Source organism: Eleutherodactylus coqui, chromosome 12, assembly GCF_035609145.1.
Source record: "Eleutherodactylus coqui strain aEleCoq1 chromosome 12, aEleCoq1.hap1, whole genome shotgun sequence".
NCBI lineage: Eukaryota > Metazoa > Chordata > Amphibia > Anura > Eleutherodactylidae > Eleutherodactylus > Eleutherodactylus coqui.
This window is the reverse complement of record NC_089848.1, coordinates 82964347-83097576: the sequence shown is the minus strand read 5'-3', so window position 1 is coordinate 83097576 and position 133230 is coordinate 82964347. Positions and strand designations below refer to the sequence as shown.

Sequence of the window (133230 nt, the reverse complement as noted above, 5' to 3'; positions counted from 1 at the left end):
ATGGATCCAACAAATTCTTATCCGCTCTTGCTAAAACTTTATCTTCCAAAAAGGTAGAAGAGAAAACAAGAGGATCTTGGACCTAATTCTTATCAACAGGGAGAAAGCGAGCATTGCTCTTCTCGAGTAACTGCATTCTCGTCCGAGCAGGCTCAGGCTAGAGATCTCTCTCTACCCCCCCCCCCCCCTCCTGCTCCCCTGCTGCTCCCCCGAGCCTGCTCGGACAAGAATGCAGTTGCTCGAGAAGAGAAGAGTGATGCTCGCTCGAGTAACTGCCTTATCCAAGCGTGCTCCCTCATCTCTAGCTGGGACCGTTTTAACATGTGTGCAAGTTCTGTGTTCATCCATCCTGGTCTCTTTAAATGCTTCTCATTATTACTTATTTTAGGAATTGTTAACGATTGTGCTTTGAGAATCTCATTTCACAATACTTCCCAACCTTCTTGGACATTTCTGTTCTTACGAAAATCCAGCCATTGGATTCTTCCTACCCTCTTTCTGAGTCCATTGAAATCTGCCTTTCTGAAATCCAACCTTGAGGTCTGAGTTTTCTCAGGGCTTCCCCCCCTTTTTATCCAAAATTCAAAGACAGCGTGATCACTGCCTCCTAATGTCCCAGCCACCCTTACTTCCTCAACCATTTCCTCCCTGTTGGTAAGAATCAGATCCAAGATAGCAGATCCCCTTGTTTTCTCTTCTGCCTTTTGGAAGATAAAGTTGTCAGCAGAAGTGGATAAAAATTTGTTGGATCCATTACTTTTACCTGAGGGAGATTCCCAACAAATGTCTGGATAGGTACAATCTCCCATGATCACTATGTCATACTTTTTGGAGAGCTTGGCCATCTGATGTAGAAAGAGTTCATCCATATCTTCTGCTTGTCCAGGTGGCCCATAGTAAATGCCCACAATGGTGTCCTTTCTGTTGTTCTCTCCTTGTATTCTTACCCAAACAGTTTCTACAGAACTTCCATGCTCTGAAGCTTGAATCTCTGTCGAGATTAAGGTTTTCCTAACATAGCGCAATACCTCCTCCCCTTTTTTTAGGTCTGTTTCTTATAAATAAGTTGTATCCTTCAAGCCTTGTGTTCCAATCATGTGTATCATCCCACCAAGTTTCCGTGATGCCTATGACATCATATTTCTCTTCCTGTATTAGGAGCTCCAATTCTCCTTGTTTTTTTCCCATGCTCTGTGCATTTGTGTAAAAACATTTTAGTTTGTGATCGGTGTCTCTTGCTCCTCTACTTGCCTTCTGAATTTTTTGTCTTTGTTCTTTCCACTTCTAATAGCAAGGTTCTCATATGTATTAATTAGCTGTATATTTTTACCTGGCCTTTGACTTCCCTGAAAAAAGGGGAACGTGACAAATCACGTCACATGTGTGTTCATGTGACATAAATAGTCACAGATCAAACAACGTGTATCAGACTGGCATGATTCTGTCATGGGTCTAGGAAATGCATCATAGAATTTTTTTTATGGGGGGTGAATATTCTGATGTTCAGCAGGGCTGAAAACTAAGGTAACTAAAAGTTCATAAAAACATGCATTTATATTTAATCATTAGTATGTATATTAAATATGGCATAAGGGAAATAATTTGAACATTAGAAGAGTTTAAAAAATAACATCAATTAACATTAAGTTTATGTGAAATTAATTGTTAATTGATGTCATTTTTTAAACTCTTCTAATGTTCAAATTATTTCCCTTATCCCCTATTTAATATACATACTAATGATTAGATATAAATGCATGTTCTTATGAACTTTTACTTACCTTAGTTTTCAGAAGTTTGAAGAAGGTGTCTTAGGACACAGAAACACGTTGCAATTTCCCTGTATTGGTATGTATATGTTATAATAGTCTTTCTTTATTTTTGTCTAAAATGTTTCTGGCTTTGCAACCTTAAGGCTGGGTTCACACAGGGCGAATTTGCCGTGGAAATTTCACGGTTTTGCCGCAGCGAAAAACCATGAGATTTCCATGGGATAAGCGCAGTTTTGGAGTGGCTTCGCCACATTTTTTTTTCAGTTGCGGCCGGCTCTCCGATAGAGAGGAGCAAGGCCGCAATGGAAAAAAAAACTGCTGCGTCCCGGGAATCTGCTCTGGAGCGCCAGCTTTGCCGCGATAGATTGTTGGCTAATCCCGGGATTATCAGCTGCAGGCAGATTTGCTGCAGTGAAATACCGTGATAAAATCCACCCAGTGTGAACCCAGCCTTACTATTATATTAAAATCACCTGTGGAAATCCATACCACTGCTGGAGACATCATTGCTGTTCATCGCCTACTTGGACAAAGGGAAATCTTGTTTAAGTCCCCCATGTGAAGTAAGTTATTACTCTCCTATTTTTGTGGTTTGTTACCTGGTGCGCTGGGGTTTTTTAGAAATTGCATTTGGGTCTGTTCAAACTCACACTTCTCTAACTTGATGTAGAGGTTATTCTTTTGGATTCGTTACAAGACCACCCAAACGTGCCTGCGATGTTTCTTCAAATTGTCAGAGAAGATGAGGAGGTTGTCGAGATATGCCACTACGAATTGATTGAACAGGTCTCGAAATACATCATTGATAAGGTGCTGGAAGGTAGCGGGAGCATTGCAGAGACTGAACGGCATCACTAGAGATTCAAAGTATCCATATCGTGTTCTTAAAGCAAGAGGATAGAACTAAAAAACTGGCAGTGGAGAAGGCGCAACACTCCAGGTTAAAGCATGTAGGAAGTCACCAAAGGTTTGGGTCAGCCAGGGCAGGAGCAGGAGAAGTTCTCTGCCCTGGCTGACCTGCACCCCACAGGCAAACAGATCTAATCATTAACCCTTTTGGGAGCCACTAATTGCTTGTATGTTTTAAACACCAGCTGAACTGACGAAGGGGTTATCCCCGAAACGCGTTTTCAGAAGCTGATCACGTACTTTATTAAATAAAAAGAGAGGTTTCCCAAACCTTTGGTCACTTCCTATTTGCTTTAACGTGGAGTGTTGCGCCTTCTCCACTGCCAGTTTTTTAGTTCTATCCTCTTACTCTATCACACCCACCCAGGTGGTGCGTCATCTGGTCAGGCAGCACCTCTACTATTGAAGGTACCACTTCACTCTCTTCACCACTTTTACAGTATCATTTTTCACAACAAACACAACTGTACAGGTTTTGCTCCACCCCTCTTTTTCCTCCTCGTCCACATTGTTCTTAAAGCAGTCTTCCATTTATCTCTGGGTCAGATTCATACCAGATTATATGTCCCTTCTGTGGTCCAGTTTAGTAAAGACCATGGCTGCTCGAAGCCTCTCCAGAAGTTCTGGGATCAACAGGAGAGGATAGCGTTTCTTAATAGCAATCTTGTTTAGTTCCCCGGTAATCAATGCCTGGTCGAAGAGTAGAATCTTTCTTTTCAACAAAGAAAATGGGTGCTCCTGCCGGGGAGGAAGAAGGCCAGATAAAGCCCTTCTTTAGAGTTTCATCCAAATGTTCCCGAAGGGACCCTAACTCTGGTTCTGCGAGATTGTAGATATGCCCAAATGGAATAGTAGATCCAGGGAACAGCTCAATAGGACAGTCATATGGCCGGTGAGGAGGCAGCTGGTTGGCTTTCTTTTTACTGCAAACATCCCTGAACATCTGGTAGTGAACTGGTAATTTCTTAAAGTCCTGTTGGCCATCCTCAAAGTCTTGCATCTGGCAATTCTCCTTACAGTATTCTGAGGGGAAAGCAATGGTCCTTGTTTCCCAGTTAATAGAGGCATTACAAGTAGAGAATAAGAGGATCCCGAAAATCACTGGAAATTTAGGGGACGAAATGAGCTGGAAGCCAATCATTTCTTAATGGTCAGGGTTCATTCAGAGCTCCAGTTCAATTGTCTCCTGTGTGACGTGACCCAAAGACAAGGGTGACCCATCCACGGTTTCCATATTGATCATTAGAGGCTTAAGTCTGGTTACAATGTTTTTGTCACAAGCAAATCTTAAGTCCATAAAGTTTCCTCCCACTCTAGAATCCAACATTGCTGAGCACTATGTCTTCTGATTACCATTACAATCTCTATTGGGAGGATAAAATGGTGGAGTGGGGGAAGGGTTTTCTCACTGTCTTGAACTATCGGTGAAAACGTGTGTTTAGTGGCATCCCCTTGTTTCATTATGGCTGAATTGGTCGTGGTGTTGACTTTGGCTAGAGCGAGAGTCCTTTGGAATTTGCTTGGACAGTTAAGGGCATAATGTCCCGAGCTTCCACAATAAAGGCACAGATTTTCAGCCCGGCGCCTTTGTTTTTCAGTGGTGGAGAGGGGTTTGTGGATGACGTCAACCTGCATCAGTTTAGGTGCAGCTTCAGTCCTTGGCTGGGGACTCAACATGGATTGACTGAAGGAGAAAGGGGTGTTGGTGCCCAAACCACGCAGTCTCTCTTTTTTCCACTTGGAAAGTCTCTGGTAAATCCAGATGCATATCATGCATGAAGTCTTCTGTTATATTTGTTTCAGCTAGTGAGCACCAGGCCCACATGAACATTACCCAAATAGGGAATACCGGGCGAAACAATCACCGATTAACACCTCTCCCTATCTTCTACAAAGGAAGATGACCAAAGACTTACCTGAGCGGGGATATCACCCCAATGTGGGGTGGCCCAGTGGTCCTCGGATCTGGTACCTTGCTGCCCATAAGAACCCACGCATGCAGGCTAGGATGCATTCACATGCCACCACCGAGAGGGACAATTGAACAGAATAAAAAAACATACAGAGCCGAAAATCACACCATACAACAGCCAATATGCAAACACTAGCAGCAGATGTTAATGATATAAATGCCAGGTATTGACATTTTGGCCAAAATATGGAATCTAGTGGACCATGTCATGGCTCCCGGCAATACCGCTAGTCCCTCCACTAACCAGGAGTCCAGCGACATAACCAAAGAAAACCAGCAAATACAAACCCTTCTTGCAGCCACCACACATAGAACCTGCATCACACAACACGGAGAGAGAATTGAGAACAGAGAAAGCTGAACACAACCACACCTGGGAAGACAGTTTTTATAGAATAGAAAATAAAGTCCCACCTTCAATGTCAAACTTCTGCTCTCCCATCCATTTGCACGAACCTTGTTCACCTCCTTGGAGGTGAACAAGGCTTGTGCAGAACTGAAACGCGTTCTCTGATGTTATCCTTTGTTTGAGCATGATTTGTAATAAAAGCAGAAGTTTCTCACATTAGTCTTTTGGTTCACTTATTGGACTTTTTCGTAAGACAGCTTTTATGTCTACAGACCTGGAGTGATTGGCTGACTGGAGACACACAGACGCTCAGCCAGCACAATCAGCTCCAGAGAACCTGTAGTACAACAGATCCCAGGAAACAGACATGACAGATTCCAGGTTATCAGGGATCTCCACTCTGGCAAGTTCATCTTTTACCCACTCCGATAGCCCCTGGCATAATTGGCTCAGTTGTGCAGCTGGACTCCATGTGGTATCATTTGCTGATCCCCACTGAATTTTGCGTGCAGTGATATGCTGATATAAAAGCCTGAGTGATGTGAATCCAGAAGTTGCCTCTGTAAACTGATTGCTGATGTAGCATCAGTGCCTGTAATCCAGCAAACTTCTCTTGGTTGAAGGCACAAAAATCCTAGAGCTCTGTAACTCGCTTCCGCAGGGCGTTCACTACGGGCTCCATGTTTGTAGTGTCTTACTGGCGTTGGATAGGAGCCGTGGGTGTAGTAGCCGTGCAGGACCGGAGAGTAGTCAGGAGGAAGCTGGAGGTCATCAGCAGGTAGTCACGTTGGAGTACAATGGTTGAGGTGGAAAGTGTAGTCAGATGGAAGCCAAGAGTCATTATCGGGAAGTCACGTTTGCAGTACAAATGGATGAGGTGGGAAGCGTAGTCAAATGGAAGCCAGGAGTCATCAGCAGGTAGTCACAGTTTGCAGTAGAGGAGCAGGTTGGGAGATGCAGCTTGATAAAGGCAATGGAGCAGAATAATCTTGCATCGAGGGAGTGGCAAGGCCAGGCTTTTATAGTGGGTACTAATCAGGAACAGGCAGAGCTAGAACAAGGGCTGGATTTTAGGATCTGTAGTAGATAGAAACAAGGCTAGGTTCAGCAGGGGAATCCCTCTAAAGGTCTGGATAGCTCAACAAGGAGAGCTGCCGATAGCAAACAATGCAACAGCTGGTATAAGTTATACATCTTCTTGTATATAGTGATATAAACCACAATGGAATAACCTGGGCATCTTCTGTATATAATTGTATACACAGCTGGTATAGGTTATACATCTCCCTGTATATAGTGATGTAGAACATAGTGTTTTAACCTGGGTTACGCATAATTCATAGCTGCAGCTGAAATCCCATGTTAAGTACATTTACTATGGTGCCTAAAACAATGACACAGCTGATATATAGTATGATGCTGATAAAGATGTTTATAAAGTAAGCTTAATACAGATAAATGAGGTGTTCGACATACAATGACAGTCTGTATGGATTTACAAGGTCACCCTATGTTTACAATCATGTTTTCTGCTCAATGTTAAACACCAGTTATTTCTTCAGAAGTGTTCCGACATCCCCCTATGAATTATTTAGTATCTCAGTACCACCCTGTATATAGTAATATAGGCCATTATATTATAAATGATCATACATACCCTGTAAATTATTAATGATTTCAGTAAAACGTTACCCCTCCCCCCGACTAACCCCACTTCATCTGGAGTGAATTAGTTCCATCAAGAAAAAAAAAATAGGCCTCGGGAAACACAGGTTATTTAATATTCATTGGCTACATATTTCCTCCCTTAGTCAACACTTGCGGTCGATTATTAACCAGTATATTTAAAGTGACAGAGCAATAAAAAGATAAGTGAAAAGTTATATTAGTCTACAACAACATTCTGGGTGACCGCCTCTAACGCAGTCATTACAGGGCCCATAGAGTTTGTCACTCGGCTTTCTACAGACCAGAATAAGCCGCAATGCTATGTATCATAGGTCTCAGTCAGGCGAGCGGATATTCGTGTGTTTTTCCGTGCGGAAAAAAAAAACGCACTGCGAGTGCGGGAAAAAGTCTGCACCTACAAAGGAAGAATATTTGGGTGGCAATCGACGTGGTCATGCAGATTTTTTTCCGCTCTCAGGCCTCATGTCCACGGGCAAAAGAAGAATTAAAATCTGCAGCGGATTTTAAGTCTTCTCCTGCCCGCGGATCCGCATCCCATAGGGATGCATTGACCACCCGCGGGTAGATAAATACCCGCGGATCGTCAATAAAAGTGATTTTTTAAAAAATGGAGCATGAAAAAATCTGGACCATGCTCCATTTTCGTGCGGGTCTCCCGCGGGGACGGCTCCCGCTGGCTTCTATTAAAGCCTATGGAAGCCGTCTGGATCCGTGAGAGACCAAAATCGGAATTTACTCACCTGCTCCGGATCTTCCCTTCACCGCGGCTTCATCTTCTCTCTGTCGCGGCCAGATCTTTTTTCTTCGGGCCGGCGCATGCGCGGGGCATGCAACCGACGTGCCCTGCGCATCCGCCGGGCCGAAGAAAGAAGATCCGGCCACGACGGAGAGAAGATAAAGCCGCGGCGAAGGGAAGATCCGAAGCTGGTGAGAGGTGAGTTAATCCTTATTTTTATGCCTCATTTCCGCGGGGCAGGAGGGACCCGCTACGGATTCTCCATAAAGAATCCGTAGCGGGCCTGATTTTCCCCGTGGACATGAGGCCTCAGTGCGTTTTTTTTTCTGCGCGAATATCCTCTCGTCTGACTAAGCCCTTACTCAATTAGTTTCTCTCCTATCTGTGAGTGTGCCAGTCTTTAGCTTCCAACACACTTAAGGTGCAACTCCTATTGGACACCACATGGACCCTTGTCCGTGATATGTATTTGCATGACGTAATTCTCGTCTGTGATACAGACAAGAATGGAATATACAATTTGTGCGCGTTAAAAATGGCAGTGTGCAAAACCCCATTGGCTATAAAGGGTTTGTGTGCTGTCTGTGAATTAACATTGCAGTTTAGGGTTAGATGGACCAATGCCTTCTACACACTGATGGGGGGCTGACACAGCTGTCTGTACATGGTTATCTTTTCCTTTTGGAGAAGATTTTGGCTTTGGTTCCTAATTCCCAGTCATTGTTACAAGGCTTGTTTAAAGGTCTGACATTGACTTGCAGGAATGCTGTCTTCAGATAGGCAGCGCTGCAGAGGCATTGGTTCATCTTAATTTTGCATATTTCCCAGAGGAGCATGAATGGCCTTATAAATGTCCTCACACCCTCTAGGTGCTCTCCATAAGGAGAAACAATACCCTTGCCGACCCAATTTATGATTAGTTTACACTTCTCTGCACTTGGTTTTGCTTAGATCAGTGATTCCCTACTGAAGTGTCGCGGCACCCTGGTGTTCAGCGTTCGTCTGCCACGGCTCCCAGGCTGGGAATCCATCAGCCGACGTTAATTGGGTTTTCCATGCAGAGTCCACTGGGTTACACCAGTATGGGAGAGGAAGCGCTGCTCTGACCCCTGCGTAGTGGCCGATGCTGGTAATTGTAGGCCAGCTCTCAATGAAATCAGTGGGAGTTGCACCTGCAATTACTAGCACCAGACACTACACAGGGGTCGCAGAAGTGACTTTCGTTCCAACCCCAGTGTAGCCCGGCAAGCGCTGCTTGGAAAATACCTTTATGCTGGGTCCACATGGGGCAGACCCTCTGCACGGAAATTCTGCAGCATTTACAGTAGCAGCAAAGTGGATACGATTTTGAAAATCTCGTTCACACGCTGCGGAAAAAATCTGCACAAAACCCACATGGAAATTGATATGTGGTGTGGAAATCAAATTCTGTAGCATGTTAATTTTATCACCGTTTCTGCTGCAAAATTGAACTCTTCTCAATGAGGGGCTGAATTCTGCATAAAAATACACGAGAAACCGGCGTAAAAACCAGCATCAAATGGTCTGGGCTTTGAGAGAGACTTTACCCTGCTGATCTGCTGCAGAATGTCCGCTGTGGACCCAGCCTTAGGGTATGTGTTAGGTTGTGCTGTATTCCTCCGTTTTGTCTGCTGTGTTGGTGTCTGGTCAGCTTGCAGCTTGCTGTGTGAGTAGTGTCTGGTCAGCTTGCAGCTTGCTGTGTGTGTAGTGTCCTGTGCTGCCTGTTTAGTGTCTTGCTAGAGTTGGGACTGCAAGACACGAGGAGCCTTGTCGGGGGCTTGCAGCTTAGGTTCATTGGCCAATGTGCAAACAAATCCCTCGCTTTTATACTTAGCTTTACCATCTACTTTAGCGTGAGAGGTTATGTGGTAAGTGAGTTTGTGCATTTAATGTGTCAGTCCCACTTGGTTGCAAGTGTTACCCTTTCAGGGAGAGCAGGGCCGAGGTTCCAGGGGGGGGGGCACCTTTATTGAGGTGATCGCCCTGCTTGGTAGGTAGGGTTAAGTCATATTCCCTACAGCACAGGGGCAGTTGTCCCCAACCCAGTGTCTCCGGGTCACGTTTGTGTGGGTGTTTGTTGCCCACATGAATGTAACAGTATGTTTACACCTAGCGGAAAATCTGCAGAATTTCCGCTAACAAAAGACATAGCGTCAAAATACGCACCATTAGTCTGGATTTTGACTCAAAATCAACTACACTTCCGCAGCTGATTTCAAAAGATATAGCGCTCCCTCTCACCTCCTAAGTCTTCGCACTCCTTAGCACCTCTTTCACCGCCACTGGTCAAGTGATGCAGAAGTGGAATATCAGAGGTAAAATCATAAGTTGTGATAAGCCACACCCCTGGCCATGCCCTATGGCCACACCCCGTTTTTAAGTAGGGGTGCTCTGCAGTGAACTTTTTTCCAAGGCTGGAAAGGTTGGAAAACATTGGCCTAGATGTTCAAATGTAATAAGACTTCTGTAAGAGTAAACAGACAGTACAGCCAAGTGTGAGATTACACTGTTTTATATATGGCTACCGTCCTAACCACCAAATATACATATAACACTACTGCCTTTGTTTACATGCTGCGGTTAGTACAGCGTTCTGGTTAGGCAGGTGTTCCTTCCCCTGGGGCAAAGATCTATTTTGCTACCCTAGCCCTAAATGCTCTGTGCAAGGCAGACTGGTTTGATGTCATTCAACAGTTGCATCTAATGGACCTGCCGATCCTCGCAGCTCTGCTACATTGTATCCTGAGTTATACCGACAGCGCCCCCCCTCCCTGGAGGCAAGAACAGGCAGCAGATACACATGGAACCTGACATCCAACGTGTTATCATAGCTACAATGTACTACAGCACCGCAATCCAGACATATAGTAGTGTAAGGTATGGCAGCCAATAAGGTGAAAGCCATAAGGGAAGGCATTCGGCGTGTCCACAGAGTTGCGCCAAATTCATCATTCCTCATGCAATACTTTTAGCAAAACTTGCATCATTTTCTCTACTTCATAAAAGTGAAGTAATTTTTGAAAATATTGATAGACTACTCAACGCAGGCAGCATAAGCGTCAGCACGGGAGTCAGGCGAGAGGTATATAGAAACTGCCCACCTTGTAAGACATGAGCGGTACTGCTTATGGCCACATGACAACAGTGAAGTTATCTCATTTCCCAGTGAAATAAAAACCACATCTACCGATTAATGAAGGATATAGATGATGGGATGTATATCCTGTAACTCAGCAACCAGAAATTAGCACCATCTTACCTGAAGTGGAAAAGCCAGGAAGAATATAGGCTTTTCCAATACCAATAATGGCTTACTGTGCCGAGTTCCTTTCCTCTCTCATTAATAAATGGGGAGATAATGCCACCACATAGTCCTTAAGAGCTGGAATTGTTTGTCTTTATTTTTGTTTGGTGTGCCCCATGGGTTAGATTTTAACGAATTATAATAAAATTGAGTTTTAATAATTAATCTATACTGTGAAGGACCAGCAGAATAGTGAGTGCAGCTCTGAGATATAATACAGGTTGTAACTCAGGATCAGTACAGAATAAGTAATGTATGTACACAGTGACTCCACCAGCAGAATAGTGAGTGCAGCTCTGCAGTATAATTCGGGTTGTAACTAAGGATCAGTACAGGATAAGTAATGTAATGTGTGTACACAGTGACTCCACCAGCAGAATAGTGAGTGCAGCTCTGGAGTATAATATAGATGTAACTCAGGATCAGTACAGGATAAGTAATGTAATGCATGTACACAGTGACTCTACCAGCAGAATGGTCAGTGCAGCTCTGGAGTATAATACAGGATGTAACTCAGGATCAGTATAGGATAAGTAATGTAGGTACACAGTGACTCCACCAGCAGAATAGTGAGTGCAGCTCTGGAGTATAATACAAGATGCAACTTGTATGTACACGGTGACTCCACTAGCAGAATAGTGAGTGCAGCTCTGGAGTATAATACAGGATGTAACTCAGGATCAGTATAGGATAAGTAATGTAGGTACACAGTGACTCCACCAGCAGAATAGTGAGTGCAGCTCTGGAGTATAATACAAGATGTAACTCAAGATCAGTACAGGATAAATAATGTACACAGTGACTCCAGCAGCAAAATAGTAAGTTCAGCTCTGCAGTATAATGCAGGATGTAACTCAGGATCAGTACAGGATAAGTAATGTGATGTATGTACACAGTGACTCCACCAGCAGAATAGTGAGTGCAGCTCTGAAGTATAATGCAGGATGTAACTCAGGATTAGTACAGGATAAGTAATGTAATGTATGTACACAGTGACTCCACCAGCAGAATAGTGAGTGCAGCTCTAGAGTATAATACAGGATGTAACTCAGGATCAGTACAGGATAAGTAATGTAATGTTTGTATACAGTGACTCCACCAGCAGAATAGTGAGTGCAGCTCTGGAGTATAATGCAGGATAAGTAATGTAATGTGTGTACACAGTGACCCCACTGTGATATAATAAAGACCAGGTTAGGGGCCGTGGGAATTAATTTATCTGTCTGCTGAAGTTTTTCTATAAAGTTTACCGTACATCTATGGCTTAAACTAATACGGGCAATGCCTCCTGATATTGTCTCCTAGGAAATTATAGATGAGCAGTGAAATAAAGTATCCATCTCTGACCGGTATTCGTAGTGATGAATTATATATTAGATTCATTTTCCTATATGTATCTATATAACAAGCTGTGGTGAAGGGCACGTCGTATTGAGGTCATATGAATACAGGTAATCGACTCAGTGACGTTTATCCCGAAGTCTCATCCAGTTTACAGTAAATAGATTGCACTGACATCTCCATGGCATCAGAATTCCTCGTTCCGTCAGCTTTTATTACATTTGTATTGGATGCAAACATTATTGCTAATTCATTCTCTCCTGATGCTTATATCACTAAGCTCCGCCCTAAGCTCCGCCTACCCAGTGCTAAAATCTGTTTTCTGTATAGGAAAACCCCCTTTAAGTAGCCACATATATTTCTGACTCTAAGTGACCCCAATGGATATCAGAGTGTATTGTTCTGTAGGGCTGACACAGTGGTGGTAACTTTGTGGTCACTTGTATATTAGGATTAATTGAGTTATTAAGAGTAAGCAGTAAGGACCTCCTACTTGACTCATTGAAATTATCCAGTGACTGGTCCTCTTAACCCCTTAAGGACCAGGCTGTTTTGTACCTTAAAGACCAGACACTTTTTAGGTATTTTACCCATGTGGTGGTTTAACTGCCCTATTTTTTTCCTTCCGCTACCAAATTTATTTTTACATGGGAAAACATCCCCCTGTAGTGACAGTGGTCACTGGCAGAGCTGATCAGGGCCTGCTATGACCCTGTAGCTCTGCTGTAACAGGGGATCCCGGAGGTCACGTGATCGCCGGCTCACGTAGTGGAAGTTACACTTCCACTTCACGTACATAGCACTTATTGAGCACTGTGTACTTAGGAAAGGAAAAGGCAGAAAGGGTTAAAAACCCCTCCTGCCTTCTCCAGGTTCTCGCCTGTGACTAACAGCTGACAACCCAACATACTCCTGCTTGATTGCAGAAGCAGCGGCTTTAAACCTGCGCTGTATTTTCACCATTGTCTGTGTTTAAAGCCCAGGACTAGAGATGAGCGAACGTACTCGGTTCGGGTGTTTTTGGACCCGAGCACCGCTTTTTCCGAGTAACTGACTACTCGGACGAGAAGATTCGGGGGACGGTAGGGGGCAGGGGGCGGCGTGGTGGAGCAGGGGCTAGCAGTGGGGAACAGGGGGGAGCTCTCTCTCCTCCCCCCCCCACTCCCTTCTGCAATCCCCCGCGCACCCCTGGGCCCCCCAAATCTTTTCGTCCGAGTAGCAGTTACTCGGAAAAAGCGGTGCTCGGGTCTAAAAACACCCGAACCGAGTACATTCGCTCATCTCTACCCAGGACCAAATGCCGTCAATTTAAAAACTGCCAGCAAATGTTCAATTCCTCTTTCAGCGCCACTAAAGGTGAAATTAAATATTACATGGACTGAAATGAATAGGCTGTTAGTGAACAAATGTGTTGGATCCTCCAGAAAGAGAGACATTTCTTGTAGCCATTCTCAATTCTAGCACATTGAAGGAGATTCTAAATAAGGATGCCCCCTCTATTAAATCCTTCTTCCCCAAAATGGTATTTGAGAGTATGTCATCTAACTTACACAGCACTAAACTGGACAATAAGGACTCTCTATGGACACATAACACCCCTCTTACCATTATCTGCATAAAGCAAAAACAACCCAACAAATGGGACAAAAGCAGTAAATAGAGGCAGGTTCAGGGGGGGAGGTAGGAGTACGGGCTACATGCTGTGCATCATGTGGAAAATGAGACACCACAATTGAGAAATAGTTCAAAGAAGAACTGAGAAACATGAGGTTGATTAATTAACAGCAATAGAAGAGACTGGGAGTTTAAAAATGCTGAAAATGTGAACTCTTTAAATAGAATCCCAGCTGAACTTTGTAATGCACTAGATCTATTAACAAGTTTGGGTTTGTGCCGAAACCGAACTTTTAGCAAAGTTCTACACAAAACAGAGTTCCCCTGGCTTGGATTGCTCAACACTAATCATTCACACAGAGAACAATAGATATTTAAACCTAACTTCACTATAAACTTCTAGAAAACCTAAAAGTCCCAAACTCCAAAACCATTCTCAGCCAGGAAACTGAGCTATGAGGAGCTGTTTGTTAGCACCATCATCCTGTACAGCGGCTTTGTCTGTCTCAGGGTTTGCCTTGGACATGGAAAAACAAAGTGATCATTTGGGATTTTCCTACCTTGACTAACAAAAACCATCTCTGCAGCTTGCAGACTTTTTTTTCCTGTTTTCACATTCTGAAAGTTGAAAAACTTAAAGAGAACCTGTTAGATCCTTTATGGATCCCTACTGCAGACAGCACAGTAGAGTGATGGAGCGGCCTGTCACTCATTACCATCCATTCTGCGGTTTTGTAAAAGTTTTGAAAGTTTGCAACATTAATTCATTTTAAATATTCATGTATTTACTGCTCCCTCTGCCCTCCCCTGCTCTGCTGATTGACAGGACTCTCCCTGCTACTGTGCATACAGAGAGATCTGTCAATCAGTGGCAGGAAGGAGGAGAATGTTGGTGTGGGAGGGCAATGAATATATATTAATATTAATAGGCCACACCAGAATCAGCTCTGCCCCGTGCTGCAAATTTTCGAAAATCGGATTTACAAAATCACTGAATGGATCGATATTAGAGTTGAGCGAACATTCTCTGGCGAGCTTGATGCTCGTTCGAGTATTAGCGTACTCGATGGTGCTCATTACTCAAACGAGCATCAAATCGCATTCGACCCCGCCCCAGCTTTTGGCTCTTCCCCGCTGTGACATGCCTGTTCTGGCCCCTCCCTGAAAATTTTTGGTCTGGCAGGAAGGGGAGAGGGGGAGAAAGAGAGAGAGAACACAAACCAAGAAAAAAACAAACAAAAAAGCTCGGCACCCGGCGTTCCACATACAAAAATGCTCGAGTCTCCCATTGTAGTCAATGGGGTTCGTTACTCGAGTAGAGCTCTCGAATTTTACGAAAAGCTCGACTCGAATAACGCGGACCCGAGCATTTGGGTGCTCGCTCATCTCTAATCGATATGAGTGACAGATTGCTAGATCAGCATGTCTGTCACTATATCATGCTGCCTGCAGATAGGGAATCTTTTAACAAGTTTCCATTAAGTTCCCCATCGCTTTCCATTGCAGATATGGGCAGCCATTGTACAACAAATGATAAAATGCTAGTTTGCTCTTCTTTGCATCTTTTATGTGGACATTAGAATTACCATTTGTCAGCACATGCCCTCGGCTAAACAAATTAAATTTGTTCCTACAGACAATTGGCCGACTGATCATTTGTACGAACAGCGGCATGATAAATACAGCTTGTAAACGTAAAACTTTGCATATTCCAATGGACTTGCTACTTTGTGAATTAGCACTCATTCTTGTGCTAATATTAATACTACGCAGGAGAAAAAAATGGGACTTGCCCTAACTTTCTCGCACATCGTTAATACAACTGTATGTGCGAGATGGATTGGGCAGGACCTATCTTCTGCTTTTTTTTTTAAACTCTCTCACACTAGCATGAAGTTTGAATAGTCAAAAAAAATAAAAAATTCCGGTTCATGGGCTAATACACTCCATAGCGGCGAGCGTATTAGTGCATGTGCCCATGTGTTTTTACCCTTACATCCAGGATCTAAGTGTGCAACACGTTCCAAATGTGCAACACGTTCTCATCTCGTACCGCAGTATGATCCCTCCAACGGCTGTTCAAGGACTACATACATGGTACAAGATGTGCACTGGCATTGTCAATCATGGAGCCCTTTCTAAATAGGGATCCATCGAGAAGCGTTGCCTATGTGTTATTTATATTAGCTGCCCCTGTTCTTAGGGAGTGTCTTCACATGGATTTAATCGCCAAATCCGTGCACGTTTCACGCTAAAACTGCGGTGAAATCTCTGTGAGTTCCGCTTACTATTGCTGCTTTCAGTTATTTTCAAAATAGCATTGTAGAAAAAATTGTCATCACTTAACTGCAATGGATTCGGCACGGATTCTGCATGAAATTGGAAACGGACAGAGAAATCCACCTAAAAATCTGTGGTTTAATGCAGAGGTTTCTGACATGGATGTCCATTGGATAGCACATGGGACTACTCCGATGCAGATTTTTAGGGTGTGAATGTACTCCAAGGGTATTTGGAATAGCCTAAATTTGCATAGAAATTCATGTCAAATAAATGACATATTGCTTTAATCCGTCACATGGATTTCTGTGACACAGATTTTACATGGATTCTGCACTGGAATGAAATACAGACATCTAAGTGAGGATGGACGGAGGACTGTGGTTTCCATCAGTAGGGGTCCCAATTGTAACTATTAGTAGCTACTAGAGATGAGCGAGTATACTCACTAAGGCACATTACTCGAGCGAGTAGTGCCTTAGCCGAGTATCTCCCCGCTCGTCTCTAAAGATTCGGGGGCCGGAGCGGGTGACAGGTGAGTTGCGGCGGGGAGCGGGGGGGGGGGGGAGAGAGGGAGATCTCACCTCCATTCCTCCCCGCCGGCCACCGAATCTTTAGAGACGAGCCGGGAGATACTCGGCTAAGGCACTACTCGCTCGAGGAATGTGCCTTAGCGAGTATACTCACTCATCTCTAGTAGCTATTATACAACTTTACAAATAGAAGGTAAGTCAAGGTATATGTCAGTGCTATAGCCTGACAGACGAGTGCTCGCTCTTCACAACGCCTCCTGGTCCAGCCACTCCTTTTATAACATTCTGCAGATATCTCTACTGTTCATTCTCGCAGATCCTCTAGGAAGAGTTATACTGTACATTTTTTCTCTATTGCGTACTGCTACATTACCTAGCAACAAAGCATCAAAATTCATTAACCGGAGTAGCCAAATCAAAACCAGATCGCAACAGGAGAAACAATCCAAATCTTTCAAAGCTCCATAACATAAGAGGACTTGAATGCCCCGTGACTCTGTGATACTCTGCTCTTTCCTGCTCTCTAAATACCATGGGCCCCCATGCATAGTATGCTAAGAATATGTAACAGAATTCACTATGGAGGGCATTAAGTGTCCTACATTATTCCACACGTTTTCTCGCTGTTTGTGAAGCAGTTAAGGCCCCCTGCACACTACAGAGACGGATTCTGCATGCGGAATCCCACAGCGGCTCTGCCAGCAGCGGTGTTCATGCATACCTGGTCTGTCACCAGGTAATCTGTACTGCTGATGGCCCCAGTGGCTCGCTGGCGGACATGTGCAGTACCGATTTTTTTCTTTCACACTGTTTTTCCATGCGCTTCCACTAGGCGAAGACTTCAATGGAAGCCGTCCACGCAAAATCCGTAAAAATAATGGAGCATGCTGCGATTTTTTTTTTCTCCATTTGCAAAAACCGCAATTGCTTTCCGCAAGTATGCAGAAAGAATCGATTCCCCAGAGCATGCTATGGACGCTATTTGCTGCGGATCCGCAGCAAATATCCGTCCATCGGCAGGAAGCTCTGATGGAATTATTATAATACTGTCCCGTGTGTACAAGAATAAAAACTACTAAAACACTTTTCCTATGTAGAAGAATATATCTACTATAGTACTGCCCCCTAAGTACAAGAATGTAACTATTATAATATATCGCAAGACTCCGAACGATACCTTCTGCCGTTCTTTCTCCAATCTGCTGGCACTCTCAACCCTTGCAACTGGGGTCTCTGGCAAATGGGCCTTGATCCCTACTCTGTATCTCTAGTACCGCTGATGCATTGTCGGTGCCATTTCTCTGTAGCAACTACTCTGCCAGCTACGCCAATTTTGTGTAAAGCTACATTTAGACGAAACGAATGGCAGGCAAACGATGCCCGACACTTGTCCCCACACATACTCACTCTGCTGCTGCATAGGAGCTAGTATCGCTGGCTAACAGTGGGGCGACTGGAGGAGATTTCCCCCGCCCCTCTCCATTGACTTAACATAGCTGCCGTTCAGTACTGAACAGCTGCTATTTACACTTGATTACATCATTTATGCTTATGCTTAGTACAGCAATATTCAATGCTATCAAACACTGTTCTTCTCCAGCAGGAGTGACACAATACTTCTTACACAGGTTGTACTATGCAGCGGTCCTCAAGGTGTTTTTTATATAATTCCTTGTATTCAGCTACACCCAGTTACTTGCTGACCACACTCTGTCCTCATTCTTTTAGACACTTTGCCTAGGGTCCTGAAGAATTTGGCCTCTCTCCTGTCATAGACCCATGCTTGGTCACAGTTTTTTAAGACCCTCTCTCGCGCGCAGCACTCCTCCTAAGGGAAGATGTTCATAGTAAGGACATAAATCCAATCAGAGGCGTAACTATAGAGGGTGCAGGGGATGCGGTTGCACCCGGGCCCAGGAGCCTTAGGGGGCCCATAAGGCCTCTCTTCTCCATATAGGGAGCCCAGTACTATGAATAAAGCATTATAGTTGGGGGCCCTGTTACAGGTTTTGCATTGGGGCCCAGAAGCTTCAAGTTATGTCTTTGTGCAGCATGGTTTAGGTATGGGTACGGGTACAGATACAGATAGAGGAGAGGCCCCAGCTCACGTTTTGCATCAGGGCCCTTGAGCCTTTAGTTACGCCCCTGAATCCAATGATGGCTCTAGCACCAGCTAACCCTTGCAAGTACCTGCATCAGAGTCCTGTAAGGCTGAATGCACATGGCTGGGTCGGATTCCGCATGCCACGATTTTCTGCGGTCAGCCTATCTTTCAGATAGGCTCACCTCGGAGACCCATCTGCTCTCTCCTGCTCGCGGGCTGTGGCTCTCCGCCACGGGATTTTGCAACACCCGTGGACAAGCAGCCTTAAAGGGGTTGTCCCGCGCCGAAACGGGTTCTTTTTTTTTTAACCCCCCCCCCCCCCGTTCGGCGCGAGACAACCCCGATGCAGGGGTTAAAAAAACAAACCGGAGAGTGCTTACCTGAATCCCGGCGGTCCGGCGTCTTCATACTCACCTGCTGAAGATGGCCGCCGGGGTCTGCTCCCTCCGTGGATCGCAGCTCTTCTGTACGGTCCATTGCCGATTCCAGCCTCCTGATTGGCTGGAATCGGCACGTGACGGGGCGGAGCTACACGGAGTCGGCATTCTGCACGAGCGGCTCCATTGAATACAGCAGAAGACCCGGACTGCGCAAGCGCGGCTAATTTGGCCATCGGAGGCCGAAAATTAGTCGGCACCATGGAGACGAGGACGCCAGCAACGGAACAGGTAAGTATAAAACTTTTGATAACTTCTGTATGGCTCATAATTAATGCACAATGTACATTACAAAGTGCATTAATATGGCCATACAGAAGTGTATAGACCCACTTGCTGCCGCGGGACAACCCCTTTAAAGGCAACTTAGCCTAATGAGGTCCAGATGTGTTCTTCTCCATGCATTTTGCGCAGTGTTTCACGCTTCCCCTTGCGTATTTACCATATAGATTCCTATCGGACTTTTGCTGCGTGAAATTCAAGAAAATAGAGTAGGTCGTATTTTTTTGCGTGCGCATAAACACGTTATTGAGCATGAACCCATTGAAATTTATGGGTTCTATTCCTCGTTTTACGCGCGCAAATACGGTCATGTGGAGCAGTCCTAATATAAAATTAGTTAGAGCGTAATATGTGCGCAGAACTCGCGCATGTAGAACGTGGTAAAAAAAACGCTTGTGTGATAGAGCCCTTTTAGGGAGACATAAAGAGGGCTGCTTTATGACTAGCCATTGGGGGTAAGGCGCCCGTACACTGTTCTTGCACTGGTTCTTGTTATGATGTCTGGTAGGTCTGCTGCACTTAATAGTAGTAATAGTCCTATAATAGTAACACCATTTCCTGCACACGAGTCGCACAACATAACCAGTGTCTCCACCTAGAAAACTAATGTTGCAGGCTGACTGCATGAATAGTGGCTCTGTCGGCCAGCTGCTGGAGATGTTGCAGTGAGAACACACCTACTAACGGCGGAGCTCTGCCTTTTCCTGGTCCCACTGTACTGTGTGTCTGAAGTTACTAAGCAGGATCCTACTCTGCACTCAGCAGCTGCTCCAGAAGTTGCTTCCCTTTCTTCGTTCATACTTGCATCCACTATGGTCCTCTATCACAAGGAGTTCGCCAATGCTGGCCAGAAGTCTGGCCTCCAGATCTGGAGAATTGAGAAAATGGACTTGGTCCCGGTCCCTGAAAACCTATTTGGTAACTTCTATGTGGGAGATGCTTATGTGGTTCTCCATACCATTGAGAAGAATAACATCAAGTACTACGACCTACACTTCTGGTTGGGTACGTTCCGTCTGTCTTCTGCTTGCCTGTCAGTTGTTATGCATGACAAGTGTAGAAAACCTTAATTTGTCACTTAACTCTCTGAGATAGAAGTCGGTTAACACACAGGGAGATATCATTCATTCTAGCCTTGTGAGTTGTGCCAAAGGACAAACTCAGCTCTGCTAGATTGACACACTGAAGTGAAGCAATCACCTGTGAGTCTGAGCGGAGGAGAGGTGTGGACAGCGGTGGTAATAACTTTATCGTAGGGCATGTCTTAACTAGAGAGACGGTATAATGAGCTTCATCTCCGAGATGTTATTGTGGATTACAGCGACTAGTTGTTAGTTCGGTCGTTGATGGCGCAGCAGCGTCGTCTTGGGAGAATCTGAATTATAGTCTTCATTATGTCTTGTTTACTAAATTTCAGCCTATTATTTCCTACAGTGTTATTACCATCAGCATCCATGGACAAATATATCATTAGGAAAATGCGGACCATGATGCAATTCAGCCGTGTTTTAAAGGGGTTATCTAGCTATTTTCCATAGCTATTTTCTTCCAAAAACAGCGCCACCCCTGTTCATAACTTGTGTTTGTATTGTAGCTCAGCTCCATTGAAATAAAAGGGGGTTAATACTACACTGCAATACTACACAAGTCCAGTACTAATGTACTGCAATACTACACAAGACCTGTGGATAGATGTGGCGCTGTTATTGAAATAAATCAGTCATTTTTTTTCTCTAATCATATACAACCCCTTTAAGGGGAAAGCGCCCTGTGAGGGGTCCCAGTACTTGGTGCCTCCACCATCAGCTTTTAGGACTATAATGTCCATATTAATCAAGCACCTTTGCAGCTCTCCGCTATCTTGTGTTATACCAGATGTGGTTCTAATCTTTACCCTAAGCCGGGAACCCCAACCCTATTTACTATACATGCCCCAACAGGGAGGGCAGTTTTTGACATTCGTCATGTTCAAACATCTCCTCTTGTAACAAGAAATCTCTATTCTATCACTTTAGAGTGGGGGAAGGGACCTGACAACACTAGGGGTGCCACAGAATGGTGCTCAATGCAGTTGTCACTAGATGTTTTAGTCAAGTCACGGTGCTGACTGTACAACGTTCAGTTCCAAAATGCGTAGCATTGCTCCCATAGTTGCCAAATATCTCTATGGTTTCAACCTTTACAAAATACTACCTTTACTCCCCATGTTGGAAGTAGGAGTAGGTGGCGTAGAGGCAGAGGAAAAACCTGAGGTATCAAGCTGGGGGTCCCAGCAATGAAGCATTCTCTGATCAAGTCAAGAGGGACACTTCTAACATCCCCTTTAACTTTGGTAAACCTTTTCCCCATCTTACACTTGCAGAGGATCGGGAAGCTGATATATGTGGAGTAGTGTTGAGCGAACAGGACCAGTAGAACCCTATTTTGGGTGAAGTTTTCTAAACATTCGGATCGGCATGAACCTGAACTAAGCTTTAAGCAAAGTTCTACCTAAAACTGGGTTCTGTTGGTTCAGTTCGCTCATCACTAGTCCTGACCACCAAGAGTGTTATGTGGTGCTTTTATGGCTCTTAGCCAGTCTTATACACAAGCTTTGGGAGTTTTGGTGACCTTCCAGTTTGGTTCGGGCTAATTCGGACCGAAGTGAACCCAGCTTTTCAAAAGTTTGCTTATTATAAATGTGGAGCTCCAGCTCTGTCAGTGCAGCATGTCGGACGTTGTCTTTGGTGGTCAGGGCTAGAAGTATAATACACGGCTTCACTTCCATTGAGATCAATGGGAGTGACGCCTCCTACGGTATTACACTTCTGGAAGTTTAATAGGAGACATCACTACCATTGATTTTAATGGGTGTAAAGCTGTCTATTACACTTCCAGCCCTGACCACCGATGATGACACCAGGCACGCTGCATTGACAGACCCCTGCTGATCAACTATTTGTGACCTATCTTGAGGATAGGTCATCAGTAGTAAGAGTCCCAGAATACCCCTTTAAATCACCGGTGACCATAATGTTTCCTCCATGGCAAAGCCAGACCAGGGATAGTAAATTCAGCCATATAGTGTGAAGACCCTGCAAACAGCTCCACATAACTCAGCTTCCTGGACCTCTAGGACTGTGGGGTACTGGAAAACATTAGTAAACGTCAGCATTGTATTATAAATATAGAGTATCTCAGTAGATGAGACCTTGCCAACTGGTGCACAGGCTGTGAGATCTGGGTACAGAGTCGGGCACTGAGCCAAGCAAATCATTTCGTAAAAGAATTGTGACCAGAAATTTCCTTTTAGTCAGTAGCTGAAGACTTTCTTAAAGGAACAAGGCAGAGAAACTGCCTTCTCAGCACATGATCCATCATCTATATACAGTAATACTCAGACTGATTGCTTCCTCCCTGATGTACAGTATAGACAACAGTGCAGCATTAATAGCAGATGCATCAGTGCTTATACTGGGATGTAGCAGAGCTAAACTTGTCATATACATTGTTTGTGCATTTGTGCATTGAGAACGCTCCCTAAAATAAAATCACCTACAGGTTCTGTATACATTCTGATATCCCCATGACTTGCATCAAATGACAGATTTATCCCTGCTCCAACTGCATGTTTGGGGGAACAGAGAAATCCCGGACTGTACCATGTGAATTTAGTGATTCAAAAAATTGCAGATTCTAAATGAGATAGCAAATGAATTGCTTGAAGGTTGCCAAGACAACCAGTAGAAAGAGGTAGATTGTGATCCCACTGTATAAAGCTCCGGAGACACCAGGTCTGGAATATTATGTTCAGTTCTGGAGAAGTCATCTGCAGAAAGACATTGATAAATCAGAAGAAGTCTAAAGATGGGCTACAAAAATGGTGGAAGGTCTGAAGACCAAAACATATCAGGAAAGACTTGTATAACCTAACTAGAAGATAGATGGAAACCTTTATATATGTTACAGGAGGAGAGAAGTGAGAGGAGGACAAGATGGAAACCTTTATATATGTTACATACGAAGGGCAGAAGGAAGAGGGAGACATGATGGAAACCTTTATATATGTTACAGGAGGAGAGAAGGGAGAGGGGGACATGATGGAAACCTTTATGTATGTTACAGGAGGAGAGAAGGGAGAGGGAGGACATGATGGAAACCTTTATATATGTTACAGGAGGAGAGAAGGGAGAGGGGGGCATGATGGAAACCTTTGATGCAGATATTGCGTCTGGAAATCCACACGTGGTTTTGCCCATTGAAAAGATATAAATGCACGAGCCGTTCTGTGAGTGTAATGTGCATAACCTCAGCAGAAATCCGCGGCGTAGCTGCAGATTACCGTCATCGTCTTTAGAGGCAAAAATCATGTGGAAAAATCCAACTCTGATTCTGCAAACATAAACATACGGTATTTATTTTGTGGTCCGTATGTGTTTAGGCAGTCTGATCTGAGGTCTGGATTTGATTAGGTTTAATCTGGGGCATGTATTAGTTTAATAGGTGGGTCTGTATTTATTCAGGAGGGCTGGGTATGTATTTGTTAGGTCTGGTCTGGGGTCTGTGCTTTGAAGTCTGAAGTCCGTATTAGGGCCCACTTAGGCCTCATGTCCATGAGCGGATCAGATTCCTGCAGCCGAAGACACTGCCTACTGTCCAGGTCTTCTGCGTACTGTCCAGGTCTTCTATTTTCTTCACTGTGGATATGTGCAGAAGCGCCATCCGGTGCTCCGCCGCACATGCGCAGTGGATTTTTTTTTTAAACTCCTGCTTTCCTGCGGAATCCACGGCCCGTCTGCAATTGAATTATGGATGTGCCACGGATCGGACGGCTTCCATTGATTTCCATTGATTGATATATAAAACTGAATGATGGATCGTCCCTTGTGAACAGGCGGTGATGCAGTATTGTGGATATCTTAAAAACCCGACCTGCTGCAGGGTCTGGAGTTTGGGAAACACTGGTTTAGGGGATCTGCACTTATTTAGGCGGTCTGTTCTGGGGTGGGTGTTCATTTTGGGGTATGATGAAAGCAGTCCTATGCACTACTTGTGTTAAATCCCACAGGTTGGGGGGTATCCTATAAAATTGTGTGGGCCTATGAGAAGAAACATTACTTAATAGTTCACATTTCTGAAAATTCTTGATGTCCCATCTCAAAAGTCTACTTTTCGTATCTCCTGTACTGTTCTGTCTACTATGGAGCTCCCAGGGATTGTGTGGTTAGGTTATTGCTTCAATAAAACTTCCTCTTATAAAAGAGCAACTGGAATTGTGAAATGTCATGTGACCTCATTTGCGGTACATAATTAGTAATTACTGACAGCACAAATTGCTTTGAAGTTTGACCCGCGGACGTTCAAGCTGAAGCGGAGCTGAGTGCATAACCTACAGTACAATGCGCTGTTCAAGGATGTCAAGAGCAGTCCCAATAGTAAAGCCATGTAGTGCTCAGCGGTGCTACAGAGTGCCTTAATGATACTACCACCATAGTGTGCTCAGATAAGATGGTTCTAAATACTGGTTGATGCTGATTGGATTGGATTAGAAGAGTGTTACAGAGTTCAGGAGTTGGAGGCCCAGGCCTTGTACCGGCCCCATAGCATAACATAAGAAAGGAACTAATAAAAACATTCACATAACGGTAATATAGTAATAATTATATTGCTTGTCGCCCTAGGATGTCCGTGTTATGTAAACCGTGTGGGGAAATAGTGACATGAAGAACATCCTGTGCAACAAGAACGAACTGGACAGAGAATAACCAGATGCAATACACAGCGATCTACTGCTATCAGTTGTCCGTAGATTACTACCGTCATTGATACGCGCACTATTAGGGCATGAACTGATGGGGGTGATTCTGTCTGGATAATCACGGCCGCATTATGGGACGAAACGAAACCATTGATTTCAATGGTTTCGATTTCACTAATGGCATCCTCGTCCGTTATAGTACGTGCGAGAAAAGACAGGACTTGTTCATGCGCAACAATGCTCCGCAGCGGCGAGTGTAGCTGTATATACTCCGTGTGGAGAAACCCTTTAGGTGAAATGATGACACTGTATCACACAATAAGAATATGAGCCGCTTATATGTTAGACCCCATCTACACTGACAGATTATCACTCAAAGGTCGCTCAAACAGCACTGTGAGTGAAAGTTTTGAGCGATCATCTTTGCATAGTCTATAGTAGCTAAGTAGCTACTTAAGAGCTATGCAGGCAGAGCGGGACACTGCAGCTATCACTCAGCGAAAGATAGAGCTGTTTTGCATAAGCATACAGATGCGTTGCTCTCCGTGCTTACAGCTCGTGTCCCGCTGTGAACTACCAGCGGGACACGGGCTGTAAGAATCTTATCAGCGCTGCCAACTGTAATAATAGCCTGCACCGCTGATAAGAGTTCACTGCTCAATACAAGAAAACTAGAATTGAACAATGAACGACTCGTGCACAAAAACTGCACGAGGTCCCTGCATTTAAACGCAACGGTCATCGCTCAAAAGACGGCTTTGAGCGAATTTGGGTTGGGTCTAAATGGGCCTTTAGTTTTTCTGGATTGGAAAATCTGGATCGAGAAGAAACCACTAGATTTTGATTGTGTGGCCTTTGTGTAGCCAAAATTGTTCCTATGAGGGGATATATATTCCAATTAGTAACTATATTATAGTGCTGTTATTTGGGCACTGTATGGCTCTGTTATTTTAGCACTCCATGGAGATACTCTTAGCTACTTCTATTTAAGCAATGTATAAGCAATATAGTAACATGGTTTGTAAGGCTGATAAAACCCATCCATCCAGTTCTGCCTGCATTGAATCCAGAAGATCGCAAAAAAACAATGAGGTAGAAGCCAATTTTCCTCATTTTAGGGTAAAAATCCAGCAATTAGATTAATCCCTGGATCACCGACCCTTCGGAAGTAATCAGTGACTATAATATGTAATATTGTTACACTCAAGAAAGGCATCCAGGCCCTTAAGGAACTTTTTTAGTGTGTTTGCCATCATCACGTCCTCAGGCAGAGAGTTCTATAGTCTCACTGCTCTTACAGTAAAGAATCTGCAATTGAGCACTGTTACTTTAAGGGGTTTTCCAGGCACAAATGTTATGGATAGGTCATCAATAGTTGATTGGCAGGGTTCGCTGCTCGGGAACCCGCCTGATGAGCTGAGCGGGCGCGTGCTATCAGTGCCGCGGAAGCAGCAGAAAATCTACACAAAAATCTGTGTTAAATTCTACATCAAAATCCACATCCCTAGTGAGGAATTTGATGTGGATCCACAGTAGATTTTCCCCCTTCAATTGAAAGGGTTAAATCTGCTGCGGATCCATGTTAAAATCCGCAACAAGTAAAGCCGATTTTGATGTGAGTGCACACCAAAATCTGCCATGTGTGAAGGCACCCTATAAATGTAAAGACCCCAAACACCTCTGCCCTTTGTATCCATTCTGAGAAGTCTTTATATGTATATTGTAGCTTTAAGCCTTAAGAATATTCCACCTTTTTTTCTCTTTAGGGAAGGAATGCTCCCAAGATGAAAGCACCTCAGCCGCCATTTTCACTATTCAAATGGATGACTACCTTGGAGGAAAGCCTATTCAGTACCGAGAAATACAAGGATATGAATCCAATGCGTTTGTTAAATATTTCAAAGGAGGGATTAAGTATAAGGTAGAGTTAATTCAATTATTTCCACTACTTTTGACATAAAGTCGGAGATACTTGTTAAAGAAGTCAGGTCAATTGTGAGAAACCCTGGACTGCTAATATAAGGCCGATCATAATTTGATTTTTATGTCTGCAGAAGACTGTCGTTCAGTCGCTGCCATCATTTAACCGTTATCTGCCGTCACCTATGTGAAATAGTCCTCAGTCCAAGCAGATCTCCTAGGTAGACAAGCATGGGGGGAGTCTGGGGGCCTGTGCTGCCTGTATGTTGTTCCATAATATGCTATGGGGCAATGGATTATTCAACACTGGTTACCTGAGGGCAGAAGGCTCACCCACAGGGCAGCCATATGAAACAGCAACTCCTTGGGTTGCCCGCTTGCTCAAGGAGAATTTGGGGTAGAATGGTGCCAGCAATTGTGCGGGGCTGGCCTGCAGATGAGAAGACCTGGGAGGAGGATCAGATTGTACACAGAGGGCTCGCCTGGGAAAGGCAGTGGGAGGCATCCAATGGGGTAGGTAACTCCAGGGAATGCTTCTTTTCTGGCTGCTAGTGATAGGGAGTTTGGGTAGTGTTTTAATAAACGGAGTGCCAACAGAGTACGATGGCAGTTTGGGGCAGTCAGGCACTAGTTATAGAACCAGTTCTCATTTCCTGTTCCAGGCAAAGTGCTCTATGAATGCTCTTCCCAAAAATACGAAAGTGGTCAGGGGGGTCTGTCGCCTCCCCACCCTGATCTGGAGTATTATTAAACATAAAGTATAGTTACCAACAGCACAGCTTTCACGCTGTTCACAGCAAGGCAGGCAATTGCAAAGCTACTGATCAGGTTTTGATCCAAAAAAGCTACAGTGCAACCCAATATACGAACTGGAAGTGGCAGCAAGTATTTTATTACTCCGGAGGAAGAAAGAATTTTTATTGCACCACAAATGCTGCCACTTCCAGTTGGTATACTGATCTGGAGTATTAGATGCAGGAACGTCTAAGTGAATTTATTTTGAGGCTAAAAAGTGAGTATACGAGTGAACACCCACTTGCGTTTTTTGTTAACGCTGCGATATCGCTGCACTTTTTTAACGCAATTGTCAATGGGACTTCCTAATGTTAAAAACGCATCGCACAAAAATTGCAAAGCACCAACTTGCAAAGAGTTTTTAACATTAGGAAGTCCCATTGACAATCACGTAAAAAAAAGCGATATTGCAGCAGTAAAAAAGACACCAGTGGGTGGTCACCCTTAGGCCCCCTGTCCACGGGCGAGGCGGAATATCGCTAGTGATATTCCGCAGCCCAGGAGCAGGGGAGAGAACTGTCAGTTCTCTGCGGTGAGCCTATCTGACAGATAGGCTCACCGCGGCAAATCGCTGCATGCTTCGCTCTGAGTTCTGCAAGCGGAAAATCGCTATGATTCTCTGCTCGTGGACAGGAGGCTGCGCTTTCCATAGCAGCGGTGTGGAGAGCGTGCACTGTGTTATCCGTGGCCGGATTATCGCCTCGAGTAATGCAAATTCACAATTACCCATAGACAGTTTAGTAAAAAAAAACAGTATATGGTATACCATAAGGTGGAGTATAAATTGAAGATAATGCATGGGGATGCAAGAAACCTAAACAGAGCTTTAGGTCTGTGGAGAGAGTTAAGTCTGCACAGTTTCTTAATGCCCAAGGGACAGAGGTTATGGGATTGGCATTAGCTGCACCCCCTCCTCTGTGCTGTCCAAACAAAACATTACCTAAAATATAAGATCCAGTTATTTCGGACAACATAATTACAAGTGACGTGAAGACATGTCCATTGGGTATTAAAGGGTTAACAAGCACCAGTAAACAGATCATAAATATCTAGAAGTTTGAAAGGATTCATTGTTGCAACAGAAGACCAGAATGTTGGCAGATCAGGAAACTGACATTAACGGCCAAGAAGAGAACTCTGATCACATCACACTTCCCACAATCACAGATAAAGAGACTGCACTGAATACTTTTTACAGAATGGTCCTCATAGTACACACCATGTGTTTAATAGCTCCCACTACTGCTACCAGGGGCAGATTGTCATTGGTGCCCTTAGAGCTCTACTCTCTGCAAACTCAGGGGCCCTTATAGGGCTGCTGCCTGACCTCTAGGTGCAGCTACGGGTAAAGGCCCATTTACACCAGCCGACGATCGCTAAAACAACAGCAACAAAAAATTGCTAATCAGCGATCATCAATGTGCGCCCATCATGCGCTTTTGGGGCACTGCTGATCCTTAAATTCAAGCTAACTTAAAAATCGTTATTCACTCTTATCAGAAGTTCTCCGCAGGGAGTGCTGATAGCATTGTTTCCCCTTGGGGAACAAAGAATCTGAGCGCAGATAATAACTAATAGGCTTTTAACTGTGAAGGCTTCATTTGCACACCTAATTGCTCTTAAAGGGGTTGTCCAGCGGCAGCAAGTGGGTCTATACACTTCTGTATGGCCATAATAATGCACTTTGTAATGTACATTGTGCATTAATTATGAGCCATACAGAAGTTATAAAAAGTTTTATACTTACCTGCTCCGTTGCTAGCGTCCTCGTTCCCATGGAGCCGACTAATTTTTGCCCTCCGATGGCCAAATTAGCCGCGCTTGCGCAGTCCAGGTCTTCTCCTGTTCTCTATGGGGCTCCGTGTAGCTCCGTGTAGCTCCGCCCCGTCACGTGCCGATTCCAGCCAATCAGGAGGCTGGAATCGGCAATGGACCGCACAGAAGAGCTGCGGTCCACGGAGGAAGAGGATCCCGGCGGCCATCTTCACCGGTAAGTATAGAAGTCACCGGAGCGCGGGGATTAAGGTAAGCGCTCCGGTAAGCTTTCTTTAGGTCCCTGCATCGGGGTTGTCTCGCGCCGAACGGGGGGGGGGTTGAAAAAAAAAAAACCTGTTTCGGCGCGGGACAACCCCTTTAAGTAGCTGAGTAGCTACTTAATACTTTATGCAAAATGATCGCTCAAAGCTGTCACTCAAACTGTCGTTGGAGCGATCATCTGCTGGTGTAAATGGGCCTTAAGACACGGATGATGTGGTTGAAGTGCAGGCAGCAATCAGTAGTGAGATGGCACCTCTAGATACCGCTCTGCCTTGCCCAGTAAACCAATGAGCAGCAGGCTTTTACTATGTCCATGTAGTTGTAGAGAAGGGAGGATCCAAGAGAGACAACAGCCGCTGTCAGGGTTCGCCATTTACAGATAATTGCCGGGCTAAGCTTACAAGTCCAGGTGCTGCCTGGCAATTAGTAAGTGTTAGCAGCAATCATGGAATAGCGCCCTTGTTGTTAAACGGGTTGTACCACAATTCCAAGTTGTCTCCTACCCATTGGAAATGGGATAACTTGCTGATCGCTGGGGGTTTCACTGCAAAGACCCCTGCTGATCTTGAGATAGGATGAGAACCGTGTCCCCTGTCCTCCCCACTGCAGGTTTACTGCAGCCCCCAAGAGTGAGGAGGAGACTGAATGGAGTGCTGGTTTAACAACCACTGGTCGCACAAGCGCTCTAATGCACCATTCTCTTTCAATGGGCCTGCTGATGTACCCAAGCAGGATACTCTCGAGTATTTCCATCCCCCCCTATTTAAATGAATGGAGTGTTGACCGTATATGCTTGGCCAGTGCTCCATTCACAGTTATATCACTATGTGTGGAGAAGTGACCCCCCGCAGTGACAGAAAAAAAAGGGACACGGAAGTACCAGCAGTGCTTGTCTAAAGTGGAGAACCCCTTTAAGACTGATATTGGGACAATATATTAAATTGCTGTCACTTCAAGTCATGGCTGGACTAGAACCATGAAGCTAATGGACTCACCGAGTCTGAAAAATAATAACTGGCATGGAATTAGCTTTTCTCCTTTGATAGCTTCTCACTGGGATCCACTCCAGGGATATCTGTCCGCATAGGGTAAAAACAGAACTGTAATAGGAGTACAGACCTCCAATCTGCCCACAAAAAACTAAGGATCAATATATGGAAACCGAACATGTCAACTCCTTGCGCTTTCTGATGCCTACATTGGAGGACAGTCATCCATACACATTACATTGTCATCAAATCCCAGCGAGTTCCACCAAGATTTATCTAATCTGCTTGCCGATTTTCAAAAATATATAATGTATTGCTTTAAGAACTTATAACATGTGATACCTTAACATATTGCATTGTATGATCTTTCAGGCTGGTGGAGTTGCATCTGGTTTCACGCATGTCGTTACTAATGATCTCACTGCACAACGTCTATTTCATATCAAAGGGAGGAGAGTGGTGCGGGCTACGGAGGTTCCTCTTAACTGGTCCAGCTTCAACAGTGGAGACTGCTTCATTATTGATCTTGGATCTGTAAGTCAGAAGGAATTATATAATGTATTATACATTAATATGTGATATAATATTGCATGTAGTATGTACCATAATACTGTTCCCTATCTGGTAAAGTCCCCTGACCCCTTGGGTAATGTCACATCGTGACATTTTCTAGGCAGACTGTTTTTAAAGAGTGGTTTGCCATTGCCTTCCCCAGTCATCTTTTTACCCCCCAGCAAGCTGGGTACTCATTTTATCGACCTCGGAAGGATGGAAGGCTGAGTCAACTTTGACACGGCTACCTGAACCACACGGGATTGAATCTGCAACCTTCAGGTCCTGAGTGAGAGCTTAGGACAGCATTTCTGCTGCCTTAACACTCTGCGCCAAAGGAGGCTTATGTTCCCTATGTACAAGAATAGAACTACTATAATACTGCTCCCTATGTACAAGAATATAACTAGTATAATACTGCCCCCTATGTACAAGAATAGAACTACTATAATACTGCCTCCTATGTACAAGAATATAACTACTATAATACTGCCCCCTATGTACAAGAATATAACTAGCATAATACTGCCCCCTATGTACAAGAATATAACTACTATAATACTGCCCCCTATGTACAAGAATATAACTACTATAATACTGCCCCTATGTACAAGAATATAACTACTATAATACTGCCCCCTATGTACAAGAATAGAACTACTATAATACTGCCTCCTATGTAGAAGAATATAACTACTATAATACTACCCCTATGTACAAGAATAAAACTACTATAATACTGCCCCCTATGTACAAGAATATAACTACCATAATACTGCCCCCTATGTACAAGAATATAACTACTATAATACTGCCCCCTATGTACAAGAATATAACTACTATAATACTGCCCCTTATGTACAAGAATATAACTACTATAATACTGCTCCCTATGTACAAGAATATGACTACTATAAAACTGCCCCTACGTACAAGAATATAACTACTATAATACAGCCCCTATGTACAAGAATATAACTACTATAATACTGCCTCCTATGTACAAGAATATAACTACTATAATACTGCCTATATGTACAAAAATATAACTACTATAATACTGCCCATATGTACAATAATATAACTACTATAATACTGCCTCCTATGTACAACAATATAACTACTATAATACTGCCCCTATGTACAATAATATAACTACTATAATACTGCCCCCTATGTACAAGAATATAACTACTATAATACTGCCCCTATGTACAAGAAAATAACTACTATAATAGTGCCCCTATGTACAAGAATATGACTACTATAATACTGCCCCCCTATTTACAAGAATAAAACTACTATAATACTGCCCCTTATGTACAAGAATAGAACTACTATAATACTGCCTCCTATGTAGAAGAATATAACTACTATAATACTGCTCCCTATGTACAAGAATATGACTACTATAATACTGCTCCCTATTTACAAGAATAAAACTACTATAATACTGCTCCCTATGTACAAGAATATAACTACTATAATACTGCCTCCTATGTACAAGAATATAACTACTATAATACTGCCCCCTATGTACAAGAATATAACTACTATAATACTGCCCCTTATGTACAAGAATATAACTACTATAATACTGCCCCTATGTACAAGAATAAAACTACTATAATACTGCCCCCTATGTACAAGAATAAAACTACTATAATACTGTACCTATGTACAAGAATATAACTACTATAATACTGCTCCTATGTACAAGGATATAACTACTATAATACTGCCTCCATGTACAGGAATATAACTACTATAATACTGCCCCCTATGTACAAGAATATAACTACTATAATACTGCTCCCTATGTACAAGAATATACCTACTATAATACTGCTCCCTATGTACAAGAATATAACTACTATAATACTGCCCCCTATGTACAAGAATATAACTACTATAATACTACCCCTATGTACAAGAATATAACTACTATAATACTGCCCCCTATGTACAAGAATATAACTACTATAATACTGCTCCCTATGTACAAGAATATAACTACTATAATACTGCCTCCTATGTACAAGAATATACCTACTATAATACTGCCTCCTATGTACAAGAATATACCTACTATAATACTGCTCCCTATGTACAAGAATATAACTACTATAATACTGCCCCCTATGTACAAGAATATAACTACTATAATACTACCCCTATGTACAAGAATATAACTACTATAATACTGCCCCCTATGTACAAGAATATAACTACTATAATACTGCTCCTATATACAAGAATATAACTACTATAATACTGCCCCCTATGTACAAGAATATAACTACTATAATACTGTCCTCTATGTACAAGAATATAACTACTATAATACTGTGCCTACATAGATGAATTTAAATAACTACAGTATTAGATTGCCCTTAAGGTGCATTTACACTGAAAGATGATGGCTCTAAAATCGCTGAAACGACAGTTTGAATGACAGTTTTGAGCGACCATCTTTGCATAACTCTTAAGTAGCTAATTAGCTACTTACAAGGTTTCAAGAAACAAGAAGTTTCCTTCCGCGCTCTTGCTGTAGACCTTCCTATTCAGAGCAAATCAACTGTCATGGCAGACAGTATTTTTGTGTAACAAATTTGGATATCTGGAGATTCTCTATACATACTACAGGCATACTCGGACCACAGGTGCAGGCGGGGTGTCCCTGGCGATTCTACGGGAACCCCGCTGCGCACCAGGTGAGTTATTTTATTTTTAATCATATGGTGGCGCGGATCGCTGTTCTAGTTTAATTAGCTACTTAAAGAGTTAAATGCAGGCAGAGAGGGGCACCGCTGATAACTCCAAGAACAGCAGCTGTTTTGTATATGCAAACAGCTGCTTTGTTCTCCAGCTTTTAGCTGGTATCCTGCTGAGAAGTCTTAGTGGGATACCAGCTGAAAGAATGCTATCAGCGCTGCCCACTGAGAAAATCAGCGTGCGGCGCTGATAAGAGTCATTGGCGATTTCTAGCTTGCTAGAAATCAGCGATGAACGAATAGTGCGCAATGGCAGCGCGTTTAGACACAACGATTATCACTCAAAAGAGCGATAATCGTTGTGTCCAAATGGGCCTTTACACTCCCAATAGATCAGGATATGGACCTGGATGAGTAGGACCGGATTACATACACCCCCACCCGCTCTATTGTTTTCATAATGCAAATTAATTCCAACTTCTATATACTTAGCCTAGGCTGACCCTTCATTCCTTTCTCTATGCAAGTTATTATTGTAATATAATACATGAATAGGATAATGCGGTATACATGAAAGTCTAAGAACATAATACCTTCTGTAACACTGAGAGGGATATAAGAGGATGGGAATCCATGTAGTTTCTGCCCGTAGATAAACCATGCCACTATTGACTCAGGGTAGGTCATTCGTGTTGTGTTTGGCTAGGGTTTGTGCTGTAGCTTTATGTGTTTAGAGGAGTATTGGAAGGGAATCTTCTCTCTTCCTATCTCATGAGACTTTATAATCTATTATGTATATACAACTCGCTGCCCTGTTAACTTTAAACTTGATAAGACATCTTTAACCCCTTGGAGACCAGGGTGTTTCAGTCCTAAAAGGACCGGACGCTTTTTAGCGATTTTACCCATGAGGTAGTTTTATGGCCCTATTTTTTGGGGGCATGCAAAACTATTTTTGCTGTTTTTTTCCTGTCACATATGGGGCTATAGTTTTAGTACCTTTCTTCACAGAAAATGTGTTCAGTTTTTTTTATGTTAATACATATAATGCGTACAAAAAAAAGATTTTTAAAATTTTTAGTTCTTCATTTTTAATATTACTTTATTTTAATGGAAATATAATATCGGAACTAGAGATGAGCGAGCGTACTCGCTAAGGGCAAATACTCGAGTGAGTAGTGCCTTATGCGAGTACCTGCCCGCTCGTCTCAAAAGATTTGGGTGCTGGCGGGGAAGAGCTGGGAGGAACGGGGGGAGATCTCTCTCTCTCCCCCCTGCTCATTCCTACAACTCACCGCTCCCCCCGCCGGCACCCGAATCTTTTGAGACGAGCGGGCAGGTACTCACATAAGGCACTACTCACTCGAGTATTTGCCCTTAGCGAGTACGCTCGCTCATCTCTAATAGGAACAGGTTTGTCATTTCGTTTCGGACATCTTGATATATAAATTGTATAATCTCGGATTACAGGGCGGATATTGCGATGGCTTATGTTGACTTTGGTGGTGGGTTGTTCTCTATTTTATATACATGTTTTTGTTTTCTACTGTCATTTTTTTTACTTATTTTTGGTAATTTTTGTAAATGTCTGTGTTCCCGATGATGTCATATAAGCCCTCTGGGGAACATTCACACTGCATTTTTTTTTTCTTCTTCACTCTTTTCCACTTTAATAGGTGCCACATCGATAGGAGCCCCAGTTAGAGGGGAAAGGATCCCCCTAGTGTGACATTAGTACCTGTCAGAGCTGGTCAGGGGTCTGCTAAGGTCCTGCAGCTCTGACAGGGGTCACCAGCGATCTAGTGATAGCTATGTCCCATGCAGGAAATGACACGTTCAGCTTCCTGCATTCTCTCCATAGCGCTCATTGAGCACTTTGTAGCTTGTAGCTTTGTAGCTTGTGAAAAACACTTCTGCCTTCTCCTCTGGGTCCTCGGCTGTTAGAGACAGCTAACAACCAAACCTGCTCCTGCTAAATTGCAGGACCTTTAATCCTGCGCCATATTCTTATCTGCTGGGACTAAAACCCAGGACTAAGCGCCGTAAATTTATGGCGCTTATTCCTTAATGCGTTCATCTATGGATTTAAGAACTGTTTTGAGAAGTGCATATATGAGTACAGATAATCGGTCACTTTGAAGGTGGAAAAAAATCTGAAGTGATTCATTGTATTTTGTAGCATAACAAAAACACTGCATTTTAACAGGGGTGTGTAGAATTTTTATATCTACTGTATACAGGGGAAGTGGTGTTCATCATAATGAAGGGTGCTCCTAAACATGGTCTTGAGGAAGCCCTCCCATCTGTGAGGTCCATGTGACCTAACAGAACATATGGAATGAGGTTATCTGAATGGTACATGGAAGATTAGGATGAATATTTTGTATGTAATCTATTTTCCATATGTAATCCTCCAGTGATAGGTTTACTACTACAAAGGATGTCCCGGTATTTTATTGTGACTGGTTATTGCAGTAATTTATTAGCTGTGATAAGCGGGCTGAAATACAGTATACTGGTGTTAATTCTGGGCTCTATATAATACTAGAGAAGAAGATAAGAAACATTAAAGGTCTGCTTTTTTTCCTATAAGCAGCTCTATAGTCCATAGTCCAGATTGCTGCTCCCTTCTATTCACTTGCTCTTAAATGGGATTTAGTTGCAAATCACATATATTTTACTGTACTAATCCCACATTACATCCTGTATTATACCCCAGAGCTGCACTCACTATTCTGCTGGTGGAGACACTGTGTACATACATTACTTATCCTGTATTGATCCTGAGTTACATCCTGTATTATACTCCAAAGCTGCACTCACTATTCTGCTGGTGGAGTCACTGTGTACATACATAACATTACTTATCCTGTACTGATCCCGAGTTACATCCAGAATTATACTCCAGAGCTGTGCTCACTATTCTGCTGGTGGGGTCACTATGTACATACATTACATTACTTATCCTGTACTGATCCCGAGTTACATCCAGTATTATACTCCAGAGCTGTGCTCACTATTCTGCTGGTGGAGTCACTGTTTACATACATTACTTATCCTGTACTGATCCTGAGTTACATCCTGTAGATCTTTTATTATAAAAGTATGAAACATAACAATAAAAGCAAACTGTAACAATAGTAAATAATAATAATACAACCGTATACAGAGATAAGGCCCTTCACCCAGAGTCCATGGTCCACAAACAAAAGAAACCCCATGTCTGGACTCCCCTCCCCCCTGCCGCACACTCGCACACACACTCAAAGCAAAACACAATATACCTAAAAGAAGAGCATCCAGCTATCCAGAAGAGAAAACTAAAACTAAAACTCCAGGTCCAGCCGTACCGCACTGAAACCCCATCATAAACAAAATTAGGCAATAACGTAAACATAACATATATATATATACCAATAATTAACTAAATATGAAAATAAAGACCAAGCCAACCGGCATACAAAAATAACTAAAGAAATAGTTTTTCAAAATTTTTTTTTTTTTTTTTTTTTTGGGTCCCCAGTGCAGCTCGGGGGCCATGCCTGCTCCATCAGTCCGTGCCCAGAGTTCTAAAGTTCAGGACGTGCCAAGCCACACCAGGGTTTTTTTTTTTGTTTTTTTTAATATATATAAACTGTACAACACTCTGCCTGCCGCAGCCTGGGGGCCATGCCCGCTCCACCAGTCCGTGCCCAGAGTTCAATGTTCGGGACGTGCCAGGCTACGGCTCAAGGCGTGAAACCACTCCCCCCCAACCCCCCACCCAACCTAACTACCACCCAGAACGTGAATATATACATATAAAACATACAATAACCAATATACATGACATACACGATATATATTAACATAACCCGAAAGCCTAAGGTCGGCTCACCTGCAGCCCTACTTCACTCCATTTTGCCCAAATCAAAACAAAAAGCTTTATGGTGCACTCACAGCCCGCCACCGGGATTGGAGGTGATAAGCCGGGCACAGACATCACAATGTACTATCCCTTGCATTTTCTCCCTATTCTTTCCCTAATTTGCCCTAGACTGTCCTTAGTCTGCCCCTCAGTCTGACCCTTCATGGAAACCTGTCCCTGCCCTATCCCTCCTCTCTCCCTATCCTGTCCCTATTCTCTCCCTACTCTGCCCCTAGAAAATTAAGAAAAACAAACTGTCCCTAACGAAATACAAGCCCTCTCCATAGGAGAGAAGCTTTAGATGTGCCCAGCCTCTCATACTCCAAAGAACGTACCTTCACCAGGTCACCCAGGATGTTCCTACATACCGTATCCACGGGGAGGACTTTCAGCTCCGTCGAGATTAAACACCGTGCACTCCAGATGTGGAACCTGACCACTAGGCTAACTAGAAATAAAGTGCAGCGGTCCCTGCCACCAAGGCCTCTGAACGCTCCATAAGCCCACTCCGCATAGGAGAGGTGTGCCAGCTGAGGCCAGCCTATGGAGACCCCTACCCGTTGGTATACCTCTGTATTAAAGGGGCACTGAAGCAGGAAATGCTCCATGCTTTCCAGCACGTCGCTGCACTCCTGACGGGGGCAACCCCTGTCAATCAGAGGCCTGCTCTTCAAGTTACCCCTTACATACAGTCTCCCGTGAAAGCAGCGCCAAGCCAAGTCCCAAAACTTCAAGGGGACCCGGGTTGAATTCAGTAAACGTAACCCTCCCTCCAGGTCCCGACTTGGGCAGTCCTTGAGCGCCAGGGGCTTCTGGAAATGGGTCAACAGGACTCTTTCGTCGAGGAGCCTCCTCGTCAGAGTCCTGATCTCCCACATCCCCAGACCCCACCGGCGTATCACCTTCAGAACCAAGGTAGCGTAAGCCGGGAGATGTCCGTGCTGCGTGCGAAGGTCCTTCACTCGCCCTCCTGTCTCCCATTCCTGGAAGAAGGGCCGAAACCATCCCCTGCAGGAGTAGACCCACGGAGGAGCCCTCTCTTGCCAGAGGTTGCCTATGTTGATCTTAAAAAAAGTGTTTACAAGAAACACCACGGGGTTGACCATAGACAACCCCCCTAGTCTCCTCGTGCGGTATGTAACATCTCTCCTGATCAGGTTCAACCTATTCCCCCACAACATTAGGAAGAACAGGTTGTAGACCCGAGTCCAGAGAGGTTCTGGCAAAATGCATACGCTGCCCAGGTAGATGAATAACGGGAGCAGGTATGTTTTGATCAGGCTAATTCTTTCCCGAAGGGTCAAAGACCAACCCTTCCACTGATTTACCTTGTCAGTTGCACCATCCAGCCTGTCCACCCAATTTTGCATGGGGTAATCCCCCTGGCCGAATTTGATGCCAAGTACTTTTGCTGAAGTTTGGGGCACCGGAAGGGTGTCCGGGAGATCAAACGTAGGATCCCCCCTTCCTAACCAGAGACTTTCACACTTATCCCAGTTGACCATAGACCCGGAAGCTTCCGAGTAGCGGTCCACCTCCGACACCACAAACTCCGCCTCCTCTCTCGAGGACACGAAGAGCGTGACATCATCGGCGTATGCCACTGCCCTCAGGGTAGCCTCCGGCACCACCCGGTCCATCCCGACCCCTGCTATAGGTCCACAATCAACCCTCCTAAGGAAGGGATCTATCGCAAACGCATACAACAGGGGGCTTAGAGGACAGCCCTGACGGACGCCGGACCCCACCTCAAAAGGGCGGCCGGGCCAACCGTTCACCAGCGGGAAAGTCTCAGCCCCTGCATACAATGTTCGCAGCCAATCAACAAACCCCACTGGCAGGCCGTATCTCAGAAGGACGGACCAGAGGTACTCGTGATTAACCCGATCAAACGCTTTGGCCTGATCCAAGGACAGCAGGTACCCCTCCCAGTGACCAGCCCTACCCTGCTCCACTGCCTCCCGGACACCGAGAACAGCGCTAAAGGTGCTACGGCCTGGAACAGAGCAATGCTGCGCCCCCGAGAGGAGCCGGGGTGCAAACTTGACCAGCCGATTAAACAGCACTTTTGCCAGAACCTTCCTGTCCGTATTGAGAAGCGCTATGGGACGCCAGTTCTCAATACGGCTCGAGTCTTTACCTTTTGACAGAATGATCAAGGCCGACCTCCTCATTGACTTTGGCAGAGTGCCCGAGGAAAGACACTCATTTAATACCTCCGTCAAGAGGGGACTCAAGAGGTCCCTGAAGGTCTTATAATACTCGGATGTTAATCCATCCGGACCTGGCGACTTTTTGGGCCGGAGCCCATCAATCGCCAGTCTAACTTCCTCTTCTCTGATCTCTTCTGTCAAAACGCCAAGAGAGGTGTCTACCCCTGGCCCAGGGACAGCTTCAGCCAGGAAAGCCGACATCACTTCCGAATCTAGATCCCTCTTTCCCAAGAGTTGCGAGTAGTAGGATCTGACGACCTCCAGAATCCCTGATCTGGATCGATTCAGGGACCCCGTACTGTCAATCAGTCCAGTGACCACTTTACTATTCACTGACATCCTACAGTTTCTGTAAGGGTCGGGCGAGCGGTACTTCCCGAAATCCCTCTCAAAAACCAAGGATGCGTGTCTGTCATACTGGCACGTCTTGAGTAAAGATTTCACTCTGGAGATCTCCTCGCGGCTACCTCCAGTCGAAACGAGATGTTCGAGTTTCCTCCTCAGGCCGTTGTACAGGCGGTACCTGTCCAGGCATCTGAGGTTGGAGAGCTCACGGAAGAACCTCGCCGCCCTCCTCTTGAACATCTCCCACCACTCTGACTTACTGCTACAGAGATCCAGTAATGGTACCTGGCTCTGCAGAAAATCCTCAAAGGACTGTCTTATCTCTGCTTCCTCCAGGAGTGATGAATTCAGTCTCCACAAACCTCTACCCATCCGGGGGGTCTCTGCAACATTCAGAGAAAACAATATTAGACAGTGATCGGAGAATTCCACCTCAACAACGGACACTGGTGAAGAGATGGCTTCCTCCTTCAAATAAAACCTGTCTATTCTAGACCTGCTCTGACCCCTATAAAAGGTGAATCCCTCGTGGCCTGGGGTGTGCCGGATGTGGACATCCACCAGGCGAGCCTCGCTAGCTATGCTATTAAGTGCGACGCTGTCAAAAGTCAACCGCCTGTCTCCAGAGCCTCCCCTATCGCGGGCTCTTGTGACTGCATTAAAGTCACCTCCAAAGACAACTTGGCGGCTGGTAAAAAGGTAGGGCTTGATCCTCATAAAGAGACTCTTCCTGTCCTTTTTTGACTGGGGACCGTAGATGTTTACAAGTCTCAATTCTTGTCCCTTCATGAGGACATCTAAGATCAGGCACCTTCCCATTTCTAATTCAATAACTCGTCGGCATTCGACCGCTGCGGTAAAAAGGACTGCCACTCCGCTATACGGCTCGGCCGCAAGAGACCAGTAGGAAGGGCCTGACCTCCACTCCCTTTTTGCCTTATGTATGGCTGCCAAATCGGACAGCCTGGTCTCCTGCAAGAATAAAATGTCGGCTTCAACGCGGCCGAGAAAATCAAAGGCCGCAAATCTAGCCGTATCCGACTTAATGCTGGCAACGTTAATTGATGCCAGAGTCAGCGGAGTGGGTGCCGCCATCATGAGTGATTAAATTAGATGGCTTTCTTCCTCACACCCGCTTCTTCGGGGTCAGAGGAAAGCCCCTTGCTTCTTTTTTTGGACACAGATGTGTCCATAGCAGGGGATCCCCCGACCCCATCGTCCTTGTTTCCAGGCTCCAGAGTAGCCCCCTCCCCGGAAGGAACTATGCCTCCACGAGTAGGAGACTCAGCGCCCCCTGTTGACCCTTTCTTTGCCCCAGGCACCTTGCCCTTCGCTTCCCCCTCAGAGGAGGAAGAGATGTCTTGAAGGGCCCGGTACCTGTTGGAGAGTCCAACTGGAGGCGAGCTGGCTTCTCCTTCCAGTACTTTGCCAGGGGTGGGAGAAGATCTTGAATCCCCCCTTCACTTTCTCCTAGTGGCACCTAGCTTACGCCGTTTCTCTAACCACCTCTTTCCTTCCTCATCCACACTCTCATAGTGGGAGGAATCTGAAGAGTTGGTATTTCTCTCCTCCCTCTGGATCCTCCTGTCCTCTTCATCCACTTCGCTGTCCCTCAAGGCCTCAGCTGCACAATTTGCTTCAGGAACAGGGGCCACCATTGACCCACCTGCTGTGGGCGCTCCTGTCAGCTCCCTGCTCCGTCTGCGTTTGTCCTGACGCCTCTGCTCAGCAGGCGTCTTTTGCCGGTTCTTCCCTGGCTCCTGAGCTCCTCCACCTCTGCTAGTCCCCTCACCCCCGGAGGCCGCACCATGGCCCCCATCCGTAGGGGCTGACACCGCATTGGCAAAGGAGCGTGGACAGCGACTGAATGGGTGACCGAGATCACCACACAGGTTACACCTAATCTCCGCACAGGAGGCGGCTAGATGACCCAGACCCCCACACAGAGCGCACTTCAAGGTCTTACAAGCGGCGCTCAAGTGTGAGGGGTCGCCGCACCTGTGGCAGAGCTTCGGCTGCCCCTGGTAAAAGGCCAGGATACGATCCCTGCCGAGGAAGGCTGCAGATGGAATGTGTGCCACTGAGTTACCTGAACGCTTCAGCTTGACCATAAATGTCCAGGCCCCGGACCATATGCCGTGCTCATCCCTGTTCTTTCTGGGCATGTCTGTCACCTCTCCGTATCGACCGAGCCACGTCATTATATCAAAACAAGAAAGTGACTCGTTACGAGTCAAAACGGTCACCTTCTTGACTTCGTTCTGGCGAGACACCACCTGGACGGCAAAGTCTCGCCAGCCAGGCTCGCTTTTCATCAGCTCGTAATTCCCCCAGAAGAGTTCTAGACCCTCTGGGCGAACGAAGCTGATGTCAAACTCAGACGTGCCGAAGGGATGGATCAGGGCAAAGATGTCAACCGCCCTGAAGCCCATCTTCAGTAGAAGCTCCACTACCCTCGCCCTCGGGGGGCATGTATCATTGCCCCTCCAACGGAGACGGACCACATTCCTACGACCTGCGTCCTGCCCGGGTGTTGGTAGGGACCATACGGTCTCCCCCCTTTGCTCTCGGAAGGCTCCTAAGCCGTGTCTCTCTGTCCAAAGAGATAGGTTCACCTCTCTTCCTCCAACTGTGATTGAACTCTCCCCCTTCCGTAGAGCCCCCAGGAGGCGCTGTTGCAATACGCCCTCTCTAGAGCCTGGAGACAAGGAGGACCCTTCCCCTCCAGCGGCGACACTGGCATAACTCCTACCAGCTGTCGTCGCCGCCGGAGGGGCGACTGGAACCTGTGATGTGCCCTGACTATCCCCAGAACCTGTGCCTATATTTACAGTAGGTTCCCCTGTGCTGAGAACAGTAGCTTCAGCCCGTACCTCCGAGTGCGTCGGAGCATCAGACTCGCGGGCTGCACCAGACACATCCACACCTTTCATACCAAGACCTTTCATTCCAAGACCCTCTGGACCGGACTTGGGGTTAGAAGCAGCTTTTTTATTTTGGGCCTTGGTAGACCTGGGGGGTGGCACTGCTGCCCCATCTTGCGCAGCTGCAACCACCGTAATGACCCCCCCATGGTCAGCACTCTGCATTCCGGCAGTATTAACATTTTTATTTTTGCTTTTTCCTTTACATTTGCCAGCAGCCTCCACATCACTGGGTGCCTGGGACCTAGGCTGGGACCTAGACTGAGGGACCCCTGTAGACCGACCTGTCGCACGGGGGACCCCCGATCCCGCAGCACCCTCCGCATCACTGGCCTTACTGGCGCTGGCAGTTCCGCCACTGCCAAACTCTTTTGCCACCTTGCCTTGTCCTGTGCTGGCCGCCCTGCTGGCTGTTTCTGTCACTGCACTAACTGAAACAGGGACAGGGGACCTGGCCAGTTTAACTCCTTTATCCCTGTTCCCATGTTCAAAACCCACTGCAGAGTCAGAAACCGGGGTTCTCAGGGTGGGGGTGCCCTGATCCGACTTTGCAGCCAAACCAGCGCCCCCCGTCACATACACAAATTTCTCCTGCACCAAATTCTTTTTTTTTCCTTTTTTCGCCTTGATTTTCACTTCCTCCTCTGGTAAATCATCACCAAACTTAAGGCTGCTCATATTAGGGGGGGATTCCAACAGCCTTATCTGCTGCATTATTAAAGCGCCCCCATCGCTTTTATCTTCTTCTGGATCAGAATCCCCGGAGGTTAGAGGCAGCGCAACCTGCTCCGGCCGGAGGCTGCTGGTGGTTGTAGTGCCACTCTGGGTCTGCTCTCCTGAGCAGACAGGCTGCTCCCTCAGACTGTCCTGGTAGGTGTCCTCCTCAGAACAGTCACCACTGCTGTCTCCATCGCTGGAGTGATCAGCCTCCTTGTGACCGCTGTGTCCTGACGCCATCTTGGAGAACCTATCACTGTTTATTAATTTTTCCCTAAAGGGACCACTTTGCTCAAGAATCCTGTCCCTCTCTTCCTTGCACCTTTGTATGCAGTCTTTACAGTCCTGTATGGACTTGCTGATTGCATCTCTTTTTCCTTTAGCGCCGGTCTGGTCCTTCAGTGACCTGGCCGACCGCAGCTTCTCCTTCTGCAGGAGGATTTCTCTCCCCGCTCGCTCATAATCCGCCATGCTGGTGGCCAGACGGGAGGCCAGCTCTACCACAGACTCCCCTTTCCGACGATCACTCCACTGTGGCTTACCTTCTTTGCTGAGCGTTTGGCTGCGAGTCTGACTGCGGGTCATCATCTCGCTTCCGGCGCTGTCAGATGCGGCTGCACCAACCTGCTGGGCCATGTCACTGCGCCTGCGACCCGGACCCTCTCTCTTCGCAGCTTTACTAGCTGCTCCGGCTTTCCTGGTTGTTGCTGCTGAAACCACGTATGCCGCCAGCGCCGCTGATGGTGTTGTCGCTGCCTTCTCAGCACTCCCCCCCCTCCGACCGAAGCCGGGTGGGGGGGAATTGCGGGACTCCATAGAACAAGAAGCCCAGCTACGTGCTCTGATCCTGGGCTCCAAAACAGGCTTCCAGCTGGGACTGCAACCACACCCTGGTTCTCTGAGGAGCTCCAACAAACCACACCTTACTCCAGAGATGCACTCACTATTCTGCTGGTGGAGTCACTGTGTACATACATTACTTATCCTGTACTGATCCTGAGTTACATCCAGTATTATACCCCAGAGCTGCACTCGCTATTCTGCTGGTGGAGTCACTGTTTTACATACATTACTTATCCTGTACTGCTCCTGAGTTACATTGTGTATTATAACCAGAGCTGCACTCACACTGGCTCAGGAGACCCCATTTCCCAACAGCACGTCCCCCGCCTCGAAACCAACTGGCTAGGTAGACCCACACTCACCAATTGGCCTCTAGTCGCCTACCTCCTGATACCGAGGCCCGCTAGCCCTACACGGGCTAGCCACTCCACCCATCATGGCAGGGCACCACCCTGTCAAAACACATGGCAACAAATCCACCAAATAACTCTTATAACGAAAAGGGGGGGGGGGAGGTAGCTCTCAAGCCCCTGCCTTCATCACCCCAACCCAATATGCAGGCTCCCCAGGACCCCCCCCCCCCCCCCTTTAACGCTGCCAAGACAATCGAGCTAACTACCCAACGCAAAACAAAAAAGAGGGCGGGCAGGTGGGACTTTTTACTCCTTTCCAGCTTCTTCTCCGTCTTCTTCCTGTGGTAAAATGGCTCCCTCTGCCTGACACATGACCTTTTCCAACCATCTCCACCCAAGCCCCCGACCCCTTTCCTACCCTCCCCTTTTCCAGAAAGATCTCAACTGGTATTAACCCCTTCACTCCCCCTTAACCCTGCCATGCCTGCCTCCTCCTACAGCCTTCCAGGCTCCGGCATTACTGTTTCTTTCAGTATTCTATCTGTGTAATTCATCTTACAGACAGTATAGTGTCTAATACAGTTGTTATCTCTCCGATGACCATAATTAGTGACCTTAATGTACACTCTGAAGAGATAGGTCAGAATGGCCCACTGATTCTATTGGAGAGTGTATTGAGCATGCTCTGTGTCATGTGCTGGGAGAGGGAGGTGGGGCTGAGCTGTTCCCATTGCCTATTGTCAATGGAGTGATCTCACTATTGGGGCAACTACCTATTGGGAGAATGGGGTCTTGTGACCCCACTTGTGTTCAGCAAAATGACTTATGGCAGAAGAAAAGGGAGTAACAAAGCCACAGAGCAGGTCCAGCATATGTGCCAGTCTATTAAAGTCTATGGAAGTTATGGGAGCATCTGAGTCAATATATGGCTGCACTTCCATTCCCATAATCCACCTTTACTCACAAGTATCTCATTCACTATTGCTCCTCACAAATATTTATGTTATTACCACTGTCCTAAGTTGCAGAAATATGAATAAGTGCATTTATCCGGCTGTGTTTTGTAAACCTTGTGCCAACTTCATAAGATGTATTCTCGTAACATGACAGCCATTGTTTTCTCTGTCTATGTAATCAAATACAATTATTATCTGTTCCTTGTGCCAGGAAGGTCACCTTAGATAAACATTAGGTTAGAGCTGACATTTCACTGCTGGAGCTAAGGTAGGCATTGTGTGCATACAGAGTGCAAACGAAGTGTAGAGGAAATATCGAGTCAACTGGAGATATCAAATGTGTAGGGTCGGAGACAATAAATCTATGCTTTAAGGCTCATTTACACGCTAAGACAATCTTTCAAATGATTGAAAGATTGACAGTTTTAGCATCATTTTGCATAAAGTACTAAAGGGCACTAATGCCTATTAGTACTTTATCAGCTTTATTTGCGCACAAATGAGCCTCCAGGACCTGCTTGCAGAACTCAACAGGTGATCTGACCTCTGCAATCAGCTCCTTTGTTCTCGCACGGGCTGATGGCATGAATACAATGTAATCGGTTCACTTAAAATCTATCGTTCAGCGGCTGAAAGACTGAGCAAATGCATTACATTTGAATGTATTTCGCTCATCTTTCAAAAGACTGCAGGATGTTCTCCTTGCGACATGTTTATACTATATAAATAGAATAATAGAATGTGGAATGTGTCAATAGCTGTTTGCACAGCTGGGCGTGTGTTTAAACACACACCCAGTCTGCAAACAACTCCTAGAGGCCCTTTTACATGCAAATGAAGTTGATAAAGGCCGCCTGGTAGACGGCCGGGTCGGATTCTGCTGCGAGAATTCTTGCAGCGAGATGCAGACCCGTGCCCCTGCAGAGGCTTGCAGCTCACCCAAAGCTCTCTGAAGCTCTGTGCAGTGTCGGCTGCCGCCCAGCCGGCGCCTACGCACAGCGGAACCGGCGGCTCTTCACTGACATTTCTGTGCGGGCCTCTGCGAGACCCGCACAGAAATAGAACATGCCGCGATTTGTTTTCCACATATAATTTCATGCAGACAAATCGCGGCCGTCTGCCGAGGATTGCGTTTTCTAATGCAATCCTATGGCAGTGGCCATGGGCGAAAATTCTGTGGGAAATCCCATTGTAGAATTTCCGCCCGTGTGCAGGGGGCCAAAGTTTTAATGGCCATTAACACTGTATGCAAATAGATCACTAAATCTTTCAATCTTTCATTCGTTCGAAAGATTATAATATCTTTGTGTATAAAGGCCCATTTACACTGAAAGATAATTGCTCAAAATTCGCTCAAACGGCAGTTTGAGAGACAGTTTTGAGCGATCCCTTAGCATAAACTCTTAAGTAGCTAATTAGCTACTTAAGAGTTTATTAGCGTGTAAATGAAGGCTCTTGCTGTATGCAGATAACAGCAGGAGCGCTATTATCTGCAAACAGCTGCTTTGTTATCCTAGCTGTCAGCGGTATACCACTAAGAACTTTAAGTGGGATACCAGCTGAAAAAACTATCAGCCGTATACCGCTGAAAACTCGGTGAACGAATGGTGCACTAAAAGTGCACTATGGGCGCACGTTTACACACAACAAATATCGCTCAAAAGATGGCTTTTGAGTGAATTTTGAGCGATAATCATTGTGTCTAAATGGGCCTTAAGTGAGTGATATTCGTGGGACCTATAAATGGATCATCCGGGACCAACCGTTTCGAATAAATTATTCATAGAGAAATGTCAACAAGAAGTATATGAAATCTTCTTGATGATTTTCTTAATAATGGTATAGTCATGTCATTAAATGGTCTCTGAGTAGCGCCTTATACTCTTACTCACTAATATTTGAATGTACATAAGATATTTTCAGCATATATGCAAAAATTGTACTAATATTATGCTGCTTGTTATGCAATAAGATATATAATCATTACAACAGTCATTAAAAACAATTATTTGAATGAGAAGATAATAAAATGTAACTATGTAAAAGTCATGAAATAGGGAACTGCCATGGGTCCCCGCACCACCACAGTGATAAGAACAGTGTTTCTTCTGGATGCCATTGTATTCATATTGCATAGACTCTCTGTGTAATAGTGTACATATAATAATCTGGCTTTATAATCTTCAAGATCAATAAATAAAACTACAGTAATTTTTACTGGTAGTGGAAAACCGGACACAGCCAGGTTACTCTTTGACCATCTGCCATCTGTTGTGATAGAAGAGTAATTTAATTGTTCTGAGCCGAAGTGCAAAATCTGTAACATGGCCTCCACCTACCATGTGCTAATTCTAATACTGGTGTCCTCTTACATGGCAGAGCAGCCTCTGGAATACTTCATGCACCATGTATGACCAGGAACATAACTATAGTGTGTGAAGAGGATGTGGTCGCAACTGGACCCTGAAGCCTTAGGGGTTCCATAAGGGCTCTCTTCCAGCTATGAGGACACTAGTACTATACATTAAGCATTATACCTGTTGGTTCTGTTACAGAATTTGCATTGGGATCCAGCTTCTAGTTACGGCTCTGTGTATGACTGCTACCTTTGTACCCCCTATAGCTACACTTTTGGGAATAGCTAAAAACTGAACATATATATTGTGTAACTCAAAAGGTTCCTCTTCTTAGTCCAAGGGGATTTCTTCTCTATTTTGTTTCAGACAAATATAACTGGACCTTCTATCAGGGCCAAAGCTAAAGTTATAACTGTACAAACCTGTTTGGTGTGCAGCCAGCTTCATCTTTTTGGTTGCTTTGCTTATGCACATTAAAGAAAAGCAAAAATTTTTGTAAAAATTTCCTTTCCTGATTTTCATTGTTAAAGTGAAAGTCACACATCTATTGGCGTTTTGTCATTCTTCGTTATGTCCTAGTAATTAGTTCCTTGTAGGGCTTTAGTGCTTGAATATAACAGAAACAAACAACAGCCTTACCCAGAAATGTGGTCTTCTTCTGAAGTATTTTGTGGTAGAGCCATCACTGCAACTGATTTTACTAGGAAGTAAGAAAGAATTTTACAGAAGGTATTCAAATATACTCAACTTCCATTTAGGAGGCTCAGCAGACGTGTTGTATCCATAGCTAGCTGTATATAGGAATGGACAAGTCAGTCGTAGACAACTACTTTATCTTGTCTTGGATACATGTTAGCTTCAGAAGGTCGTTAGACCTATTTACTAATTCATAATCTCATATTTAGGCTGGCTTCACACGGCCGTCACAGCGCCCCCCCCCCCCCCCCCCCCAGAGACCCCAATACTTACTTCCGGATCCGGCGTCCTACGTCCCGCAGGACGCTTCGGCATGCATGCGCAATAGAGCGGCGCAATATTACGCGGCGGAAATTCGCCCATGGGAAGGAGCCCTTAGGATGCCTGCACACAGCCATGTTTGAATTGCGGAATCCGCGATTGTTACTTGAGTGGACGATGCGTGGCATTCCGCACCAATTCAAACCAAGCGACTGCAAACCAAATTCAAACCAAGTGACACGAGCGAACAGCGACTGCAATTTTCCGCTTACGGAGGAAAAAAAATAATTGCAGCATGCTCCATCTTCGTGCGGGCTCAGCACGGACGGCCTCCATTGAATTCAGTGGAAGCCGTCTGACCTGTGGCCCTTCCGCTATTGACATTGCGGAAAGGACTCAGGACAGCGCGGAAAAGATAAGAATTTGAAAAAAATAAATCTGTACTGTGCATGTTCGACTTCTCGTTGGCCAAACGATACGCAGCACAGAATTCGACAAGAAATGACAGGTACACACGGACGCCGGCCAGGCACAGGGTCAGATTCCGCTGTAGGATCCCGTATCTGAAATCTGACCTGCTCATGTGCAGCTGGCCTAAGGAGTGAAATCTGGCAAAACTTCAAAGGAAGGCCTCCTGCAGACGGCCGGGTCAGATCCCGCTGCGAGAATTCATGGGCCTTATCTTCCATGGCTTCCTGGTGGCACTGTTGGCACAGTCCGCTCTCCCTGAGCTTGCAGTTTTGCCTCTGCCATCCTAATTTGATAGCTAGGCTGTAGGCACTCAGTCTTTAGCGGCTCAGGATGCTCCGTGGGATCTGGTAGTATTTCCAGATATATTTGTTGTCCCTCTGTAGACCCTTGTATATTATCACTTTCCGGATGCTCTTATGTCATTCCTCCAGTCATTGATATACTCCTTTTGGCTAGAGTAGAGTTAGTAGAGTGCTGGTTGGTGATTTGGTCTAGTTGGACTGGCTTGGTTCTGGGTGTCTGGTTAGTTGGGGGCCCGTTAGTATAGCACGGCTATGCGCTTGGACTTCTACTTTGTAGGTGGGTCTGAAATGATAGTACTCTTATCTGGATTGTAAGGTGTAAAGGGAGTCTGCCAAGCTCATCTCTACAGGCGATGTTTGAGGTGCTCCGATGGACTTGGAGAAGGTGCTTGCCAAATTCCAGGTGGGATAGATCATTTGGCCTGGCATTCCACTTTGATAAGTTTCAGTATTTGTACGGGGCCCAGACTTCATTGCCATACAGGAGGATTGGGACAATGATGCTGTCAAAGATTTTGCTTTGGGTGGTAAAGTCATCTTCTAATGACATAGAAGGTTCTGCATCCCTAGTCTTTTTAGAGGCTTCCTAGCAGACTAGAGACACCCTGACTGATTGACTCCTAGGTCCAGGTAATTTATTTATCAGTTGCTCTAAATGGACAGTTGTTCAGTGTGAAGGTAGGTTGCCTGGCTAATTTAGTGTTTCTACCCTGGAACACCAGGATATTAGTTTTCTTTGGGTCGATGGGCAGTGCCCATGTGGTGCTGAACCTTTCTAAAATTTGTAGGTTGTCCTGGAGTTGTCTCTTGGTTGGTGATACTAGCAGGAGGTCATCTACATACAGATGACTAGCCTTCGTGGGTCCAAATATATATGGATGGATTTGTACACTGTATCCCAGTGCACTATTATCTGTATATAAAGTAAATGTCCACCCTAGATCATTTTTTGTAAACTGGTCCAAAACTTTGCACTGATTAATTCTATAGTATATCCTTATAGGGCTTGGAGCTCCATTATCTTTATTAGAGGCTGCATACCTACTGCATAAAGTTAAACAGATTTTCCAGTCATAGATACTATTGATGACCTATCATCAGGATAGGTCATCAATAATTGATCAGCCAGGGACTACTGCTCAGGACCCTCACCGATCAGCTGTGTGGGCGCATGCTGTCAGCGCTGCAATAACAGAAGTTGGAGTGGAAGCCTCTGCGCCAACCTCTCATGTAGTGGCCAACGCTGGTAACTGCAGCCATGGCTCTCATTGAAATCAATGAAAGCCGTGCCTGCAGGTATAAGAGCCAGCCACTACATAGGAGGTAGATGCGGGGGCTTCAGCTCCGACCTCTGTGCATTTGGAGCCGAAGTCTACTTCTAGAAGGACAGAAAATGATTCTTTATAGTCTTAAAGGTTTTTGGGGTCTTCTTGTGCTGAAATATTTTGAGGACTGCTGTAATAGAGCAGAGTCAAGGTCTAAACTGAAAGCCATATGCTTGTGTGTGGTTTTACAGTGGAGCATGTTACAGCACAGACTGGCTAGATTATAGTTTCTGGGGCCTGGAAGCGACAGCAACTCCTTGCAGCATTACATGGAAATATAAACGTCCTGCCTCGTGAACCTCAGTAATGCAGAAGAACCAGCTCTGGGAGTTAGTTTACTTTCAGGTTGCAGGTTATTAAATACAGATGAATTAAATGCTCCATTAGACAAAATTTAAGGTTTTCTGTAAACAGCGCTCAACATTAGCTCTGGTTTCCAATATAGCTATGGCTACTATGCCACAGGGGAAAAAAATGTATTTATAGTTCCTCCGGCCAAAAAAGGAAGCTATTATGAACTTCTGGAAGAATAAACAAATTTTAAAGAAAGTAAATAAAACACTTGAAAAAAAAATAGCCTAAAAAAATATATTTTGCTACCTCCAAAAAAAAGATAGGAGGTGGGGTATGTTTTTATTTAGTATATATGTATAATATTTTTGATTTCCTGTAGGAAAACAAGGATCATTTTTACAATTTTTCAATTATTGCAGTCGAAAAACCTCTAGAAAAGGAAAGATGAAAGCCAATATGTTACTAAATATAAAGGTGTAAATCTGACTTTACTACGGTATAATAACATGGCTTGTATGTAGACTTTCTTATCTTATATACTGCAAAAAGTCTCAGCACTTCGTAGTATAGGGGGTCGGAATTATGACCCGGCCTCTAAGCATGGGGGGGCCCAAAGGCCCCCCTTTCTACAGTCGCAGGTCCCTCTGAGGCTCCTGCCAGGAAGATAACATCCATCACCATTACTGCCTGGCACAGGGTCTGTGGGAGCAGAACACAGAGCAGCTCTCCTCCCTCTCCATAGTGCATACACCCTCCTGCTCTCAGTACAGTGTATGCGAAGAGGGTGAAGACCTGGAAGGTGCTATGCTCCCACAGATGCCGTGTCAGGCATTTCATGGAAATATAAACGTCCTGCCTTCGTGAACCTCAGTAATGCAGAAGAACCAGCTCTGGGAGTTAGTTTACTTTCAGGTTGCAGGTTATTAAAAACAGATGAGTTAAATGCTCCATTAGACAAAATTTAAGGTTTTCTGTACACAACAGCAGTCAAAATTAGTTCAGTTTTCCTTTATAGCTATGGCTACTATGCCACGGGAAGGGGGGGGGGGTATTTATAGTTCCTCCAGCCCAAAAAGGAAGCTATTATGAACTTTTGGAAGAATAAACTATACTAATTTTAAAGAAAGTTAATAAAACTTGATGGAGCCAGCGAGGGGGGGGGGGGGGGGGGGGGATGGGTAGGCTCAGCTCAGTTGGAAACAGCAAGGCAAGAACATTGAGGAAGAGACTGCAGGAGAGGGGCACCAGCTAAGAAGGACTGGGGCTACATGCAGCTGGTGCAGAACTACAAGTCTCAGTATGTTCAGTTTCTTCCAGTACTAAATATACAATGAGTGACAGTGCATGCTGGAGTCTCATGTTCAATGATGACCAGCTGTAGAACTACAAGTCTCATCATGCTCCTGCTAGCCCAATTTCTAGTACTGCTAAAAGTCTGGACCTGGATAGAGAAAAAAAGGGAATGCTAATGACACCAATTAGAGGAGGCGTTATCTGTGATCTTTGGGGGTAATTGCACTGTAATCACTATCACTGTGTTGAACTGGTATAGGACTATTATACTGCATTTATTAGGGGTATACTAGAGCTGAACCAATGTATCTGAGCCAGCAGTGTTATAAAAGTAGTTGTTAGGTTGTGCTGCTGGGACCTGTAGTTCCATGGTTTTTCAGGAGCACAGCTTCACAGGTGTAGGATAATTGAGCTGGCTGGGTGTGGTGTTCTTCACGGGTCTACTGCACATATATACCAGCCCCTCTGGCTAGAGAATGCTGGTTTCCCAACACCCTAGTGTTTGCTTTCATGCCTGTTGTTGTGTGTGTGAACATTGATATGTTCTATGGGTCTGCGCAGGTGGCCGGACATGTGATATGAACAGTCCTGTTCTGTTTTGTTTGCAATACCTGGTGTGTTGGTGTGAACTGTGTCCCGTGCTGCTTGGGTCGTTTACCATCCTGGGCGAGTTAGGTCCAAAGGGACCGCCCCACACTGGAACCTATTAGGACGATCACCCCACATGCTAGCAAGTTTCATGTGGAAGTTGTCTTGTGAGAGTAGGAACCCATAAGACGAGGACCCTTGTCGGTGGGCTCATGGGCTTAAGTATCTTGGCCAAAATACGAACTAATACCTCATTCTGTATCCATTCCATCTGTTTATGTATTCCAGGAGTGTGTTTTGGGCATTTGTCAGTCTGGTTTATGTCTGTTTTCTGTTTTATATCTGATCCACCCATCCATTAGTTGTTTGACTCTTGTTTCTTATTTGTTTGTCCTACTCTTCCGTTGGTGGGTGGTCGCCCGAGCCTTTCCTGTCCCCTTTGTTCATTGGTAAGTGGACGTTTGGGCCTTTTTTGTCTGTCTGTCCTGCATCTACCCATCAGTATAGCAAGCTGACTTGTCCGTTTTGGCTGCCATAGTACGAAGTGATCTCCAGGTCCTGTTGGCAGTTCAGGACGGACGTAACAGCAGTCTTAGGCAACTGGCACACTAGTGTATTTAGGGCTGTATGCAGTCCTGGTTAACCAACAGACTGCACATGGCCCCATTATAGGGCTATGAGGACAAGCACACTAGACATCGATCCACATGAAAAAAACTCATTGTATGTACTAATGCTATAAATGTGGTGCCTGTGCGTAATCGTTTGTTGTAATCCAAAATCATACATATTATATATCAAAACATCCGAAACAAAATGAACCCATTCCCATACTTTATTTTAGCGTAAATATGAAAAAAAGTCAGTGCAAAAGATATTTACAAAAATTAGTCATATATGTTGCGGGAAAAAATAGCAGCAAAAATAATTTTGGTAGCTGAAGGAAAAAAAATAGGGCAGTAAAACCGCCACATGGGTAAAATCCCTAAAAAGTGTCTGGTCCTTAAGGTACAAAACAGCCAGGTCTTTAAGGGGTTAAAAGACCCGGTGATACAACATAAGGTTCTTTGCAGGGTTTTTCTCAGCAGCAGTGAATGGTAGTTCGAGGGGGCGCCCCAAGCTGAATTTTTGCATCCGGGCCCATGAGCCTTTAGCTATGACCCTAGCACTTGGCATACATTCAGTAGAAACTGATACAAAGTGAATATCCTCATAAGACAATTAAGGAAGAGGAACAAGAAAGGAAAACCGCATACTGAGAAGTATGGAAAGACATAAAGTTCCCCATCATGAGAGAATGTATGAAGTCACGCATTTTCCCATAAATCACAGTCTGTAGACATCACACTCAATGTAAACTTGGAAGGGAGAACTTCCGATTTATTTAGACACAAAAGAACCGTTTTTTTATAAAAGATACTGTGGGGGGAATTTAATCAGATCTGGTTTTCGTATGCCGTTGTTAGGGCCCCTTCACACGGGTGTATTTGCGCATGCAATACGCAGAGAATAGGGTCCGTTTGATTTCAATTGGTTTGTTCACATGCACAAATTTTCTGCGCATTTTGATTGTGGCAAAAAAAAAAAAAAAAACTGCAGCACGCTCTACTTTTCTGCTTGTTTGTGCACCAAAGGTCCCCACAGAAGTCAATGGGGGGGGGGGGGGTGCAAATGCGCACGCAATACGCATAGAGATGCGCAATACCGTGTTTACCTGAAAATAAGATACTGTCTTATATTAATTTTTGCCCCAAAAGAGGCACAGTGTCTTATTTTTGGGGAGAGGAGGGGGTTTATACTCACCTGGTCTGCGGCGTCTGGGTCCCTTGCGCTGCTGGTCTCCAGTGGCGTTGTGGCAGGCTGCCGTTTCCTCTAAACTGACATATCACGCTTTCTGGTGACGGGGCTTTGAATACCCCACCTCCAGCAAAGCGAGTGCTGTGATTGGATCGAGTGCCAGCCAATCAGAGCCTGAATGGCTGTGAATGATCAAGCGCCGTCTCTGATTGGCTGGCGCTCTATTCAATCACAGCACTTGCTGGATTGCTGGGCCAGACGTGTTTTATGAAGGGTGTGTCTTTGTGAGATCTCTCGTTTAAAAGAAATGTTACTGTATCTTTCCATAGTGTCTTGATTTTGGTTCTGTAGGTTAATGTTTGTAGTTGTGTCTCGGGAAATAAAGAAATTAAACTTTTTGAAATTGATTGTGGTTTAGCATATTGTTATGATCAACCTTTTGTATTAAACACAGCTAATATTTTAAATCTATATATAGTTGTGTATATTTTTTATTTAGTTTTTTTAAATACAAATTTCAAATATTTTAAGATTTTATTGTATTATTTATATTATTTTATTTTTTTATTTTATTTTATATTCTTCTACAGCTGCCTTGCTGTTTAATTTAAAATGTCTTACATTTTTTATTTTTCTTCATATATAATTTATTTTACCTTTATTTTATTTTTGGATTTTATATTTAATTTATGTTTCTTCTACATATGTCTTGAAAATGTAATTTTTTTTCACATTCCAAATACTTTCATAGTTTTCAAAACTTTCCAATATGCAAATGATGTAGGCTCTTGTGATATGGATCTCAGATGTGATAAGTGTTATCTCTTATGTCAACAGCCCACTGCAGGGGCGTTTTTGCATAACTGCAATACAATCAAGCATCTAGGAGTTGTGGGAATCGAAGTGTCATCTATGTGATTATGATATTGATATAAGTGATTACAATATCAGAGCAAAAGGATAAATTACTGTGAAAAACGTAACACTTAGAGAGAAACTCTAGTACTTTGTTTTACCGCCTCTAGCTTGGATACAAGATGCGAAACGGGGGCATGGAGGCTCTAGTACCCTGTTGGCCCACCGCTAGCTTGGATATAAGATGTAATACGGGTGGGCATGGAGGCTCTAGTACCCTGTTGTATCACCTCTAGCTTGGATACAATATGTGATACGGGGGCATGGAGGCTCTAGTACCCTGTTGGCCCACCGCTAGCTTGGATATAAGATGTAATACGGGTGGGCATGGAGGCTCTAGTACCCTGTTGTATCACCTCTAGCTTGGATACAATATGTGATACGGGGGCATGGAGGCTCTAGTACCCTGTTGTATCACCTCTAGCTTGGATACAATATGTGATACGGGGGCATGGAGGCTCTAGTACCCTGTTAGCCCACCGCTAGCTTGGATATAAGATGTAATACGGGTGGGCATGGATGCTCTAGTACCCTGTTGGTCCGACTCTAGTTTAGATGCAAGATGTGATATGGGCGGGCATGGAGGCATAGAGGTTCTGTATGAAAATCTGTGGCATATCAGTCCACATTTGCTGAAACTGTGCTTTTAGATCATGCAAACTCGTAAGCTGTTGAAGTTGGCGCCCCAGATGGTCCCATACATGTTCTGTTGGCAATAGAGCTGCCCAATGGACAGGCGACGGAAGTGTGCCAATGTTGTGGAGACATTCCTGTGACACCTTTGCTTTGTGTGACTGAGCATTATCCCTTTGGAAAATGCCTCGTGTTGCCTCTCATGGCAGGGCTTCCAAATGAATCTGCAGGATGTCCTGAACACATCACTGACCTGTTTCTGTCTTCTGATCTGGTGATGCAGCCGCTGATTCCTATTTAGCAGGGTATGTAGTTGACACAGGTGTTCTACTAAGAGGAGGCAGTAGGTTTACCTGCAGTCCTGGGGAAAAGCACAAACATTGCACCATTTTATCACCATGAATTGTGCCAGGATACAAATTCAGCTCTGCTACATCTGTATAAAGGCAGCAAATGCGGTCAACTAATGCAGTCGGTAAAAGAACATTGATATTCATACAAGATAACTTTCTTACAGGTGATTTACCAGTGGTGCGGGTCAACCTCCAACAAGTACGAACGCTATAAGGCTGCGCAAGTAGCTAATGGAATACGCGACAATGAGAGGAAGGGACGGGCGCAGCTGGTGGTTGTGGAAGAGGGCAGCGAACCCAATGAACTTACTAAGGTATTGTAGAAATTTGTTTTATGTAGTTACATAGACATGTTGGATTTCAATAAATGGAGCCGCTTGTCTCAGCCGCTTGAGTGTTCATCGCTCCAGGTAAGTGGCCTTTAGGCAGTTTTTTTCCATGATTGAGCTATTCTCCATTTCCTTCCTTACAATAATTAGGAGTCTTCCACACCTTTGCCCTGATTTGATTTGCCCTGTGGCTGCCATATACCTAGCTTGGACTTAGACACAAAGATTGATTCCAAAATATGAATTAAAAATATTTTTGTGGGGGCGCTGTTGCATTGCTTTCTATGGAAAGCATTTGCCAAAGATTGTGGTCAAAATAGGTATTGCAAGTAAATGTAAATTATTATGTTTTTGGAGGGTTTCTTCCACTCGAGAACCTCTAATCATAATCTACAAAAAAATGTTTACAACACAATTTTAAAAGTACCTAGCTTCATTCGGGATGGTACCTCCCCTTTCATTTGCATTATAGTAGTCAATGCAATATATATTAAAGCAAACATCTGGTTTTAAGACAAAATTCTGTCCTAGAATGGCAGGGCAGGTGGGTATATTTCCTGTAGCTGTTCTTCTCTGCTGTCCCCCCACTGCGTCGGTTCTGGATCCCATTTTTAGTCATCCAAGATGGCCACCTCAATTTTCTTATTCAAAATTTTTTCTTATCCAGTGTACAACAAGATAATACACAAAACAAACAAGGACAAGGCCGTCCCTGGCAACATATATAGCGTAGGACCACAGAATGCCACCACAATTTTGTAACAACCTAGTGCTCACTGTGTACTATTGTCCGATTGTCCAGCACTAGCCAAAAAGAGAGCAAGTATAGAGCATTAGAAGTCCAACACTACCAATACACTGTGGAAGTTAGGAAGTCTGAACACTTTGTTGGTCATCTTGGATGGTCAAAAACAAGAACTAGAACTAGCAGATCGGAGGGCGGAGAAGAACAACTGCAGGTAATCTAAACCCCTCCGGTTCTAGGAGAGAATTTTGTCCGAAAGCCCGAGGGTTGCTTTAAAGTCCCGTTTCTCTACTTAATGTGGATTTTTAGTCCATTCTAGATGCATAATTATCTCTAGTACTGGAAATACCCGTCTAATTTCATGCTTATCACAGCGATATCTGTGGGCACTGGCATCGGTCTTATGCTTTTAGCCTCCGATAGACAGTGAGGCAACATGCTGAGGTCTGTCTGTATACAGATGAGTGTAGTAGTTGCATCCTTTTTATTATGTTTTGTCACATAACATCATAAAATGCTGAGAATTAGTAATGCAGATGTGTCAGCATTAGGACATGGGGGTGGTGGTGGGGGGGGGGGCAGAGACTGGCTGAAAAGTACTACGGTACCCATAGGAGGTTGTTGTCCAGTCCTCCACAAAGCCCCAAAGACAAACTTATGGAAGGGTTTTCTGGGTTTTTAATACTAATACTGCAAAATATTGAGGGCTGTCCACCCAAATACCACAGTCTCCTCAATCAGCTGGGTGCCAGGAATCAGTCTTGTACCCATTTGATGTTGATGACCAATCCTAAGTGCGACTGCTCTTAAAGAAGAAACTACACACAACATTAAGATGCTTAAAAGCCTGAAGGGTTTGGGTATATGACAATTAAGGACATTTCTTGCTGGTATCTAACAAGAGCTTAAGACTTGGAAGACCAGAACCATAATGTGTACAGTCATAGCAGAAACTGCGGAGTAGATGAAGGGAATGGAAACTTCTTGTTTCTTCTGGTCTTCTACACCACACGGGGGGTCTGGGACTCTTCTCGAGAAAATATTACAGGAAGAATTTACCGCTTCTGTGTTGTGACCACTTCCTTGCGTGACAAAAAATCTACAGATTTACAGATTCACTAGAATTGGTTGTTTTTTTTTCAGCTTGGGTGCAGACATATTGAGGGCTAAACTATTAAAGTCCTTAATGTAAATATAAGGTGTGACAACTTGGGGGATGCCAGGTTATGGGGATTACAGTCTCTGAGTTATAATCAGTGGTAGTGTTTAGCAAACTTTTGAAAAGTTCGGTTCAGTTGTTTTCCAAACTTCAGTAAAACGTTCAGTTCGACTTAGTTCGAATTGAACCAGAACTTCATCGAAACCCCTAGAAGTGTTGCCTTGCAGCATTGGGATTCTGGGTTCAAATCTGACCAAGGACAACATCTGCATGCAGTTTGTATGTTCTCCCTGTGTTTCATAATGATCACCTTTATTTATATAGCAGACAGGGGTGTAACTATAGGGGATGCAGGGGATGCGTTTGCACCCGGTCCCAGGAGTCTTAGGGAGCCCATAACCCTTCTCTTCTTCATATAGGGAACCCAATACTTTGAATACAGCATTATAATTGAGGGCCCTGTTACAGGATTTGCATTGGGGAGCAGGAACTTCAAGTTACACCTCTGATTGCACATACATATTACATACTTACATCACTTGATATTATCTGTCCTCATTGGGGCTCACAATCTACATTCACCTATTAGTATGTTTTAGTAGCAAATAGAGCAGTAAAATTGAAACCCAAAAGCTGATGTGAACACATAGTAGAGAAGAAGCACTGCACCCTGGTGAGTACATGTACACACAGTAGAGAAGTAGTACTGCGCCCCAGTGAGTATATGTACACATAGTGAAGTAGTACTGCGCCCCGGTGAGTACATGTACACATAGTGAAGTAGTACTGCACCCCGGTGAGTACATATACACATAGTGAAGTAGTACTGTACCCCGGTGAGAAAATGTACACATAGTAGAGGAGCAGTAATGTGCCCTGGTGAGTACATGTACACATAGTGAAGTAGTACTGCTCCCCGGTACGTACATGTACACATAGTAGAGAAGTAGTACTGCGCAATTATATTGTATAGAAAGTGAGAATATGCTGATATACGTTTCCTGCATACACAGGAGAGGTTGTATCGGGCAGCTTTCTCTAGTGACAACTCAGTTGCTCCATTCACAGATAATCGCTTTGTTTTGGCAACTGAAATTCTGGTATAAGAGTCTTTTGTTTTATGAGATGATACACGTGATTATGTAGATAAATATAGCAAAATCACACGCCCTTCCCTACAGCAAAGGTAACTGCAGCGGGCCCAGCACTAACAAACGGCACCATTAAAGGGGTACTACTCTATTAGAAGTTGACACAGGGACTGGAATTTGGGGCAGCTGTGTCAGTTAGATGAGTGACCTGCTGACCTTTAGGTCCAACATTTTGCGCTATTTTCTTCATCAATCCTTATAACGGTTGGAGCTTTATTTTTCTGATTTAGAGCTACAGATCAAAGGACGCAGTCTATTTTTATTTTTGCACACTTTTTCTTTTAAATAAACTTTAACTTTATTGTTTTTGTCTCGTAAGGATTGAATCTGCGTTCCTGAAACGGCTTCTATAATACAGTGCAATACTGCTGTACTGCAGCCACTGCTCCCTTCATTTCAGTTGGGCTGATGGAAATACCCGAGCATTTGTACTTGGCTATCACTAGCAGTCCCATTGTAAGTGAATGGAGGAGCACCACGCACGTGCAACCACCGTTTCAATCTCCTTCTTACAGTGGGGGTGCGGTAAGCCCGCAGTGAGGAGGAGGTCAGACACAGGATCCCCTTTTTTTGAATTACTGGGGGTCTCAGTGGTAAGAGGGGGGGGGGGTAGCTTTAGATTTTGACATTACCTCTTACAACATTACTTTGGGCACGGCTAATGGGTTCATAAAACCCCAGGTGCCATAGCAACTGTAGGCGCCCAGTGATCGATGGCGTGTCAAAGGATGACCACTCGTCAGACGACTTAGGTGCCAATGTTATGTCTATGATCGAATTTATGAGCAGAATACGGGCTTCAGTATTGAATATCTGTGTGTTGTGTTTTTGGGGTAACAGCAGGGAATTTGATTTGCCGCTGCAGCTCTGCTTTATTATGCCAATAATTTCAGCTCACATTGGGAGTAATTCACATAATAACTGTATAGGGGGGGGGGGGGGGAGATTCCTCGCAGCACAGCTTGCCAACGCATTAGCTGTAGCAGAGCTTGTATATGAGGAAATGAGGCAGAAATGAACAACTTGAATGTAATCCGGCCACCTCTGATTTGTTTGGTTTTGAGCTCCTGCCGTATTATGGAGCCACCCCTGACAACGCCTGCATAGAACAACACATGCCTGTGGGAAAGTTACATCTGTAATCTCACCTTGGAAGGAGGCAGAAGTGGGTATATTTGGTATAAACAGAACAATGTAACTATTGTCTGCTGAAAGTTCAGGGGGTTTTGCAGGGAAAGAGTAAGATCTATGCTCTGGATAGATCATCAATAATGGATTGACTGGGGTCCGCTACTCCAGCTCTTGGCCGATCAGCTGATTAGAGCCCCGATGTCACTGCTGCTGTGCACTCTGCTCCGACCCACTGTGTAGTGCATCTCCCATTGATTTTACGAGAGCTACACCTGCAGTTACAAGTGCTGGCCACTATACAGGGGTCGGAGTAGCAGCTCTGACCCTTGTGTTTTGTGGCACTGACAACAGGGCCAAACCAGCTGGATCCCGGCCAATCACTACTTAAAACCTATCCTATGGTAAATGGCCATAGACATTAGATTGTAGTCAGTGGATCCCACCAGTTATCAACACTTCCCCTACCCCCCTTATATAGCCCACTATAGTAGTCTTCAGCGTCAGTAACTTCACAATTTCAGTATTCAATTCTGCTCCCTAGAAATCTAATGGCGCATTGAGCAATCCTGAAAATTCATAAGCCCCTTAATAAGACAAAATTTTGAGCCATTCCCCTCTTAATGCTGTTTAGAGCACATAAATTTAAGTTATCTGCTGGACGCAACAAAAATCAGAGGGGCACTGATGGGTGAACTAAGGGTTAATAGTGGATATTTTTGGTGCTATAAACTACTGATTACCTACCTTCAAGATGACCATCAATAGCAGATCGGAGGGCGTCCTCTACCTGGGACCCCTAGGGATAAGCTGTGTGTACTGAGGTGTTTTGCTGCAGGAAGCAGGCAGCTCTATACATTGCGCAGTGGCCTGGGTTGGTACTGCAGGCTGAGTCTGATTGAAGTGCATGGGACTCAGCCTGCAATACTAATCCAGGCCACTGCACAATGTACAGAGCTGTCTGCTTCCTGCAGCAAAACACCAGCCTGCGAAAACAGCTGATCCTTGGGGGTTCCAGGCAGCTGAACCCCACCAATCTGCTACTGATGACCTATCCCAAGTCTGGTAGCCTTAGATAGATACGGCATTAATAGCAACATCATTAGAAGTTTTAAGGTACTAAATAGATTCATTTAAACATTCCTGTTGATCAGAGTTAGTGATGGGGTAAATTTGAGCATCCCTGTTCATATGGGTTAATGATGGGGTTAATTTGAACATCCCTAATGATCTAATTTAGTGATGCAGTTAATACCATCATCCTGAGTGGTCTAGGATATGAAAAAGTTAATGCATCCCCATTGGTCTAGTGTAAGTAATAACTCAGTATTGTCTCTGTAAGCTGAAAGACATTCATGGTCACTAGTGATCAGGGAGGTCTAGTGCTGCCAGACCCCCTACTCTAGTCTGCTCAGTGCTATTGGATATATGGCCCTGATTGTGTGCACTGGGTTCAGCCTACAATAATCCGGCATAGTGCCCACTATTGTTCATGGACTGCTCATATTCAGAATTACATCCCTCATATTGTTATCTGGGAATTTGTATGTAGCGATTCCAGGAGCCGCTTACATCATCGACACAGGAGCTTGAACTAACACATGGTGTTTACATTTGAGGCGGACCCCAGGGTGGCTTTTGCCACACTGTTTGAACTTTTCTTTCAGCTGACTGCCAATATGTGCTGGAGAACTCCTATAATCAATATTGGTTACCATTAAGCTGAGTAAATTGTAGAGGATACATATGAAATCTGTCCTTACACATGACTGGTGCCAGAAATATCCCACTGGCGCTGTATCTCTAGGGCTGACACACCATGTAAATGAGAAAAAACAAGTCCCTCAGTGCAGGAAATACGGCGGTAATCGGGTTTTAACCCTCTTATCTGTCATAGGGCCATGAGAATAATTCTTCAAAACAGAAAGAGAAACACGTAAAAAGAAAAACAGGCAAACATAATAAATGTAAAAAAAAACTGCATAAAAAGGACAGACTGGATAGACCTCCAGGTCCTTTCTGCTCTGTCTACAGACCCATTATTACACCTTTAGTTAGCGGCATGTTTTATAATATAGCATTTAAAACAGAACCCCGCCTAAAAAGTGCTCACTCAGATATGGGCTATTACAAGCACTCTACAAAAAAATGAAGGGCCCCGAACAGTGTCAGGAGTACCAGTAACATGTATTCTGGGGGTCCTCAATGGAAAGGCTGCTACGCAGGTGTGACCTCCAGAGGTGACATTAGTGGTACATCCTGTAAAAAGCAAGATCCCACATGCCGCTACATGTACTTTTTTCGGTAAGTGGCTCAGTCTTCAAATTGATCTTTAATGGCTGCATGGCTTTGCAGGTGAATAGCAGTTTTACCTGCAAAACCTTGTGCAGCATCCGAGGAGCAGGCCCCAGCCCAGGAGATGGCAGGGATGAGTTTAGGCCTTGTCACTGTGGCTCTACTGTCTCCCACCCAGAGGGTAACCAGCGACATGCCCAAGGCACCGAGAGCAGGCTATTAAAGGGGAGGTTAACCTTGCACGGTTTACCTTGGTTGATTTGTCACTCGTGACGCCACCGTTCCGTCCTCCGCGGTGACTTCTCAGTGTCGGAATAAAAGTCCACACGCAGAGTTAACGTTTAAAGGCAGAACTGGGAACGGTCAGGAAAGCAGTTTACTGGAATACAACTTGAAATACAGTCCACAATTAACATCCACTGGCAGGGTACTTAGTGCAGGAGAACACGTGGTGTGACAGGGAGGAAACACAGAGTGACTTACATAGGCCAAGCTATCTGTGTTTTCTCTGTTCCCGGACACCAACTCACAACTCTCTACCGGTAGACACTCACGGACTTGAGGAACGCACCCAGCACTGCACAGTGGGAACTCATGCTTGTTGTGGATTCTTGCTCTCACTTAATCTTGCAGGAGGGGAAGAATAAGGGGGTCCAAAGCACCCGTTCGCTGTCCTCTCAGCCTCTTCCATATACACCACACACAGACTGAAGGTGTCTGTGTGCAGGCCAGCTCCTCTTCAGTCAGACAGGTGGATAAGACCAGACACGACCAACTCCAACGATCACTCTCTCTCTCTCTGCTATAGGGCTATATCTAATCTAGAAGTGTGGACTGCGCAGAAAGTCTGCTGGTTGCACCAACCGTGCTGCTGATCCTGGATAAGTTAAATAGTGATCAGCTGTTGAATTTGCTGTAACCTCGTAAGCATGTTGCGGCCCTTTTTTTCATTTTGTGTTCCTCAGGGCTAATTCACATGAGCGTATACCGGCCGGCGTTTACATGGCCTGCCGATATACGCTACCATCTGCTGCATTGGTTTCCAATGTATCAGATCACACAGGCGTATTCCCGCGGTGTAATACGCCGGGCAGGAAACTATCTTCCTGCCCAGACTACGGCCGCTGCCATTGACTCCGATGGGAACTAATGACAGCGGCCGGAGAAGGGAGGTGAGAATTTAGCAGTGTGTCTGCTAATCGCCCTCCCCCTTCTCTTGTCCTCTCTGCTCCTTGCGGCTGTTTTGCAATGGAAGCGGGCGGGACGGGGTCAGAGCTAATTTCCGCTCCCTCCCATTGCTGGCTGCAGACAAGGGTTGAGAACTTAGCTCCACCCCCACCCCGCCCACTCCCATTGCAAACAGCTGGAGGGGAGGAGAGAGGAGCTAAGCCGGTGAGGGTATGGGAGGGGGGCAGAGAGTCCCTGCAGGGACTCGGGTCGGGTCCCGCTGCGAGAATTCTCGCAGCCGGATCCGACCCGGCCGTCTGAAGGCGGCCTTAGACTGTGTCCAGTAATACATATTGTTATATTGTTTTAATATTTGCAAAAAGAATATTCAATAAAAAACAATGTTTAAAAAAAAAAAGGGTTGAACCTAGAAGAAATGTATCACACGGTGATTGGGGACTTCCTAGTATTCATGGCAAGAGTAAAAACATGGCTCTACCAGCAACAAATGTGGGAGTAGTTTCACCTCCCAGGAAAAGCCTACATGGCTATCAGCCAAGTCCGCCATCTTGGATTTTGGCTGCTAAAGTAAGGTGAATTAGTTTGATCTGCCAAAATCAGGGGATCAAATTGATCCTAGATTTGAAGCAAGATCACGGGATAAACTATGTTTAGTTTTTCTCCTTGATCTTAGTTTAACTCTTGTTCAAAACTTTGGTGCAATCGGCCTTGGGGCTTATTTCAATAAGCGTATATCAGCCGGCATTTTCACGGCCAGCCGACATACGCTTCCATCTAAGCAGTAAGCCCTTTCCTTCCCCCTCACCGGCTCTCTGCCTCTCTCCTCCACTCTGGCGTTTGCAATGCGAGTGTGGGCGGAACTAAGCTCCGCTCTGTCCCGTCCACACCCATTGCTGGCTATGGACAAGGGGCGAGTGCTTAGCTCCGCCCTGTCCACTCCCATTGCAAACAGCTCGGAGGGGAAGCGGAGGGGACGCGGAGGGGAAGAGGAGGGGGGGGGGACACGACTGCTCAGATGGAAGCGTATATCGGCCGGCCGTGAAAACGCCAGCTGGTATACGCTGATGTAAATAAGCCCTGAAATAAGAATTTTTTCTTAAGAGCCCGTTAAAGCTCTGATATGTCCTTCTCGAGTACCGGTGCCCAAAACTGTCCATAATATTCCATGTGTGGTCTGATCAATGACCTGTAAAGGGGAAGTACAATGTTCTCGTCATGTGCCCTAGACCTCATATGATGCACCTCATGATCCTATTTGCCTTGGCAGCAGCTGCCTGACACTGGGATCTCCAATTACGATTACAGTAAAATCCCCAAGTCCTTCTTCATGTCAGTTTTACCCAATGTTTTCCCATTTAGTGTGTAATGTTAGCACTCATCATGTACCATCTGTCAGCCATAAAACAAACAGCCGGCGATTCACGTTCACTTCTTATCTACACACCAAGATATAACATAGACTTTGTGCTGTCGTTGATCAAATACGTTATTTGTCTAGTCTGAGGAATATTATGCTGAGAAATATGAGAAAGTAATCTACTCTAGAAAGTAAAGCATCTGGTAGCATCTTCTAAGACTAGCGGCAACGTGGGGTTAATGGTGGGAGATGAGGACATTTGGTACTAAAGGTACCATACAAAAAATGCTTGGCTTAGATTGATCTTGCGTTTCATTATACTCCAGTCACAGCCAAAGCAGCATATCGAATTTCTGTAAATGTTCCTACTAAGATGCCTCCCGCGTTTGTTCTGCACGGTGTGAGGCGTGATGCTGCTGATAGCTGCTGCACAATATATTAATCGGATCTAGAAATGAAGCCCTATCCCTCACAGTACAGCAAAAAGTCAGCTGAGCTTTAACCCCTCCACGACCAAGCCAGTTTGTGCCTTAATGACCAAGACACATTTTTGGAAGTCAGGTATGTGTCACATGAAAGGCCGGCTCCACATGGACATAATAAGCATAATTAGCGCAACCTTTTTGCACTATGAATGAGGCTTTTTTGCTCTTACATCAGCATATTTCTTTGTACTTTTTCTGCCCGCAAGGCATGTTTGCACGTGGTAAACAAACACACCGACTCAAATGGCTAATTAGTTCCAGATGTGTCCTTTTGCCAGCTTAATTACATACTGTTTAGAGATGAGCGAGCGTACTCGATAAGGCAAAGTTCTCGAGCGAGTATTGCCTTATTCGAGTACCTGCCCGCTCGTCTCTAAAGATTCGGGGTCGGCAGGGGGCGGGGAGCAGCTGGGGAGAGCAGGGTGGAACAGAGGGGAGATCTCTCTCTCCCTCTCTCCCCCCCGCAACTCACCTGTTACCCGCGCCGGCAGCCGAATCTTTAGAGACGAGCGAGCAGGCACTCGAATAAGGCACTACTCGCTCGAGAAGTTTGCCTTATCGAGTATACTTGCTCATCTCTAGTACTGTTTCACGCATCTCCTTGCGTATTCCTCATGCATGAGCGCTCCCTCCATTGACTTCTATGGGGACCCTTGGTGCGCAGAAAGATAGCACTTTCTACGTTTTCTGCAGGGCTGAAAATGCGCAAACAAAATCCGTACATGTGAACAAACCCACTAAAATCAATGGGTTATATACACTGCGCAATGAATACGTCCGTGTGAAGGAGCCCTAAGGGTGCATGTACCGATAGCTTCTCCTTCCTTCAATCTCACACTTAGGGCTTATTCACACGAGCGTATATGAAAACGGCTGGCCGATATACGCTACCATCTGCTGCATTGGATTCTAATGCATCAGATCACACAGGCGTATTCCTGCGGCGTAAAAGCGACTCCTATGGGAGCCAATGACAGCGGCCCAAAAAGGGAGATGGGAGGGAATTTAGCAGCGTGACTGCTAAACTCCCTCCCCCTTTTCTCCTCCTCTCTCCTCCCCTCCGGCTGTTTGGAAAGGAGCTTAACTCTGCCCCCGTCTAACCCCCTCCCATTGCAAACAGCCGGAGGGGAGGAGAGAGGAGGTGAGTTGGCAAAGCAGGGGGAGACAGCTTAGCAGAGTTTAGCATTTTTTTCCTTCAGCTACCAAAATTATTTTTGCTTTGTTCTTTTTTCTGTGACATGTAGGGCTATTTTTTATATTCCTTTTTCACTGACTCAACCCCCAGTCTTGTTTTTTGTTTTTTTTAGAGGGGGCAAAAAGCTAAAAAAAAGATTTTTTTTTTTAACTTATAGGTTTTGTTTTCTAATTAGTATACTTACACTAAAATAAAATATAGGAATGGGTTTTTTATTCTGTTTTGAACGTTTTAATATATAATGTGTACAGTTTTGGATTACAGGATGCATACGGCAACGGTTTTAGTTGGCGTCGGCAGTGGGTCATTTTCTTTTTTTATATGTAAATATTTTCATTTTACTTTGTGAATTATTTTTTTACTTATTTTTGGAACAATTTTTTTTAAGAACTATGTCCCACATGACATCATATAAGACTTCTGGGGGTCATTCACATGGTCTTATTTTTTTTTTCATTACACACTTTTCCACTGTAGCTACAGCATCCATAGAAGCAGCATCCATAGGAGCCCCAGTTACAGGGGAAAACATTCCCCTCTAGTGGCAATAGTCACTGACAGAGCTGATCAGGTTCTGCTAGCACCCTACAGCTCTGTTGTGATTCCACTTTCACTTTTTAGTACATTGTGTTCATTGAGTGCTCTGTACCTGAGAAAGGAGAAGGCAGAAGCAGTTTAAAACCTCTTCTGCCTTCTCCTCTGGGTCCCCATTTGTGTCTGACAGCTGGGGACTTGACCTGCTCCTGCTTGATTGCAGTTAAACCCCAGGACCAAGCGCTGTATATTTACTGCGCTTAGTCCTTAAGGGGTTAAATCTATGAATCAGACTAATGTACAGAAGAGCATGTGGAGGAGAAATGATATGATACAACAGTTCATGATGTTTTTATATTTTTAGGTTTTGGGTAAAAAGCCGAAGCTCCCTGAGGGGGATGATAATGATGATGTTGCAGACGTTACAAACAGGAAGATGGCGAAACTCTACATGGTGAGTCTTTATTTGGGCATGTAACGAGTAGCGCTGGAGTCCATAGCAAAATAGAGTCCCAACAATGCCTTGGCCTTTCACTGTCCATTGGGTCTTCTTTTTCATACTTCTTTCTCCCTACTCCAGCATATAGATCCCTGTATGACAGTCATACTATCACACTGTTGCTCCCCTTTACTGCTGTAGCTTCACTGCAGGGGCACGGGGTAGCATCCCGTTGCGAGAATCTCGCAGTCGGAATCCGACCCGGCCGCCTGCATTCGGCCATATACAAGAATATTTAACATTATCTTTATGTTGTGTTACATGTCAGAAGATATCACTTGTGGGAGTTTGGGCCCCCAACCATCTCCAGTACACAGGAGACCACCAAATGTGCCTCAGTTGGCTACATACTTGTATGTCACTGGGTGGTCTGCCACTAGTGCGGTTGTAATGGTGCCCCAATATGTTTGCTGAAGAGCCCAGATCTGTCTGTACAGTAGAGTCTCTACTTGCCTTGAGGTTCCCTGGGATCAAAAGAAGTTAGGGATTCGCTGTACTAGAGTATCTATAACATGTATGCAAAGCTGCATGCCCAATATACAAGTGGTGACGCCTCTCACAGAGCTGATGACCAATGCAAAGGCCAAGCGAGCTCATGGGCGGGCGAGGAACATTTTCTAGATACAATGTCAAGGGCTGTTGTCCTGATATTCTTTATGGGCTATGTCTAAAAAATAGAAATTACCCCAAAATGTTCTATTCTTACATGGGAAAATATTTCTTTGGAAGAAATATTCAATAAGACAGAAACTGCTTCATAAAGTGGAAAAAAAAGTACAGAAAACAATTCATTATCCCTAAATGGGAGCACATGTTGGCGACGGCGATGCTTTTGTTCTAAAACATATGGCAATATGTTATGCCAGCGATGGAGGGGGTTCCTGAGGGTGACACCCATGCCCACACAGTAGTGAACGAGGGGGACATCTACAGTCAGGCACAAGTAACTCCTTGTTCTGGAGCTGGAAATCTATATCAAATCTTTTACTACAAAATCATTCGCTGTTCCCTTGTCAGTCGATGCGCCATTTTACATCAGGGACAGAGGAACACAAAGGTTACTACAACAACACGTCCGCTTATATACTATACTTCTTAACCCCTTAAGGACCAGTCTCTTTTTAGGGATTTTAGCCATGTGGTGGTTTTTCCTTCAGCTATCAAAAAACATTTTGCTGCATTTTTTTTACCGTGACACAAAGGCTATCTTTTACATATCTTTTTTACTGACTTTTTTTTCCCATTTTTAAGCTTTATTGGGGGTAAAAAGCTAAAAAAAATGATTTTTTTAACATTTATAGTTATTTTTTTTATTAGTATATTTACTCTTAAATAAAGTACTGGAATGGGTTCCTCATTTTGATATATATATATGTATGGTTTGGATTACAGGGTGCATACAGCGACTGTTTTGGTTGGCGGCAGCTTTGGGTCATTTTCTTTTTTATATAGCTTTTTTTATTTTGTTCTGTAATTTTTTCTTACTTATTTTTGTAAATATTTTTTTTCCCATCTATGTCCCCTGTGACGTCATATAAGACCTCTGGGGAACATTCACATGTTTTTGGGTTTTTGTTATTTGACACTTTTCCACTGTAGCTGAGGCGTCCATAGGAGCTCCAGTTACAGGGAAAATATCAACCTATAGTGACAATAGTCACTGGCAGAGCTGATCAGGGTCTTCTGGGATGCTACATCTCTGCTGTGCCAGAGGATCCCAGCGGTTACGTGACCACCGGCTCGCATAGTGGAAGAAACACTTCCACTTCTTAGTACATAGTGCTCATTGAGCACTATGTACCCGGGAAAGGAGAAGGTAGAAACTGTTAAAAACCGCTTCTCCCTTCTCCTCTGGGTTCTCGGCTATGATCAACAGCTGACAACTCGACCTGCTTCTGCTTGATTGCAGGAGCAGAGGCTTTAATCCTGCGCCATATTTCTACGATCGGGCGGGATTAAAGCCCAGAACCAAGCGCTGTAAATTAACAGCGCTTGGTCCTTAAGGGGTTAACAAAGGGTATTACATTTACTAGACCCTGTATATAGCTCTGTGTTTACCTCTATCACTGCTTTATGCATTATTAAACCATTTAAGAAGCTGGAAAAGAGGAGTGACAGCTGTGGTAAGAACTGTAATGGCAGCCATATTAGTTGTCATCCAGCTTTTCCAGAGACTGCTATAACTTGAGGTTCTACCGCAGATCTGGCTCAAAATACCAGAAGTGGTGCTGCATGCAGTGCGTTTTCTTCCATCCAAAAGCCGGGCAGCTGAGCGGAAACCGAACGGATCCCATTATAGTCAATTCCGCTCTGCTGCTCCCTGAACAAGCAGGAAAGCGGAACCCCCAGTGCAGGCGCAAAACCACCCTAAGGGCCGACTCACACAAGCCTATGTGTATAACGCAGTGTTGTACCGCGGTGTGAGTCGGCAGTGAGCAGGGATATCGCTGCGTAGGGCAGCTATTTTGCATTGCACATGGCAGGGTATCTCACGCATGCTGTCATGCGCAGTCTGTCTTGTTTGTATTTTTTTTATTCCCCTCTCTGTCACTTAGAGACGTTGTGTATAAATGCCGCATATACGCAATGTAATTGCGTATGTACGGCATTTATCACGCGCCCATATGGCTCTATCGTGCATAATACACAGTAAAATGGAACATGCTGCGTTCTTTTTCACGCATGCATTATATGCAATAAAAACTGTTAATGACAATCAGTGTACTTTCATCGACTCCATTCACTGCGTATTGTGCCCACATACATGGCGATAATATCACGCTCGTCTGAGCCTGCCCTAACAGGAACAGACCAAAGTCTTCAGTTGTGCTCCCACCGCTATTAACCCTTTCCACTCCAATTTTGGATTCAGGGCTTCCTAAAAGGCTTTCTCTTTTTGCTGTTATACAACACTGCCATCTGCTGGCTAAATCCAGTGTGTGTGCGCCAGAAAGGCTCCGACAGCGGAGTGGCTTGCAATAGACGGTAAGAATACCCTGTTGGGCATCTTCTGACATTGGAGCTGTACAAGCTTCAATCAGAATGTAGGAAGACATCAGACAGCGGATTGGAAAGGGTTAATACATAATTGCCCTTGTTGCATAACTAATGTCTTGTTTGTCATCCGGCTTTCCCAGAAAATGATGGGATAAACATATCAGCTGTAATCTAGATTTCTTGGAAACTGATAATATATTGGCTATCACCTAGCTTTCCCAAAGCCTATGGAATTACTATATGGGTTGTCACCCAGCTTTCCGAAATCTGATGTAAAGGACATATTGCTTACTTTGCCAAGAAATTTATGGAAGATATTCGTTTTCACCCAGCTTTTCCAAAACTAAAATACACTGAATGGCCATGTTGTTAGACACCTCCACCTAATACGTTGGACCTCCTCAGACTTCAGAGCCGCAGCAATTCATTGCAACATAGATTCCACTCGGTGATAAAATAGTTCTGCAGGAATATCGGCCCCTGCGGACAGGAAACTTCTTGTAGTTGCTGCAGATTAGATGGAGGTGCTGACATGTTCTGACCAGCTGACAGGAAAGGTTCATCAATTCATGCTACTTGTGCCAAATTCTGACCTCCCATCAGCACGGTGCAGCAGAAATCTGGATTCAACTGCCCAGGTGATGGTTTTCCACTGAACAGTGATGCAATTTTTGCGCTCTTTTTTCCCACCGGAGTCCTACCTTTCTGTTTCTATTAGACACCATGGACACTGTCGTCCGCTGTTCTAGCCCATCCAAGGAATGGCGAGTTGTGTGTTCAGACACATTAGGCCGGCTTCACCCGACCGGGTTGGATCCCGCAACGGATTCTGGCTGTGGAAGCCAGCCGGCGACCCTGCGTACCTTTGATTTCTGTATTGCGGATAACCACGTTGGCTCGCCGTAGGTCCTGCACACTACAGATTTTTTCCCCAATATTTGTATTTCCCGCGCCATCGCTAAGCAATGACACGGATGCCCGCAGCCCACACCAAATGTTAGTTACGTATAGGCTGTGGGACGGACTGTCTCCATTGACTTCAACGTCTGTGTGGAGTCCGCAGCAAAGTAGAGCATGCTGCAATGTTTCCTCCGCTCGCAGAAATACACAATTTGTATCCGCGAGTCTGAGCAGAAAACCTGAAGGTGCATGTCTTTCAATGCGTGTGGATTCCACTGTTGGAATCCGTTCGTTAGAGCCGGCGTTGTTTTCGGTTGATTCCTGATATCCTCCACTGACTCCTTTCATCAAGTTTTTACACCCACAGGATCCCCTTTTTCCTTGATTCTACCAGTCTCAGTATACTCTCCATACTGCCGTATGAGAAAATGCCGCAAGGTTGGCAGTGAAATCCTGGCGCCGGCCGCGTTGGAAGTCGCACCGATTGCTGGATTTTTCCATTCTAAGGTGAATTCACCCTGAAACTGATCCACGGAAAACTTGTAACCGGATGTTCTGCTGCACTCCGGGGTCCGGCGCCTGAAGCTCCAATCATGGAGGGGCCGGGGTCTCCAATAAGGTGGCCATTTAGTGTAACTAACACATTCCGGAAGCTGATGGGTCGGAGATCTGCCCGGCAGCGCTGGGACTACATCCCCACTACTACTGGGAAAAAGAAGCAATAGTCACTGCGGAGGATGGTAGAAGTAATAGCGGCCATATTGGTTGTCAACCAGCTTTACCAGAAACGGACAGAATGAGGAAATGGTTGAATAGAATTTATAACAACTTTGTAAAGAGGACGACTCAATTACCTCTATGTACTGTGGATTATCTTTTACGGGGCAAATCCCCCGTCCTCATGGAAGAACTACAATGAGAAGAAAGGGGGGGCTCCTGATGTTTTTACTTTGGGGTCCCCTTTGTTCTCTGTCACCTCGCCTCCACAGGAACTGATCACTTTCAGTCACTATATGGAGTCATGCAGGGTGGGCCATGGAAAAGTAGCCCAGCACTAATATGACAGCTCATCAAAAAGAGAACTGGTTTTGTTGCCCATAGCAACCAATCACAGCGCAGCTTTCATTTCTTACACAGCTTAGGTAAAATGATAGCTATGCTGTGATTGGTTGCTAGGGGCAGCACAGATTTTCTTTTAGACAGCTTCCATAAGAGTGCGGTGCCGGTCTCGTTTTCCGTGGCCACCATGTACTTTCCCAAGTGCAGAGCTATTTTCTGAAGCTGCAGTTTTGTCATGCAAATCATGTTACATGTTTATTCCTTGTAGAGGAAAGACCTGAGTAAACACCCGGCTTAATCTAGAATACATCCTTGTAGCGTTCTGTGGAAACAGGAAGCATAAATACTATAAATACCAAGTGTGGAGGGCAAATATGTCAGCACTAAAGTCAGGCCTGGACAAACAAAGATGGCCGCATCAGCTTCTCTGACTACCTGATACACACTGTACATTAGTATACATTATTAGACTAAAGGCCCATTTACACGCAAAGGCAATCTTTCAAACAATTGAAAGTTTTAGCGATCGTTTTGCATAAAGTGTTAATGGACACTAAGAATCATTGCGTGTAAATGGGCCTTAAGACACTATAAGCTGCTTTGATTGAGCAGAGCTCTCTCTGTGAGCGGTGCTGACCAGGAGGAGCAGCATGTAATGTCTCAGACTCCCATACTAATTAATGCGCAGTGTGTAGCAGGTAGACAGAGAAGCGGTGCGGCCATCTTTGTATACTCAGGCCCAGAGAGTTACTTTAAAGGGGCCGTCCAATCAAAAACATAATGAGTTTTACAACTTTCTAATATACTTCAAGGTTCACTAGCCGCCCTAGAACCCATTTAGACTGGCCAAGATCGTGGTCCAATCTAAGAGGCGCCAATCAAAATGCATGTTTTATTTACACAGGGAAGGACCTATGGGGATGAAGGATTGTAAGTTTGATTGTTCATCCCCGTAGGCTGGCTGTACATCTCGCTGTTCGCGCAGGAAGACGTGCGAACAGTCAGAGAGCATATCGTGCGCACTGAAAATGAATGAGCAGTCGACGACAGAATATTCACTCATTCGCCAGCTGGTCCTCTTACGTGACCTGATAGTCAGAATGTCTTGTGCCAACGATGCAATCACGCGGGCAGTAGCTTGTTTGTCGGGTGATTAGCAGCACATTAAGACGGATGAATTATTGGCAATAAGACAAGCGCTGTCACCCTGCTTTCTCAGACTCCACAGCACCAAACAAATCCCTAGTATGTCTGTCACTCCTCTGTCACTATACAACTAGGCACTGATTTGCCACTCGGGATTCTGGAAAAGCTGGGTGATGAGCTTTATAGTCGTAGCTAGAGATGAGCGAGCATGCTCAGATAAAGCAGTTACTTGAGCGAGCGTCGCTCTTCTCGAGTAACTGCTTACTGGTCCGAGCAGGCTCGGGGGAGCAGCGGGCGTGAGTGGCGGGTGGCAGGGAGTAGCGGGGAGGGGAGAGTGAGAGAGATCTCTCTCCACCCCCCCCCCCCCCCCGAGCATGCTCACACCAGTAAGCAGTTACTTGAGAAGAGCGAGGCTCGCTCGAGTAACTGCTTTATCCGAGTGTGCTCGCTCATCTCTAGTCATCTCCGCCATCTTAGCCATCAACCTGATTTTCCAGACTCGGATGCACCAAATAAGTCATATATTTTGTCACCACAGAGGTAAGTCATGTAGATTTGCCATTTATTCTGGCTTTTCCTTCACTGCCTCCAGACACCCAGTGACATTTGCTGCTGAGATCCTGGCTTTATATTCATTGATCCGCTCTCTGAACACCATGTGGGATACATTTGGCATGGTTATGCCCGCAGCACATGGAAACAAACATTTTATTCTCAAATAACACAAGACTTTTTCCAGTCATGGCTGTCTAACTATTTAGAGGGACAGAAAACCCGAAGTCTACACTTATTGTACAAAACAATTGGTGGAATGGAATGAAACTTCTCTCTTTGATTGTAACGTTAATATAAGTGATTACAATATCCGAGCAAAAGGAGATTTTGGTGCGGAGAACTGAAGTACCGCCTCTAGCTTGGATACAAGATGTGATACAGGCAGGCATGGAGGCTCTAGTACCCTGTTGTACCGCCTCTAGCTTGGATATAAGTTGTGATACGGGTGGGCATGGAGGCTCTAGTACCCTGTTGTACCGCCTCTAGCTTGGATACAAGATGTGATACGGGCAGGCATGGAGGCTCTAGTACCCTGCTGAGCCGTCTCTAGCTTGGATACAAGATGTGATACGAGCGGGCATGGAGGCTCTAGTACTCTGTTATACCCAAGCTAGAGGACGCCCAACAGGGTACTAGAGCCTCCATGCCCACCCATATCACATCTTGCATCCAAGCAAGAGGCAGTACAACAGGATACTACAGCCTCCATGGCCGGCCGTATTACATCTTATATTACAGCTAGAGGCAGTCCAAGATGTGATATGGGTGGGCATAGAGGCTCTAGTATCCTGTTGTACTGCCTCTAGCTTGGATATCAGTTGTGATACGGGTGGGCATGGAGGCTCTAGTACCCTGTTGTACCGCCGCTAGCTTGGATACAAGATGTGATATGGGTGGGCATGGAGGCTCTAGTATCCTGTTGTACTGCCTCTAGCTTGGATATAAGTTGTGATACCGGTGGGCATGGAGGCTCTAGTACCTTGTTGTACCGCCGCTAGCTTGGATACAAGATGTGATATGGGTGGGCATGGAAGTTCTAGTATTCTGTTATATTGCCTCTAGCTTGGATAGAAGATGTGATATGGGCAGGCATGGAGGCTCTAGTACCCTGTTGTACCGCCTCTAGCTTGGATACAAGATGTGATACGGACGGGCATGGAGGCTCTAGTACCCTGTTGTACCGCCTCTAGCTTGTATACAAGATGTGATATGGGCGGGCATGGAGGCTATAGTACCCTGTTGTACCGCTGCTAGCTTGGATACAAGATGTGATACGGTCAGGCATGGAGGCTCTAGTACCCTGTTGTACCGCCTCTAGCTTGGATAGAAGATGTGATATGAGCAGGCATGAAGGCTCTAGTACCCAGTTGTAATGCCTCTAGCTTGGATACAAGATGTGATACGGGCGGGCATGGAGGCTCTAGTACCCTCTTCAGCTGCCTCTAGCTTGGATGCAAACTGTGACACGGGTGGACATGGAGGCATACTAATTCCATATGGTATCCTGTGGCATATCAGTCCATATTTCCTGAAACTGAGTTTCCAGAGTGTATAAACTCTTAGACTCTTGAAGTTGTAGTCCCAGACGGTCCCATACATGTTCTATTGGCAATAAATATGCCGACTGGACAGAGTGTGACAATGTTGTGGAGGCATTCCTATGACACCCTTGCAGTGTGCGGCCATGAGAGACAACACAAGTGGCTGCAGGATGTCCTGAACATATCACTGAGCTGTCATGGTCCTTTGTACCATTACTGGGGGTGAGCAAGTGTCATATGCAATGGCCCCCCAGACCATCACACCAGCAGAGGGCAATGTGCCACTCCACAGCAGAGACAGGATTGAGGCACTCACCCCGAGGTCTCCAGACACGAACCCAATCATCCTAAATGCCCAAATTCAACCTGAATTCATTGCTGGAGATAATCTAATTCCACTTTGTAACAGTCCAGTTTCGTCGATCATGAAACCACTGCCAACGGAGTCAATAGTGGGTGGGTATCAAAGACAGTACATGTAATGGGTGTCATGAGAGCAAACACCCTTCAGCCAAGCACCTGGAAATGGTTCCGACAGACACAGGGCTGTAACGATGGCGTCACCTGTCCATGGATGGCAGACAATGAAACAGTTAGAGCTACTCATGCTTATTGTATGATCAGGCGTTTCTCCCTATTGTTGGTCTGTTAAGGGCGTCCTGCGCCCGTACGCCTTGCTATGCAAATAAATACAATCTATTACTCCCTGCTATCAGCCATTGCAAGCTGAGGTTACGCTGAGCAACATGATCAAGAAGAACAAAAACTTCCAAGCCTCATGATCACATACAGTATCCTCCGTGCTGTGGACCTTGCTATGTGTGATTGATAGCAGCCGCTCTTGTAATGCTGCTGCACTATCATAAGCTGTCTTTAGCTGTACTGTCCCTTTAAAGTCTTTTGCCTGCTCATTGACTTTTCTAGGTATCTGATGCCAGTGGTTCCATGAAGGTTTCAGTGGTTGCAGAAGAAAACCCTTTCTCGCAGGCCATGCTGATCTCAGAGGAATGCTTCATCCTGGACCACTCCGCAGACAAAAAAATCTTTGTATGGAAAGGTCAGGCTTCCTGTTTATTTTAATGGCCACGTCATCTGTCACAATAGAATATTCAAGGGTTCACATCTACAGTTGTACTGCACTCCTCACTGTTGGGGCTCAATACACAACAGAACACCTCAGTCATAATGTGTGTGATATCGTAGATTCTTCCTATATATTAAAATACTTCAACATGGCCGTAGGTCATTGAGAAGACACAATTACATGATCCAAAGGTCTGTAGACTAAGGGTACTTTTACACATAACGAGTGTCAGGCAAAGGATGCCTGACAATTGTCCCTGTGATGCTCGTTCTGCACAGGAGTGAGTATCGCTGGATCGCTGACAGCGCGGCAAGCAGGGAGGCAGGGCGGTTGGAAGAGAGTTCTCTCCCCGCTCTCCCCCGCCCCTCTCCATTCACTGTAAGCAGGGGACGCTCAGTACTGATCAGCTGCTGTTTACACTGAACAATGTGTCATTCGGATTTTAAAGTTATATCAATAATGATTTAGTTTTAGGGCACTTTTTCCGTGAACGGGTATGTACAAGAAAATAACTACTATAATACTGCTCCCTATGTACAAGAATATAACTACTATAATACTGCCTCCTATGTACAAGAATATAACTACTATAATACTGCCTCCTATGTACAAGAATATAACTACTATAATACTGCCTCCTATGTACAAGAATATAACTACTATAATACTGCCTCCTATGTACAAGAATATAACTACTATAATACTGCCCCCCATGTACAAGAATATAACTGCTATAATACTGCCCCCTATGTACAAGATTATAACTGCTATAATACTGCCCCCTATGTACAAGAATATAACTACTATAATACTGCCCCCTATGTACAAGAATATAACTACTATAATACTGCCTCCTATGTACAAGAAAATAACTACTATAATACTGCCTCTATTGTACAAGAAAATAACTACTATAATACTGCCTCCTATGTACAAGAATATAACTACTATAATACTGCCCCCTATGTACAAGAATATAACTACTATAATACTACCTCCTATATACAAGAATATAACTACTATAATACTGCCTCCTATGTACAAGAATATAACTACTATAATACTGCTCCCTATGTACAAGAATATAACTACTATAATACTGCCTCCTATGTACAAGAATATAACTACTATAATACTGCCTCCTATGTACAAGAATATAACTACTATAATACTGCCCCCCATGTACAAGAATATAACTGCTATAATACTGCCCCCTATGTACAAGATTATAACTGCTATAATACTGCCCCCTATGTACAAGAATATAACTACTATAATACTGCCCCCTATGTACAAGAATATAACTACTATAATACTGCCTCCTATGTACAAGAAAATAACTACTATAATACTGCCTCTATTGTACAAGAAAATAACTACTATAATACTGCCTCCTATGTACAAGAATATAACTACTATAATACTGCCCCCTATGTACAAGAATATAACTACTATAATACTACCTCCTATATACAAGAATATAACTACTATAATACTGCCTCCTATGTACAAGAATATAACTACTATAATACTGCCCCTATGTACAAGAATATAACTACTATAATACTGCCTCCTATGTACAAGAATATAACTACTATAATACTGCCCTCTATGTACAAGAATATAACTACTATAATACTGCCTCCTATGTACAAGAATATAACTACTATAATACTGCCCCCTATGTACAAGAATATAACTACTATAATACTACCTCCTATATACAAGAATATAACTACTATAATACTGCCTCCTATGTACAAGAATATAACTACTATAATACTGCCCCCTACGTACAAGAATATAACTACTATAATACTGCCTCCTATGTACAAGAATATAACTACTATAATACTGCTCCCTATGTACAAGAATATAACTACTATAATACTGCCTCCTATGTACAAGAATATAACTACTATAATACTGCCTCCTATGTACAAGAAAATAACTACTATAATACTGCCTCCTATGTACAAGAAAATAACTACTATAATACTGCCTCCTATGTACAAGAAAATAACTACTATAATACTGCCTCCTATGTACAAGAAAATAACTACTATAATACTGCCTCCTATGTACAAGAATATAACTACTATAATACTGCCTCCTATGTACAAGAAAATAACTACTATAATACTGCCTCCTATGTACAAGAATATAACTACTATAATACTGCCCCCTATGTACAAGAATATAACTACTATAATACTGCCTCCTATGTACAAGAAAATAACTACTATAATACTGCCTCCTATGTACAAGAATATAACTACTATAATACTGCCCCCTATGTACAAGCATATAACTACTATAATATTGCCCCCTTATGTACAAGAATATAACTAATAAAATACTGCCCCCTATGTACAAGAATATAACTACTATAATACTGCCCTTTATGTACAAGAATATAACTAATATAATACTGCCCTCTATGTACAAGAATATAACTACTCTAATACTGCCACCTATGTACAAGAGTATAACTACTATAATACTGCCCCCTATGTACAAGAATATAACTACTATAATACTGCTCCTATGTACAAGAATATAACTACTATAATACTGCCACCTATATACAAGAATACAACTACTATAATACTGCCTCCTATGTACAAGAATATAACTACTATAATACTGCCCCCTATGTACAAGAATATAACTACTATAATACTGCCCCCTATGTACAAGAATATAACTACTATAATACTGCCCCCCTATATACAAGAATATAACTACTATAATACTGCCCCCTATGTACAAGAATATAACTACTATAATACTGCCCCCTATGTACAAGAATATAACTACTATAATACTGCCCCCTATGTACAAGAATATAACTACTATAATACTGCCCCCCTATATACAAGAATATAACTACTATAATACTGCCCCCTATGTACAAGAATATAACTACTATAATACTGCCCCCTATGTACAAGAATATAACTACTATAATACTGCCCCCCTATATACAAGAATATAACTACTATAATACTGCCCCCTATGTACAAGAATATAACTACTATAATACTGCCCCCTATGTACAAGAATATAACTACTATAATACTGCCCCCTATGTACAAGAATATAACTACTATAATACTGCCCCCCTATATACAAGAATATAACTACTATAATACTGCCCCCTATGTACAAGAATATAACTACTATAATACTGCCCCCTATGTACAAGAATATAACTACTATAATACTGCCCCCCTATATACAAGAATATAACTACTATAATACTGCCCCCTATGTACAAGAATATAACTACGATAATACTGCCTCCTATGTACAAGAATATAACTACTATAATACTGCCCCCTATGTACAAGAATATAACTACTATAATACTGCCCCCTATGTACAAGAATATAACTACTATAATACTGCCCCCTATGTACAAAAGCATATAACTACTATAATACTGCCTCCTATATACAAGAATATAACTACTATAATACTGCCCCCTATGTACAAGAATATAACTACTATAATACTGCTCCCTATGTACAAGAATATAACTACAGAAAGTCCCCCACTTACGAACAGGTGCTGTTCCAGGAAGTGCATTTGTTCGTATGTCTGAACAAATGTTTGTATGGACAGGAATCACTGATGGATCCTGCTTCTTACAATGCGGGTGCCGGCTGTTTCCTACAACCAGACCCCTTCCTCAAGAGCTCTGATAATCCGCGACGCTCATCGGAGTTGTTAACCGTTTTAATGCTGCTGTCAATTCTGTAACATTTAAATGCCCCAACAGATGTTTGTGAGTCACACCTCCCCCCCCCCCCCCCCCCCCCGCGATTAGATTGCGGAATGCTGTGCATTTGCCATGGCAGCTAGGGGCTACTGAAAGGCCTTGTGGATGGCTATGCAGAGTGTCTATCAAGCCGCGCCTATGGCATGGCATGATACAATGACAGTCTGATCGCTGTACAGTACGATGTAATGCTATGGTATCACATCATTCTGCAGGACAATTTTGTTTGTATGCAGCGAAGTTTGTAACTCGAACGTTGGCAAGCAGGGGACTACCTGTACTATCAGACTGCCCTCTACAAACAAGAATATGATTTCCAGTAGTGATACTTGGTAGCTGCAGACTACCGCTACCAATAACACACTATAGATTGTGACAATTTTAAAAACTACACACACAGCAGATTGCCCATCACCCCTGTGCCCTGTCGTGGGGGCCTGTTCACTGTTTGTGCTCTTCTCAAGATATTGCTGATCCCTTTTCCCTATCAGTGTTTATTAAACAAATTTTGACATTTGTTCACTTAGGTAAAAATGCAAATGTGGACGAGAGAAAGGCGGCCATGAAGACGGCGGAGGATTTCATACAACAGATGAACTATCCCCGCAATACTCAGGTACTCTTATAGTCAGATTGTCTATTACTTTTTCATGCAATCTGATCCTCATTATAAATTATGCTTTGCAGAACTTTAGAATTTTAAATAATTTGTTGCCACCTAGTGGTGAAAATCTGTAATACCATTCTTGAAATTATTTTATTGTCCCCTATTTTATCTTAACCACAATCAGGGATATCCCATATTCCCATATCTCAAATTTCTTCCAGTTTGGCCTCCTGCACTCGGGCGGAAATTCCGCGGTGGGAGTTCCCGCAGAATTTCCGCCTGTGCCCGCTGCCATAGGATTGCATTAGATAATGCAATCCGTCGTCACAGAAGCAGATTAACGTCTAAATTATTAGTAATAAAGCCCTTTCACAGTTTAGACAAATCTAAAATGATAATTCTTTATTAATTATATTTAAAAATTACTTGAACGAACACGGGGCACAACACAGAAGCCACTGGGTTGATGGAGATATGAGAGTCTATTCAAGGACCTAGGTGCCACATCCTAATACTGCTTCCCTCTGTATACAATCATAGCAGAGAGGAAGAGCATGTTATAGGAAGTTGGCAACGTACAGTGGCTTTAATCAACGAACAATTAAAAAGAACTCGGACCAAATTCTATACTAGTGTCCCTCTCTTGTGCTCTTAGTTCACTATCAAAGTAACAAACAACTCAGCTACCATCACTAGATAGACTCAGCAATGAAGCTTAAATAGATGAGCATAGTATAGTTTTAAACAGAGGGAAAATAAGTTTCTAGAGAGCTGTGTTGTAATAAAGGTTGATTGAAATGTATCATGCAGTAGTGCGGATCTTCATATCATTATTCAGAAACCTATATGCCTCTCTAGAAACCCTCTTATGCATGAATTCATGCGAGCAAAAGAGAAAGGATATAAGGACAAGTTGTGGGCCCAGTATAAATGTCAGTGAGCACACTTCTTCTCCTTCCAGGGCCTGTTTAGTAGTCCTGGATTCTTAATTCATTCAGATTACTAATATCGGCATTGATGCACTCATAGTTAGCTCTCTCAGTACTGTATAATCTCTTTCCATTTATTCTCAACGCGTTTCTCCGCTAATAATGGCGGGTCATCAGGAGATCAATGAGTTTAGTACTAAAGGATCAATTTTATATGTTTATTAGTACAAAAAGCACGAATCATTGGTGCTTGTTCATAATGTATTTCCGAGTTTACTCCGAACCAATATCAAGCATATACTGCCAAGTAACGGTAATATCTCGTGTTTATATAGAGGGAGACTCTTTGAGGTATTAGAATAAAAGTGGCATCAGAGATGTGGGCTAATAGTGGGTCTTGAAGGACCTTTTTGCCAAAGGATGCCCCCTGACCAGACCGAGACTGTTGTCCAAGATAGTCTATATAACAGCTAGGTCTGATTCAGTATCTCAGCATGCACAGAGACATGGAGACTCTGCTACAGTGACCCCACTGTGCATATATCTAGCTACTAGATCAGACTCAGGTTTTGCCTATACCATCTTTATTGGAAAACCTGAGCCTTGCACTACTTGACAGGGGTCACTTTTATTTATTTGTTGGCATAAGAGGGCTTATTCTCTAATTTTAAAAAAGAGGCTTCCTCTAATATAACTGCTGCTATAGGCAGTACTTGCTCTATTTTGCCCGTTCATAGGCACAGCTAAAGAATTGCTACTGTGCACGCTTTATCCATGTTGGCATAAGAGGGCTTATTCTCTAAAGAGGGCTTATTCTCTAAAGAGGGCTTATTCTCTAAAGAGGTCTCCTCTAATACAACTGCCGCTACAGACATTATCTGCTCTATATTGCCCGTCCTCAGGCACAGTCAAAGAGTTGTTACTGTGCATGCTGAGATACTGAATCAGACCTAGCTGTTATATAGACTATCTTGGACAACAGTCTCGGTCTGGTCAGGGGGCATCCTTTGGCAAAAAGGTCCTTCAAGACCCACTATTAGCCCACATCTCTGATGCCACTTTTATTCTAATACCTCAAAGAGTCTCCCTCTATATAAACACGAGATATTACCGTTACTTGGCAGTATATGCTTGATATTGGTTCGGAGTAAACTCGGAAATACATTATGAACAAGCACCAATGATTCGTGCTTTTTGTACTAATAAACATATAAAATTGATCCTTTAGTACTAAACTCATTGATCTCCTGATGACCCGCCATTATTAGCGGAGAAACGCGTTGAGAATAAATGGAAAGAGATTATACAGTACTGAGAGAGCTAACTATGAGTGCATCAATGCCGATATTAGTAATCTGAATGAATTAAGAATCCAGGACTACTAAACAGGCCCTGGAAGGAGAAGAAGTGTGCTCACTGACATTTATACTGGGCCCACAACTTGTCCTTATATCCTTTCTCTTTTGCTCGCATGAATTCAAGCATAAGAGGGTTTCTAGAGAGGCTTATAGGTTTATGAATAATGATATGAAGACCCGCACTACTGCATGATACATTTCAATCAACCTTTATTACAACACAGCTCTCTAGAAACTTATTTTCCCTCTGTTTAAAACTATACTATGCTCATCTATTCAAGCTTCATTGCTGAGTCTATCTAGTGATGGTAGCTGAGTTGTTTGTTACTTTGATAGTGAACTAAGAGCACAAGAGAGGGACACTAGTATAGAATTTGGTCCGAGTTCTTTTTAATTGTTCGTTGATTAAAGCCACTGTACGTTGCCAACTTCCTATAACATGCTCTTCCTCTCTGCTATGATTGTATACAGAGGGAAGCAGTATTAGGATGTGGCACCTAGGTCCTTGAATAGACTCTCATATCTCCATCAACCCAGTGGCTTCTGTGTTGTGCCCCGTGTTCGTTCAAGTAATTTTTAAATATAATTAATAAAGAATTATCATTTTAGATTTGTCTAAACTGTGAAAGGGAGATAATGCAATCCTATGCAGACAGCCACCATTGAACCGTGTGAAAACATGCACGGTAAACAAATCGCGGCATATCCTATTTCTGTGCAAACCTCGCAGAGGCCCGCGCAGAAACGTCACCGGTGATGCGCCGGCTCTGCTCTGCGCATGTGCCAGCTGGGCGGCCTTAAAGCATGTGTCATTATGCCTAATATTGGACTAGATCAGTGGTCTCTAGCCTGTAGTTGTATAACTGATATGGAAGTACCGTTCCTATTGAATGAAAAAGGCTACATGTCTCACCACACAGAAAAGCAGTACTATCTGTGCCTAAATCATTTACAGATAAAGACCAAGAGGCAGTACTATTTCTGCCATCTCATTTATTGGAAGAGAAAGGGAGGCAGTACTATCTGTGCTCACATGACTTGCAGAGAAAGATGGGCAGGCAGTGCTATCTATAACTACATATATTACATGGAGATACAGGGAGGCAGTACTATCTGTATCTACATAATTTACCAGGAAAGAAGGTAAGGTAGTACTACAGCATGGTACCTGCACCTATATCACATAACAGGAGATAGGGAGTGTAGTACTATGTGTGTCTCCATCATTTACAGGGAGAGGCAGGGAATCAGTACTATCTGAACTGATATAATTTAGGCTACATGCACACGACTGTGAAACTCGTGCGCATTTTATGCATTGCAAGACACACAAAACTGGCACGAATATGAACTTCATTCTTGTTAATGGAGTCCTAGATATGAGCGGTGTTTTCCCTTACAGCGATGCTGCGAAGTAAAAAGGGGAAAAAGTCACTGCATTTCCTATTTTTTCGCGCTCCTCTGAAGCATTGCCTATTGATTTCAGTGGGACCATAAAGACATCATATTGCACTCACATGCCGTGCGCTGTTCATGCGAATGGAATGTTTCTCATTGAAATCAATGGGAAACACTTGCGATCCTCTATCGTGCGTAAAGCACACACAGGAGGATTGGAAATTCACAGAAGCGATGCAAGGCGTTTTTGCATGAAAAATGCCTCACAGTCATGGGTAAAATGCATGATGATAAAAGCAATATTGGGGGAGAAACTCACACTTGTCCAGGAATGTTGCCTTACAAGGAGAGAAGGGGAGGTATTACTACAGTATAGTATCTGTACCTACATCATATATAACAAGAGATAGCGAGGGCAGCACTATTTGTATACGGTATATATATCATTTACAGGGAGAGACAGGGAGGCAGTACTATCTGTATCTACATCATTTACAGGGAGAGACAGGGAGGCAGTACTATCTGTACCTACGTCATTTACGGGAAAAGACAGGGAGGCAGTACTATCTGTACCTACATCATTTACAGAGAGAGACAGGGAGGCAGTGCTTTCTGTACCTACATCATTTACAGGAAAAAACAGGGAGGCAGTAATATCTATACCTACATCATTTACAGGAAAAGACAGAGAGGCAGTACTATCTGTACCTACATCATTTACAGGGAGAGACAGGGAGGCAGTACTATCTGTATCTACATCATTTACAGAGAAAGACAGGGAGGCAGTACTATCTGTACCTACATCATTTACAGGAAAAGACAGAGAGGCAGTACTAACTGTATCTACATCATTTACAGAAAGAGACAGGGAGGCAGTACTATCTGTATCTAAATCATTTACAGGGAGGCAGTACTATCTGTATCTACATCATTTACAGGGAGAGACAGAGAGGCAGTACTATCTGTACCTACGTCATTTACGGGAAAAGACAGGGAGGCAGTACTATCTGTATCTACATCATTTACAGAGAAAGACAGGGAGGCAGTACTATCTGTACCTACATCATTTACAGAGAGAGACAGGGAGACAGTACTATCTGTATCTACATCATTTACTGAGAGAGAGACAGGGAGGCAGTGCTTTCTGTACCTACATCATTTACAGGAAAAAACAGGGAGGCAGTAATATCTATACCTACATCATTTACAGGAAAAGACAGAGAGGCAGTACTATCTGTACCTACATCATTTACAGGGAGAGACAGGGAGGCAGTACTATCTGTATCTACATCATTTACAGAGAAAGACAGGGAGGCAGTACTATCTGTACCTACATCATTTACAGGAAAAGACAGAGAGGCAGTACTAACTGTATCTACATCATTTACAGAAAGAGACAGGGTGGCAGTACTATCTGTATCTACATCATTTACAGGGAAAGGCTGGGAGACGGTGCTCTTTGTATGTACTGTACATCATTTACAAAGAGAGGCAGTACTATCTGTGCCTACATCACTAAGGCTGTATTTATATGGTTGAGATTGAGTTGTGCCTAAGATTGTCAAGTGCAACTCACATTGCACAGAACATGGACACGCCATCGGTGTGCCGTGCGGTGTGCGGGAGACTGCACATTGCAAGTCCAGTTCTCATGAGAGATTCGCACAAAAATAGGACAAGCTGCGATTCGCACTATCGGTGTACATTAACATAAACAATTGCTTATTACAACTCGCAAGTTCTGTGCATCTCGCAATTGCACAGGTTGTTCTTGGCTGTATAAATATGACCTAACAGAGAAGGACAGGGAGGCAGTACTATCTGTGCTTACATCAATTACAGGGAAACACTAGATTTTTTAACATATATGGTGGGGCTAAATTACTGCACAATAGTACAAAGTATAATATAGAAACTTTCAACATTTTTTCTGTAAGAGTTACATTTCATCTCCATGTGCATAACAGTTACGTTGTTACTGCCTCTGGGCCCATTGAAGGTGCCGTCATTGTCATCACTCCACCCAGATGCATCATTACTCATCAGTATAGTTCAGCTCTAATGCCAGCAGATTACACATCAGATGTCAGTGCAGGCATGTAAGGGCTCACAGATCCGACACCCAGAAGGGGTTTCCCAATAGCAGGTATTATACAAGATTAGAAGGGAGAATCAATTCTAAACAACTAATTAAAGAGGTTGTCTCATTAGAGATTATTGATCATCAGATCGCCATGGGCCTGGATCCCCCAGAAAACAGCCTTGTATGACCAGAGAGGCACATACAGAGGGGATCAGTGAGCAGGGACAGCCATATACCATGATAGGTCATGATGGGCAGAGACCCTTGTAACCTCTTACCATGCTGGGTACACCACAAGGCTCCCGGAAACACCCATAGATATACTTGCCTTAGCTGCGTCACTTTGGGGCCGTCTCACAAATGGGACTATTGGAGGTATGTACTAGAAACAGGGACAGTCACAGCAGATGTACATTACCCTAACATACAGAACACCACATCCCAGCTTCCACAGCTGAATTGCCTTTAAACCACACCTTTCTCTCACTCGCTGCGTGTTTATGGAAAGCCCTTTTAAATAAAGATACCGGTCAGCTGAATGGTGGATCATGTCATTGTTTCTTTTAGATCCAAGTGATTCCAGAAGGAGGGGAAACTCCCATTTTCAAGCAGTTCTTCAAGGACTGGAAGGACAGAGACCAGAGTGCCGGCTTTGGAAGAGTTTATGTCACAGAACGGATTGCTCACATTGAGCAGGTTGACTTTGATGCCTCCAAACTTCATGAATCCCCAGAAATGGCGGCTCAGCACAATATGGTGGATGACGGATCTGGAAAAGTCGAAGTAAGCCTGTTTATCTTATACTCTAGTCAGATTCAAAGCTGCATTTAGAATCTCACCTAGTTCCTGCTTCCTGTAGGACTACTAGTAATTATTAGGAAATTATAGTACTAGTGTTTTTGGTGGTGCAATGCACCACACAGCTCTTCTACATGCACGTCACACACACACAGCTCCGCTACATGCACGTCACATACACAGCTCTGCTACATTGCTTTCACATTTGAGCAGCACGTGATTTACAAACTTCAGCAGCTCGCTGAGGAGACATTTCAGCTCGTAGCTTTCGCATATCTGCTGCACGTGATTTACAAACTTCAGCTGCTGGCTGAGGAAACATCGTGGCTTGTAAGACCATGTAAGCTGCATTAACTTCATGGAAGTGTTGAACCTTCTGTGCTGACATGTTTGCACAACAGCGACGGTTTGTTCCAACACTGGACAACGATTGACGATTAGATGAAGGCTGGACTGGTGTTGGCGGCATTAGTACTTTAGATGACATGATATCACGTTCAGGAGATGTGAAGATAGTGGTGAAGGACTATGCTTCAATGTTGTTGGCCAATATGCACCACCAGCTATGTATGTGGACATCTGTGAGGTGTCATTTACTGAAGTCTCCACACAGGTGTGCAGCTGTCTTACAATCAGCTACAAACTGCCAGACTGAGTACTGATGTATCCATAGCAACTGAGGCCGCAGGTGTTTGTGGGGGTTGTAGTCCACCCATAATCCCTCATTCAACACGCAAGGATCAATGACCTATAATGACGCCACCCTCATGTGATCAGGGGGCGGAGCCAGGAGCCGGTAACTGACATTCACAGGTGCTGTCAGGCTCTGCATGTATCTCACACATCACACACGGATTGACGGACAAATGGTCCTTAGCACTTTGAAAGAACTTCTCACTCTCAGCTAACTGCTGGTGTGGTGACTTTAAGGACAATGTTGTGTCACATTATGGAAGATGAAGTGTTTACTACAAATACTGTACTCTAGCCCAATCTCAAAACTACATCTCACAACAGACAGGAATGATTTAGGGATCTCATCTGAGCTGCTGATACATGTGTAAAAATTCGAAATAAGAGCCAGCAGAATCTTAAAAGCATCTTTGGATGTAACTTGAGTATATATAATTAGAGATGAGCGAACGTGCTCGTTTAGAGCAATTACTCGATCGTGCATCGCTTTTTTCGAGTAACTGCCTAATCGGGCGCCGTGGGTGAGCGGGGAGTTGCGGTGGGGAGTGAGGGGGGAAAAGAGAGAGAGAGAGCTCCCCCCTGTTCTCCCCCGCACCATCCCGCCGCCCATCGCTCCCCGGCGCCCGCGAATCTTTTTGCCCGAGTAGGCAGTTACTCGAAAAAAACGATGCTCGATCGAGTAATTGTCCTCCCCGAGCACGTTCGCTCATCTCTATATATAATGTTACCCAACATTATATAAGGCCTTATGCACACGGGGCAAATTGAATGGCGAATCCCGCGTTGTCCCTGGCGTGGGTGATACGCTGCTCAATTTGCCCATAGACGTGCATGGAGATTCCTCTCTCCACGCACACAAACGAATTTTATTTGCGGATAAAACGTGCCGAAAATAAAATCGCAGTATGCTCTATTTTAGAGTGGGCTACGCAGGGACGGCTTCCATTGAAGACAATGGAAGCCATCCGTCCCGCGGCACTTGCGCAGTGATCACTGCAGAAGTCTCGCGGGATCCACGTCATCGTATCAGCAATGGTGCGGGGAAATCTGTAGTGCACATGTGCGGCGGCGGCACATCCGCAGTACAGAAAAAATGACAGGTAAGCAGGGTCACCGGCAGCGGGAAGGGGTGGATTCCGTGCGTGCCATATGCATGACGTCTAATACATGGTTTAACTCCGATTATATCTGGATACAATATGTAAGGTGATCTTCACAGGTGACCACAACTTGGTTGATATTAGTGCTTGAATTCCCTTATTTTCTGTTTTTCAGATCTGGCGTGTAGAAAGCAATGGGCGAATCCCCGTAGACCCGAGCACATACGGACAATTCTTTGGTGGTGACTGTTACATTATTCTCTACACTTACCGCAGAGGGCAGATCATCTATACATGGTGGGCCGCTATATTTTATATTGGATGTTCCATTCTTGATCAAAAAACTCACATGGAATTTTTCTGGTGTTTTTTTTCCAACTACAAAAGCCAGAGAAATCACATGATTTTTTTTTTAAATTATCTGCGTTTCTTTACTGACATTTTTTGGTGGCCGTATTTAGTCAGATGCGATTTTCCTATGGTGGTCTTTCCGTATAGAGAAACTTATTGAAAAAAAGCCAATCCCAGAATAGGCTGTGATTTGAAAGAGACCATATACGATATGAGCCTCGTGTTAAGGCAGCAGAAATGCGGTCCTAAGCTCTCGCTCAGGTTCAGGTTCAATCCCCGTGTGGTTCAGGTAGCTGGCTCAAGGTTAACTCAGCCTTCCAAGGTTGGAAGGATGTGACGTTACCCAAGTCAGTCATGACTCGGTGCTTGCTCCAGGGGACTTTACCTTACCTATATACCCCAGAACAAAGTAAAAAAACTGAAACTAAGTTTACATCAGGAAACACATAATGTTTTTGCAAAAAGACCACATGTGACATCAGCTTAAACTTACTCTTTTTTGTTCCACTAGGGCAAGTCATCCTGCTATGGTCCAAATATTTATACAAAATACTGCAATACTTCAGTTTGTCTTTTTTATTGTTCATTTACTATTAAGCCCTGCCACAAGCAGGACTTAATAGACTGAAATCCATGGCAGGCCTGGTAGGTTTCACCAAACGACATCCCACAATTTCGATGTTAAGTTGGGGGTGTGCTTTACAGCTAGCATCTGCTGTGCATGGATCAAGCTCAGTTTCTGAGCCAGCTGTATACTCTAGTGCCCAACATCTGCCATACAAATAGCAAGTGGCATGACCAAATAATGCAAAGTTTAGCACTCTTTGCGTGCTACTGGTTTTCCACGATGTGTGTGTCTGTAGAGGCAAATAGTACAGTAAGTGCGCTGGTGGGGTTTGGGGGCCAGGGCTGCCCTGGTTGTAAGTGGACCATGTGGCTGTGCTCAGCTATTCATAGAACTTGTGACCCGAGTCCCATTGTGGGTGATCAAGCTCAGTGGAATACTTTGACCCTAGTGTTTGAGGAGGAGGGGACAGACTCCACTGGTTTTAGGTTATTTATCTTGTGCTGTTCCATAAAATGATGTAACGTTGCTTCTCTGTGTTTATCCTTTGCAGGCAAGGAGCCAAGGCTACACGAGATGAGTTGACCACTTCGGCCTTCCTGACAGTGCAGCTGGATCGCTCCCTAGGGGGCCAGGCAGTCCAGGTCTTTGTCATTTTTACTGTCATGTACAAATAGAGACCTTGCAGCTATTAGACAGCTGTGTAAAGCATTCATAGAGGAAAAGGAGTTCGGGCTGGAGCAGCCGTACCAAAAAGCAATGAGAGAAATCTACAGCATTAAACTGAATGTTTAAAAATATATACAGTGTATAGAGAATGAATCTACATAACAAGTAGAGCCAAATTACATGCATGACATTAATCATCTTATACTGATCTTCACTTGAAGTAATGTAATGTGTGTACACAGTGACTCCACCAGCAGAATAGTGAGTGCAGCTCTGGAGTATAATAGAGGATGTAACTCAGGATCAGTACACAATAAGTAATGTAATGTATGTACACAGTGACTCCACCAGCAGAATAGTGAGTGCAGCTCTGGAGTATAATACAGGATGTAACTCAGGATCAGTACAGGATTAGTAATGTATGCACACAGTGACTCCACCAGCAGAATAGTGAGTACAGCTCTGGAGTATAATACAGGATGTAACTCAGGATCAGTACAGGATAAGTAATGTAATGTGTGTACACAGTGACTCCACCAGCAGAATAGTGAGTGCAGCTCTGGAGTATAATACAGGATGTAATTCAGGATTAGTACAGGGTAAGTAATGTGATGTATGTACACAGTGACTCTACCAGCAGAATAGTGAGTGAAGCTCTGGAGTATAATACAGGATGTATCTCAGGATCAGTACAGGATAAGTAATGTAATGTATGTACACAGTGACTCCACCAGCAGAATAGTGAGTGCAGCTCTGGAGTATAATACAGGATGTAACTCAGGATCAGTACAGGATAAGTAATGTATGTACACAGTGTCTCCACCAGCAGAATAGTGAGTGCAGCTCTGGAGTATAATGCAGGATGTAACTCAGGATCAGTACAGGATAAGTAATGTAATATATGTACATAGTGACTTCAGCAGCAGAATAGTGAGTGCAGCTCTGGAGTATAATGCAGGATGTAACTCAGGATCAGTACAGGATTAGTAATTATAGATGAGTGAGTATACTCGCTAAAGGCAATTGCTCGAGCGAGCATTGACTTTAGCGAGTATCTCCCCCGCTCGAGACTGCAGGTTCGGGTGCCGGCAGCGGGCACGGAGCTGCGGGGGAGAGCTGGGCGGAACGGAGGGGAGATCTCTCTCTCCCATCTCTGCCCCCCGATCCCTCCGGCTGACAGCCGCTACTCACCGTTCCCCCGCTCTAGCACCTGAACCTGCAGACTCGAGCGGGGGAGATATGCTCGCTCGAGCAATTGCCTTTAGCAAGTATACTCGCTCATCTCTATTAGTAATCTAATGTATGCACACAGTGATTCCATCAGCAGAATAGTGAGTGCAGCTCTGCAGTATAATACAGGATGTAACTCAGGATCAGTACAGGATAAGTAATGTAATGTATCTACACAGTGACTCCACCAGCAGAATAGTGAGTGCAGCTCTGGAGTAGAATATAGGATGTAACGAAGGATCAGTACAGGATAAGTAATGTATGTACACAGTGACTCCACCGGCAGAATAGTGAGTGCAGCTCTTGAGTATAATACGGGATGTAACTCGGATCAGTACACGGTAAATAATGTAATGTATGTACACAGTGACTCCACCAGCAGAATAGTGAGTGCAGATCTGGAGTATAATACAGGATGTAACTCAGGATCAGTACAGGATGAGTAATGTAATGTATACAATGACTCCACCAGCAGAATAGTGAACGCAGCTCTGAAGTAAAATACAGAATGTAACTCAGGATCAGTACAGGATAAGTAATGTAATGTATGTACACAGTGACTCCACCAGCAGAATAGTGAGTGCAGCTCTGGAGTATAATACAGGATGTAACTCAGGATCAGTACAGGATAAGTAATGTAATGTATGTACACAGTGACTCCACCAGCAGAATAGTGAGTGCAGCTCTACAGTATAATACAGGATGTAACTCAGGATCAGTACAGGATAAGTAATGTAATGTATGTACACAGTGACTCCACCAGCAGAATAGTGAGTGCAGCTCTGGAGTATAATACAGGATGTAACTCAGGATTAGTACAGGATAAGTAATGTATGTACACAATGACTTCACCAGCAGAATAGTGAGTGCAGCTCTGGAGTATAATACAGTGTGTACAAAATAAAGCATTTTATGTCGCTCTAGGGGGATTGTTTAATTGGATTTTTGTCGCTGTGGAAAACAACATGTAGGCAAAACAATTATAGAATTTTGTCAGGGGGTGGGTGAGTACAGTTATGTTCTGCTGGTTCAAGGTATGTAGGAATAGGGATCACTCGGGGATCCTGCTCTATGCAACGCGGGTACCGGCTGTTTCTTACAGCCACCACCTGCCTGCAACAGCTGCGATAAGCTGCACCGCTCATCGGAGCTGCTAACCCTTTAAATGCCGCCGTCAATTCTGACAGCGGCATTTAAATGCCCTGACAGATGTTCATAGGTTTACTTTCTGAAAGGCCCCAGGGCTGTCATTGCAGAGTGCCTATCAAGCCATGCCTGTGGCATAGCTTGCCAGACTGCCTGTCAGATCGCAGTATAATGTAATGCTATGGCACTACATCATACTGCAGGAGTGATCAAACCATCACAAGGTCATCTCCCCTACGGGGACTAGAAAAAAAAAAGTAAAATTAGGTCTAAAAAAGTTTTACTAATTGTTATTGTTAAAGAAATAAAAGGTAATAAAAGGTTAACCGCACCCCCCCCCCCTTTTGCCATATCTGTAATAAACGAATCTAAATGAAACAAAAATACCTATTTGGTATCACTGCATCCGTAAAAGTCCGATCTATCAAAGTAATGCATCATCTACCCCGCACGGTGAATGTCACTGCCATCGTCTGACTTCATAACTTTTTTATTTTTCCGTCAACATAGTTGTGCGAGGACTCATTTTTTTGCAGGACATCATGTAGTTTCTAATGGCACCATATTTAAATACATATGACATTTTGATAGCTTTTTTTTTGCATTCTTTCTTCGAGACGTGGGTGACCAAAAAAAGTGAAATTCTGGCGTTCTTTATTTCTTTTTTTTTTATGGTGACATTCACCGTGCGAAGTAAATGACGCATTACTTTGATAGATCGGACTTTTACGGATGCAGCGATACAAAATATGGCAAAAGAGGAGGTGGGGTTAACCTTTTATTACCTTTTTATTTTTTTTAATAATTAGTAGGGGAGATGACCTTGTGATGGTTTGATAGCTCCTACAGTATGATGTAATGCCATAGCATTGCATTATCAATGAATGGCTGTGATTGGTCACAGCGCTCAGCCAATCAGAGGCAGCACTTCAAGGAGGCGGGGATTTTTCATTCCTCGGCCAGAAGAAGACCAGTGCCGGGGACCTGGGGAGAAGATGCGCCTGGAGCCGGACAGCGCTTCTACGTGCTGTTTTCTTTTTTCCTGCAGATAGCGCTTATTTATGGACTTTGACAGTAGGTTTTGATCGTTTGCAATAGGATTAGTGTATATCGTTCATGTGAATGTGTACCGTAATGTGACCTACGCCTGTTATAGGAAGGTGTAGGGATGCTGGCATAAGCAGGTATACTTTGGTTTGATCCCATGAATACATTAGTCGTTCTTTTGCACACATCCGCTGTCAAACAGTTGTTATAAACTATATGATTTTTTATTCACAGAGGCAGAGAAATCCTAAAATATCTTTGCTATAGAAATGCCCTTCACAGTTAGGATTAAAACATGTAAACTTTATTAACGTGTTAAAATAAGAGACACTAGTGGGCGACAAACATAAATAAATGTCCAAAAATCCCTCGGGATAGGAATTGATGCAAAGAGTGTAATGACACAAAACCACGTTTTGTGAAAACTTCTTTACTTACCTTACGGATTGTTGTAGTCCATCTGAATGGAGCCTCTGCACCCTACATCAAGTAGTTACTGTATTTCTTTTTAGGATTATTACACTAATAAACTGGGGCAACATCGCATCCAATACAATTGATTGTGTAATAGTTCACATCAGCGGAGTTGATACTATCTTCTGGTCCATGTACCATTAGATCGCTCTCCAGAACGTATATAAGTAACTACTTTTATACTGAACTTTAAGAACGACAGAGTTCTATTGGCTAATATTCAAGTGATGGACTGCCTCTTTGTTCAGAAACATAGTTTTTAGAACTATCATTGAGTGAAAATACACACATACAACCTTAGCTTCAATAGCAAAACGTGGTTTTGTGTCATTACACTCTTTGCATCAATTCCTATCCCGAGGGATTTTTGGAAATTTATTTATGTTTGTCGCCCACTAGTGTCTCTTATTTTAACACGTTAATAAAGTTTACATGTTTTAATCCTAACTGTGAAGGGCATTTTTATAAACTATATGACTATCGCTCTTAATGACTCTCTTAAAAAGGTAAAAACTCATTTTATTGGTGTCAGGAATCTGCAGTAGAAAGCGGACTTATTTAAATATCACAGGAATTTTTGGTCTGCAGTGCCTTCCAATAGATGGCGCTGCAGAGGTGTTCTTACATCTTTCAATTTGCATATCTCCCAGAAGACTATGTATGGCCTTATAAATCTCCTCACACACCTTCTAGCTGCTCTCCTTAAGGAGAACGGATACCCTCCCTGACCCATGGCTGCTTTTGAAACTGCCGCTTCGACCTGAGTTGTTGTTATGGCAACACAGCCTATATAGTTTTTTTACTGCAGCTTTGTGAATGAAGAACAAATCGGTCTTTGAAAATGAAATTCTTCTATACATGCAGAAACATTATCTACCCGGATATGTATGCGTGAGGTGCTTTTATGCATGCAGTATCAAGATACACCACAAGGTGTCACACATTCTAGGTTTTATGATGTACACATTTGATTCTACTATAGTACTATATAGTGTGCCATTGTTTTTAAGTAAAATACGTGTCTATTACACATTTCAGAACTACAAAATAAATACCCAATAAGGCAAAAAAAATTCACAGCAATTTTAAAAAAATGATCCCTCAAGTGGACAGCAATTGTATACTTTTTTCCCAGTACACGTCCATCCAATATAGGGTGCACAGCGGCAGAAAATTGCAGTAGAATGGCGGTAATAAAGTGATTTAGATTTCCTTCACTTTATGATGACGCTCAGTAACGGCTCACTATGTGGTAACCATCAGGTCTTTGCAGTAGCTTTAAGTTGGATTTAACGACTCAGTTATAAAATCTGATGTATTTTATGCCTATTGCTTTTTATTGTATTTTTACTTTATGATATTGTTAATACTTAGAAAGTGAATTTCCATCTATTTTATATTTTTTGTATTTTTCAGTTTAAATTTTTTACCTTTATTTTTTTTTTCAAAATTAGATGTGTACATTTTTTTTTTTATTTGTGTTCCTATTTATATTGTATTTTTTAATAATCATTTTTACCCAATAGATTATCACTAGAGATGAGCGAGTATACTCGCTAAGGACAATTACTCGATCGAACATTATCCTTAGCGAGTATCTCCCCGGAAGAAAAGGCTCAGCTGCCGGCGCAGGGGAGCGGTGAGTTGCGGCAGTGAGCAGGGGGTAGCGGGGGGAGGGAGGGAGAGAGAGATCTCCCCTGCCGCTCCCTGCCCGCTGCCGGCAGCCGAACCTTTTCTTACGAGCGGGCAGCTACTCGCTAAGGGCAATGCTCGATCGAATAATTGCCCTTAGCGAGTATGCTCGCTCATCTCTAATTATCACCGCATAGCATTTTTCATATTACATTGCTTTGTTTCTTTTTTTACAAATGCAAATTTATTTATTTTTTAAAGCGGGTATACTTTGTTTTATTTTTTTTTATATTTATTGTATTTTTTTTGTTCTATTTTTTCTTTTAGTCTGTTTTAAATTTTTATTATAAAACAGGGGTGTCAAACTAATTTTAACCGAAGAGGTACATCAGTCTTATCGTTGCCTTCAAAGGGCCGATTGTAATTGTAGGACTGTGTAGTGATAGGGACTCCCGTAGAGGCCGCTTTACTAACAGTGACTGCCATAGTTGCACCATTAATAATAGTGACCCCCACAGTGGCCCCAGTAATAAGTGACCTCCATAGTGGACCCAGTAGTAATAGGGTCCCACAAAGTGGCCTCAATAGTAATGGTGACTCCTATAGTAGTCCCAGTAGTAACTGCTACCTCAATATTGGCCTCTGGCCGGGCAGCATCATTACCGGCATGCAACTCATCCAGGCTACAGCTCCGGACCGGTAGCGGCAGTACAGAGTCTGTGACCACTGACTTCTTCCCCCTGTGTTTCTACTGCATACAGGACAGTTGAGTGGATTGCCTTTCAGGTTGCTGCACGGTCACATAAAATGAGGTGCGACCCATGGGCCTTAAGTTTGACATGTGTGCTATAAAATATTTATTCTGCATGTAAGGCTCATGCAGGCGAGTGGATTTTTGCTGCGGAATCCGCAGCTGGCACCTGCCCACGCAGCAATGTCCGTTTATAGCATACAATGGAAAAGTGATTTTTTTTTTTTTATGCACACGAGCGGAAACCAGTTGCGGTTTCTGCTCATGGATGAAAAACCGCAGCATGCTCTATTTCAGAGCATTTTGAAGTGCATGGAAGCTGTCCAATGGCGATCCTTCTGCAATTATCATTGCGAAAAGGCCGCAGGATCCACATCATCATTGTCTAGCAACGGCGTAGGAAACTCTGTACTGCGCATGTGCGCCAGTGGCCCATCCACAGAAGAAGAGACAGTCACGCAGGGTCGCCAGCAGGGTTGCATGCATAATCCGTGTATGCCCATGTGCAGGCGGCCTTATTGTATTTGTTTTGGTTGTGTTCTAAAACAATTTTGATTATTTTTTAATTGCACGTTATTCCATTTTCCTTTTACAAATGCAGATTGCAAACAAATCTTAGATTTCCACTCTTGCTAGAGTATTGGGATCACCTCCGCCTCATGCTGCACTCAGCACCATAGCAGCACGTCCCTCCACCTTCCTATCAGTATTCTGCACTGGTGTCGTAGTCCACTTTATGAAATTGTAGGTTACCATTCCTTGTGCCTCTTTCCTAGTTAACAAACCGTCTGGAAAGTGAAAAGATGTGAGGTCATAAAACAGTAGGACTGAAGGGTTATATTATTTTTTTGCCATGGTTACTAAGACCTGTAAAGAAACTGTCCTGCGATGCCTTTGTGTTGCAGCTGAATGTTCCTTCTTGAGTTTGTACTATCTTTCATCACAATTTGTGGGCTGTCTCTTTTGTCATAAAGTAGGACATTGCTAATTTCATTCCGAAATCTCCTACGGTTTATAGATAAATATATTGCAGTCCCATAAAATACACTCGTATAGCGGGCGGTTCACCCATGAAATAGAACTTCATTGAGGAGTGGCGCTTATCACATGGCTTACGGTGAAAGCACCAATGATTATATAATTGATCAAAGAACCTGCCCTCCTTTAGCTGTAATTGTGTGATTTAAAGAACTTTGCTGCGTTATGTATTTTTTATTCTCAAAATCGTCTCTGGGGACGGCCATATTGGACGCACACACTTTCCTCCTCTATTGTCTATATAGACAGTACACCAGGTTGTCTGCTTTATGGTAGCCGCGATGAACAGGAATCGATTGTCAGTAATGTAATAGATTATTGCTATTCTCAGGGAGTGATGGAGTGACGCTCCTCCCCCAGAGAGAGTGACAAAGAAGCCGCATGCTGAGCCTGTATATATAGAGCTAGTATTCTGTCTTACATTCGGGTAGGAACTATCAAGGGTTGATCCAGGGATTATTCTGATTGCCATTATAGAGTCGGGAAGGAATTTTTTCCCCCGAATGGGTTAATTAGCTTCTGCCTGTTGTTTTTTTTTACCTTCCTCTGGATCAACAAGGGGGTTGAAACAGGCTGAACTAGATGGATGTTGTCTTTCATTGTCATTCAGCTTAACATACTATGTTACTATGTTATCTAGGCCTCCACTACTGCAAAAGTGCTGACATCCATCAATAAAGGGCTTGTCAAGCTCCTAGACCGGTTTCCGGTGACAAAATCACATGATTTATCGCGATGCGACAGTGCTTCAAATCTCATGTATGTAAAGCCCACACTTTCCAACGGGTTCTTTTTGTAGGCTGCTACATTGCATGGATACAAAATCGTGGCATGCTCTATACAGACGTGATTTGCACGGTTTTGCAGCCCATGTTTCCCTATAAACCCTTCCTTTGTGTTGCATCGCATGAAAACGAGGTTTTTGTGTAGTGCTATGCAACTTTTACAGTAGGAAATCCTACTGGAAAAGCCCTAAAATAAGGCCTATCTGCATTAAAAACATCACCTAACAGTTGCTGTCAGCTCCGCTGCACGTCTCCTCTACAGCCCCGGTAGACTTGTGTGTAGTTTTCAGCCAGCTCTTCTTGGTTTGGAGGTTCAGAATCCCCGCCTCTGATTGGTTCTCGAGCTCCACGGCTCAACCAATCACTGCAGCGCTCAATGAACCAATCACAGCCATCGCAAAGCAGCAGATATCACGGCAAAATCGCTCCCACTGACTTCTATAACAGTTATAGAAACAGTCTAGTAAAGGGTATGTGTCCATTTCCATTCTCCTGGTCACCACATTCAGGGCAGGTGGAGCCCATACTTGAGATAGGTGTGGGCAGTGTTGGACTGGGGTGCCTAGGGCCCACTAGTAAAATGTATTCTGGGGGCCCAGTGAACACTTACATGTACATATTATCTAAGATGCTGTACTCTGTAGTATGCACTGCAGTGTATGTGAGGCCCATTCCTGGCCCTAGGCCTATCGGGGAATTATGTTCCCCTATGGGCCAGTCCAAGCCAGAGTGCAGGTCCCAGACGTGTGACCCGCTCAGACTTTTAAGGTTTATTCTATGGATATGCCCTAAATCTCTCTCTAAGCATAGTGCATCCTGATATTGTCTGAGGGAATGGGGTGGAGATGTGACAACCTCAGCCATGAGGAGCAGTTGTAGTTTTCCTTCCTCCACTCGGCCTATGTGTGGCTTCCTAATGCAATACATTATTATCCTTAGATGAGACACATACTATTAATACAGTGATGAGACCTGCGGTGCTGGTAATGTTAATACTGAGCTTGTATTTTCTTCTTTTAGGTTCGAGTTACACAGGGAAAGGAACCGACTCACTTACTCAGCTTGTTTAAAGCCAAACCTCTTATTATATACAAAGACGGTACATCCAGGCAGGGGGGACAAGTGCCCCCCAGTGCAGTGAGACTCTTCCAGATCCGAAAGAATCTATCTACCATCACACGGATAGTGGAGGTAACAGCGTGGAAGGGGATTCATAATGGAAGTATTTATATCAAAGAAAGCAAATGCATCATGGTAAAATGTAATAATGATATCACACTGGGGGGGAGGGAGTTCAAGAAAAAGGATGCCTAAGAATCTTAAAGAAAAATGTTTCTACAGGAACTAAAGCACTTTATTACCTTCATTCTGTTCCTTTACCTTCCAGCTTTTCCATCGTCTCCTTTTTATTCTCCCGTTGTCGTCCCTTGCTGTCCCTTTCCCCTTCCCTTCTGACCTCCTTCAGTATCTTCCTGTCCTTTCCTCCCTTCCATCATCTCAACTTCTTCCCTTCTTTATTTTATCCCTTCCTCCTTCACAACTTTTCTTTCCTAGTCCTCTTTGCTTCCCATGCATTCTTTCCTTTTCCTTATTCCACCTAATTTCCTTTCTGGGTTCTTGTGCATTCCCTCAATTATGTTCAATTTTTAAAGGAGCCCTCTGGCTTCTGCAATGGAGTTTATTCATTATATAATGATAAATTATACACCTTTCCAATAGACTTTATGTATCAAATCCTCACAGTCTTCAAGATCTCTGCTTGCAGCTGAAGGATGGAGGAAGAAAGGGCTGGCAGTGAGGGGCCTCAATCATAGTGCCAGCTCACCTCAGGTGCCAGGTGCATCCATGGACAGTTCTGGGTGACGATATAGGAACTTTTCCCCACTAGATATGGGATAGGCAGAAGACTTCGCCTGCAAACTCAACTTTATTGCCATTGCATCTTACGTTTGCCTTCTGGCAGAGATAAAGCTTGTGGCTCGCGAGTAGTGGGTCAAGATGTGCCCTTAAGTAGTGTAACAGGTCCCCAGTGCCCTCTCCAATATCTGCAATTAGTAAAGCAGACTCTAACTTTGGCGTGGCATAGCCACAGAGCAGCAGCTGACTTGGAGTATCCACATACTTTCTGTCCAGGTTCTCCCTGGAAGCGCACAAACTTTCTACTTTATACCTCCTACACCTCCCTTGTCATATTTACTGGACAACAATGTGGTGAGCGTACGTTCTAATGACCGTTCACAATTGCCGCCTCTTTCAAAAAAGAGTCTTATGGAATCTCCTCATTCTTCACCAGTAACCCCTACAAGGAGATATGGACTTTCTCAGTCGGTTTTCTAGGTTATGGTCTCCAGAATAGTTGGTGCAGGTCGACTGAAGGAACCGAAGTAATCAAGAACGTAAGCAGGGGTCAGCACCAGAAAAGTGGTTAGGATGTGATAAGCCGGAGGATGAGATAGAACTGTAGTTAGAGGAAGTGCCAAGGATCAGAACCAGGATTAGGCTAACAGGTACTGGGTGACAAATCTGAGGGAGTAGGGAGGAAAGTGCAATCCAATAACAAAACCAAGGTCCAGGTCAGAATCAGCAATGAGCAGTAGCCAAACAATGGATGTAGATTAATGCACAGGTGAGGTAAGAAGGTCAGAGTCCCCTTAAAATTGGGCACCACACTGACAGCGCTGGTGCCATAGTAACCCAACGAGGCTGGTACCAGAGAGTAGGACAACTGTAGCCACATCTAGCTGGGAAAAGCTGCCAGCAGGAGCCATCACTAGACTTGTCTGGCTACCTGATTCTTCTGTTGGCTGCAGCTGGAACAGGGCAAGGAGAACAACCTCATCATCTCCTTTCTTACAGTACAATGCCCTTCCCCCATACTTCACTTCCTCTGTTCCTTCTTTAGTCCCAACTTTCATATTTTTGTTCATTTATTGCACTTCATTTCCCACTTCTGATACCATCTTTTTTTCTTCTTTAGCCCTTGCTTTTCATTCCCTTTACATCCCTTCCCCTTTTTAATTATTGCCCTTCATATCCTTCTTACTTCTTACCTTTCCCTTCCATAACCTTCCTTTACATGACCCTAGTTCCCTCTTACTCTTCACCCTTCCCTTACACTGTCTTCATGCTTACTTCCCATCCTTCCCTGTATTTCTAATGAAGTGAACTCTTTTTCTCTACTTCTATCCACTTTTACTTACAGTATTTTACATCCTTCCTTGTCTTTTTATATCCCCCTTTCTGCTCACATCTCATATTTTCTTGTCCTTACATCTACTTACTGCTTGCTTCTCACCCTCCCTTGTGACTTTTTTACATTGTTTTGCAATTATTTCTTATGCTTCCCTTGTTCTTACATCCTCTCCTGCTAACTCCTTATCCCTCCTTTTCATTTCCTTAGATCTTCTCCCACTTTCTTCTCATCCTTCCTTTTCATTTTCTTATATCCCTTTCCTCATACTTTATAGCCTTCCTTGTGCTTACATCCCTTTCCCACTCACATCTACCGGTAATTCTTCACTTTCTTCTTATTACATTTTCCAAGAAAACACAATGTAAAGACATTTTGCGGATGTAGACTCATTATGTTATCACGTCTGTTTTCAGATAGAAGCAGACGCCTCCTTACTGAATTCTAATGACGTCTTTGTGTTGAAACTGAAGAATAATTCTGGGTATCAGTGGATAGGAAGGGGCGCGAGCGGAGAGGAAGAAAAGGGAGCAGAATATATCACCAGTGTCCTCAAATGCAAGACCACGAGGATAAATGAAGGACAGGAGCCAGGTATGATGCTTCATTAATTGTGAGCAAGTGTTATGTTTAATTGCCCATCTTGTGGGATAGCCTCGTTACATAACACTGAGGATTATCCCTCCTCTCCCACTTCAGTATGACATATCGATTGGATGGTTTGGTACAACTGTCTGACCAGTGCAAGGGTGTTTGAAGTCTTCAGTTCAGGAAATCAGTGGTGCTATATGTTCGCAGAGTCCACCAATGTATTGCTCTTACATGTATATATATGACCTATGAGAAGACCTTGCTGACGTTAAAGATCATCACAAGACACCTTGTACCCATGCAATATTGGCGTGGATAGGCAAAAATGGGTGGAGCAACCCTGTCATGGTGCCTAAAGGCTTATGTGGCTATATAGAAGCTGTGGAGGCAGGAAGAGGCGACATATCAATATGGAGGTGCTGACCAACGAGATGGAATATCTAATAGAAGGAGGCACATAGACACAGAATGAGAAAAACTGGAGTTTGGTGCAACATTCCAGTAAAGAATGCAGGTGTCACTGCGCCACTTTCTTTCGAGTCTACTCCAGGGTATCGTCCATTTCAGTTCGCATGCTGCACCTGCCGGCCAGTTTATATGCTATAGAGACGTTTCTGAATAGTCTGTCAATTATCCCATTAGCTTACTAGCTCTTCCTTTTATACAGTGGAAACTCATTTACCTGAATACATGCAGTGGGACATTCATAAAAGCTATTACACCGGTTTATAGCATAAAACATCTCAAATAGTTTTGCAAAAATTAGTGACTTTTACTTTTTGCATCAGCAATGCCGTTTTTCAGAAAAAGTTTGTTGTGCGTCAGGAGGAGGCGGGGCCAGAAGGACCGACAGATTTATGTATAATTTATGCCAAACCTTGCGTAAATTATGCCAGAAATGTACGCCAGATCAGACCTGGCAGAGGTGCAGGGATGCACGTAATACTTGAAGAGGCATCCCCAGCAGAAATTATACTAAGCACAGCATTGTAATGCCAGGCTTAGTTTATTTCCCCCACAGTCTTTAAATAGTGTGAGTTCTTGAATTGATTAGCAATCAGTATAGATAACAATGGTATTTTGTGTAGAACCTCAAAGACAGATGTAGCAGAGCTGAATTTGTCATTTATCTGTTTCTTTTGTGCACAATAGTAATTCATTGAGTTAAGATAATGCAGTAGTTCACCTGCCATCCTTTATAAAACAAAGACATAATATTGGGATGTCATCAGGAGTGGCAGTAAAGCTGAATTTGTCATTTAACACTACTATCTAGACAGTGAATTTTCGCAAATTGATCTTTCCAGTTTCACTTTAAAACTTACCTTCATTCAAATTCTAATACTTCAGATGTGACTACACTTAAAGGGATGTGCTATGCTATAGCATACATGGCATATGCCTGTTACAGTACTAGTAGTGTGCACAGGTATGCACGGCGTGGGACTCCCTGACTTTCACCTACTCAATGTCCCTTCCTGGAGGTAGCCCCAAAGGTGGACAGGTCCAGGCCAACACTGATCCTACGCTGCCTAGTGGCAGAACAGGAAGGAACCGCCGTACCAACACAGAGGACAACTTACTAGTACTGACAGGCTAGGCAGATGGAATAACCATCACTACAGGAAAATCACAGGACCAAGGCAGCGCTGGACCGAGCCAAGGTAACCTCCACAGGAGCAGGACAGAAGTAGAACATACAGGGAATGGACCAAAGTACCAGAGCCAGACACTCAGCAGGTCTGAGAAGCAGGACTGCTCAGGGATCACTGGAGAATAATCAGCAACTTCCAGGCAGCAAGGGCTGGCACTTATAGGGAGGCAGGAGAAGCTGATTGGCAGACCGACATGTCAATCACCAGCACACCTCTCAGACCTAGCAGGGTAATTAACCTAGACTAGAAAGCACAGGAGCTGTTAACCCTGGCTGGTCTGGACAGAACCTACAAAAACAAGGTGTGCTAGCAAATTATTAACTATGTGCTGACTGAAACGTGACAATGCCTAGATTAGTTCATCAATGTGAGATCAGTGGTGGCACTGCTGACCATCTGCCTCCTCCTCTACTGTCAAGAAGGTGGGACAGAAGGAGTGGAGTGACCAATGACTGCAGGATTAGTCTACAAAGGGTTGGTTTGTAACCTCTTACCATGCGGACACATAAGTGTGCATTGGAGCAGTATACACAAAGTTTTATCAAGACTATTTTCGAAGATGTTACATTTTACCATTTTAGATACATCTGGTTGAAAATCACATTAAACACAGAGGCAGAAAATCTGTCTTGACAGAGATGCACAAGGGAGCCATCCACTTCATATCATTGTTATTATTACTTACGTATTATCATTTTCTGTAATAGATGAGTTCTGGAGTGCCTTGGGAGGTAAAAAAAGTTACCAGACATCTGAGCTACTTGGATCTCAACTTTCAGATCACCCACCACGACTATTTGGATGCTCAAATAAGTCTGGTAGATTTGTGGTAAGTTTGAATAATTTCACAAAACCAATACTATTTAAAGGGTTGTCCAAGTTATATAAAGTGGCTTTTAATGAGTCGCCCCTGCTATAAAATAACAGCTGATCCTCACTCATCCTGCACCACTGGCTCCGGTCTCCCTGCCGACATCACTTTCAGGCTGCAGTCAGGCCAAACACGTCAACAAACAAGCTGCTGCAGCCAATGATAGCAATCATTACTGAGCGCTGTCATTGGCTGCAGCAGACAGGTTTACGGGACATCGCAGGCTGACTGCAGCCTGTAAACAACAGAGCAGATACCGGAGCTAGAGGCAGGGAAGAGGGGAGCGTCAGCTGATTATTATTTTACAGCACAAAGGACTAATTAAAGGTCACTTTATATAACTCAGACAACCCCTTTAAAGTTCACCTAGCATTATAATTTTGGCATATATCATAGTACATATGATTGTGTGAAACCTTGTCATATATCAAATTAGGGAAATGTGGCATCTACCTGCAGCTAGACGTTCCCCTTTTCCTGCCTATAGGGTTTCTGTAAATGTTCAGAAATTTCCTCAGAAAATCCATGAAGTGTAAAATGGTGGAAAAAAAAGCAAAGAAACAGAAAAGTAGGGGTGTGTAGCTGCAGTATCTTTTCCTCAGTTTGTGTGAGATTGCATAATAGGAGGAGGGAACAGCAGGGAAAGACATGTGATTGGCTCAGAGCACACGTCACTTCTGTGCAGCAGAAGAGCGCCACGGACGCAGGGTGGGGTTAACACAGAACGCAAAAAGCATGCACCAAACTATGCGGGATCATAAGCACCACTCCAGGCACAATTAGATAGAAAAAACCTGTCCCTTACTGAACAGGGAAATGTGAAGCCCTTGCCTAAAAAACAGAGTAATTGTCCCCATAAGGACAGCCCCGTGATCTTCACCTGGGCCCTGAACTATCCCTTATAGGAAACCCTGGAGAGGTGCACTGACCCAGCAAAGCAAAAGCAAAACAATAAAGGGTTAACAAAAACAACAGAAAGGAACACCAGTACTTAATTGAATATGAAGCTTTACGCCCAGGCTAGAGACTTCCACTTGCACCAACCACTCCTCTAGAGAACTGAAATGAACAGCAAGGAGGAAAGGGAGGGGTATGAATATAAAGCCCTCCACACCTGCTGATAGGTAGAGCCTCTAGAGAACCACATCCCAAACCCTCTCTAGGTATGACACATAGCATACAAACATGCAGTATACTGGGAGATAGCAGGCAGTAATCTCTGCACATTGTGCATTAACCCATGTCCTGCATAGTAGCAGGATGATAGTTGTAACGGAGTTGTGGCATGGTGGCCACGATACAGGGACAGACCTGACAAGTTGTGACAACACAGCTCATCAGGAAAAGGCTACCCAATAAGGCTGGTTTCACACAGTCGAGAAACTCGCTGAGAATTGTGCACAAATCTCACATGAATACAAACCCTATGCTGTTGAATAGAGTCATATACATGAGCATTGGCATGCCCTATCTTATTGCGTTCCTTGCAACAAATCACCCATTGATTTCAATTGTGCATTTGATGCATCGCATACTGTGCAAGGTTTCCCCCAAAACATTTTCGATCCACTATCACGCGAGAGGATTGGAACTTCACAAATGTATTGCGGGGTGTTTTTGCCTGAAAAACACATTGCATCCATGGGTAATATGCACGTTCTTGAGCAAATTTTAAAAAACGCCATTCATGTACACTATAGTTATCTCTAGTATCTTTTATTTAAACCCAGATCGAGGAAGTCCCAGGAGAATTTACACAAGAGGATTTGGCAGAAGATGATGTCATGATACTGGACACGTGGGAACAGGTATTATATGGTTCTGCTTCGTTTGTATTGAATGTCCTAATATCTGATATATCACTGCCCTATATACAAGACTACTATTATACTACTCTGTATGTACAAGAATATATCTACTATAATACTGCCCCCTATGTACAAGAATATAACTACAGTGGTGCCTCGGAATGCGAGTGCCTCAGCTCTCCCGAATTTTTGCTCTGATTTACAAGCAAAAACTCTGGGTACGAGCCTGCTTGCAAGTCAAAAAACTCACAAGCTGAGGCTCGGGGGGGGGGGGGGGGGGGAATGTGTGTGTGTCTATACTCACCTCTCGCCGGCGTTTTGTCCTCGCGATAGTCTGCGGAGCTGCTGCAGGTTGCCGCTCCCTCCTCCACGCCGACAGAGCGTTGCTTTCTGGATGCGTGGCTTGAATCCCCCGCCTCCAGCAAGCTAATGCCCTGATTAACTTAGGCCCGCATCAGCCAATGAAAGCTGGCGCTGGGTTAACCAATTACAGTCATTCAATGACATCATTCTTTCCCGACTCCATAATAGCAGTCAGAATAATCCCTGGATCAACGTTTGAGTTCTACCTAATTCCAAGACCTGGATCAACAACCCCACAGGCCACATAAAGTCTATATCCTGTAATATCATAGCGCTCTAGAAAGATTTCTAGTCCCCTCTTAAACTCCTGTGTCAATTTTGCCATCACCACGTCCTCAGGCAGAGAGTTCCATAGTCTCACTGCTCTTACGGTAAAATACTCCTTCCTGTGGTGGTGATGAAACACGGTTTCTTCTAAATGTAGAAGATTACCGACGCAGTCCTGGGTATAAACAGGTCATGGGAGAGATCCTTGTATTGTCCCCTAATGTATTTATACACAGTTATTTGATTGCCTCGGGAGCCTAATACTGAGCCCTGTGGCACTCCACTAGCAACGGTGGTCCAATCAGAGTACGAACTATTTATTAGCACCCTCTGCTTTCCATCTCTGAGCCAGTTCTTTACACAGATACACACGTTTTCACCCAATCCGAGTTGTCTCATTTTACACATCAGCCTATTATGTAGCATGGTGTTACATGCTTTCAAAAAATCCAGATATACGAGATCAATAGACTCTCCAGGTCCAGCCTAGAACTTACTTCATCCTAGACGCTGATCAGTCTGGTCCGGTTTGTTAGTTAATAATAAGTCCAGAGTGGCCCTCCCTCTAGTTGGCTCCCGCACAAGTTGGGAAAGGTAGTTATCTTTAATTATTCTCAAAAACTTATCACCCCTATGAGATTTGCAGGTTTCGTCTTCCCATATTATATCCAGATAATTAAAGTATCTCGTGATAATCACTTTGTTGCAGTTTGACACCTCTTCTATCTGCCTTAGTAGTAAGGTTTCAGTTTCTTCTGTTGCTTTTGGTGGTCTATAGAAAACCTCTATCAGGATTTTGTTATTCTTTGCTCCCTGTATTTCTACCCGCAGAGATTCCACGTATTCGTCTCCTACACCTACCGTATATACCGGCGTATAAGACGACTTTTGAACCCCGAAAAATCTGCTCTGCAGTCGGGGGTCGTCTTATGCGCCGGTAATACAAAAAAAAAAAAAGTGTAAAAAAAAAAAAATTCATTACTCACCTCCCACGGCGTCCTGTCGCGCTCCGGCAGGATGTCGCTCGCTCCGGGAAGCTGTCGCTGGCTCCTCGTCCCCGCCGCAGCATAGCTTTCTGAATGCGGGGCTTGAAATCCCCGCTTCCAGAAAGCTAGTACACACGCCGGCAGCCATGACAGCATTGAATGGCTGTGATTGGCTGAAGGCGCACGTGTTAGCAATCACACCCATTCAATGATGTCATTGAATAGTGTGATTGGCTGAAGCCACGTGCGCTTTAGCCAATCACAGCCATTCAATGATGTCATGGCTGCCGGCGTGTGTATTAGCTTTCTGGAAGCGGGGATTTCAAGCCCCGCATTCAGAAAGCTATGCTGCGGCGGGGACGAGGAGCCAGCGACAGCCTCCCGGAGCGAGCGACATCCTGCCGGAGCGCGACAGGACGCCGTGGGAGGTGAGTAATGATTTTTTTTTTTTTTCACCACTGAATACCGGCGTATAAGGTGACAGTTGGGGGGTCGTCTTATACGCCCCGTCGCCTTATACGCCGGTATATACGGTATATCTTCTTGTAGCTTCGGCATTAAGTAGGATTTAACATACAGACATCCCCCTCCCCCTTTCTGGTTGCCACTGTCTCTTCTGAAGAGATTGTAACCCACCCAAGCGCACTTATCATCAAGCCATGTTTCCGTTATTCCCACTGTATCGTAATTTTCTTCAGACATTCTCACTTCGAGCTCACCCACTTTACTGATCAGACTTCTTGCATTCGTTGCCATACAATTTATACAGTGATTGCTATTCTTTATTTTCATTGTTCTACCTCTGGTCCTACTAGTTATACCCCTAGTCCCATTATTTGGTCCCAAGTTGCTGTCTACACAATCTACCCCCCTATTTCTCTTGGTGTCTTTCTCCTTGGTCCTTAGTTTAAACACTTCTCCAGCCTTCTAGCCATCTTCTCCCCCAACACAGCTGCCCCCTCCCCATTGAGATGCAGCCCATCCCTACAGTAGAGCCTGTAGCTGACAGAAAAGTCAGCCCAGTTCTCCAGGAACTCAAACCCCTCTTTCTTACACCAACTCCAGAGCCACTTGTTTACCTCCCTAAGATCCTGCTGTCTTTCTAGTGTGGCTTGTGGTGCCGGTAGTATTTCTGAGAAAACTACCCTGGAGGTCCTCGCCCTAAGCTTGGATCCTAGGTCCCTGAAATTGTTTTTGAAGGCCCTCCATTGACCTCTAATTTGTTTATTGGTGCCGATGTGCACCAGGACCGCTGGATCCTCACCAGCCCCTCCTAATAATTTGTTAATCCGATCCGCGATGTGTCGAACTCGAGCGCTAGGAAGACAACACACTGTTCGATGATCCCGGTCTTTGTGGCAGATTGCTCTCTGTCCCCCTTATAATTGAGTCCTGCACCACTAGGACCTGTCTAGCCTGCCCTGCGCTCCCCGTCCCCTTCTTAATGGAGCAGTCATCTCCCTGGCATTCAGAGGGCATGTCATGCTGCAGCGGTGCTGGCTCTGTAACAGCATTCCCCTCATCTGCCAACTTTGCAAACTTGTTGGGGTGTGCCTGTTCAGGACTAGCCTCCTTGATTCTCTTCGCTCTACCCCTTCTATCACCCAGCTAGCTGCCTGCTCATCCTGCTTTTCCAAACTACCATCCGCCCGAGCGAGTGCCTGCTCAGTGAGCAGCAAACTCCTTTCTATGTTGTCAATGGATCTCAGTGTTGCAAGCTGCTCATTTAGATCCAGGATTTGGGCTTCCAAATGTGGGACGAGCACAATCTTGCGCAACAGTATGCAACCTCAATCGGCTGATCAAGGACCCCATACATTGCACAAGTAGCATGCTAGACAACTTTGCCAAGCATAGAGGACATTCTAATGGGGATCTACAAATTTACGTACAGAAGTTATGAAGATTGACTAATCACACTCCAAACGCGCCTCCACAACCGCTCAGGGTTTAGTTTTTTTTCCTTTCTCCCACTCGCACACTTTTGCTTCACTTGAACCTCTCACACACACTCCCAGACAATCACTGACTTACAGACACTTGTTGTGCCACCACAAAGCAGTATCATGGTGCCACAAAGCACTATGGTGAGCTCTAATTTTAATAATACATTTGTGGCTGGCAATTAATTGTGATTTGTTCTGCCAGGATGCCAGTGCCCTTGGGCACAATTTGTAGTTGTGAGTGGTGAGGTGTGGAATAATACACAGAGCCAGATATTTTGCTTAAATTGTTGTAACCATGATATTATTAAATAAGGCAGTGAGATGAGGTTGTTATCATCATCACATTCAGTGCATGATAACTGATACACAAATTGCAACAATGTAGACTCCTGTGTCTAACTCATCCATATACTGGAAGCTTACTCTGGATTTCTTCTCTCTATACTTCTTTGTATTTATATCTCTTATCTCCCTCTCTTCATATTTACATCTCTTTTATTTTAGTTTTTTTTAATTCACTGTCAAAGCTGTCTCTCCTTCTTAGTTGCTCACGGTTTCTCAGATTTCCCTCTTTCTCTGTCTGTCACGGCTAATTTCTGTCTTTTTTCACTTCTCTCTCCTGACTGGCACTTTCTTTTCTCCTGTCGGATGCTTCTTTTTTCTGGCGCTCTCTCCCTGCCTGGCGCTCCTCTGCCTGTCACCTCTCTTTTCTCACTACTCTTTACTCTCTTTTCGCATTGCTTAAACTTATTCAGCCTCTACTCTCTGGCACTTGCTTTGCCTGGTGTCTCTCACTCACTGGCTCCTGCGACCGCTGTCCAGCTATTTATCGTCTCCGTCACCTGACTAGTTTGTCTGCAGCCAATCACAGCCTATCTGGTTGCTAGGCTACCTGCCTCATCTGAGTCTCTATGCACTTTTCTATCTTGTGCAGCTGGCTAATAAACATCCTAACTGGTTGCTAGGTTACCTGCATTCCTTGTGTAAACTGATTCATATTAAACCTTAGGACCAGTCATTATATTACCAGTCCCATAACTAAACAGTGCTATGTAGTGCCTATTTCCAGGCCACTACACACTGACTGACAGACACACAAAATATACTTATCAGCCCTTGTCAGCAGCCAATTTCATCTCCCACCAGGCGCAGGCTCAGCGTCGGGACCTCACTCTCTGGCCTCCTGCCGCTTCGGGGCCTGCTCCTCCCCGCTGGATGGATCCTCCAGCGGCTCCCTCGGTCTCCTTGTGTCAGTTCCGGTGCTGCGCCAATGTTCCCCTGCTCCCCTACTCCTTGCTCGTGTCCTGCGTCTGACGTCACTTCCGCTACTCTCTGACGTCACTTACGGAATTATTTTTCTTTTGTTGCCTCCCCAAAAAAATGCAATAAAAAGCTATGAAAAAGTCTCATGTACCTCAAACTGGTGCCAATAATAACTACAACTCTTACCACAAAAACAATCCCTCACATTGCTCTACTGCCGAAAAATAAATGCTACAGGTCTTAGAATGCATCGATGAAAATTCAGTTGTTTTCCTTTAAAAACATGCTTTTTTTTTGTGCAAAAGTAGTACTTTTTTTTTTTAATCTGTATAAACTTGGTATCGCAGTAATCATGCTAAACCATGTAAGAAAATTGTCATGGTAATTGGTCAACTTTGCAAAAACAAACCCCCCAAAATGGCAGAATTTCCAGAACGTTTTTTTTCCCCATTTCTCTCTGAAAAAAATGTAATAAAACTTATACAGCATGTTATATGTGCCCCTAGAGTGGTACCATTACCAAACACAGCTTGTTCCACTAAAAACCAGCCCTCTTGTGGCTGGTAACCAGTTATGTCTCTTGCAATGTGATGATGAAAATCACTTGGTCCTAATAGGCTGATCCCTAAGGGGTTAAATTGCATTGTTATACAGTGTACTAAAACTTACTGCAGATATTAGGGCGGATGGATTAATATGGTCTAAAATAAGGAAAGCAGAAACCTAAAGGAGTCGGGCAAAAGGTGCGCCAAATTAATTACAGCGGCACATATTGTGTGGTTTCATGCATCTTCATATCATGTTGGACACTCTTCTCCTGCTTCTTCCATCTCTTGCTTGACTGACTTTAGACCACCAGCATTTTGCACCAAAATTGTGGCGTGTACCATTAATAAATTTGGTTGATTTTAGGACACAACGTAAGCAGTCCATAAGATGTGTCAATACCTAAACCACGAAACAAATCTGGCACATGTACGCCAATGTTCTGCCACAGTATTTCTGCCCTACTTGAAAGATGGTCAGTTGCGGTCAGAAGTTGCCTTCTGCTTTCTATCTTGGCTCCAATTGTCAGGATGAATGCTGTGAAGAAGCTTTCTGTATTTCCTCCGGCACACAATACCTCTTTATATTATGCACGACATCATTTACATCACCCTCCATTCATTTCTCAGTTTCTATAAAAAAACATTTTTAAGCCTGAGCACAAACACTGTATAATAAAAGCCTCCAGCAGGATCGGGCTGCAGACTTCCCGCTGCTTAATAGCTTATCCTTTCTTCTCAGATATTCTTATGGATTGGGAAAGACGCTAATGAAGTGGAGAAGAAAGAATCCTTGAAGTCAGGTAAGGATCTGTCCACGGATAGACTAAACCTCGTGCTGATGTTGTCGTATAATCAGCTACAAATGATACCTCCGAGTCCGAAGACTTGCTGCAGCGTGGTGCCAGGTGGTTGGCGGCAAAGAAGTAAGCAGAGACCGGAGGGGTGATGGGGGGGGGGGGTATGTTACATTGGTGAGTATTGATTATTTTCAGTCTTTCCCTCTCTTCCGTATACAACTTATGCACTGGACGACCCCATCAATGGGCGCAATTATGTCCGCTCTTACAGCTTTATAGAAAATCCTAAAGGTATCCGTGGCCAGATCCAGGTGTGGGCCCATGGGCAGTAGAGCACTAGTAGGCCTCACCCTTAGGCTGGATTCAAACAGGCGAACGCGATATCGGTCCGAGAAACTTAGAATAATATCTCGCTCATAAAAATACAGTTTTCACTTTGAGTGTGCTGCGATTTGCGTGAAACTTGCATGTACAGGTGAGTGTGATGCAATTTGTAGCTCACCCTTAGCAAATAATGAGCGAGTTTTCTGTAATCTCGTAGAAAAATAGGAAATGCTGCATTTTTTCCATCTTGCAGCACTGTAAGAGGTAACTAGCACTTATATATAGACCCATTGAAATTGATGGGTTCTATTTTCGTGGGAGTTGCGTGCGCCTCATAACACGCAAAACTCACCTAGGAAAATCGCCCATGTAAATAAGTCCTTACAAAGAGCATCTGCCCATGCTGCTGCCCTTTTGTTGCTGACGCCTGTCCTGTTCATACTTAAAAGCAGCCTGGCAGGTATCTTGTTTTGCTTTAGCTTTCTCATTTTTGATAATGTGCAGTACCTACTTTCAACCTGAAGATGTCACTGTTGTTACTGTATTCTATAATGTGCATTTGGGCAACAGGTTGGTAGCACTCTCAGCACTGGACATTTTACCTTATCATGGGCATTTACCAAAAATGTCTCTTATTTCCTTCCAGCCAAGCAATACATTGACAGCGATCCATCTGGAAGAGATAAAGGAATTCCCATTAGCACTGTGAAACAGGGACACGAACCCCCAACATTCACTGGTTGGTTCCTGGGCTGGGATTCCAGCAGGTGGCAGCAGTGAGAGAACCTACAGGAATCTGCAAACATAACCGCTGCAGTCTCCCGTCACGTTATCACGTTCCTATAACTTCAGTCATGTAACCACCGTCTCTAGTGCCGCCCCCTGCGCTGCTTGGATAAATATGTTACTTTATGTCTGCAATTTTTGCCTTTTAATATCATTTCATAACGTTCATGGCTTTCTGAGAAGCAATTCAGAATATTTTTCATATATGTTTGGAATGTATAATAGAAATAAAATGGATCAACCTTTATTGTCTTTTGCTCTTATTTTGTGACCTGCAGGGTACATGCACATAAATTAGAGACGGGGGAGGTACTACTACCCAGAGACCGCCTCACTGAGCAGTTCAAAAGGATGAAATAAGACAGAAAAAAGGTTGTGCTGCCACTAGAGGGAGCTCCTTGTATAAGGCATTATTATTAAGGCTATTGGGAGCTGTATAATTCAATGTAGTGTGCTCCCTCTAGTGGCAGCTGCAGGCAGATTATTATTACCGCGTTTCCCTGAAAATAAGACCCTGTCTTATATTAATTTTTTGCCCCCAAAGAGACACCAAGTCTTATTTTCGGAGGGGAGGGGGGGGGGAAGGTTTATAGCAGACTCGGTCCAGGTCCCTCCTGCTGCTCTCCAGAGCTCGGACGCGCTGAGCTGCGCCAATTCATAAATCCCACCTCAACAACGTGATGGCTGTGATTGGTTCTTCAAACAGCTGCTCAGCCAATCAATGCACCACTCAATGAACTAATCACAGCAATTGTATTGATTCATCAAGCACTGCATCGATTGACTGAGCAGCTTGGATACAAGATGTGATATGGGCAGGCATGGAGAATCTAGTACCCTGTTGTACCGCCTCTAGCTTAACTAACTTCTTTACTCTGTGATGAAAACCAGCTCTTTATACATTGACTTCCTTCTAAATGTGACCTTCTAAATGTGACTTCACGACAGCAATCTGCAGAGTAAAACCTGGTGGAGGGGCAGGTAGATTTCAAACTATCCTTAAAAGCCCATTTAGACGGGACGTATGTCGGGCAAACGACGCCTGACACTTGTCCCCGCACATATTTGCTCTAGTTCTGCTGTACGAGAGCTAGTATCAGCGGGGCGGCTGGAGGAGATTTCACTCTCTGAATGGCTATTTATACTGAATGATGAGCTGAACATTCAGTGTAAATAGCAGCCATTCAGTACTGAACGGCCGCTATGTTAAGTCAAAGGAGAGGGGCAGAGGAGAGCGAGGAGAGAAATCTCCTGCAGCCTCCTCAACCCCCTGCTGGCCGTTCCGTGAGCGAGCCAGCGATACTAGCTTGCGTACAACAGCACAGGAGCGAGGACACACAGGGTGTTCAAAGTGGCAAAAGTGTACAGTAGCACAATAACTGTGTCCTGGCCAGCATTTCAGCACTAGAGCTGTCCACAGAAATCTTCCGAGGTTTAACTGCATGGTCAGTGCAGCAAGCCCTGCAGATTTTCTGGGCGTGCCACTAAAGTGGTTAAACTGCCAGTAATAAGGCAAGAGCATTCACTTGAAGATTCATTTGCCCGATCATCTGTTCATATAGATGTCCCTGCAATCAGCTGATGAACGACGTCTGCTGATCAGCTCGTTTATGTAAATATAAAATTGCTCCAGCTGCACACCTCCACGTGTAAATCTGACCAATGATAGCTGTATCACATTAAGAATCTTTCATCGCCATACTGAAGATAATCTGACTATAGGCAATAGGAATGCATGAGAGCTGATGGACATGCTCATTGTCAGTCAGCGCTCGATAGCACAGGCACAATATTTGGCCGTGTAAAAGGACTTTTACACGTATTTTCTGTTAGCATCTAAAAACTGCAATCACTGATCATAACTATACCCATATGGAGAAGAGCTAAAACTCAGCCAGCAATGAAGACAATAAATAGTAGTTAAGCATCACTAATGGTAGTAAAAACGCATCTCAGATCTGCAGCGTATTTGTGACCTATGCACTGACAGTATATAATAAGGGTGTTCTGTGCTGAATGCTCTTTTCCATTAGTTGCTGAGTTTAGCAGACTTGCATTTCTCACATTCTGTTTCTTTCCCTGTGAGGTTAAGATGACCATATCCATTACTTGCAAGAAGACAGCGACACCATGATAAGACACATAATTAATGTGTCAGAAATCCCAGTATCAAGCTGTAATAGCAAGGCATAGTCAGAGGAGCCCCAGTGCTTCACCATGGAGCAGACGAATCTGGGTTCTTCCTCTTGGTATCCGTTTTAACAGCCTGTTTGTGATCTATGGGTCTGATTATATCGGTGTATCGATGAATCATTACATGAGGACAACATCTGCACGGAGCTTGTATGTTCTCCCTGGGTTTGCATGGGTTTCCTTTGGGTACTCCAGTTTCCTCTCACACTCCAAAAAACATATTAATAAGTAATTTAAAACATTGTGAGCCCCCATGGGGGCGGAACTCCTAATATCACGTAATTTAATGTCTTGCAGAATATTTCTGAAGTATATAAATAAAAGGGATTATAATTACACTGGTAGAAAGCCGCACCCAGGACGGTGACAGCAATCAGTGTGTGTGTATGTATATATATATATATATCACACACATACATACACACACACACACATACATATATGCACATATATAACTATACACACATATATATACACATATACACACACACACACATATATATATATATATATATATATATATATCCCTGTTACCATGACACCAGTTTTTATATAATTTCAGAAGGCATTTTAGAAATGTTTTTGGTACAATGTCATAAGGGAAGGTCAATCGACGGGTCTAGCAGGTCACGTATGTACACCAATATTCCCCCCAGTTATCAGACTAATGGAATAATATAAATGTAATCAACAGTAACCAATCAGATTATAGCTCAGCATTTGTAATATAAAGATGACAAGCAGAGATTTGATAGGTTGACACGGGCAATAACTCCACTAGTGCCATAAATGGCTGCCTGTCGGGGCAATCTGTTTGGGTTTTTTTTAACACACATGCATAAAAGTATGTTAAATATATTTTGCTTTTTTACACCACATCATGTCTGCCGTACATTTATAACAATCATTGGCGCAAAAAGTGGGGAGCGTGTCTTTAATAAATTTGGTGCGCATTAAAACTTCTCCTAGCCACATCTGGTTCTTGCTTTTTGGTGTCATTTGCGATGTTATTCTGGATCATTTTATTATACTGTGTTACTGGCTGTGTTCAGTAATCTGAGAGCTGCTCATAGGGACAATCCCTGTCGATATGTTATAGAGTGGGTCCTCCACTCAGGAACTCCACTCTATTAGCCGAGGTAGAGACAAATCAATGTGCAGCTAGCACTCTGAAGAACTGTCATGGCTAGGAACTGAACTGGGATGACGTCACGGCATCAGCCCCGGCCCACATAACCTGCTTCTCTGCATGTACATCGGCTGGAGGGTGGGACAGATCACCCAGCCAATCATCATTGGTTTGAGTATATTTCCTCTGGCTCCACCTCACAGAAGACGCTGGTTATACTCCTGCCTGTCCTCTGTTTGGGTCTTCTCTTATAACTCTCTGTCTAAGGGCTTCTGCGCACTGGCAAGAGAGATATCGGGCCATGATTCACCACCCGACATCACCTTCACAATGCTTTTGAATAGCCCTGAATGTGAGGCGTTTTCACATGAAAACAGCCGAGCATCCCTGCCGGGATGACGGAATCTCCCATAGCGAGGAGAGAGAGGAAGGCAGAGCTACAGGGGATCTCCTAGAGATCTACCCATATTTGGAGAGATAGGGGGCAGGGCTAGAGGGTGGCTCTCCCAAGAGCAGGGGTGAGGCTAGAGCAGGTTCTCAAAGCGATTCCTCTCTAGCCAAGAGAGGGGGCAGGGCTGGAGGGCAGATCCCCCAAGGGATCAGCAGTTCTTGATTCTAACCTGCATATTACTTAAGTCAGTCTGGTGATTACCAATTATCTGGGGTGTTACAACATCTTATCACTTGTACTTTTGTGTTTTTTTTCTAAATTTTTATTACATCTAATCTCTGTGACATTCAATGTCACCATCCAGGGAAAATTAGTCACCCCAGCTTCCTGATGTAGAGCTGCCCTCATCAGGGTGATCAACTGGCTCATAGGTAGGGTTCCCTCTTATCAGTAAGTTAGGGTCATTTTCCCTGCCTTCCCCATTTATGTTACCTTATACTATTTCTTGTTGTTCGCATTGTTTACAGTGTATATTTATATCAGGGCCCGAGCTAAGCTTACATCCTGCATGGACATAACCAGAACTTGGTGTGACCATGTAGTGCAGTTGCCCATTAATTTGCTAAGTGCAGCCACCTGAAGGTTCTACCAGCGATCAGCTGCTGGACCCAACATGATCACCCACAGATTTTACCTTTGAATTTGGGTGTATTTCCTCCAAGTATTATGCTGTGATCCTAAACTCCACCACTTAGATGAAATAATAGTATCTATGGCCAGCTTTACTTGACTTATTCCCAAGAATCTTTCCTATATTGCATTACTATTTGGTCATGCATGTACCAGTTTGTCCCAACTACAACCCACATTCCTCGTACAGCCACCAGTGTTGTCCATATCAGAGAGGATGCGTCTTGCTACATTGTAAACAGTTCTCAGGAGAAAACTGAAGATCAAGAAGACACCGTGATGCTAATTACAATGAAAGTCAAAGTAATTTTCATGTCAAAGACTACAGACCATGTAATATAAAGGAAACCTATGTATAGATACTGGGAGCATTTAACAAGATATCACCACTCATGTGTTCTTTGTCAACACAATGTGTATAGGATGGGAACATAATGATGCCATCACAGTCATCCATGTGCTATATATGACACTTTAGTAATGAGTCAATACACAGAAGACTAAATTGTAACAATCAAATCAAGTAGTAAAATGTGGATAGTATAACACAACATAACCCTACATGAGAGAATACTAACCCACCTTTCACTATCCACCGCCAATTTATAGACATCTACAGCTAATTAAAAAACCATTATGGTCACTGCATTGCGGTAACCACTGGGTGGTGGCCCAGGAAATTATCCATTAGGGTGCATTCAGACGAGCGTGTGCATACATACGTCCGCACAAAACCACGCGTCTATTTTGAACCATTGGTTCCCTATCCTGTGTTCACAAGTCCGTGTTTTACAGGCCTGCAAACACACGTACTGCAAAACATAGCACGGGCGTGCACGCATAGGTCTGTGCTGCGCTTCAATATTTCCCGCGGGGAGTGCCCTTGTCACTGAACACTGTTCAGTGACAAGGTGACTTACAGAGTTCAGTGGCAATTGGGCTATATTTATATTTAAAGCCCTTCCCCAAAAATCACTGCATGACTTGCCGGCATCCCATTGCTTTCAATGGAGCAGCAGAAGTGCCGGTTCTATTGAAAGCAATGGGAGAACATCACGCTACTGTGCCACAGCTGTGGGAGGGAAATTCTTCAGCCCTGCGGGAAGTCCCCTTGTCACTGAACACTGTGACAGTGCTGTCACAGTGTTCAGTGATGAGGGGGCTCCCCGCGGCGATGAAGAAATCCTCGGCCACAGCTGTAGCAGAGGATCACGATCTTTTCTGTATGTTGTCGATGGGGCTGCCGCTGCTGCCGGTGGCCCAATTGACCACAACGTGAAACCCCTGGATGTGACAGCATCTAGGGGTTTCACATCCAAGGAATCCTCTGCAAAGGACTACACTACACTGCCGGGGATCAAGCAGAGAAATCACGCCTGAGCGCCAGCAGCAGCGGACAGGTGAGTATATGTTTTTTTTATTTTTTTACACAAACCAAAGATGATTTTCAGGGAAGGGCTTACATTTAAAGCCCTTCCCCGAAAATCACTGCAGGAGTTGCCAACAGCCCAATACTTTCAATGAGGCCACCGGCAGCAGCTGCGTCCCGATTCTAGGCAATTGGCAAGGACCTGCATTCACGCATGTTTTTGCACGTACATAGATGCACAGTTTGTGCGCACCTATGTACGCACACTCCCGTGTGAATGCACCCTTAGGGCGAGTTCACATGTAGCAGAATTGGTGAGGATTTTCGGCTGCTGAAAGTCCGCCACAAATTCCATGTTAAAATCTTTTGACATGGATTTTGCTGCAAATTATTGGATGCGGTAAATCTGCACCAATTCCGATGTATGTGAATGTACCCTAACAGTGTGCGGATTTCCAGTAGCTTTAAATTTGCAGCAGAATCCATATCAAAATCTACATTATTGGTGGGGATTTTTATGCAGATTTTGACACTGACTGGCAGCAGACTTCACCCCTTCAACTGACAGGGTCAAATCTGATGTGTATTCAGGTCAAAGTCCGCAGGTCAAATGTGCGGATTTTGATATGGATCTGAACCAAAATCCTCAGCGCAAAATATTCGGCAGATTTTGGTGGGGATCTGCGCCAAAAGTTTCTACATGTGAACATACCCTAATGGATTTATTGGCAACAGGCAACTGAAGTAATCATCTATAAACAGCTTTGGGTGACTGTAATAATTGTGTCCCATAGATGTATTATAGGAGGGAAGGAGAGAGAGAGAGAGAGAGAGAAGAAGAGGGAAAGAGAAAGAGAGGTTAAGAGAAGGAGGTAGTGAGATAGAAAGAAAGAGGAGAAAAGATGGAGGGAGAAAGAGAGACAAAAAGGAAGAGGGGAAGAGATGGAGAAAGAAATAGAGGGGGAGAAAAGGAGGGAGCAAGACAGAAAGAAACAAGGGAAAAGAAGGAGGGGAAGAAACAAAAAGAAAGAGAAGATAAAGACAAGGATCCTCACAACAGCAGGTCTTATTGCCGGTGTTCAATGGTTAGTACCTACTAAAAACGATCCAAAGTAGGACAATTGTTGAACAGGCAAAAGCCTCATGGGTATTCAAAACTCATTGAGGTGTATGGGGAGAACGGAGAGCCTGTTTGGTCCAATTCCACAGAAGAGCCATTGTAGCAAAAAAATGCTGAAAATGTTACTGCTGGCAGTGATAGAAAGGTGTCAGATCACACAGGACATCGTAGCTTGCTGTGTAGTCATGTAGGCAGGAGGTTTCTGATGGTATAAATGATTCATGTATATGAGATATGTAGATTTGAGATAGAAAGATAGATAAGGTACTTTAAATTCGAAACAGCGATTTTAGGAGATAGTTGTTCTATGTACACACGGCCCCAGACAGGGCACTGAGTGAGAAATCGCTCACTTGCTGAAGTCACTTGGTTTTTAGCTCACCTAAAAACTGAAGGACTAATCGACCCGTGTAAACAGGAGTCACTCATCTATGAACGACTGCCTGTTTACTGTGAATGAAAGTGGGCGAGCTGGAAGAGATCTCTGGGGTACTACACCTCCATTTCCTGAAAGATGATTGTTCCTGGATGAAAGCACAGGAGCCATAGTCAGTGGGTTGTGTAAAGGTACCTATAGATAGATATTCCTCTTGGTTGTCCTAAATGTGGCATAAGTTCAGTATCCGTCTTGTCTATTATGTCTTATATTCATATAACGTGGATACATTACTGTACTTGTTACTGATTGAGTTTTGTGGAAATGTACTAATTAGCATTTAGAAACGGAGTAAAACTGAAGTTGGGAGAATCTATAAAAACTCTGAATTTATATGACCATGTAATTCCTATACATGTAGGGTTATAATAAGAGGGGGGCGCTAGGAACAGACCATTATATAAGGTGAGTAATTACAGGGAAAAAAAACTATAGAAATAACACAACACCATTGTCTTGGGAAAATGCTAATTACTCCGAGATCGCAGATTTAGCTGTAATTAAGTATTTACATTAGCCAACACTTTGAAATCCTCTTTCTTTCCAGATCTGGCAGTCATGTGATAATTGAGGCACTGGTATCTGCTATAAATCACTATCAAGAGGGGGCAGGATAATCTGTTCCCTAGGGCCATGAGAAGCATTGTTGTTGTTCCCTGTAGCCCTGCCTGGTGCGCTGGTATGGAGCATGATAAGCTCTGTGCTGCTGGAGTTACTGATATAAGTAGATTTGGCTTGAAACACAAAGGGGCCCATGTGTAAAAAGTGGTGGGAAATGCTATAAGTCTGTCTAAACATCAAATTATTTGCACCGTGTGACATTTTTTATCTTGATTCGCTAAGAAAAACACTATGGGGCTTATTATTCCTTATTGAGTGTGGGACACATATATTGAACAGATGAGACACATTTGCTACATTGTTAATATACCACTTATTTCCACAATGATTGATTGCAGGTGCTTTAACTCCTTAAAGAACGTGGCACTATTTTTCCATTTTTGGTTTGTCCTCCCCCCCACTTTTAAAATATCGTAACTCCTTTATTTATCCATCGACATAGCTGTATGAGGGCTTGTTTTTTGCGGGATGAGTTGTGTTTTTCAATTGTACAATTTGATGCACTAAAAAAATAATAAAAAAATTCTAAGTGGAGTAAGATGAAAAAAACAATTTTAAAAAAATTTGCCATCTTTGGGTGGGTCTTGTTTCTACGGCCCACAAACTGCAACAAAAATGACCTGATAACTTTATTCTATGGGTCAGTACGATTACTGCAATACCAAACTTAGGTTTTTTTTGCTGATAAGGTTTCTTTTTTTTTTTTCAATTATCTTCTAACGCCATCTTCTGCTTGTAATAACTTTTTTTATTTTTCCGTCGACATAGTTGTGTGGGAGCTCAATTTTGTGGAACGTCCTGTAGTTTGCATTGGTAGAATTTTGTAATACATACGACTTTTTGATCACTTTTTATAGCATTTTTTTCTTGGAGACATGGTGACCAAAAAAGCACATTTCTGGCGCTCTTTATTTTTTTTCTGATGACGTTCGTCGTGCGAGGTAAATAATGCCTTACTTTGATAGATCGGACAATAATTTGCAATGCTTTCATCGCTCCTGCAGTATGATGTAATGCCATGCTATTACTTTATACGGTGATCGGACAGGCATTCTATCAAGCCACCCCACGGGCATGAGTTGATAGGCATTCTGCCATGACAGCCCTGGGGTCCTTTCAGAAAGCCCCTGGCTGCTAAGGCACACGCATGGCTCCCTGCGATCTCATCGCGGGGGGCCGTACGAAACTCCGGAACATCGTCCGGGGGTTCCAAATGTTGTTGTCAGAATTGACAGTAGCATTGAAAGTTTTAACAGCTCCAATGAGCCACGTGACTTATCGGAGTAGTTGCCGGCAGGTGTCAGCTGTAAGAAACAGCTGTTGTCCACATTGTATAGAGGGAGATTGCCATGCGATCTCTCTTCATACATACCCCAAAGCTGCAGGACATAACTGTAAGTCAATAGTGGTAACGGGTTATTTTGTCAAAAATGCAGTGCAGCTACGTTCGAGGAGAAATCGTAAACTGAGAAATTGTGGACAACAAAACCTTGTACCAGTTGCGAAGGCATCATGTACATCGATTGCCAGAACACTTGCTCAGGATGTCTCAAAAACTGTTGGAACATCCATTAGCACCAGAACTATCCATAGAGGACTACAGGCGAAGAAGGGTTACTATAGATGAGCAACTGCACACAAGCCCAACCGACCGATCTTAGAACTAACAAATATCTCTCTTTTGGGCCTGAGCCTCCAAAACAGGTGGCACCACAGAAATCTAAAGGATGTTTATCTTGCTCTAATGACAATTAAATGATAAGACTGCTAGCCAATATAACTACTATAATACTGCCTCTATGCACAAGAATATAACTACTATAATACTGCCCCCTATATACAAGAATATAACTACTATAATACTGCCTCCTATGTACAAGAATATAACTACTATAATACTGCCCTCTATGTACAAGAATATAACTACTATAATACTGCCCCCTGTGTACAAGAATATAACTACTATAATACTGCCCCTATGTACAAGAATATAACTACTATAATACTGCTCTTATGTACAAGAATATAACTACTATAATACTGCCCCTATGCACAAGAATATAACTACTATAATACTGCCTCCTATGTACAAGAATGTAACTACTATAATACTGTCTCCTATGTACAAGAATATAACCACTATAATACTGCCCCCTGTGTACAAGAATATGACTACTATAATACTGCCTTCTATGTACAAGAATATAGCTACTATAATACTGCCCCTGTGTACAAGAATATAACTACTATAATACTGCTCCTATGTATAAGAATAAAACTACTATAATACTGCCCCCTATGTACCAGAATATAACTCCTATAATACTGTCTCCTATGTACAAGAATATAACTACTATAATACTGCCCCTATGCACAAGAATATAACTACTATAATGCTGCCCCCTATGTACCAGAATATAACTCCTATAATACTGCCTCCTATGTACAAGAATATAACTACTATAATACTGTCCGCTATGTACAAGAACATAACTACTATAATACTGCCTCCTATGTACAAGAATATAACTACTATAATACTGTCCGCTATGTTCAAGAACATAACTACTATAATACTGCCTCCTATGTACAAAAATATAAATACTATAATACTGCCTCCTGTGTACAAGAATATAACTACTATAATACTGCCTCCTATGTACAAGAATGTAACTACTATAATACTGCCCCCTGTGTACAAGAATATAACTACTATAATACTGCCTTCTATGTACAAGAATATTGCTACTATAATACTGCCCCATGTACAAGAATATAACTACTATAATACTGCCCCCTATGTATAAGAATATAACTACTATAATACTGCCCCCTATGTACAAGAATATAACTACTATAATACTGCCCCCTATGTATAAGAATATAACTACTATAATACTGCCCCCTATGTACAAGAATATAACTACTATAATACTGCCTCCTATGTACAAGAATATAACTACTATAATACTGCCCTCCTATGTACAAGAATATAACTACTATAATACTGCCTCCTATGTACAAGAATATAACTACTATAATACTGCCCTCCTATGTACAAGAATATAACTACTATAATACTGCCTCCTATGTACAAGAATATAACTACTATAATACTGTTCCTATGTACAAGAATATAACTACTATAATACTGCCCTCTATGTACAAGAATATAACTACTATAATACTGCTTCCTATGTACAAGAATATAACTACTATAATACTGCCCCCTATGTACAAGAATATAACTACTATAATACTGCCTCTATGTACATGAATATAAATATTATAATACTAAGGGCTAATACCCACGGACGGATTCCTGCCACATTCCTCGGGGCGGAGTAACGCAACCATTAGGTTTTATTGAACCTAATAGCTTTTCTGCCTGTGAGGGCTCACATGCGTGATTCTGCCGTGGATTTCCACCGCAGGAAAAAAAATCGCGGCATGTTCTATTCCACTGCGTTTTTCCGCAGCAGAGGTCTCAATTAATATAGTAATAACAAAGACCTCAGAAAAATGCGCAGGGACTTTTTGTTTACCACCGTGGTACTCCTGCGGTGTAAGTCCGCGGGCTTATCCAGCTCCATACGTGGGCACGAGCCCTTAGTTTACCTAACAGTAATCTGTTGCTTTGGGACTGTTTGCACAACTTTTCAGTTTGTCCTTACACGGTGCCGTGTTTGGTGTTATAGGGGCTTTTTTTTCTCTGCATATTTGCCTCTTTTTCTACATTATCTGCAATTCAAAATTGAAGCATTACATTGTGTAAACATTTTCGTTTCTTCCTTTCAAAGAAACTAGATCAAAACCCAGACTAGGAAGATTCTGAGAGCAAACATATCTCAATTGTGTAAGAATAAGAACAGAAGATTTGCTGATTATAATTAACATTTTCCAGCAAACTATTTCCACATCAGGAGAAGTTGTAATGAAGATCTGAGCAGATGTCTGATGTCAGCTGAGAACCAGAACCTGGTTAAGATTGTTTTCTCAGGGGAGAAGCAACTGTTACTTAATCTTATACTGATTACATTATGCACGGAAGAAGCTAATCAGTTTCCTATGCTGCTATTTTTGAATACAATAAAATAAATATATGCCCCCCCCTCCTGCCCCGTGCAGGAGGTCACCTTTAATTTACCATATACTTATTAAATAATACTTTCTGTTTATGGTCTGTTAAAGAAATAAGATTAGTCACCTGCTTTGTATCTGTCTTGTCCAGGGGGAATCCTGCAGCTGCTTTGTAAGTGTTATATCAGAGTTAAAGGCTCCCTCCTTATTCTAGCTCACTCCCCTCAATCTACAGTCGGTCCAGCGATAATCGCTTCTGTGCTTTCACACAAAAGCTATCATCGCTTATTGAGTGGATGCAGAGCGGGCCGAAGATCACTGCGGCCGCCTGTCGCAGTAAGCAGGCCGTCATTCATAGATGGATGATGGGCTGCTTACGCAGGCTGATCGTCAGTAGATTTTTATGCCAGCAGAAACAGAATGACAAACAAAATATCATTTGTCATTCAGTCGCTGCTGACATTTACACCGAGTCTAAAATGTATCGCCCTAACAAAAGATGAGAGCAAGAGCCCTGCAAAAACAGTTTAATTAATTTCTCTAAAATCGTAGTAAATTTGCAATATCCATGATTTTAAGGCCATTATTGGGACCGCAATGGGGTCACAGAACACCCCAACCTATTGGTCAGCGCAAAATTGGAATGTTTTTTGTGAAGTGAATAATTGATTTGACGCAGGCTAAAATTGTAAAGCTGGTCTGATTGATACCGTGGGGCTTTCTACATACATAGAAATATGTATAACCCAACTAAGCCATCACTAAAAAAACAGTGAACTGATCTGGGAGTTGTAGTGATTTTTGTGCAATTAAATGGTTTGATGAATTAAAAAAAAAAATTAATCTATGCCAATTGTATATAATAACACCATTTATAGTGCACGGAAGCACACAATGCGGTTTGGCATGGTATTTTAGTCTACTTATCATAACCTCAGCTTGTTTATTGACCAAGCAAGCTCTGCCTGCTGCCTGTCAGGACCCTTGGCCTGATTCACCATTACGCAAGATCAGCACCTGCCCTGACCTCAACTTAGTTCTACAACCACATCTGTTTACTCTATCAGTACAGTATTACATAACCCTTAGCAGTTTGTGCCAGCTGCCTCATAACCAAGACAGCTTCTAGGGTAATGGTCTGGAATTCCGCGCAACAAACGTAGCCACAGAACTTCAAGTCTGCACTAATTTTAGAATGATCTTATCTAAAACTACCCATAGAAACCAAGATTTGGTTACTCTCAGACAAATGTCCCGATGTGCATTCATTATCAGAATATTCCTCTCCTTTAGCTGGGCAGATATGACCCTGCTCATCCCTGATGATTCCCACCAGGACAAAAGGGAAATAGACAGCTCGGATTATTACTTGTCCAATCCTTTTTTCCTCGAGATCAGTGGTAAATCCACATACATAAATGCTATTAAATCTGACTGACATACATTAGAGATTATGGACAAGACTGCTTTAGGCCCCCCTCACACAGGCGCTTTTTACCACGATTAGCGCAACACATTCAGCACCGTGCTAATTGCGGTGCAACGCTCCCAGTGAGTATTCAATTTATATTAATTTTAAGCCCTTTTAAAAGAAAAATTTAAGTTTCAGAAAACCCCTTTAAACCTGAATTTTACAAGGTATGATATAATTAGTCTCTATAACACCAACACCTTTGGAATGCCATGTAGTTATTTATTCCATAGCAGTCGTTGGTGTCATGTTTCCTTTAATTATACATATATACAAAAAACTTAAGTGCCTGCCAAAGTAAAGCATGTAGAAGTAAGAAACCCTTGCTCAATAGGTTAGAACTGCTGGGGAAATGTGCAATCACATATATTCCCACGGTAATACAAGCTATTGTTGTCAGGGGTTCCAACTGACTGACTTATTCGGTTATTATGTCTATTAAGAAAGTGAGTTGTCCTGATGGATCAACTGCTTAAAGTGTCCTTCTCATTTTGGGACAAAATTCTGTCCTGGAACTTGAGAGAGAGGGGGTATACTACATCTGTACTTGTTCCTCTCTGCCATTTTTCTGATTCGTAGGTTCCAGATTCTATTTTGAGACATCCAGCATGACCAACTCAATCTTCAGACTACCTTATCCCCACAGTCTACTGCTAGTGTTAGACTACCAGTACACTATACCTGCTTTCTGATTGACCAGAGGTGCTCACATGATCAGTACTGGCCAATCAGCAAGCAGTGTACAGAGTGCATTAGGTAGTTAAAAAATTGCTGTGGCAATCTTGGATATCCAAAACAGGATTCGGAATTGGTGGATTGGAAAGGCAACAGAGAAGAACAGCTGCAAGTAATATACCTCTTACCCATGCTATCCCAGGACAGAATTTTCTCCCAAAAGGGTCACTTTAAGGGAATGGGGAATCCTTTTTCAGTTTATATTTTAGAATCACTGTACCATTAAACATTTGTATTCTGTCACACATGAAATTCTCTGCCGATTCAGAATGGAAAAAACATCCAAAGATTTTCAATCCGGTTGATGAGATTTCCATTGAGCAGGGCTAATATTGGCCAAATATATCTATTGCTACATTTACTGTGATATCTTTTCCTTTAGATATTATACTGTTTTTTTTTTTTTGCTGTTAACGAATATTTCTAACTATTTCACAACGTGCCTCTTTTCGCTGGGAGATATTGTGAACAATTAGCAAAGATCTGGCATAGGTTCCAACAAGTACAGCGAATTTAAAAAGGTGACACCGTGCCTAAGTTTGCGCCACGTGATCTTGAAGAGACAATAGAAAACCACTCCGGGCCATGTGCAAGCTTGAACAGCTCCTGTTGTCTTGTTTCCAAGACTCTATGCTGTAAAGTATGTGACCAATGAAATGAGCATTTTTTGAGGTTGAGGTGGTTAATGCCTCATTCTGCACATAGCTGTTTAGGAACACAATGATGTAAAGCATTCTCTGTCACCTGCAGCTGTAGGAAAAATAATTACTGCCGAGCACAAGGGTGCAGCTCTGCTGATCCTAGACCATTGTGATCAAACAAAGCCCGGGGGGAAGAGAGAAAGTGAAAAGGGTGCGAGGTAAATGAGCACATCCCTTCCTCCATCATAAGACCAAACTAGTACTATACTATTTTAGCACATAGAGGGCTGAGCAGAGCAGTAATCCTCTTAGTAACAACTGTACATAGTGGGGCTGTGTGGGGGATTCTCTCCTTGATGACTTTTTTATGTTTCATTCACTTTTAGAAAGTTTATTTATCATTTAGATTTTCTTTTAGCACTACAAAGCTTAATTTAATAGATTAAGTGGTAGAGCAAAAAAATAGTGTGTTACCGTGTGAGCTGGAAAACTCTAAGGGATGATAAATACTCTTGTATTAAAAAGGCAAAAGCATTATAGAGGTGATACCTTTATTGCTAACCAGAAAAATTATATATGCAAGCTTTCGAGGTTACTAGGCTTCTTCATCAGGGTGGTATAAAAAAATATATATCTGAAGAAATGTATATAAATATAAGAGTAGGGAGAGATTTATTAAGGCTGACTTTTCAAACACCAGTCTTAACCCTTTGCAATCCAATTTTGGATTCAGGGTTTCCTAGGAGGCTTTCTCCTTCTGCCATTATACAATGGCGCCATCTGCTGGCTAGAGCCAGTACTGTGGTATAAGATATGCTGGAGAGGCCCCCCGACAACAGAGCGTCCAGGATTCTGCAGTAAGAATACCCTGCCGGACGTCTTCTGATATCAGAGTTGTACAGCCTTCAATCATAATGTCTTTAGACGTCAATAAGCCAAAAAAGAAATATGGGCTCACCTCACCAGCAGTAGCTTCCAATATAGCAGGGAAATCTGAATTTCAACGGGAGCTCCGTCCTCAAGCAGCCGACGGCAGATGGCTAAATTCCATATGAAGAGAAGTAAAAGTGGAGAGGAGCTGCTACCATGAAAAAAATGTCATTCTTCTATCTGTGTGTCTGTCTGTCTGTCCTTTATGCGCTACTACACCATTCATCCGATCGCCATGAAACTTTGGGAAGTTGTTGAGTCCACTCCTGGGAAAATTATAGGCATAGTACAACTATACTATGATAAATGGCGCGCGTGCGAGCGTCGACAGTTACGCCCCCCCCCCCATGTAGATCGTTCGATTTCCATCATTGCCACCAATTCTCTCACTTCCCGATGTCGTTGAAACATGAAATTTGGCACGAGCATTGATTATGTCATAAATAGGAAAGGTTAATGGGTCCCAACTCGATTATTCAATTCTAAGCGCAAAAGAATTAGCGTCTAAATTTTACGTACGGAATCTAATTCTCTCACTTCCCGATGTAATTTGGCACGAGCCATGATTATATCATAAATAGGAAAAGTTAATAAGTCCCAACTCGATTATTCAA

The 133230-nt window shown here is 43.7% G+C and overlaps 1 protein-coding gene across 1 annotated transcript; it reads left to right on the top strand.

The window, feature by feature from the left end:
* The first annotated feature begins 20046 nt into the window (after positions 1-20046).
* On the top strand, positions 20047-117057 carry SCIN (scinderin). Its single transcript, XM_066584743.1, has 16 exons — positions 20047-20348; positions 26847-27001; positions 31194-31355; positions 57795-57944; positions 69561-69650; positions 78818-78950; positions 83289-83377; positions 89704-89919; positions 91903-92024; positions 93197-93287; positions 102436-102606; positions 105022-105199; positions 107559-107680; positions 109453-109530; positions 115643-115703; positions 116671-117057. Exons 1-16 carry the CDS (start codon positions 20156-20158, stop codon positions 116802-116804), a joined length of 2145 nt encoding a protein of 714 aa, XP_066440840.1. The 5' UTR covers positions 20047-20155; the 3' UTR covers positions 116805-117057.
* Positions 117058-133230: the final 16173 nt, after the last annotated feature.

Excerpts from the sequence above, each read along its gene's own strand:
- SCIN (XM_066584743.1), top strand. The coding sequence starts at position 20,156 with ATGGTCCTCTATCACAAGGAGTTCGCCAATGCTGGCCAGAAGTCTGGC. Across the intron at positions 31,356-57,794 it reads TCATTATTGATCTTGGATCT|GTGATTTACCAGTGGTGCGG; the intron begins GTAAGTCAGAAG and ends ACTTTCTTACAG. Across the intron at positions 109,531-115,642 it reads TACTGGACACGTGGGAACAG|ATATTCTTATGGATTGGGAA; the intron begins GTATTATATGGT and ends CTTTCTTCTCAG.